Source organism: Streptopelia decaocto (assembly GCF_964273445.1).
Source record: "Streptopelia decaocto genome assembly, chromosome: 1".
In the NCBI taxonomy this organism is placed as follows: domain Eukaryota; kingdom Metazoa; phylum Chordata; class Aves; order Columbiformes; family Columbidae; genus Streptopelia; species Streptopelia decaocto.
In genome coordinates, this window is record NC_138663.1 from 117439416 (window position 1) to 117561311 (window position 121896).

Sequence of the window (121896 nt, forward strand, 5' to 3'; positions counted from 1 at the left end):
GCACCTACACTGTGCCTCTACTTTCCATAATATTAATCTAATACTCCTTTGGAAGTAGTGGATTGCAGTGTGCTATTCTTACACTCCTAGTTCATCCAATTAGTTACATGAAAAAGACAGGTGAAGGGAGAATTTGTGCAGTCTGCAATAAGCAGCTTTGAAGTGCCAACACTTAAAAATACAAATGTGAGGCTCCTCTTCAAGAAACAGCAAGAAAGAGCATTCAGAGAACTTCAGGTTGGTCAGCTGTGTTTCAGTCCCTTCCCAGGGAAGTTTATGGAGCAAGTCCTCCTGGAAATCTCTTCTTCCAGGCATATGGAGGAAAAGAAAGTGTTGAGCAGCCTGCATGGATTTACTGATCACAATCTGTGCCTGATCAGCCTGAATGCCTTCTATGAAGAAATGTCTGTCTCTGTGTACAGGGCAAGGAAAGAAGATGTCATTAACCTGGGCCTTAGCAAGGTTTTTGACAATTTCTCTCACAGCATCTTTGTATCCAGCCTAGGGATGTACGGACTGGATAGCTCAAGACAAGTAACTGTTTCCTTTAACTGGAAGTTGTGAGGCTACAGTAGGAGTCTTGTGTTCAGTTTTGGAACTCCCCAGTGCAAAACATACATTGTGAGACTGAAGCAAGTCCAGTAAAGTGTTACCAAGACAGTTAAAAGGCTGTACACGTGACATTTGGGGGCTTGACAATGTCCCTGGGAAACAGACACAAAAGAATGCTCTCAACAGCCTGCCAGTAAGTGTATAATGCATATGCACAATGTCCCAGACTGCTTTCCACACAGCTCTGTAGCCAGTGCTTTGGTTTAGGTGCTTCAGGCAGGGAAAGGGAGATGGAAGCTGTGTTATCCTGTCATACTGGCAGACACTGGCCTGGTCTGTGCTTTGTTCTTGTACTGACAAAGGATATGAACTCAAGGTGTCCCTTTTTTTCTATCAAGAGAGATGTACTTGGTTAGTCTACAGTGCAAGTGTGGTTAGATGAACCTGAAGGTGCCTTAAGCTGGAAAAGCTTCTGCCCTTTCTCATTCAGCTCACTAGCTCTAGTCTGAGTGTATCCTGGAGAGGGGGCTTCTCCTTTCACTACTCCAATACAAAGGAAGATGACAATCCTAGTGTATAGAAAAGGGGCATTTTTATGCTTAGGGAAGGCAGAGAGCCTTAGTGAGTGTCTTCCCTAAGACCGTCAAATGGTTATTTGGCCTCTATTCATTCCCAGACACCATTACTCTCCAACTCGACATGATTTTGTGAAATCCACTCACTCTTCCTTCCTGCATATTCGCCTGTGACCAACACCACTGTGAAAGTCATGCCTGCTCACAAAAAGAGCCTGTGAGAGGAGACATCAACAGCATAAAGATTAGGTATGACCCAGCAAAAAATTATCTCTTTTTCTGGATCAATCACTTTATGCATGAATTGAACTTATAAATAGGTACACATTCTGTAATTCTGTGATATTTCTTCTTTATTTGTTCAGAAACTGTCTGTTTTGTTTGGTGTGTTAAAATGGATAGCTAAATCCACACTGGTACTGCTTAGTTCATGACAATTTGTGTTTCTGTTTGCATAAAAGTTTAGTCTCTACAGGACAATTAGCTGTCTATATCTACAGACCAGCTTCTGGTTTTTCTTGTTTCCCATGTACTAGCACTGGGAAGCAGCACTTACCCAAAGCAGGTTTGACTCATGTCACTTGGAATTAAATGTTATTAACATTGCTGTCAAACCAGGAATAGAGGGAGGTGGTGTGGGGTTAGAGGTTCATTTTCTGACTGGAGAAGCATATTTTATTTCTTAGGTTGGTCTGCTCTCTGCTAAGTTATTCATTCAAAGAGAGCTTCTCATAGGATCACAGAAAGGACTCACTCTCATGCCATGAAATCTGAGATTTTACTCATATTGGTGAGATTCCCAAACTTCCTTAATGCCACAAAGCTTTTCCCACTTTCTCTAGGTAAGTAAAATCTCCGCTTCTCCAAGCTTCTCTCTGCAGATGAGAGAACAAAACCATGGAGGGTTCTGTTGAGATTTACCACCCAAACTGTAGCCACCACGGATGGGTTCATTTGGCTGGTGTACTGAATTTACCCACTACACTCCAGCCTTGCCAGAAGATCAGTATCCTATTTTTTCAAAGTATATTCAGCCAAACTACTGTTGGCTGAAAAGGCAGAGGAGTCTGTCCACCCCAAGAGAAGAGGGGGAAGAGAGGAAAGGGGAGAGCTTTGAATCAGGAATGAAACAGCTGTTTTCAGTAGTTGTGCAATCATGTGGCAAGATGCCTCAAAAGTAGAACTATAAATGCATTCCAATTTTAATTAAGAAAGTTTCTGTTCACTGTCTAGCAGGTCAAAATTGGATAAAAAATAACAGGTGTAGGACAGAACTAGCAACACACCTAATCTTCATGTTGGCTCACTCATACCTCACCTTGGCTTGTTCTCCTAACCAGGGGAAACTCCCTGTTACAATATGAGGAGACAGTTAACATCTTTGCCCTGTTATCAACAGGGAAGCGGATCTATAAAATGAGTCATTTTGTCACCTCTAAAGATCAGTGACAAACAGATGTGTTATTGCGCATAAATATGGGAATGCGCAAATACACGCTCATCCACATTTGTGAATGCAGTAACTGGAAGAGCTAAAATATTGCATACGTGTATCAGGCCTTGGACCCTCTTTGGGCCATGGGATGCTTTCCAGAGAGGTCATGAGCAGGTGAGCAGGAAATACATTCAAGGGCACAGCAGAGTCAAAGCTACAGGAAGGAAGGTTCACACTACCCCTGCCCTCCAAAATTTGTGCCTTCTCTTCTACCAGAGGTCATACTGTGTGCTAGAGGGCTGCATTTGCACTTGGATTTCAACCCATGTGACCCCAAATGCTCTAATTGTGACATTGGCTGCAGTAAGAAAAGAGTTATTAATATCTGTGTGACTTAAAGCTATAGATCAGGATCTATATTATGGAAGCTATTTCCATTTGAAGAAGCATAGAAATGACTCAATATCCAGTTCTGTAAAGAAGTGATATGGCTTTTGATCTGTATAGCATTGTATGGAATGTGTCTTTTGCCACAGGACAAAAAAAGAGAAAGTCATAGTAGGTTTTGTGTACTTACCAGATGAGAGTACACAGCAAGCAGCAACAAACTGCAAACAACTAAATTATTACATCTGTTGCTGTTTTAAAGGGAGAGGCTGGGAAGGGTGTGGAGGAATGAGAAAATTCTTTCCTGAGGTCAGTGCCACCATCACAGACCTAAAAGGTAGTTACAGATCAGGCAGATAGGGAAAAAGCTCTTTTGCTTTGTGTGTGACCTCTGTATCACACCTAGATTATCGATAGTGAGTTTCTTGTGCACGGCTCTGCAAATCCCTTTGACAGCTAAAACCACACACTGAGAATTTACAGATATCTGTGCTACAAAATAACATATTATGCAGTAATAAATTGCACCCTGCCAAGACATCCCAAGTCACTAAGCTTTAAAATCTGCCAGAAAATGTAATACTTTAAGTAGCTTGCATTGGAAATATTAGACATGTTCACAACAGAAAAAAAAAAAAAAAAAACCTGTAAAGAATGTGGTAACCTGTGGTATTCTTAGCATCTATATCTAGCACCTGCTCAGTAATACAGGAATACATATGTAAGGACTAAACATTTCCTGGGATCTGAGTTACTGTAAAGGTTGTGAGAACACTCACAGTCTCCCTGTCAGCAATTACCAAGCGGGCTTTAGAGGTAATTGCTGACAGTTTTCTTTTGGTTTTGACAGTTTTCTTCCATGTCTTTTAGGAAAATTATCAAACATCTCATTAAGAGTGCATCCCATTTTTCCAGGCTATACAAAGGCAGAACAGAGAGTGTCTTATTAGAAAGGGTATGTATGTATCTACCAGACAGAGCTTTTAGTAGGTGCACAGTTTTCTCACAAGTACAAGAATTCTTCCATACTCAGCCTTGGTCATTCAATGTAAAGCAAAAAGTGACTTGGTTAGAAATGGGAAGATCAATTTCATAGAATCATAGAATGTCCTGAGTTGGAAGGGACCCACAAGGATCATCAAGTCCAACTCCTGTCCCTGCACAGGACAACCCCACAGTTCACACCATGTGTCTGAGGGCATTGTCCAGTCTCTTCTTGAACACGTCAGGCTTGGGTCATGACACCTCCCTGGGGAGCCTGTTCCAGTGCTCCACCACCCTCTGGGGGAAGAACCTATTCCTCATGTCCAGCCTAAACCTCCCCTGGTACGTCTTCCTGTCATTGGTCACCAAAGAGAAGAGTTTGGCTCCTGCCCCTCCTCCTCCCCTTATAAGGAAGCTGTAACAAACAGGATACTAACAAATACTACGATGAGGTCTCCCTGTAGCCTTCTCCAGGCTGAACAAACCAAGCGACTTCTCCAACAAAGGTCTTCTTTGCTTAGTATTAAATGTTACAATCATAGAATCATATAATCATTTTGGTTGGAAAAAGTCTTTAAGATCATTGAGACCATTGCTAACCTAACACTGTCAAGTGCATCTCTAAACTGTGTCCCTAAGAACCTCATATATGGGTCTTTTAAACACCCCCAGGGATAGTGACAACCACTTCCCTGGGCAGCCTGTTCCAATGCCTGACAACCCTTCCCGTGAAGGAGATTTTCCCTAATATCCAATCTAAACCTCCCCTGGTGCCACTTGAGGCCATTTCCTCTTGTCCTATTGCTTTTTACCTGGGAGACCAACACCCTCCACGCTACAAACTCCTTTCAGGTAGTAGTAGAGAGTGACAAGGTCTCCCCTCAGCCTCCTTTTCTCCAGGTTAAACAGCCCCAGCTCCCCCAGCCACTCCTCATCAGACTTGTGCTCCAGACCCCTCACCAGCTTCATTGCCTCCTCTGAACTCTCTCCAGCACCTCAATGTCTTTCTTTCAGTGAGGGGCCCAAAACTGAACACAGGATTCAAGATGCAATCTCACCAGTGCTGAGTACAGGGGGACAATCACTTCTCTAGTCCTGCTGGCCACATTATTGCTGATACAAGACAGGATGCTGTTGGCCTTTTTGGCCAACTGGGCACACTGCTGGCTCATGTTTAGCCAGCTGTTGACCAACACCTCCAGGTCTTTTTCTGCCAGGCAGTTCTCTAGCCACGTGTGTAGCATTGCATGGAGTTGTTGTGACCCAAGTGCAGGACACGGCACTTCGCTTTGTTGAACCTCATACAATTGGCCTCAGCCTCTCCAGATCCCTCTGTAAAGCCCTCTATAAAGCCTCAAGCAGATCAACCCTCCTACCCAAGTTGGTGTTGTCTGCAAACTTACTGAGGGTGCACACAATCCCCTGGTCCAGATCATTGGTAAAGATATTAAACAGAATTTGCCCCAATACTGACCCCTGGGGAACACCACTCATGACAGACTGCCAACTGGATTTAACTCTGTTTGCTACAACCCTCTAGGCCCAGCTATCCAGCCAGCTTTTTATCCAGCAAAGAGTACAACAGAAGAAGGCAGTAAGTCAATAGCATAGGCCATCTCAGGTGCTCCTTCTTCTGATATGTATAGCTTTACTCCATGAAAATACCAATATCAGTCTAAGAAACAAATTTTGGAGGAAATGATAGATATAACAAACCTGGAAGTTACTAAACATATATTGTCCCAGGGAGACCATGCAGGCTCCAGTGGTCTGTATTAAGGAGTTCAGAAGAGGGGCAGTGTGTTATCTTTGGTAGTACTGCCTCATAAGAGAAATCCAGGATGTAGGACATCCAGGATACTGGATAAGGACCACAGCCTGGACATCCTGGCATTCTGACTTTGGCTTTCTTGGAAGTCAGGTGAGAATTAGATGTCATTTCAGTGGAGAGACTAAACTTGCGCTTCTCATACACCTGTAAGACAACAGAGGTACCTTCCTCCTGTTTAAGATGCCACAGCTTAAAACAAGTAGTCAAATAAATACTGAGAAACTCAGGAAATTGGCAGCAGTATCTAGTATCTCCTGAGAGTAAGTCAGCTGATTTTCAAATGGACTTCAAAATGTAGCCTCAGACAACATACCAGCTGAAAATCTTTCTGGGACATAAAGAAAACACCTCCAGAAGCCAATAGCATCTTGTTCCACTATTACTCCTGACTTGTGCCTTCTGGACATAGACAAGAGTTGTGGCATTCAGTTTAGTCTGTGCTCTGCAAAAGCTGTTCTGTAAAAATTAAAGTTGGATTTAGTAAACCTCCCATTCCAAATTCCATTTGAGCCATATTTTCACATTCTTTGCTGAGTAACTCAGTGGACAATGTTACATTTTCATTGATCAGGTATGATACAGTACACAATTGAATATGCTGGACTAAGCTTAAGAAAGGTATTCATATATAACACTCAGTAATTAGTTTCTCAAGGCTGGCACTAGAACAAACACAAGACCCTTCTATCTCCACGGACCAAGTAATAACTATATCTGTTCCAAATATTGATGTGAAGCACTTTCTTCGTTCTTTCAAATTACCACATGCCAAGGGCACCTAATAAATGGGAGCATTGTTTGTGGCCAGCATTTCGTATCAAAGCTCTAGGCAGTACAAGAGACAAAGCCAGATGTTTCCTGAGTGGATCCGAAGAGTTTAAGTATTACTGAATACAAGCCATGAAGAACCCACACTGTCAACAGAGTTACTAGCTGCCAGCACATTCTCAAGTTTATAGTAATATTGTTTGCTGGAAAGATGAATGAATGAAAATTTTGCTGAATGAAAATTTAACCTGAATGTCTCTGTCAGAAAGGCAGTCTCTTCCTGGAATTCAGAGTCACCTTCATGATTCTGGAGCAAGTAAGATTTCAGGGTGCTTTGAGATGGATTTGTGTCAGCCTGTTGAGAATACTGCTATCCCATAACCTACTACACCATGTACTTTCAAATATCAGTGAAAGTAGCTCCATAACACCACCATACTTGCTGTTCCCCAACTTTCCTCAATATTTATATCAAGCTTTCCTGATTTTCCTCTGAATTTTTGCAAAGGCTCCATCCAGGTGAGGAAAGAGTAAAATGTTCAATGTAGCAAACTGCCAACTATTCAGTGTACCATCAATAAACCACCTCGGACATACTTTCTCATTATCCTTAGGTTCCAACCTACTTCTGTCTCTTGTTACTCTTCGTAGCAAGAGCAGACACAAAATAGTCGAAGAAAAGCAGCTTTGAGAGACTGTGTTCTTTACAGGATTAAGCAGAAAGATCACAGAAGAAAAATGCCACCTTTCTTTTGAAATTGATTACTTTCATAGTGAAGTGGGAAAAGGAAAAAAACACGACTCAAATAAAGGTTTATTACTTCATCTGTGCCTACAAATACTTCACATTTTCCAGAAGATATCAAATATCTCTACATGTGAGAAACTTGCACAGGAAAAAAACACTTCTACTAATACTTTCCTTGAATGGACAGGGAGAGAAAAAGGGAGAAAAGTGGGATCAAATCAAGTTATCTGCACTGGATAACTACACTATTCCTAAACATACTGAATGTAGTCTAAGACACAGTCAAACACACACAAAGGTAGGTTGATAAAACTACCATATTTTTTTAATTCCTTACAGTTATTATTTCAAGAAATCCAGCTTCTTGGCAGCAATGCACATTTATCCTGATCATCCCAAGACTTTTATAGCCTTCATTAGAGGTAGGGCTGAGCACCAGCTGATTTAAAGTTAATAGTGTGAGTGGACATTCTGGCACCCATTGCAAGCACTACACCTGTGATGTATTACTGACACTTCCATATAGCATTTTAAATTAATTGTTTTGGTCCTTTACTGCTTTTTTCCTTGTCATCTCCAAATGTTCTGGCTTTTTCTTGATTCCTGTTTTATGGTTGGTTTATGATTATTTTTAGTGTACAAGTCATTGTGTCTGTGTCAAGTCTCCGAAATTATTCTTTTTGTGGATTTCGGAGGAAAAATCTCTGTTTTGGGAAAGAAGAGGACGAGAGGCAGAGAACACTTTCAGGGGAATTTGCTGCATGTGGAAAGGTGCTGTATTGACAAGTCTATGTCACTCCCTGGCAGACAGTGTCACATCCAGACTATGTACCCAAGAGTGTCCTTAGCACAAGGTGGTAACTGTCTACACAGCTAGGGGGAGATGAGTTGAAGAAACAGGCGGCGACTCACTGAAAACTCCTGACTGAAGTACTGCCTGCAGTGGGCCTGCTACGATCAGGAGAGAGCAATGATAGAAGAGAAATCAGCAAAAAACACAGAGGGGTCTTGAAGAAAGGTAGTACCTCTACAGAGAAGATACTACTCAGTGGTAGGTTTGCCACAAGCCCTGGAGGACAGACCCCTGGGCAGAGCAGATGTTACAGAGCCAATTAAAGAAGCTGTGAGGAGGCACTGTGCTCTGGGCTTTCTACCAGATTGTAGACAACATCATGTTTTTAGATCAATTGCAGTTAAACATTTGCAGTTCCCTTAACTTGCTTCCTTCCGCAGCTTAGAAGAAAACTTTCCAAACAGGCATTTAAAGAGTCAGTTCCTTTAAATTTTAATGGAAAAGGAAATTTTCCAATTATCTCAGCTTTTTCCCAGCCCTGCTGGGGCCAAAGTTTGGCAGCATTATAATAAGAGAGAAAGGAAAAATGATCAGTGTTTTACATCAGGTGTCAGCAGTGTGCTGTTCTTACAAACAATAGTTACATTAGGTACCCATACCACCGGTCTAAAACACTTCTTAGGAAATAAAGTAAGAGGTCAAAACCAAACCTTCTGATTTTATTTCTACACATTTTTCAGCCATTGTCTCAATTATCTAGAGCCAGTTCTTCATTAATAAAACAAAAGGTGGGCAACACCAGAATGGAAAGAGGAGATGGTCAGTGCTACTCCTCTAGAAGATTTCTCCTTGGCCTCAGAGCTACTCTTTTGGAGAAATTGCCTGATCACTGATGTGGGGAACTGACCACAGCAGTCCAAAACAAGTTTTCCAAAGCCAACAAATCTTGTCTGAGCAGCAAATGAGGTGCAACAGCAGGGACAGAGGAACCCTGTTGCACCTCATACATTTCCTCATTCACAGGAAACACCTGTGAAATTCCTCAAAGGAATTAGGGTGTGTTGATCTAAAAAGGTGACACAATCTAAAGCCCAACTTACATGCCTTTATACCAATGCACACAGGATGGGTAACAAACAGGAGGTGCTGAAAATCACTGTGCAGCTAGCAAGCTGTGATCTAATCGCTATCACAGAAATGTGGTGGAACAAATCGCATGACTGGAGCACTGCAATCAATGGCTATAAAATGTTCAGAAGGGACCAACACACAGAGGGTTGCCCTCTGTGAAAAACAACAAAAAAAATATTGTCTGCATAGAGTTGCCTTCAAAAAACAGCGATGAACAGGTTGAGAGTTTATGAGTAGAAAATAGGGACCAAGCCAACAAAAAGAATCTCGTGGTTGGTGCTTGATACAAGCCACTCAGTTTAGGTGAGTCTGTTGACGAAGTGTTCTTACTGCATACTCACAGGCTCTGGTCCTGCTGGGAGACTTCAATAACCCTGACGTCTGCTGGAAAAGCAGCACAGCAAGCTGTAAGCAATCCAGGAGACTCTTGGAGTGCACCGAGGATAGTTTCTTAGTCCAGGTGATAGACAGCCTGTGGGGGACTATGGTGAGTCCTTGGATTCCCTGACAGAGGACATGGCAACAGAAATTAGCCTTGAAGATATTAAGGCCTACCCGTGAGAAAGATGGGAGTAAAGGAGTATCCGGAGATGTTAAGGATGCACCCATGAGAGAGAAGGGAGTAAAAGAGTAACATTGATGATAGCAAAAATAGCCAATGAGATGTTACTGCTGTAACTTGTAACCAATAGTGAAGAGACACATGAATTAGTAAAACTGTATAAAAATGCACTTGTGGCAATAAATGGCATCTACTACTTTCATCCTGGAAGAATTTGGTCTATGTCGTTTGTCCATTTCAACTGCGACATATGGTGACCCCGATGTGATCGCGCCTGAAAATGATCTCGCGTGAAGAAGAGACAGTGGTGAAGCTGTGACAGCCAAAGATGATCTGTGGAGACGGAGCCCGGTACAGCTGATAGAGCAGCAGGGGGGAGCTGCCGAAGTTCCGGATCCTTGAAAAGACACCACGCTAAGAGTTGGTGAGCTACCGGGAACGGGGGTGTGGAACTTATCTAAAGAAGAGGGTATTATATTATCTACATGGAAATTGGAAGAAGCAGGGTATTAGCCTTCTGGAATTGACTTTACAAAGGATGTTACTATGGGGCAAAGCACTACTGAAAGATCCAAAGAAACAACTGAACTGTGAACAACATGGCACTTGTTGCTAGAGACTTTGAGAGGATTAAAAGAGCAACAGGAACACGCAGAGAGAGCGGAGAGGGGTGGCTTCTCTGAACCAGATTTGAAAAGAAAAAAAAAAAAAAGGCACTGTTCCAAACCCCCCTGTTGCTAATGATTCTCCGGCACCGTTCAAGTCCGTGTTATCTGATGACTCGGATGAGGGTGAAGGTCTGCAGCATTTTCTTGAAAAGTTAAAAGGAAAAGGAGTATGTGTACGCGTTGCCCCGAGATCAGATAAAAACCATTAAAGACTCAGGCAAAATTAGACCTATGCAATGTAACAGCTATAGATCATTTAGGAAGGAACGATGGGCATTCGTTGAAAGGGGTGGGTATCCCCCAACTCTTGGAAGAGACACTAATTGGCACACCACAATTACAGGCGCTATTAGTTTGTGAAATCCTGAGGCAGTCAACAGACCTTGCATATCAAGCTATGATAAAGGTGCCTGAAACCGACAAAGCAGCCAAATCATTTGCAACTATTAATCAGGGTCCCAATGAGAATTACATGCAATTTATTGCCCGTCTTCAAGAGGCCATCAATAAGCAGGTTGAAAACTTAGAAACTAAGGAAGCACTAGTGTTGAAACTAGCAGTAGAAAATGCTAACGTTTGCTATCAATGTGTTATCTGCAAGTTTTACAGTACATATTACGTGCTTCTGTGTATTGCCTCTCTGAAAATCAAGCAGCTTGTCAGGAATGTGAGTTAATTGTTTTACTGGTTGTTGTTAGAATTGTTTCTTTGTGGTATAAGTACACCGTAAAATCTTCTCCCCACTTTTCCCACTCGCACTGCAAGCAGCCCTGTGCGTCCCCTCCCTCCCTCCCTCCCTCCCTCTTCTCATGGTTTTATTTACAAGATGGGGTCAGAAATGACTGTTTTCAGTCGTGTTCCTAAGAAATTGGTATCGGGAGGTGTTTTAAAACATAGGAAAGCACTTGGAAATACGAGGAAGGAAGATCTTGTGAAATATTATGATCAATGGTGGCTGCTGTGTAAGTTAGATGAATGGGAAAAGTGGCCGGAGGATAGAACCTTGAAGTATAATACTTTGTTGCAATTAATGCTGTTTTTACTGCGAGAAGGCAAGGCAAAATAAATCTCTACAAGAGATCATTAGATCATTACAGACAGTTTTACAGGTGGAACGGTTTGAACTTCAACAAGCTGAGAATTAACTGATAACACAGGTCATAGAAAACTTGCTGCAGTCTGCAAGATGCTTTCCTTATTAACCTGTTTTCTTTGTGGGTATCTGTTTAAGCATGTTGCAGTTTTAGTAGGTCTTTGTTGTGCGGTACGGTGAGTTCACAGACTGTTCAATCATGAGAATCTATGGACTCAAAATGTGCGTTTTGTGATAATACAGAAAATCATGAGTAATTTAGTTCTTTACTGCATGAATGTGATGGTAAAATCTTGTGTGTAGTAGCTGTTATTTTCCATTATAGCATGCTAGCTTTATTCCGGCATTCAGACTTGCGCAACTCTGTGATATCTGTGTCTCATCTCGATGTACTAAATTTGGCTCTTGTGTATGCACACAAATTAAAGAACCCTGTTTTGGGGATAACAGTTGTAGTGCACCAGATGAGACACTAATAAAAACCTTGCCCAGTCCACCTTTCAGCGGTGGCGTGGGGGCAGGTGCCGATTGGGCTCTAGCGCGCACTGACCTGTTTTGTCAGTGAGACCCGGCAGTACCTCTGCCTGGCTGAGCAGTAAGAGGTTCAAAGGGGCAATGCAAAAACTGAGATATTGGCTTGAATAAGTGTAACTGTGATCCATCTGCATATTTGAACTTGGTATTTGGTTTTCATACCTGAGCTCAGTATTTTAGTTTGCATATATATATATTTGGTACCAAAAGAATTTTGTTTGGGGAGATAATTACAAAATGGGAACCAGTTCCGCTGCTAAAATACCACCTTGCTCCCCCTTAGGATGCATCCTTACACATTAGAGTAACTTTTGGGGAAATATTCTGATAAAAGAAAACTTGAAATGATACTGTACTCAGAGGTGGCTTAAATGTGGAATTCTGGGGTTTAGTGCTGTATTGCAATTAATGTTGCTCTGCAGAACTTTGGAAAAAATTGGTTGAAGTATGGTACCGTAAGTTAATTTGCTAATTTTGAGACCAGAAAAGAATTTAAATTGTTAAATTCTGATTCGCATTGAAAAAACAAACAAACAAACAAAACAAACACACAGAAAAACCCACAGAAACAAAACAAACCCTAAATTCTATGATGGTGAACTTGGTATTGTATGAGGTTGTGTTTAAAAGTTGCTAGAATATGAACTGATTTGGATCAAGGAAAATGGAATAATGGATTGATGTTTAATATGCTGGGTTTTGACATCTGTAAATTGCAAAAGGTAAATGGAGCTAAGGAATGTAACTATTGCTGAGCTTGGAATTGCATATAAAGTGTATTATGGTTGGAATGAAATGGGAAAACAAAAAAGCAAAATACCCCAGGCCTGTGTTGTACAGTTTGAATACAAATTTCAGGCCTGTGTCAAGCTACAAGATAAACTCAGCTCATTGTAACTGAGGAGTTTGCCAGAGCCTCCCACTTTGTATCAGCAATTATGCCACCTGCGTGGCCTTGGCTACATCTAAACTGCAGCAAGAAGAAAAAAAAAAAAAAAGGGAAAAATCTGGTTGCCCACGGCTAAGTGGAGACAGGGGGGCTTTATTCCCCCCACTCTGTCTTTTTTTCCTGAAGTGTTGTCATCCATCCTTGTTGTGGCACTGCATTGCTTCTCGGCTTTGAATCAGGGGTTGTTGGTGCTGTTTCTTTTTGCTTCGGTCTTGTTTCTTAGGTTCTGGCATATCTGGGGAAAGAGCTCATCATTTTACCTCCTTGCTGAGGTTGGTCTTTTCACAATGATCAGCTTTGGGGAGTCAGAGTGCTCAGTGCTTCTCTGGATCAGACTGGTACTAATTTGGATGTGGAGTGGAGCCAGGTTGGTTTGATGTGGAGTTTGAACTGATTTGTTTTCATGCTGGGCTGGAGATCCTGCCATCTCAGATGGGGACGAGAGGGAGGTTTTATTCCTCCCCACACACCCCCTCCCAGCAATGTTACTGCTAGAGAACTGTAATACTGCATGAAGGAGTCTGAGGGTGAAATTTAAAGGCATCACCGGTGGATCCATAGTTCTAATGAAGCTGGGAAATTAAACAAAAAAAATTTTTTAATACACTTATTCTGTGTTAACTAGTTGTAAGAGACTTCTTAGTAAATTCACCATGCTAGTTTTTGAGGTCATGGGAGAGAATGAAAGAGACCAATGGAACCAATGGAACGCCAAATTTGGAACACAGTTTTACCATATGAATTCTTGTATTTGCCAGAAAGTCCTATACCTCTCTTGGGTCAAGATTTGCTAAGTAAATTGTAAGCTCAAATAACTTTTCTGAGAATTCTGTTTAGCTGCCTGCCCTACAAGAAGCTGCTTGGATGGTGCAGATCTGCTTGCTTCAAGTAAGGAATCTCCAATGAAATTTCAAATGCTGTATTTCCACTAGTATTAACAGCCAATGTTTCGATAAAACGAACACTACACTGATAGAACTGAAACAGGACTTCGATTTGGTAAGGGACAACAATATCCAATAAATATGACAGCCAAAATGGAATTAGAAACTTTGATGAATAAATTTATGACAACCTTACAGGCTGACTGCATTTGATTGGACTTGCAGATTTGTCTGTTTGTAGCTACAACATAGAAACAACCTGTGGCTATTGTGGGACACTATGATGAGATTGCTAACAGATTGATATAGCAATTGTTACTCTGATCAAGAAATGCAAGGAATGAATTTAAGTCTTAATAGGCCATGATCCTTTTGTCATATATGTACCATTTGTGAAATTTAATTTTGATTTTTTTATTTGCAATCTATGTCCTTGTAAATTTCACTAGCTGATTTTCTTAACAGTACAGCTTTTGGCATGCCTAAATGTAAATTGCTGCAGAACCTGCAGGTCTTTAACATCAGGTTACAGACCATACTTGTATCTGGTCTACATGCTTGCACAGTTTTTGTGGATGGTTCTGGGAAGTCTCATAACACTGTAGTGGTCTGGATGAAGATAACAATTGGTATCATTCTGTAAAAATTATTGAAGGTTCAACCCAACTAGCAGAACTTGGCACAGCTTTACATTACTTAGAGCTTTTTAAGGAGGAACCTCTAAATTTGCTTTGTGATTCTGAGTACATAGTCAAGGTCCAACACACATATCTGATTCTGAACTGTTTTTTTGTGGGGTTTTTTTTGTTTGTTTTTTTTCGGGTATTTTTAAAACAAAAAGTGGGGAGAAGTAGGAAAAACACCATAAAACCAATTGTCAAAAGTATTGTATGTGATGAATCACTTATATCTAAGTGGTGCAGCCCAAATTTGCCCTGTGATGAAACACTTTGCACGTATGACCCAGAACCATGCTAAATCAGAAAGAACCTGCATTAGTTATGGTCAAATCACTAATTAATGGTCAATGGAAAAGGCCACATCAATTGATAACCTGGGGGAGAGGCTATGCTTGTGTCTTTACAGATCAAGAGCCACAATGGTTGCCAGCACAAAATGTGAAACCTGTGTTATCTTCCTGACAATGACTGATGCAGCTGCTGCATTTTGGATGCCTGCACAGACAAAGACCAACATGTGGATTACTTTAGCCAACATGACTGACCAGGACTCCATATGCCTAGCTATGGCATCTCCGGAAAACCCGTTCCACACATGCTTGGTTGGCATCCTCCTTGATGATTACAGCAGCATCACACAATTGTTTCAAAATAGTGGCTGGTGCGAAGGCATTGCAATGAACTGTAATAATGCCAACATGGCACTTTGGATTATTTGCCTCCCGGAAGCAGATACTGAACCACAGGAATTCGAATTGCTGGCATGTATGCCCATGGATGCTTGTATCCAGCTGGTTTGTGAAAAGTGTCAGAACAATATACAAGAACATAAATGGATAAAACTGCAAAATGTTAATGCTACCCTTGGTGACTATAGAAACGAAACTCAATGGCGTAATGCCTCACAGAAGAATCCAAGGGGTGTCGTTGATAATGTGGGACAGCAACCCCAAAACCTCCTGTATGGTGCATTCTTGATTTGTGGAGATAGAGCCTGGCCAGGAATTCCTTCTAACACTGTTGAAGGACTGTGTGTATTGGGACGGTTAACTCTCTTAATGCCCAATGTATCTATGATAATAGATCACAGAAGAGCGAGACAGGAAAAATACTTTTTGCATGTATATGAGTCAAAATGTAATGATAATGTAGATTTTTGGGGATCAGGGTTAAGAGTTTTATGATTTCTTCTATCTGGTGTTGGCACAGCTAAAGCTTTAAATACTTTAGAAAAATCAGGATGCTATCTAGCTAAGCAAACTAAGAGAACTTGTAAGGCTTTAAGTGGACTTTTGTTAGATGTAGATTCTGTAAGACATGCTACACTGCAGACTAGAGCTGCAATAGACTGTTCGTTATTAGCTCAAGGATATGGGTGTGAAGATTTTGATGGAATAAATAAATTGTTTAGTGATTGGGGGCTTTCAGAGTGGTTGTTATCAGTAGTGAAAATGGGACTGATTGTTTTGATGATTGTTGTGGTTGTGTTACTAATGTTGCCATGCATTACTTCTCTGCTGCAAAGAACCCTGCAGCAGACAATGAAGGCAATTTTTTTAGCACAAATACAAAAAGGGGGAAGTGTGGGGGACTATGGTGGGTCCTTGGATTCCCTGACAGAGGGCATGACAAAAGAAATTATCCTTGAAGATATTAAGGCCTACCCGTGAGAAAGATGGGAGTAAAGGAGTATCCGGAGATGTTAAGGATGTACCCGTGAGAGAGAAGGGAGTAAAAGAGTAACACTGATGATAGCAAAAATAGCCAATGAGATGTTACTGCTGTAACTTGTAACCAATAGTAAAGAGACACATGAATTGGTCAAACTGTATAAAAATGCACTTGTGGCAATAAATGACATCTACTACTTTCATCCTGGAAGAACTTGGTCTCTGTCATTTGTCCGTCTCAACCGCAACAACAGCCCAACCAAAGGAGAAGCTTTATTAGACCTGTTACTTATAAACATGGGTCAACTAGATAAAGATGTCAAGATTGGCAGCAGCCTAGGTTGCAGCAGTCATGCCCTGGTGGAATTCACAATCTTGAGGCAGATGGGCCAGGTGAAGAGTAGAGTCAGGACACTGCAAACTTTGCAGGAGAGCAAACTTCCAGGTGTTTAAGGAATAAGTGGATGGAACCCCCTGGGAAACTGCCTTCAGTGATAAACTAGCTAAACAGAGCTGGCAGCTCTTCAAGGACATATTTCTTAGAGCAAAAGAGCTCTCGATCCCCACATGTAAGAAAACAAGAAAGGAAGGCAAGAGACCAGCATGTCTGAGTGAGGACCTCGTGGTCAGACTGAAGTATAAGAAGGAAATGCACAGGTAGTGGAAGCAGGGACATATACCCTGTACCAAAATAGGGATGCTGCTCGGATGTGGAGGCATAGGATCTGGAAAGCTAAGACACAGTTGGAGCTGAATTTGACAAGGGATGCAAAGAATAAGAAGGGCTTCCACAGGTACATTGGCCAGAAAAGGAAGACTGAAGAAAAAGTACCCTTATGATAAATAAGGCAGGAGAACTTGTGACAGCCATCATGGAGGAGGTTATTTTGCCGCGGTTTTCAGTGGTAACCTGTCTTTCCACATCTCTCAAGCTTATGAACCGTAAGGCAGAGACTGGGGCAAAATAGTCCCTCCCATCAAAAGTGAAGATAAGGTTCAAGACCACTCGTAGAACCTGAAAATACATAAGTCCATAGGACCCAACAAGATGAATCCCAAGGTCCTGAGGGAATTGGCTGATGTACTTGCCATGCCACTCTCCATCATATTTGAAAAGTCATGACAATCAGGTGAAATCCTCAGTGACTGGACAAATAGAAACATCACACCCATTTTCTAAAAGGGCAAAAAGAGTGAGCATAGGAACTACCAACCTGTCAGGCTCACCTCTGTGCCCAGTCAGATCATGGAACACATCTACCTCAAAGATATGCCAAAACACAGGGAAGACAGGGAGGTGATTAAAGACAGGCAACATGGCTTCACCCAGGGCAAATCATGACTATAATAGGGTGGGTCCAGCAGTGGACAAGTGAAGAGCCATAGATAGCATCTACCTGGACTTTTGTAAGGTCTTTGATACAGTCCCTCACAATATTCTTGCCACTAAATTGGTGAGATACGGGTTTGACAGGTGGACTGTCAAAAGGATAAGGAATTGGCTGGATGGCTGTGTCCAACGAGTTACAGTCAGTGGCTTAATGTCTGAGTGTAAACCAGTAACAAATGGTGTCTCCCAAGGGTCAGTACTGGGACAAATACAATTAAATTACTTCACCAGTGGTATAGATAGAGGGACTGATGGCACCCTCAGCAAGTTTGCAGATGGCACCAAGCTGAGTGGTGCAGCTGATTCACTGGAGGGAAGTGTTGCCATCGAAAGGAACCTTGACAGGCTTGAGCAGTGGGCCCATGCGAACATCATGAATTCCAAATAAGGGCAAGTGAAAGGTCCTGCACCTGGGTTGGGACAATCCCCAGTATCAGTACAGACTGGGAGACAAAGAGATTGAGAGAAGCCCTGACAAGAAGGACTCGGGGATACTTACTATTGGGGATATTTTTTATCCCAGATAAAAAATTGGATATGAGCTGGCAACTAGTGCTTGCAGCCTAGAAAGCCAATTGTATCCTGGGCTGCATTGAAAGAAGCGTGACCAGCAGGTTGGGGGAGGTGATTCTGTTCATGTACTTTGCTCTGGTGAGACCCAGCCTGGCGTCCTGCCTCCAGCTCTGAAGCCCTCAGTGCAGGAAAGACATGGACCTGTTGCAGAGGGGCCAGAGGAGGCCACAAAAATGATCAGAGGGCTGGAACAGCTCTGCTGTGAGGACAGGCTGAGAGAGTTGGGGTTGTTCAGCCTGGAGAAGAGAAGGCTCTGGAAATACATTATTGCAACCTTTCAATATGTGAAGGAGCTTATAAGGAATAGGGAGAGAGACTTTTTACCAAAGCCTGTATTGACAGGACAAGGCACAATGGCTTTAAACTGAAAGAGGATTGATTTAGCTTGCCTATAAGGTAGAAATTTTGTACAATGAGAGTGGTGAACCACTGAACCAGGCTGCCCAGAGAAGTTGTGGATGCCTCATCATTGGAAGTGTTTAAGGCCAGGTTGGGTGGGACTTTGAGCAACCTTATCTAGTGGAAGGTGACCCTGCCCTTGGCTGGGGGGTTGCACTAAATGATCTTTAAAGATCCCTTCCAATCCCAACCATTTTGTGATTCTGTGATACTTCAACCGAACAATCTGTTCTGTGCCTCAGCATGAAAAGGAGACACAAAGGGATACAGCTCTGAGAAATAGTGACTGCTAGACACCTAAACGTAGCACAGAAAAAAAAAAAATTACAAAGAAAATAGGTGGCAGCTGTGCAACACTTTTGCACAGGGATGAGAAAGGAAGAACCTGGAGTAAGTGCTGGTGCTTCTTCCCTGCTTTTCACAGTCGCATCAAGACAAGTCCACTAATGCCCTCAGGGTAAGCTTCATCAAGGGTGAGCTCTGAATATGTTGCTTTTGGAGCAGCTGTCAGAACTGTACAAATCAAATGCCCAGGGAGGCCCCTGTGACACTAGTTTCAGATTGCATCACCAGATTGTTGCAATACTATAATTGGACTGGGAATGTTAAATGCTCTTTTGGTTGCCTTTGCCACAAAGCATGAAACTAAAAATATGTTTGCCCTTTGTAATGTTGAGGAAAGAGATCCTTAGTAAGTGTACATACATAGTTGTTGGTAATTGCAGTCCATTGGTGTTTGGATAAAGTCAAGTACTGTGTTTTGAGTGACGTTTGAACATTATACTAATACTTGAACAGTTCTTCAGAAGCTGCCACATCCACACAATGCACATCTTAATGCCTGTGACTAAATCATAGAATGAAAATATAACAGCACAAACATCAACAATAAGTTACAAGAATGCTTTTATTAAGACACCAAAACTCTGCTAAACAGACTCAGGTAATCCCAATAGCAGTTTCTGCTAAGCAGGCAAGGTGTTAAATACAAGCTGCTGTTTTGCATTTCATCCTGAAGACTAGTGCTCAGCTTTTGTAAATGGTGTAGCTCCACTGAAATCAACAGGCATATCTCTAGTCCTGTCACTTTCAAGCAGCTCAGGATTGTGAGTACTAAAAACTAGGAAAATATATCTAGTAAAAGAGCTTATCTTTTCAGTGTGTGCAGAAGACAAACACGTACACTTGAGAGCACACTGAGCCAAAGTTAAGAGACTTCTACAGAATAAAAAGCTAATGCTTATGTTCATCAGACTCTAAGATTGCAAAGACAATTTGCAGTTTTACTAATGAATTGCAACCAAATGGATCTTTTTTATATTAGGATCTGGCAACCAATATTTCAGCAAGGAAAAGTCAAAGTTTTTTACTCCTTACAGACTCACTTGAAGCAAAAGCAGAATACAAATGATTATTTGAAATGTATTTACATATTTAAAAGATCAGTCAGTATGACCTTTTGCAAAATGTAGAAGTTCTTTACCTAGTAATCTTATTCCTATTAGAGATGGGACTAGGGGATAAAGAAGCAGCTTTTCAATGTTATTCTGTACCAAAAAAATTAGTACCTAAATGCTATGGCTACTGAGAGCATTTGTAAGTTCAAGTTAAAGATGAATTTTCACTGAAGAGTTATTCATAATGGTGTCCACTAAGCTTAAAGAGTAATCAGCTTATTGACTGTAAATTACTGAATTACATGTGACGCAGATACAGCAGACTCTGTCACCATTCAAGGAGGAGTGCACACAGCAATCAAAACCAAGTGTTGCTGGCAACAAGTTATCACATCACCCTCCCGTCTTTTAACACACTCACTGAGGTGGAGGTTTGGGGCAGGAGAGTGAAGAAAGAGTCCTGCAGGAGATGCTTATTGTGCAGAAAAGATTTTTGTTCCAGTTTATCCAGTTGAACAGACTGTTGTTGTACCCAATGGAGCTTGTAAGCTAAACCTTCGCTGCTGCATTAACTGTAGGGTCTTGCAGCCAGGCAAAATTCAGCTCAAATTTATAACTACTCTGTTGCAATTGGAGTGCTCTCACTTAGGTCAGCAGCACACTCCGTGGCCCGACTGCACAATCATTGTGGTCTAATTAAACAGAATACATAGGTACTAATTGACTTATCAGGAAAAAACATGGGCTACCAGTAGCAAAAATAATTTCTTTTTGCCATTTTTTTTTTGTCTCTCCACTGAGTCCTTATCGATTAAAGAATTTACCATCAAATCTCAAAACTCATGTGAATAACACTCTAAGCAGGTTAAATCAGAGATCCACGGTGCCTTTTATTTATTTGGTGACAAATCCAATACTTGTCCTCCAGCTTCTGTATACTTAGGGCGTTGCACAAATAGGTCTTCAACATTGCTGCAGCTCAAAGTTTCAACCTCACCTTAAGTAAACAGGGAATTACAAACTGAAAAGGAGATCTCTCGAGGGGTTTGCTGATTTACTTCCTGGAGTATTTCTAGAAACATGTAGCTTGTTAATAGTAGTGGCATAAGTGATGCTAAGATGGGCACATAGCAACTCGGCACAGTGGGAGAGCTAAATGTTGAAACTTGAATAAAGAACCATGAAGTCTTTCTTTTTTTTCCCTTCTATTTTATCCACAGAAAAAACTGCCAAAATTCACTTCAACCTGGAGCTGCAGTTACAAATAGTTCTTAGGACAGTAGGGAAAGAGCAAATTAAAAAAAAAAAAAAGTCTTTACAGAAGCCTTTGAAGCCTTTTTTATGTGACATTAATTTGAAGACTCAGTATTGCAACCAGTCATGATCACCATTCTGAAGAGTAATGAAAACCAAATTCTGAGTGAAGACAAGCTTCAGTTCTCGATGAGATGAGACATGATCCAACTAGAAAAAATAAAGGACAAACTAATCATGATTGAGAAAGATAATCAACTACCTTCCAAAGAAAGTAAATACACAGGAAAGAGTTGAGTACTTCCAGCATCTAAAAGGAGCCATTAGCTGAGACTTGAACATGTTGATTATGTATAAGCATTTTGAGCCCAACAATATCCTTTATGCTATGACCACATTGCAGAACTCCAGAATTCCCTTTACTTTCAAGTATTGCAATCACCCGTGATCACTCATGAGAGCAGAATGATGAATGAAGACAAGCCATTCTTCTCTCTGCAGAGAGACTCAAAGGCTTCTTATATAGGTTTTGATATAATGGACCTAGATATGCCCTTCACACTGGGTGATGGCTCCCTCGTGGGACCTGCATCACTGACGGAACTGTGCAGCTGCTGGAGATGTACCAAGGAGTCCCAGGTACCTTCACTTTGAGGTGCTGACAGGCAACCCTCCCCATTGCTGGGGAAGCAATCAGAGCATCACCCTCACCTACAGTGATCTCTCAGGGGCTGCCCGTAGATGACTACAGAGGGTGGTCTCTATCATGTAAGACTAAGGGAGATACAGCTAATAGTAACTAGTCAAGACTTTACAAGCGAACAGATGGGATACAGTCTTCCCTGTCTCTTCTCTGTGATATACGTAAAGAATTATGGTACTTAGTGAAGCAAACACATTATCTGCAAATAACATCATGAGAAATCTAGTGAATTTACTGTGGTCGTGGTAGCTGCATTGTCATGCAGGAGGACTCCATCAGGAAAGAGTTACTAACTCCGGTAACAATGTCAAATGAGCCTGTTCCCAGAAACAGAATTGGATCAGATCTGAAGTAAACATCCTTAAGCTGTGAAGCAATGTTAGGTATTCTTTTTCAGCAAGCCAGCTTTCTCACCCATCTCTCCTCCTCTTAAAGGGACAAACATAAAAATGGTGGTGAGCAGCTAGAACACACTCATTTTACAGAAAAAGTGCTGAATCCAATGGCATTCTGGAAGAGTATTAAATTCTCAAGTTGCAGAGGCAGAACATGTTGTAGTGACTAACACCCCTCAGAGCTGTCTTTTCAGACTGTCTGCAGGCACTTGTAAGCACTGCTTACGCACTATCAATATTTAAAGCTGTTTATATCTAACATCCTACTATTTTCCTGAAAAACACACCACCTCCCAAGAGAAAATTAAACCCAGGCCTTTGCAGAAAGGGATAACTTCTGAAACAAATTAGCTTCTGAAACAGATTTATAAAGAGAGAGGTTAAGTTTCTCTCCTTTACTATACTAATCTAATTATACTAATTATATTAACTCTAACTGAGGCCAAAGCCACAAAGGAAGGTGAGAAAAAGAAGGCTGTCTTCTTCTTCTGTAGTCTGCAGCATTTGAAAGCAGGCAAGAATAGCTGGAATTTCATTCTTAGATTTATGACCTTCACCCACAGTGAACAGGACAGGAGGTTCGAATACCCTTAAACAGAGAATGTCCATCTGCAAGTATTTAAGCATTTCAGGAAGAGCTAATCAGCTAAAAAAAGTAACTGATCACAATTCAGTACTTACATCTGGTAACCTGGAGATCACTAATTGTAGAACACTTGGTAGCTGAAGTTGTCAGACTTGATTCTGAAGTTGTATCTTCTTGTCTTTCGCTGGTACTGGAAAATGAGAAGGCTCACAACTCCCAGCACAAAACCACACACAGCAAAGGCAATGAAGACGATGTATCCAACTCCCATGCCAGTCTCCTTCTCTCTCTTCAAATCCGATGCTAAAAAAAAAAAAAAAAAAAAAAGAAAGGTGAAAGAAAAAAGCTTTGAAATTTCTAAATCTTTTCCTGGGCTAAGAAACCAACCCTGCCTACAAATTAGCCAATGTGCATGTTGAAGCACAGAGCTGTGAAGCTGTGATACAGAAGCTGATCAGCCTTTTGTGGAGGGCCATTCTCATGGAAAGGTCTGTGATCCACAATCCAAGTTCCCTTCTTACATACAAGTGTAGAGTCCCTGCATACACGAGGGTCATGTGGCTCTGGACTTTGACTCTGCATTTTCCTGTTAAAATAAGAATTAAAGGATAAACACTGGTGACTTTTTGAAATGCTCCCTTACTTTCAGAATGGCCCTAGAGGTGAAGTATTCCCCCATCTTAATCCTGCCCCCATTCATCTATGATTATTAGAAGCCATTTATTTTGCTTTTATCTCATATGTAACACTTATCTAAACACAAAGTCTTTAGGGAAGGATTCTCCATATGTGCTGGGTCTCTAAGCTCCCATTCCAGTCAGCAGAGACCTTGCTGGTGCAGTTAGTGGGGGCAGGTGAGTCACACTGAGGTGGTCACCTTAGACTCAACTCTGTAGCCAGAGCACTGGCATCTAGTGCCACCTGAGAAGCCTGAGGGCATTTACAGTGTCTGCACAGGTCTGGCAGACATGGCACAGGACCTGCAGGAGAATGGTAGTCTTTTGGAATAGCACCTGGACAATGAGGGGAAGGAAAGAATGGGGCACCATGGTCCTGAACACTAAATGCCTATGTGTGGGCAACAGACAAGCCCCTTGTTGCCAACTGTCTCCCTCGGCTCCACTGACCATTGACAGAACGTGTCTGCCTGGTTCATGTGTAGTGTACTTATTCAAGTACACTACCATGTACTTTTCCAAGTACACTTCCATGTACCTGTCCAAGTCTGCAAGCAGAATCTTCTCTCCCTTTAACATTAGGCCTCTGTTCTCGTTTGCACATGTACTCTTGCACAGTTCTAAATCATTCCTGCAAATGCTTGATGCACTACAAAAACATCTATTTGTCTGCATACATTTTCAGGACAACACTTATTTAGCCAAGTACTTGTGCAGCACCTGAGATGCACAGAAGGCAAACACTAATGCATACCTGCCTGTAATTAGTGACAAGATCTTTGGCTAAAGGGCACTGTTGGCAGCCACAGAGGTATGCAATAGCAGTATCCAAGCCATGTAACATCCAGGGCCAACACCAAAACAAAACCCAAAACTAATTCAGAAACGAACACTGAAGGCCTGTGGCCTATTCTAACAGACTAGTACTTGCATATAATGGGAGAAAAATACAATATGCTAAGTCAAAGACAGTTTCTAGGTCCAAAAGAATATTGTGACCATCAGAGCAGAGGAGAAAAAAATACCATGAACCAACTAACAGTCCATCATTAACTTATCTTCACAGTCTGGCACAGTGACTGGCAAAAGAGGCAACCAGCAGGATGAAAGAAGGTGACTTCTGTCTATTCACAGTAGCCTAGTATTAAAACTCTTATGTTGGTGTGTACAAATACTCCCAATGACTGTTTTGCACTAATAAGGTATGAATGCAAATGGCTTGAGGAGGCCAAATGATTGAAGATGTTAGAGGCCATAGCTGCCCTTGTAAACATCAGCAGGGGCAAAAGCAGAAGAGGCAGTTGCATAAAAAATTAGACCTTGCTTGCACACAGTGCTGGTGTTCATTCTCTATTAACTTGCACTGTACCACTCCACCAAGTTAACCAATGTGCTGTGCATCAGCTGTGCTCTGCCACCTTTCCTCAGGGTAGTAATAAGGTCAACACCAGGAAGTCCAAGGAAATGCAATCTCTTATCTCCTCTGATTTTGTACTTCAGAGTTCAATATAATTGTGGTCTAACAACAGTGTAAACACTTGAAAAACTGATTGCGGACTAAAAGATTCAAGCTGCTTTGATACTTTACAATTGCAGTAACTGTCTGATTTTGTGGCTGTTGCACTTGCCACCCTGTGCAAATAGCTACACAAAGCACTGAATCCCCTCCCTTTCTACATTGCCTTGACAATCTGACAGTCACTTCACTCAGGAGGGCACCTGCTTTTCCACACTGCCACACAGCTTCAGTAAGAACACTCCTCAGAAAAATACGCAGAGGGGTACGAAAACCTTGTATCACAAGTCTTCAGTTTCCTTTGTCAGGAAAATCTTAAAAAAAAATCTTAAAATGGTGATTACTCTGTGTCCCCTTTTTGTAAGCCTCTATTCATATCATAACTCACCAGCCGATTTACACAGGGGGCCCCAGGATGTTCTGTGCATAGCGACGGTTTCACCAGTCCTCATGGATCGAGCTGCATGGCATCTCTGCAACAATCAATTCAAACTCCAACAAGTAATATGGCTTACTAATTAAAAATACAAAGCCTTCTGCTGAGTATGTGAATTGGGGTTTTTGTTTCTTAATGTTACGCTTTGTTAAACTGAAACGAGCACCAAATGGAAGTTCAAAAGAAATGACATTAGGGAAACATAAATATAAAATCTGTAATTAGTCACACTGGAAAACACTGCTGTGAACGCACATTTCACACACACAGTCTTTCTTTTCATTAACTTTCTGAGTTTTTTTAGAGGAACCTGTAGGAGAATAATCTTCTCACCAGTTCTATAAGCCAGGGTTTTGAAAACAGTTTTGGATGTTCCTGCTGTCCGCAGCAGGCACAGCAGATACTACAACCAGCACCAGCAAAAGCAGCAGCAACTTTCAGCCCCTGCCAAGCTGCGTGTCATTTTGAAGCAACACACAACTCTTCAGTGACCTCGGAGCTACTAATCCAGGAACTACTACTTAGAAAGCCCTGCTGGGGATTACGTATTACGAATGAGCAGCACTTGCAGAATATACAGCACACATCTGCCCACTTCCTCCTTATCACCATTCAATTTGTTTGCTACCTTTTTGTTTTAAATTGCAACCTAAAGGTCTCTGATGGGAACTATATCCTGTTGAGGTTATTCAAAAGATACTGTGCTCTCCTGGAAGTGAACATAAAACCAGAGAAGCTGCAGTACCATACTACAATCAGCAAGAGAAAGCAGGAAAATGCAAAGGTGTCTCACCAGCTTGTCTACACAAGAATATCTCACCAGTGTTGCCAGCCTGGTTACACGGAAAAGCCTCTACAATCCACTGTCAGCAACAGTGTCTTTAGCTGGGTCAGCCCACAGAATAATACCCATGTATTATAGCTGCATCTTTGGCCTACCCTCGAACAGCTCTCCCAGTTAGGTGGGAGAGAATTAGAGAATACAGTTACACTGCTGTTCCCTTCATGTCAATGATTTTTTGTTTCCACATGGCTGTGGAGCAGTCACATTCCACCAAACATATGTATGTTAGTGGTATGTCACTCGTTTTCTCATTCAAAGTCATGTTTTTTACTCATTTCTTACTACATTATTCGCTAGCCTATTTTTTTTTTTTACTCTAAACTTCAGAGCACCTTACTCTTTTCTGCCAAGAAAACATGGAATGAAAATGCTGGGTAAGAAGAAATAATACAGGATGTCAATCTCAATTTTGTGGGCAAAGAGCTGAAGCAAATCTGCCCTGAAGCAAGTCAGTATTCTCCAGAGTAGCAGATAGATCAGATGATCAGATCCCAGACCCTGGTTACTCTTCCAGCCATCTCATGTTATTTTCAAACATATTCTGCTTTTGTTCCAGTTTTCCTTGATCTTTGCACCTCCTGCAGCACCATCTCTCTTCTTTGTAAAAGCCATTGACATCCTTTGTAGATGTGCCTAATACTTGTCTTCTCTGCATAACATGTTAACCTAAGATACTGGATTCACTAACTTTTGATAGGGGGTATATTTTGTATAGGAGAAAGAGCAATATAACTAATATATATGAATAATATAAAATATATGAAAGAAGAGGGCTTCACTGATTAACTCTGCTGTGTCTTGTTTACTGTAGATGTCAATGTCAGTCAAACCTCATCTGGGGCTAGCAGAATTACCCCATCACAGGCCCCCATAACTATGACCAAAGCCAGTCCTTTAGTTAACCATATTCCTAAACTCTAATCCATACAGCTAAACCCTGCTCTAATAGCAAACCAAACAGCTCCCAGCAAAGCAACTGTTTGATTCCTGACAGCATTCATACCAGCCCACACAGTTCCTGTCCTGTCCATCCTTCTTATTTCCCCATCTTGCACCTACCACCACGTCCTTCCACAGCTGTTCAGGACACACAGTGAACTTTGGGAGGCCACCACCTCCTCCATGGGAGACTGGCTGAAACACTGGTTTTTAACACGCAAATTCAGCTGTGAAAGCTGGAGGCATCTTTCCATCTGTCAGTCGTGTTTCCTGTCCCTTTTGTTTTTTTTTCATCTGGAGGAAGCTTTATACTTTAAGAAGGGAAATAAGTATCGTCTGCTAGCCATTTTTAATCTTTTAGGAAGAGATCATTTGCTCTATAATGGGCTTAAACTGAGTTATTTAGAGCTAGAGGAAAGTGTTAAACAATGGAGGAACACCAAACTGCTAATGAAAACATCCTTGATAGAAAAAGAGCCAGGAAAGCTGGAAGAGGGACAAGAGAATTCCTGTGTGTCTGTTATAAAGGGGAAAAAAAACCATCAGCAAAACCTGTTTATTTCTTATTTCTATGGCAGCAACACATTTTAGATGAAGCAGTGTGTATCACTTATTTAGAAGTAAAAAGAAACAAAGCAATGCTTTGGAGCACAGACAATTAGAAACTGAAGTTGTTACCAGAACATTGCTTGGTTAATTGCTTTAAAAGCAATAGGGTTTTAGAAAGCCATAATAAACTCTATTAGAGTCACAGCCCTGGAAACTTAATGCCACTGAGCTTCCTTTCCTGGCACCTAAACTCTCACCTGGAGAAGCAGATCTCTAGGGAGAAAAAAAAGAAAAGGACAGAAAAGCATGGCAAATCAGTTTACTCAGACTTTTCTGCTGACAGTGACAATATGGGTTCTCACTTTTTTGTAACACATCCATCTGAGCTGACACAATTCTGAACAGCCTGTCTCATCGTAACATCTATTAATTGCCTTCTGGCCACTACTAGGCAGGGGCAAAAAGTTCATTTCTCAGGTTCCCCAACTTTGATGTCCCCATTTCTGTGCAAGCTCCATGCTTTCAAATAAGAGGATGAGGCACAGGAAAAAAGGTGGACACATCCATATGATTGTAGCTCTTCCCCTGCTCTCAGCAGAGAATGAAGGTAAACTTCAAGAACTACTTTAAACCCTGTTTGGAAACATTACTCCTTCAATTCCATAGCAGGACTACATATGGCAGGCTGGAGAAAAATAGCATAGTGGAGTAAAACACTTACTGTCCTGCAGGTACTTCCTGGTTTCTCCATACAAATACGAATTTTGCAGTGTAAGTAAATGACAGAATTGTTGACAAAGGAAAAAACTTTCATCTTAAACTGTGCTTTGCTTGAATTCCCATTCTCTAGCAGTGTGGTATATGTATTTGGGATGGGACAGCTGAAAAGGAAGAGAATAAAACATACATAGCAGTGAGGGCTATGGAAGGTTATAGCACATAACTCAGGCTGTAAGGCTCCTTTAGAAAGCCACAGCCAGACCCTCCATGATGCAACTGTCCAGCAGTGCAGGGGTGACAAGGGGCAATTTGCTACTTTATTCTCACAGTAACCAAATAGAATAGGAGATTCAAGAAGTGGTTAGAGGGTGGGAAAAGAAGGAAAAGAGTGATGGAAATAAGAGTTTAAACTTGGCTTCACCAAACACAAATTGAAAGAACATCATATTAAAAGGAGTAGCTTTTGTTACTGAGCGAAAGGACTATGCTGTATTTTAAAATGGCAGGTGAGGCCAAGGAATACAACACAACATGGGAGTAGAATGAGGAATCCAGACAGGCATAAACCTCCTCTTTTACCAGAGGCTGCATTAATATTGTGTATGAGTCACAACACATAAGAATGGGCTATGTGTGGAACCTATGTCTTCATCAGTGAGCTTTTGGTAAAGCTGAATCACAGAGAAACAGGTAAAGCAAACACTTTTCAAATACTCTTTCACTATTGACTGCCAAAACTACTTATTTCTTTCGGTCAGAAGTACAATTCGTTCAAGAAACTATGGGGAAGACAACCAAACTCAAACAGCTACCACATTACTCTTTGTAAATATTTTCTTTTCATACCTACCTTCCTCATTCAAAGAAGGTGTGATCAGTAAGAACAGTAACGGATAATTTATACAAATTATGGGAACACACACAAAAGGCATTTAAAATATAACACAATAGTAATCATCACCACTGGAAGATCTAACGTATGGCACACGCTATTTGCAAGTGTCATTTCTGTACCTGTTACTGATAAAAGCAAATGAAAGGGGATCCACTGAATTATTAGTTGGAGTTGCCCAGCAGTCAGTGAGGACCACCTTAAGCTTGCTGTCCACTCTCTGGATCCCCACTTCAATCAGTACATCGTCACTGGCAGAGACACTGAAATTTTTTGGTATTGGGGAATTTCCAAAAAACAGCTGCATTTCTGTTCTGAAGTGTCCAGATCCATGCAAATCCTCAAAGGTGGTGTAAAGTCTGAAATAACAATTAACCTCCTTTAAAAAACACAAATCTGATTATGTGTTTTTATAAATCAGTGTCTCTTTCTCCGCCTCTTGCAGATTTAAGCAATCAAGAGTTAACTGCAGTCCTGAATGTTAGGACACTGTTTAAGAGAAAAGGGTGAAAATGCATCAAGCTTTTAATTGGAAAGGTAGGAAGCATGAAAATACAAGTGCGAAAATCTGAAGGGTGGAAGGTCTTGGCAATACAAACATAGCCGAGAGAGATATTTGAGAGGAGCTGAAGGGAAACAAGACTATGAGCTGTCTTTAAGTTCAAAATAAGGAGAGTAAAAGCTTTGTGGAGAAGTGTCAAAAAATTAAGAAGGGACAAATTGAACAGTAATTGAGGAACATGAGGAAATTATAGAAGTCAGAGAAAAGGGGCCTGACAAAGACTTTGCAGGGGGGATAGAAAAGAAAATACAATGTCTGGAGGGTTAGGAAACAGACAGTAGATTTGGTGATCATCGCTTAAGCATGGTAATAGGCAAGAGAGAGGAGGTGGACTTGTGTGAAGGGACAACATTGACTAGCAGAGCACCTTTTCTGTGAGCATGGGTTTGACTTTCTGTGAATAATGGATTTGATTCCATCTTACTTGAAGATGGGGCCTTCCATAAAGTATTTGCATTACTTCTCTTTTTTTTCCAAGTTGATCAAATAAGGATTTGTGGGGGTTGAAAATTGCCATCCTCAGCACTAACATAGCAGTCTGCATGCCTACATCAGTTGAAAAGACACATGCTCCAAAAGCAGGAAAATACTGTTATTGCCACATGTGATTGCCCAGGAAGGCAAAGACAAGTCAGGAATTCTTGCTTCTGAACCTGTACCAGTAGCTCCCAAAAGTTTAGTTTCATCTTTGTTTTAGCCAGGCAATGGCCAAGCTTGTTGGCTGTTGGATCCATTGACACGTTACATGGAGCAGAAGAGAAGCACATAGCAGGAGCACAGGACTCGCAGGATGGCAAGCAAGTCCTATTGCTGGATACAGCTGAGGTCCCCAGGGATTTTTGCAATGCTGCAGCACTCAGCCACACAACAGGGTTCAAAAGCAGGGAGAGTTGTTACTTACCCCTCTGCGATGTACCCAAAGGAAGTCAAGAATTCATTTTGAAAGACACAGTGAACGAGACTGGCAACTTTTAAATGGTGGATTACTCCTTGAGCAGAAATCTCATTCCAAAGGACAGTTTTCACTATGGTATCCGTCATGTTCTGGAACACAGAAAGAAGAAAGCACAACTTGTGAACATCAGTGTATCTAGGGATATAACAGAGCTACAGGCTTAGCAGCTTCAAGTGATCAGGAATTCTCCATTCTCCTGGCTGCAAAAATCGAACAGATTTAATCTCTAGTATCTTATTTGCAGTACAACGAGACAATGAACATCCACCAGCCTTCCTCCTCTTCCTCAGTCTGCTCCACAAGGGAATTTCTGTACTTTGGCATGGCCTGAGCATAGGCTTTGGTTTGGGATCCAAGGAGACAGTCATCACTCTCTGTCCTCATCAGTGGTAGCAATTGGTGTATTTGCCTAAATATGATAATTAAATTTCTTTTAAGAAAATACAAGCTTCTGACAGCTGCAGAGGAAGCCCAGAGGGACATATGAAGTGACTCTCAGTTTGGAGAAACCCTTGATTTTTGCTGCCTGACCCCAAAGATTTCCCTTCTCTTTCTTGTTTTCCCTCCTGCCCAAACAGCAAGGTAACTTTCTGCTCACAGGAAGAGATTTTTTTTCTCCAAAGAAAATTTTTTGTCCAGCATTTCAGCAACTAATAGACTGTCCTCCTAGATAAGGATATGCCATTGCCACCCTCCTCGCCCCACCCCAAGACCAACAAAAAATGCTTTGGAACTTCTTCAAATTCACCGGCTCAGGGGACTTACGGTCTCAACTTCAGTGCCACAGTCACTCCAGTTCGTCTGCAGCACAACGTGAGAGCCATTGCTGAAGCTCACATTGCAGCGAGGCTCCCCCAGGTACAGGGAGGTTTCTGGGATAGATTCCTGCTGTAAGAATCTCTTCTGGATGACAAGGACAATCTTCTCATTTTCACAGAACACTCTCACTGCGTCTTGAATTGAAATTTCCTGGGCAGGTTTAACGAGGTGGACAGGAGATACTTGAGGAGAAACGTCAGGATTTGACACAGGATCCATGGTAAGAGGAGGCAGCATCACAGTGGAGAATATTATATCCTCCAGAGCTTTGTGGTCAGCAGTGAAGTCCAATGAAGCAAGGGAGAAAACATGAGTTGAAGTTTGCAAAGGTGTTGCAGGTAAAATTGTGTTGAGTACAGGTTTCTTATCAATCTGTGTTGCTTCCTGGCTGATAGGAAATGCTGAAAAGTGCCAAAAATAAAGGTACTGTTGTAATTTACAGATTCAAATGGATTTTATAAGCTAAGCGCAAAACCTTAGGAGGAAACTCACTGGCAGGAAACTAGCTTTTCGTTTTTTAACCCCCTCCACTTACTGCCAAAGCTGTGGCTTTTCTTTTAAAGAAAGAGCGCTAGAGATACCTGAAGTGCCTGTGAGTAAAGCTGAAGTCCAGTATTTCCTGAGAGCTGCAATAATTAGCGTGCTCAAGTAAAACACATATATATAGCTTTTGGAAGATCAGTGCTTGCAAGAGACCCCCATCTGTAGGTTTCTCAGCAAGTGTTCATATTTTTTTGCCTAGTACTGTAGGACACTGCAGACTTCTGGACGTGGAGAGCAGAGTTTGTTCAAAAACCTGGTCCCATTTGTGGCCATTTGATACCCAAAGGATATAATCCCAGATGCTTTGGAAAACCCATTTTGGGGGAGTACAGGGCAAACCTTGTGTAGCAGGCTCACATTGCATATAAGTGTCCTGAGAGATACAGTGGGAAGTTAAGAAATATGTTAGTAGCAATTTTAATGGTTTCAGGAAGAAAACAAGTAGGAAAAAAGGGGAAGCAAAGGTTGAGATCAACGCATACGTCAAACACCTGACATCCAGCACAGGCTATGGGGTTATCCCATGGCTCTCTGCTTCTAGAAGCAAGCTAAGTGTTCATCCACCACTGACTTAGAGAGCACCAAGACAACAAAATCCATTTGCAGTGAAACAAAAAAGATGTGTCTCATTGCACAAAAATTCTCTTAAATAATTTTAAGGTGTTGTACATACAAATTACATCTATTTCTCAAGCAACATATAAAATCCGTACATACAGATACCCTTCTGGAACTTCCCAGCTTTCAGAAATGCCCCAAATTAAAAAGTTGCTGATACGAATGTAAGAGGAAGAAAAACAAAAGTCTGAGCTCTTTCAGGGCTGCATTTCCCAAAAGCTCGTTACCATAATGCTAAATATCTTGGTTAAACAAAGCTAAGCAGTTGACAAATCCCTGTGACTTCAGCCAAAAAGTAGCTTTTCACTGTGGTTACAAAAACAAATATAAATTACTGAAGAAGCCTAAAAGAATTTAGGACCTTAAAGACCCATCATACGTCATTTAACAAATGATTTAAGGAAACAGAGAAGCTAGATCAATTGACTCATACAAGAAAGTAGTTTGTAGTATCAACATTTCATCCCTGCTGCCATACAGAGGTCAAACCATGTACCTAGTTCTTTCTGCTACCTCATCTATGATCTCTGCTGTCCCCTCTCTGCTGATGAAAATAACCAACAATCTTGACAATGCTGTCTAATTTTAATGGCAAATATGAGAAAATAGAACTGTTAAAAGAACCTTATAAAGACAGCATTAAATATTAACACAGTAAACTCTGTGACAGAGTACTACAGTCAGAAATACTTGAAGTCCAGTGCAAGAGTTTTCCCATTGGGATCCACCTGAAAACAGTGAACCAAATTAATCTCTGGCAAAATTTGAAGACTTGAGGCAAGTGTGACCCTGATCCAATAAAGAACAGATCACTAAGCATTGTTAGACATTAGATAATAAAATATTTTGTTTTGCCTTCACAACTTCTTCCAGGTCTTTCTGGATGCACATCAACAAATCCTTCGTTGCAGCTGCACTGGTAAAACCCAAGCGTGTTATGGCACGATGCATCTGGGGAGCAGTCATCTTCTTCGCTTTTGCACTCATCATAATCTGTTGGGTATATTTAAGCAAAAGGCAAAGGTAGAGAGTGTAGAAATGAAAATGTGGTGGTTCTGAATCTGGAGCAAGGTCATACAATGATATCATGGTGGCGTTGCGCTTCTTAGGTATGACGCTCTACTGTACGTGTCAGGGAGCTGCTGGGTCTAGAAGAGGTGGGAAGCACAGCCTAGACGGCACTGACAAAACCCTCCAGGAGCTGTGCTACCAATGATGCTCAGCAGATACTCACTGAAATGCAGACATCCTGCTGCAGAGTTCCTATCCTCCTAAATTGATCAACAGCCCAAGGGGAGGCTTCCAACCCCACGGGTTTCCTCAGTTGCCTCCCCCATTCCACACTCCTGAGGAGATGGTTAGTAAATGCCCAGGACGAGTGAAGCAGGAGGTTTATATGACTGGTCCAAGTTGCAGTCTCAATGCTTTCTTAATTTTTACCTGGCCAAAATTTTCACTTTTAAAAGGAAAAATATGCCTTACTTCCCTTTCACTTCTGAAGGTCTAATTGTAACTAGGCAAAGAATGACATAACACCATAGGTAGGACTTGGAAAGCAGTGCTAACCAGCTGTTCTATGGGGCCCTGTCCCTGAAAAAAAACATTTGTTTTAGCACAAGTTCAAGGAGGGCAGGCACCCTACAAAGCACTACCAGGAGATAGTTGTGATCTTACTAATTAAGGGGATACATAACTTTCCAAATTCACAGCTGTAATGGTAACAGGCAAAGAGAATGTACAGGGCAGACCAAATAGATTCTTATGAAGTAATTTTGCATGAGATTCTAACTGATAGCTTATAACAATGCTCTTTGGACAAAGATATCATGTTAAGGATATAGAATTTGCTTTTTTTTCCAGAGATGACACATCAACTTGTGAAACAGAATTCAACAGCAGTTAGTCAGGATGCTAATGTTTCTTGTTACAGGCTTAAATTACATATAAAAGAAAAGAAGTTGTACAAGGAGTCATTGTGCACATCTTGGTAAGGTGTGGACTTTCATTTGAACTTCCAACCCACAGGTGTGTGAGGAAAACATGTACTCCCAGGGCAGCAGAATTCACGTGTTCATGTATTTGTTTATTGGGGTTTCTATCTCATGCAAAATTATTAGAAAAAAGCAGAGGGTCATGTGTTTCAAAATTATTTTAAACAGAGATCATTATGTCTGTACAGGGAGCTGTTTCCACTGGTAGTTTATAAAGCACTCAATTTGTGAGCACTGCTTCTAACATCTTCATATCTTCTTCTATATAAAATTAATGCTATCTATAGACAAAAAGATCAGTTGGTTTTGTCCTTTTAGATCAGGCGTACCTCACTTCTTATTTAATCTTTTGATGTTCTCTAAGAAAGCTTATTGGACGGATAAGCATGAGCAATATAATGTGAGAGAATGGCTTTTCCTACATCTGTTTTGCAAACACTTTCACCTCAAAAAATACAGATTAGTAATAGGTTTTATCATCTCCTAGTTCTGAAGAATTGTTGGAATACAAGCTGTTCCTTACCATTTATGGAGAGACTGCTCTTGTCAACTGTGAAATAGCTCTGTTCAAAGGCATCACGAAAAGCGGTGATGATGTAGTCGATATCCACATCTTCTGCAATCAGTAAATTGAAACTTACCACTGTGCTCCCATTAGTAATACCTGTTATCAACACCTGAATCAGACCAGCATCCATCTGCTGAAGAACAGCAGGGGGCAGAGATCTATGTACCTGGAGTGAAACAAAAGGCATGTGAAGACGGAGAGATAGAAGCAATCACATTTTAGGCTTTCTACCCTGCCCAGAAGAGAGCACTATGCATTACATTTGTGATTCATACTCTGCAGGGAAGCAACAGAAAATTGACTTTTTGCTTTATAACATTTCTACAGCAGCTGAAGGATATGACATATATTTAACTGTGAATATTAAACAGTTAAGCAATATTAAAGCAATTAAGATACTTCCTCTGTCATTTGGCACAGGTTCTTGCCTCTGGTATCAGCAAGGAAGGGAGTAGAATGACAGGAAGCTCTCATGTTCTGCCTCTCAAAATGCTTCTGGGGAAAGCGGGCAACCCAATATGAGGAGGAGCTGCCAATGGAAGTGGAGATACCTCCTGGCACTCCACACCGCTTATATATCTCGGAGGGCTCCCTCAGCTCAGGTACATTATAGCTTAGGGCAGACCACCTGCAAGACTTTCTTCACAGATGATTTATCATCAGAGCGAAGTAAATAAGAAAAATTCTCCTGGTTATCATTGAGTGTAAACCTGCCTCTCTTTAAATGCCCAGGCCAGGACAAAGGAAAAAGAAAGGGGTTTCATGCCATCAGCACTGCGACACAACTCAACCTCCAATCAAGTCAGTCCTCAATCTGATTTCACGAATGGTGCATTAAAGTCTTCCCTGAGGAGTATCATATTATTTCTGCAAATTCTGTCATTGGGGCACACAACCCCAACTCACTGTCCTCCCTGAGAGTCCAAGGGCAGAGCTAGGAAATGTCTCTGCACTATTTTGAATGGGAAGAGCCACCCTCAAAGTATTGCAGCACCAAATCACAGCTGAACTTAGGGCAGTCTACAGAAACCAGTAAAATAAACATTCACATTCTGTACACAGTGGCCTTCAACTTCAACAGCAGACTAAGAAAGAAAATACCACCTTTTTCAAGGCACACGGAGCTTTATTCATAATAACCCCAGAAGCAGCATCCTTTACCACATGGGAGAGCAGGATAGTCTGCGTTCTGTGGGATGGGAAAATACAGCCCTGCATGAGCCTTTGCATCAGGTGCGCTGCTCCACCTCTCTGCGATCCAGCTCAGATGAGGGAACTAACCTCTCTGGAAGAGATAAACAGGCTGGAGCTGTATGTGTGACCTCTTCCCATTCCACCCTCCAAGGCTGGGTGCTACCTCTGGAGGGCAGCTGCCCATGGGAGTGTCTTCTCCTCCCACAGGAGGAGGGCAAGGTATCTGGGCATACACAGGGACCCCAGGGGATGTCCAACAGCTTTTGCATTTTCAGCACTTTTTTCCTTTATCTCCAGGCCTAGCACCAGCCATAGGAGGAGCAGACACAGGTCAGATGGGATCATCTCACAGGACCACCCCAGACAAGACATAAGGCATTAATTCAGCTTTAAAGAACATGTTGAGAAAACATTGTACACAGAAATACAAGCCTATTTCTAAGAAACTCACCACAAAGAGAAACTGGTAAACATCCACAAGTGCTCTCTTATCAGTCCTTTTCCTCTAGCTGCCCAGAAAAGGGGCCTGATAACACTGCACTGGACTCCTGCCTACCTGCATGTCCCAAGGGAAAGCAGGGCACACATACACACACGGATTTGTATGTCAGGTCTTGCCCCAACATCTAACCACAATGCAGGCAGAGTGCATACCTGAAGACCAGATGGAAGAGCAAGCACAGGCTGAGTGATGACATCCATCAATGTCACAAATTTTCTCATTAGGATTGTGTATTTTCTATTCTCCCTTTCTCCAGGAGACGCTCACAGATGCTCTGTGTTTCTTAGTATCTTTCACATGTGTCTCCCAGCAGCACACAAAGTACAAATGCCATGTCATCCCTGCCAAACCTCCTGAGCCTGGGATACACATAGCTTCAAGTCCAGCAGTTAACCTCACACTGCCAAGTCCACCATTTAACCATGTCCCTAAGTACTGCATCAACATTTTAGGCCCAATCTATAGAGTACATCGCTGCCTTCCTTCCCTAGCTCAGCTTCCCAGAGAATTAAGGGGACTGGCAGAGGCTACATTGTGGTCACCTCCAACCCCCTCCTCTACACATTTTCTGCAGGAAATATCTGGAACAGCAGGTCTGGATCTCAGACATGGGTTTAAAGCAGAACTTATGTCAGAAGTGTAAAGCCCAGGGGTGCAGGCAGTGACTTCCACAAGGGACAGCCCAAGGAAGAGGCAAAGCAAGGGTCAGCAATGGGAGCCAACAGCAGAAGGAGCCTCATTTCTCTTGCATGCATGCACAGAGCTCATGCACTTTATGCTGGATTCTCCCAGATGACCACAGCTCTTGCACACCTATGTGCCAAGCCTGACTTACCTGCCTGCTCTGTGTTATCCAGTCCTGACTTACTTGCCTGCTATGTATTATCCAGCCCTGCAGACAGGCCCAGATTTGCAGGTGTGCTGCAGCCCTTTTCTGCATTCTCAGAGCTAATGTGTGTTGCATGTGCTTGGTGGAAAGGTAATACGTATGGAGCTGACCCCCCACATGCAACTGGAAAGGGCTCCCACGGACCTGCAGCCACTGCAAACCTTGCAGTGTCCCAAGGGGCAGGCAGGGAGAGCCAGGATGATGGAAAGAGCTAATCGCCCTGTGGAAGCCTGGGCAGACCATAGGCTGTCCTTGTCAGCCCCCAAATCTCCCTTTCACCAAGCTGGGGAGCTCCTGGGACCATTCTCCTCTCTCTTTCTGCTGTTTCACAAGCATGTACTGAAAAGCTGGAGGTCAGCCCTAAGTTTTCATCTTTCATAGTTTTTATCTAAACTTCTGGATATTAAATACATACACCTGTGACATCATCTTAGTCCATCCCCGTATTCCCTTCTTATCTGTCCTGAAGATTTTACTTTATCAATATTTCTTTTTACCCAAGCCTTGGGAATTTTTTTTTTGTCTGTTTTTGTTTGTTTCTTTCTTTCTTTTGTTTCTGCCCTCATTCGTATTTTTAATCACAAAGCAGGACTCAGAGCTTAAGAATTGTCAAGGGGACATTCACAGTATTGGTATTTATCCACTAGGTGACACTACAAACCCCTTTATCCAGAAGGCTATATGATTTCACAACAGGTACCACACCCTAGGTTATCAAAATAATGGTTGATGAAGTGAGGCTAGGGAAAAAAAAAAAAAAGAAAAACAAGAGCAAACTTTTTAGAAGGAGCTGTTCAATATATAATACCCTTGAGTATAAGGTTTTCTTACTAGACAAATAAATTATCCTGGGATCCATCATTGTATCTACAATTTCTATAGCATACAAAGGAAACACTAGCAATGTCAGACCAGGAGAAATTGATATGCCAGAAGAAGGGTCACAAGAAAGGGGGACAACAAGAGCAAAATTAACACCAGGATCAAGGGAAGAGAACATCCCTGCCTCGGGCAAGAAAAAAACAGGAGGCAGATAAAGTTCAAGTTCAGAGTTAGATGTAAGCCACATTAAAACTCATTTATTGGGATGGGAAAGGCCAATAGGTTTTTCGAGCAAAAGGATAGTTGCAGGTTCAGGCAGCCAGGCTCACCCTATGGGTGGCTACGGCATGTTTGGTGGGTTTTCTGGGACAACCCATCCATAGGTTCCAGGAAAAACGTCAGCAACTCCTTGTAGTTATCATGGGTACTTGGCCAGAAGCCTGCATGGCTGGCAGAGCAGGGAATGCACTGGCAGTCTGGGAACTGGAAATAAGTGAAAGGTACATTAATTTGAACAGAAGCATGCATTAAGCTTGTCTTGCACTCAGAAAAAAAAAAAACAACCTCCCCACTGCCCATGCTTTGGCTGCACATTCAGAGAGAAGGTACTAGAGCACACATCTGCCCAGACACCATCACCAGCAACTGTAAGGATGACGAATATTTGGAATAAACTCAAGTTAACAAAGGGGTGAAATCGCACTGAAATAATGAAACTGCCTTAATCCCTGTATCAACACTCATTCCACATTCAGATAGCTTTAACTGCAGTAATTTTAAGTGTGTTAAGCTATGTCAAACAAAGTCTATGTCACTTCCAAATGAAGGGGTCACCCTGATAAGACAACATCATATATTAGGTTTACACTTTTTGTCAATCGGTATTTAAGGTATCTGAATTCAAAACAACCTGTTCCACTCAGGAATTAAATGCACCTCAGTGAATACATTTTCAATTCAAACCTTCTGTTTTCCTTATTCATTTTTCTGAGGATAAACCCTAGATATCACTATATTCTTCTTGGCTGTTGCAAAAGACAAGCTCAGCAAAACCCAGGAAGACTAAAATACTCTCTTTCCCTTAGCTGTGTCATTTTTTAGTTGCATTACAAGGAGGATGGTGAAATTAGCCTAGACAATGACAGTGCAAGTTGTCACATCAAGTTTTTACCTCATTCTCATCTACACATTATCTAAAGGACAGTATTTCCATTTCCTGTGCTGCCAATTTAACCACATGGCACTTAAGTGCTGGGGTGGCTCTAAGCTAAAGAACATCATACACATTGGGATTTATAAATGCTCTGAATGGTAGATGGTGACTCCAAAGAGCTTAAAAAAAACAAAACCAAAACAAAACAAACAAAAACCCAAATAAACAAAACAAAAAAAAAAAAAAAACACAAAAACCTCTGGCAAAGTTTATTTAACTGGAACCTGATAGTGCTTTTAAAGACCATTAAACTTTCCTCACTTATTTCTCACCCTTATAACCTGAAAAGAAAATATGCAGATCTTTTTTTTTTTTTCCTAAACTTCCTTTTTCTTGGCATCTAGAAACACAACATTTTTAATAAAACACTGGCAACATATTTTGCCATTTACAGTAGCTACGATACTATAGCCCATATACAGTGGCTCAGAGATAGATGGAATCAACACTAACACATCTCGTCAGCTGATCCATAAAACCAATGAGCTGGAAAAAGGAGCTAGTTCCTTATAATCACAAGTGATCATTCTCTTCCTGAAACTTTCAGAAATAGATAAAACTGACACCAAAATATATTTGTATCAATGATTTTCTGGATTAATGTATCTGACTGAATAGCCCATGAAGAAAATATATTCATTTTAGTCCATTTAAATACTACGCCATTCCAAAATAGCCTTGGGCAGAGAGTGATGCTGAATGAGAGTGAGGTCAGTGGAGAATTGCTCCCTTTTCACTTTGTTAATCACGTCATTCTGATTTTGTGACTGTTTTTCTGATGTGACAGCTTGGGGTCAAAACAACTCCGGGAAAGCTGTGCTCCGCCAACACATCCAGAAAGGTGCAAACCAGTAATGACCAGTAGGAAACCTATTTGATATCCAAGAAAACATCATGCACAGTTAAGCGCATGGTGCTTTTCCCTCCTTGCAGGTATCTCTAACCCATCGCTGGCCTGGCCTCAGCCCAAAAACTCGCTGCTGTCACCCACTGCAGACAACTGCACTGCAGGGACAGGTCGTAACTCTGTGCACAGTGAGAGACTGGGGAGGCTTCTGCAGGATTTGAAAATTCATATGATTGTCAGAGGTGGATTTATCATCACAGTTACCAAGGCTTCTAAAAACACAGACAGTTAAGGGGAGATAAGGAAGGCAATAAAGCAGCTCAGCATAACCAGAGATTTTTCCAAGCACAGGTGTGTTTGATTAAACACCAGCAGGAACAGACTTCTGATAAATTCACTAAGAAATTAGGAGACTGATACTGTCATAAGCAATGTCTGGGAATTAAAAGAGCGTTAAAGGTGCAGCTGATATCACAGTGCACTTTGATATCCCGCGCTCTAATTAGAAGTGCACTTTGATATCCCGTGCTCTAATTAGAAGTTTGGGCAAAGGGAACTTAACAAGAAACCACACCTTTTCCAGAAATGTCAGCCTTAAGTTACTATGACAAAGGGTAATAACACTTATATAGTTCATTAATATACCACTGTGTAGGGCAAGGATATCAGAGCACTTGGCAAATATCCATTAATTTTTAACCACACCCCTGGAGGAAATCAGTAAGTCAGCATAACTGGGTTTGAGAAGCAGAAGAAATGGAAGCACCAGAGAATTCCCAAATCCTGATCCCATTCTTAAACACAGTTGCATGCTCATCCTGCAGTCTCAGACGGTCGGGGAACTCAGACCTTACAGATGTGTCAGGGAAGGCAGATGTGGCATACAGCCTTCATGGGAAAAAGATGGCACACATGGTTTCACTGACATTGATAACAGGTCACATCCTTTTTAGCCACTTACTTCATCAACAAAGAGCTGTACAAAGGTTTGGTATTCCTCACTGCTTGTATTGCTAAAGCCTGGAGAGTATTTCACGTTTGTTATCCGCACCACGCCACTAAGTTTCTGGACAGCTGCAAAGTAAGAAAAAGACAACTTATATGCATGCTCCATGGACTAGAGCCCATGGACAAGTGTGTGATAGTCACTGGCATGCCTGGCCACATGGGGTATGCATCAACTTGTAACAACAGAAGGCTGCAATGTAGCCAAAAACCCAGATGCCTAAACACTGGCATCCAGCACCTTTGTCTGCCCCATCTGGCCCCTGGATGCCTCTCAAAAATGGTACAGACATCCTGTAGGTCTTCTATCTGTCAGCTCTGCCTGTGAGAGACTGCTTTCCTCCCTACACACATCTGTCTCAATTTCAGCAGTATATAAGGCACCAGGTTCCAGCTCTGAGACTGTCAGACTCCTATACTGAGTTTTGGTTGCCCATATTAGCTGCTTTTTATCAAGCACCAAGAACTGAAAAGCAAGGCTCTGCACAAACTCTGTGGACCACATTATATCAAAGTTGGTTCTAGTCACACTGGGGACAACAATCCTTCGAGCTGGGACAGGTACTAGAGGAAAAGAAGTAGTCATCAAGTAAAGTTTTGCAGGGGGGAGGAGAAAGTCATGTCTGCTTAAAGCAAGCCACCAAAGCAGGCTTCCTTTATCCCAGCATACTTCTGATCCCAAAGGAACCCACACCACCACTGGTCAGACCAAAGGTTTGGGGCTTTCTTTTTGCTATGGCTCATGCTGTCATGTGAACATAGGTCTTTAGGAGATAAACTAAATTCAGTTATCTGGTGGTGAGAGAAGAAAATATTCTGAACAATTTTAGAATGAGAATAGTCAGTATTTAGAAGACGTGACGGGCTATGAAGAGTTGGTTGAGGTTGACCCTCCAGGTCAGAGGTGTTGCCACAAGGAGGAGCTCTATATTCAGCTTCACCAAACACGGATTCTTGCTCTCTAAGTTAGCTGTCCCAGGCTGGTGAGATACCACTCTGGTGGCTCTTCCTCTTGTTCCCCATGAATAATCCCTTCACAGGCTCCTTTCCCAGCAAAAACATTTGGCTGAATATTTGATTCATCAGGAAAACAAAACAAGTTTTTATAAACTCAACTTGTTTGTCTAGAATTCTTTAACTTGTTTTCCATCTGGAAGAAAATGACCTTTGTTTTTGTCAGTTAAAATTAGCTATTTTGATTTTTTTTTTTAGAGAACATTTTTTGTTTTCATTAAAAAACAAAACAAACAAAAAAAAACCCTCACATTTTTTTATGCTTCCTTACATTGAAAGGGGGCAGGGGGAACACAAAGCAAAGCAGTAGCTGGAGCTTTTAGACGTTAACATGTTGTTCATTCCAAAATTATTTGATTCCTCAATGTGGCCACCAAGGTCCCAAAGCAGCTCTCTTCCCACGTCTCACCAATGCCAGGCAGAGAGAAGGATACAACACGAAGAAGAGAGAAGACAGAAGCAGAGCAGAGGCATCAACACGGCTGCCCAGAGCTTAGCAGGAGCGGAGAAGTGGACACTGTGGCACTGGTGAGCAGGACTGGTGGTACAAGAGAGGCTGGAGAAGCAGCAGAGCTGGTGGCTGAAAAAGAGGTTTTCCAGGGAGGAAGGAATGAAGGAGAACCAGAAATGGGGCTGGACCAGTGGAGACCCCTAGGAACAGGAGGCTGTAAAGCAAGGGAAGAGAAAATAGCAGAGAGGAGTGTGGTTTGGGATCAGAGAGATATGGAGGACATGAGAGAAAGAATAAAAGCAAGCAGAAAAAAACCCTGAAATATGTATCACTAATGAACACACTAAAGGAAAAAAAAATAGTGATGGACAAAGATGGTGACACTCCTATCCCAAACAAAACTGTAATTTAAAGACCAAATCTGACTCTAATCTCAAAACATGATTCAGACCCAATCAACAGAAAAATAGCTTAATTAGCTGCAGCACATCTGCACAAACCCAAACAGATAATCTCTCCCTGCCAGTCTAGTTACTCTCAATTACCACCCCTGAAAAAGTGACTCACAGGTTTCCATGTAGCTCCTGCCCCACAGGGGATATGTGGTGTTCTGTTTAATCCATCCTTCACTAAGGTGAATAGGAAGGCAGGTTGTTTGCCTTCCTGGGTTTCTCAGGTAACTCTATGGGTGGGAGCCAGAGCATCCAGGAGAAAACAAAATGTGTGGGAAAAGGACAGGGATCACAAAAACAACCAGAGGGATGGAACACATCTGCTACAAGGACAAGCTGAGAGAGTTGGGGTTGTTCAGCCTGGAGAAGAGAAGGCTCTGCAGAGACCTTATTGCAGCCTTTCAGTACTTAAAAGGGGCCTATAAGAAAGATGGGGACAGACTTCATAGCAGGTCCTGTTGTGACAGGACAAGGGGTAATGGTTTCAAACTAAAGGTGGGGAGATTCAGGCCAGACATGAAGAAGAAATTTTTTACCATGAGAGCAGTAAAATACTGGCCCAGGTTGCCCAGAGAGGTGGGAGATGCTCCAACCCTGGAGACATTCCAGGCCAGGCTGGATGGGGCTCTGAGCAACATGATCTAGTTGAAGAGGTCCCTGGTAATTGCAGGGGGTTGGACTACATGAGATTTGAAGGTCCCTTCCAACCCAAACTATCCTATGATTCTATGATTCTACATTTTCCTGAGCCATGCTCAATGCACTGTATGATTTGCTTCATCTGCTTTGAGATGAAGAAATGTAACATTGATAAAACTAACTGCCAAATTAGCAGAAATAGAAATTATTTTGACATGCTGATTTAGAAAAAAATGCCGATCCCTGCAAGAAAATAACTTTGACATAAAAAAACTAGTTTCAGACACCTCCATCCCAGACCACTGATTCTAACTCTGCATCTTTCCTGACTCTGAGTGAGATTTTATGCAGCCAAATTGCCACATGTGCCGATCCACACCAAACGCACACTCACTGGTGTCCATGACTGGGCTTGGCATCAGGCTGGGAGCTGGAGAGGTGTCTGGCAAAGCTGATGACCCCAGGGCTCCAGAGTATTTCTCAGACCAAGAGCTGTCTTCTCTTCCCATCTCCACATGTGCTCCAAGAGTGGTGTTGAGGGTGGGAAGAGCAGCCTCCCCCGTGGCAGGCAGAGCTGTACCAGGACCATCTTGAGAGCTGGTTTGAGGCACACCAAAAGCTGTCTGACTGCTGGTAGTAGCAGAGGTTGTCTGATCTGAAAACTCCAGCAAAGGCAAATTGAGTTGCTCTTGCCCGGTTGTGCCCGTGGGCACATTTGTGAGAGCAGCCGCTCGCTGCGGTGCGCAGGGGTAAGCTTCTGCCACGGAACTTGGCTGAGATGGACTTATGGCCACCTGCTGCTCTGCACTCCTAGCCAGTTCCTCACTGTTGGTGACCCCTGTGGCTGTGGGGCTGTTGCTCCTGCCATAGCCCATGTGTGCTACCAGGCCTTTTCTCCAAGGAGTGCTGGTGGGAGAATGACCATCGCGTGCTTGCTCGTCACCCCGGGGCAGTGCATTAGGGAGGTGTAGGGCAGTGCTCATCTCAGAGCCTACAGCAGCTACCATCTTGGTGGTGGCAGGGGAAGCAGGGCCTGCAGAGCTTACTTCTTCAGGAGCAAACTGTGTGCTGTTTGCTACTTCAGGAGCCATGGTTTCAGTGAGAGGGTCCACAATCTCACCTGCAATGCAATAAATGCACATTGAAATGGGACCTCACACTGGACAGAGAAGGCATCAGAGCATGCCAGGTCTGACCTGAAAATGGGGTCAAGACCACTCAACCATGTGTAATATTATTACAGAAACAGATCTTGGATATCTCATTAACACCTTGTAGCATACTCAATTTTTACAGTGTTGAATCTGATTTGTGACTAGTGAAAGAAGCAGATTTGATTCCTGGGTCTCCTCTTCTGTATGAAAGGGCATGGATCATTACAGTGGGAGAAAATAAGCTGCAGACATGCCAAAAGAGGAAAAAGTACTCCTCATGTTGCTCAGCAGTCAGTTATTAGGTTAATCATGAAGGATGTCAGAGAGATTTCATCTGAAGACATACATAAGGTTCACCTTAATATTCAGAAACAAATTGTGTGTACTCCTTCAGCCAGATACTGCAAAGGTGCATCTATATACACATTGTGTGCCATACAAACAGTTACAATAAAAGCAGAGGTAGGAAAACACAACTTTTTCAAACCTTTCATGGCAAAGGGAAACTACATGCCAGTCTTTTGCTCACCTTCACAGTTCCTTCCAGGTCGGGATGGATTGGTATCCATGGTTGTCCTGCACCTGCAGAGGTATGAGCCCATCAAATTGATACACTCTGCAAATGCAGAGCAGTCATTCTCAGTGTGAGAAGCACATTCATCCCAGTCTGTAAGACCAGAACCAGAACATTGGTCAGACAGCCTCCCTTCTGGCTGCGTTAAGATAGAAATAATCATAAAGTAGTTCTTTCTTCAGTTTTTGAATTTATGAATGTAATCTTCCTTTCCCATTGTTTACCTGACAGCCAACTCTGAGTGACGCAGAACACTATCTATCTGCATTATTATTCTCTCACATAAAAATCAACCTTTGTCCTTGTACTCTGAAAAATATTTTCTCCAGGTAAAGACTTTTTTCTTTTTTTTTTTTTTTTTGAAGTAAACATTTGTTTGAAGTGAAAAAATATTGTAGATTTGTACTAGAGCTATATCAAAAGCATACCTAGTTGTGCATACAGTACTTACAGATACATCAGGTAACTAATAGATCTGTTACCACAAGCTACCACTAGATAGAATAGATTTAATCCAGATAATTTTCTGCTTAAAATAAAAAGTAAATACAAGTAGCTCCCATGACAAGCTCTCTTCATTTCTTAACAGAGGAAGTGCTAAAGGGAAAAACTCTTTTTATAAAAGATTTCTTCTCACAGGTAATACTATAAAACTGTGACCTTCTTTCTGGTTCATCAGGGCATGAATATGCTCTAAAGGTGTTCCTTTAGACATAGTCCAATTTCAGCTGCTCTGACTCAGTTAGAGATGCTTCTTTCATGGAATTATGGAGCTATTTTATTGCCGAGTCCCTTCACTCTTGAGGGACTTAGATCTGGAGTCTTACATTATTCGCACCCTGTTCCAGCAAATACGCAAAGTTTGAGTTCATGTTTTGGACATGAACAATCTCAGAGAATCCCATGTGAGCCCCCGCTGTGTGCACTCCCTTGTGCATATACCTTCATTGCCTCAGGGCCACAAGAGAGGGAGGGCAGAAAACCAGGCTGAAAACTGAGTCTTGGGAAAAACAATTCTGATCATAGGCTAGGAAATCGTTTTGAACAATGTATGATCATAAGTGTTTGTTCTGAAAGTTTGCAGAGATTAATCACTGTGATTATTTATCTGAAAGAAAGTGCCGTTCTAGAAACAGAAAGCGCAGAGCTGGTGCGTGCATGCACATACATGCATTCATCTTTCTGCTTGCAGGCAGCCTTCCCCTTTTATTTCCTTCCAGCTAATATAGCCATTGTTTTCCCTTTCTTCCTGATTAGATAATTGTTGTGTCCATGATTGTTTCCATTAGACAATTTCATGTGCCTATGGTCAGCATCTGTCTATTACGTTACAGCCTAAGCCACTTAAAGGGAATACAGAAGTATGTGGGATTGATCAAAGCACCAGCAATGAATGTGTTCTCACTAATGCCTTATTCTGCTGTGAGGTAATTGTGACTCTTGATGGCTTCAAGCACCATCTGAGAGATGCTCTAGTGTTAATTGCCAGATAACTTACATTCACTGGCTCCATTGTCTCTGAGGGTTTCCTTTCTCATCACTTAGCAGGGCTTTTCAAGCAAATTCCTTCACCTCTGATGGCCACATTCAATCATGCATCAGGCCAAAACATTTATGTTCTTTTCTCAGTGCTCACTGGTGCTAGTACATGCACTCATGCACACACACACACACATGTCACACTTTTTTGTATGATAACCATTACATCTCAGCCAAGGTGTGCTCTGTGCTCTCCTTCAGCACACTTGGCATCTCTTTGGCCTTTCACATTTGGCAAATGCCTTCCCCACACACACACCTCAACCAACAATCCTGCTCCAAGAATTATAGAAATAAAACACCATTGTTTTCACTCTGATTATCCATTATACCTGTAAGAGGTACATGCAATGGGTACAAATCTGAAACTCCTCGCCTAATGATGTTGAAGATGTTTAAGATTTGCACGACTTCACAGGGAACCTGCAGTCCTAAGCTCAACTTGAAAATTAATGGAGGAGAAACCCAAAGAAATCACTTTGGATTCAGGGAATTCTGGAGCTGAAAACAGTTGGTAGCTAAGAGAGTATTAGTGAGGCATCATCCACACTTGCCGTATTCTTACACTTGTCCCAGATCTGGCTCCTGGCTACTACTAAGGACGTGATATTGTGCTAGATGGATCTTGGACCTGACTCATCACACAACCCTTTCTCTTTTCTAACTTTGCCTAACTCAACAGACAGACATTTTGGTGTCGCTATTCATCATAAACTTAATAATTTATGAGTCCTCAAGGAGAGATGCAATTGCTCCACTCCCTTCAGTTGTGCTATTGCTTCTGACTTCTCATTGTTTCAAAGTTGAATCCCCTGCTCTGCCACTGTCACTAAACCAAGCACACAGCCTTTTGGTGGTCATGCTCCACAGAGGATCCAGGTGGCATTGCTCCACTGGTGCAAGAGGAGCTGTGCAGGCTTACTGGGCACATCCAAGGGCTCTCAAGGATTGGGAAGCAATACAACCTACTATATAAATCTTTCCTTCATGTGCTGCACTCCTTTGCCTTATTTTCCACATTTGACTTTAGGAAACTCATGTCAAACAAATGCTTCTTTAGGCAGAGCTCAGAGATAGACCTGTTTTCTCTCCCCCTGAGGAGGAGTGGAGGAGCTGGCTGTGCTCCTGGCTGAGAGTGGTGCTACTGGAAGCCATGTGCCTTTCTGCAATTACAGTAACAGTCCTGAGCTATTGCCTCCTTCCTCCCCACTCTTTCGGTCCCAGGATCAATAATGGTTGTAAAGTATTTTGGCACACATCAGCATCTTGCAATTCAGTATCAGCTACCACTCTGGTATCTGTAGGCTTCAAGTGCAATTTGTCTCTCTGTTTAATCTGTCCTATTTGTCTTAACATCCATATTTTCTGCAACTCCAAAGGGAACTTTTCCTGATCACGGTAAACAAGCTTTAAGGGCTCAGTACACAGGGCAGCGAGGGGAGAAGAATAACCCATTCTCGTTGGCTTTGGCAACCCTCTGAATTCTGGCTGGCTCTGCCAGCTGGGAAACCTGAAGCCAGAACTCAGCCCTTTGAAGATAAAAATGGTGATTACTGAAGACAAACAAATGCCTAGTTTAACATAAATTCCAAGCATGTTTCTTTAGTCCTATTCACTGAGAGGACATTTGGGAATTTCTCTGGCTGGATTTCTATCGTAAAGATGTTACTTTCCCTAAGCCCACATACATCCCTGCAGCCTTGAAGCACAAAACTGTCTAGAGGGCATATATATCTAAAGGCTACAAATATTCCACATTAATCCTATCTACAATTCAGTGTGAGAAAGATAAGACAAACTTCCAACTGCTCACGAAGAGAAGAGGGTGGAAAATTAATAGGGAAACCAAGGGTTCCACTCCTTCTTAAACATAGTGAAGAAGTGCCTGCAGGTACCTGGGGCTGGCCAACATTCCTTCTTCTGTCTCCTTCTGGGCTTACGAATAAAAGCCCATGGAGGAGTTGTCATGTCGTGGTTTTTCCTTCAACAAAACACATACTTTGTCTCTCTATAAAGTACTTTTCTTGAAGAGCACTGGTGATAATGTGCATTATCAAAATACAAGACCTGTTCCATTTTTTGGAAACAAATACAAGTTTAAGAATTTACCTTCTATTTTAGTGTTTTGCTGATCCACCAAAAGCACAGAGCCATTATGTAGGTAAGAAATCACTGGGGCAAATGTGGAGACATCAGCTGGAAACTCAGGATCCTGCACAGTGATTCTGAGCCTCACAATGATGCTTCCCGCTTCCAGGGATTCAATCTGCACTTTGAGTTTCCCAGATACGTATAAAGAAGAAATGCTGGGTGGAAATGAATTTTCAAGCTGAGCAAAGGGAGAGAAGCATTGACAATCAGGAACCCAACAGAAAAAGCTCCTTTTAAAACTGGACTACGGTGGTAGCATTTTAAAGATTTATATAGCATGGAACAGGCGGCCCAGGGAAGTGGTATTTCAAAGGCATGTAGATGTGGTGCTTAGGGACATGGTTTAGTGGTGTTAAGTTAATGGCCGGACTTGATGAGCTAAAAGGTCTTTTCCAACCTAAACGATTCTATGATTCTGTGATTCTACGATAGGTACAACATAAAAAATGTTGCAAAAAGAAAAGTTTCAAAAGTGTTTCAAAAATTTTACTTTTCAGAGATTATTGAGGCACAGAGATGTGTGAGTCTCTTTGGTGCACATAGGTACCCTCGAAAATGGTACCCATCTGACCACTGGTCTTACAAACCAAACTTCATTTTGGCTCAAGGGAACAGAATTCCTTCTGTCTCTGTTTGCCTGCCTCACAGTGGAACTGCCTGGTAAGTTTGCATGCATCAGACTCTTGATGTCAGCTCTGTATGTCACATAAGCTTTTCATCCCAAGCCTCCTGTATATTCACCTCTGTGCTCCCAGGCACTGGAACTTAGTTGTCTCTACTGTTGCTGGAGTAGATTCTGGCTGATTTTTGGCTGCTGCCAGCTAGCAGTTCCCCATACAGAGTTTGACACTTAGCATCAGCCAGAGGCCAGACCAGTCAATCTGAATGTGACCACCATACTCTCGAAGACCCAGCTACATGAATGCAAGCTGGTTTGTGCCAATTGGTGTCAGTGCCAGAGAATTATTTGGAAAATGTTTCATTTACCAGTATGGGCATAGCTCTAGCTGCCAGTGATTCTTTGAAATTCAACAGTCCAAGCTCAGCCTGCATCTGAATCCAATGACAAATCTCAGGATGAGACACAAGAAAAATGGGGGTGGAAAACCTCAAAAAAAAGTGTTTGAGACAGACCAACTTCAAGGCAATATCACAATTATACCATGGTTGATCACCAATCTGCTAAGGAGATACATCAGTTGAACAAATGCTGCTACTCTGAACATTAAAGCTGCCATACTGCTGCTGATATTTGAGCTGTGCAGGAGTTGGCAGTCTCACCTCACTCCTCTAGAAGGCATGTTGAACCTTTTGTTCCTACATTCACCTCAAAGCATGCCTTTGAGTACGCAATGCAGAGCCATAAATCAACACACCTTTGTTCCCATTCAGCCAGAGTTTGCTCAAAAAAATTCCTACAAACAAGCTGTTTAATTGGTCTAAGTTCACACCAGGGCAGGGAGGCAAAAAAAAAGGGAGGAGAGAGGAAGTGAGATGAAATAATGTGCTTCCAAACACCCAAGAAGGCAGAAGCAACACAGCCAGGCAACACTCTTTTTCCTTCCCAACCCCATGATGACAATTAGGTCTGCATTAGTCTCAGAGGAGACTCACTCACAAAAATCCTCCTGCACAACAAAAGCAAACATTTGCAAGTATGGGACTTAAAAACGTGTCAGGAGGTTGAACCTGCAATTTCTCATGAGCAGATGCCTCTTCTGCACTGCCTTTGAAAGTATAGCTCAATTATTGTTTAGGGGTTTTTTTCCTCAGATTTATATTCACATATGTTTATGAGGGACCCTTCGTTTTAGGAAAGTGTAGTTTTGGATGGAAATCCCAGTTCCTTTCTTTGGGCCCTGTTGTATACAAAAACCTAGAAGAGATCACTGTATCTGAAATATCTCCTGTATTGGAGAAGATGAGAGCTGGTAACAGACTTCATGACTCAATTTTTGTTTATGGCTGATTACACCTGAGCATGGACAATGGCTACATATGTGCATGCAAAGAATGGGTCTGGAGAAGAAAACTTGAACCAGTCACTATTCCTTAAAGAAGAAAGAGCTTTGAGAGCAGTCAGACATTTATTGAGAAAGCAGTGCTGAAATGAATACTAGCAATGTACTTTCAATAATCCATTAAAAAACCTCAGGTCAATTTAGTGTGAGTTTATTGCCAAACTAAAGATCCAAGGAAAGGAGTTCCTGTTGCATGCCTGCATTTTTAATTCCTTTGCCCTTTTGTAGGGGAAAATGCTCATTGGCTCTATTGCTTGTAAGGCCAAGGGCTTGATCTGCTTAGTCAGTTGAGTTTTGTTTTAATTACAAAGAAAGGTCACAGGAAACAGTACGATAATTTTCAAGAGATATTTCAGCCAGGCACAAAATCCTCTATTACATGAAATAAATTCTAAATTAACAAAAAAAAAAAAAAAAAATTACCCACAGATATTTTAGCATTACCTCTGTAAGCAACAGCCTTGAAAATTCTTCATAGGCTGAGCTGCTGGTGTTAGAGAAATCATCAGTGAAGTTGTAGTTGAGAATCCTCATAGTAACGCCAAATATCTTGGCCTCTGTAGGACACAATAATAAACCAGACAGTGACAAAGCAGAAGGGGAAAGTATTCAGTCAACACTGATGTGCATGGATGATGGAGAGAGAAGGGGGGTAGAAGGTTGAGAAAGTTTGCTATTAAACCAAGAAAATGAAGCAAATATTCTGCTCCAAGCTTCCTATACATTGAGGAGACGCACTTACATCATTTATGCACTTACATAAAAATATTTAGGTGCCTAATTAGAACTGCATGAGAACTGGGTATACACATATTCTTGTGGATCTGACCCTACATAACTCTGCATTTAAGTTACATCCAGGGTTGAATTACCTATGAACTGATCTCTGGTCCACCTGTCCGAACTATATGTTTTTTTCCTGATGTTGGTAGCGTGGGTAATAAATATATTCTTAAACTGAAAATAATAACAAAAAACAGTGCATGCCACTTCTCTGTCTGGTAAGCCTTGACAGATAACACACCGAGCATGTGAGCCAAAACCAAGAGCCAAGGAATCTCTTAACCACTTTGAACTGTATAAACAATCTGAGGCTGTTTTACTCTTTGGATTGATCCTTGGAAAACTTTTATTTTGCTCAAGTGCTCCAGCTTCTCACTCTGAAGTTCAGTCCCCTGTTTCCGTAACCACTAGACATCCTACTTTCCTTCTACAAAGGGAATAACTTCCTTCTGACACAAACTAGACACATCCCTCATCTGATCAAAGGGGAGGCCCTTATGGACAAACATAAACAGCATTCTCACTCTGGCCAGTATTAAATAATACACTGCCTGCTTTTTGAAAAAAATGTGGAGAGTTTTCTTTTTTTTTTTATTTGCACGAGGGCTTAGAAAATTATTTAAGAATAAAGGAAAAGCAAAATTATGTTTGATCAACAACACACTAGAGTCTCAGGGAGCTAGCATCGCTAGCAAATTGAACAAAATTATCCAGGTATTCTGCAAGCTTTTTTACATGGTCCTTGTTATTCCCTTTAACCCTGGTCACTCACAAATATTCAGCTGAATCTGGCCTTATTCTAAGCAGCCTTGTTAGCTCAGCTGAGCCCTTGACAAACCAGTTGACTGTATTTCTCAGTGGCCACAGCCATCAACCAGGAGTAATGGGGCCTGATGGGAGATGGGTGGCAGCAGAATGCAGTGCCAGGCACAAACAACAACAACAACAACAAAGTATCCTAGTTTAGCCTGATATCTGTAATAGCCTGACTCCAGCACCACTTGATCAACTAAGGCCAGAGCTCTACTGCCTGATAGTCCAGATTGTATAAATGCTGGGGTAGAAGAGAAAAAGGGCACTGAACAAGGTGGGAAATGGCATTCAGGGGTAACCAAATGGATCACTGATGAACTGCAAGTGAGTGGGGGAAGAAAGACGTGGGGAGGGAGAGAGGGAGAAAATATATCTTTTTTTAAAGTGGCTGTTTACCTGTTTTAACATTTTGACGGAAGATTATGGTTTTTCCACAGGTTTCATAGCTGATCCACACTGAATACATCACACCTGCTTCCAGTCCAAACACATTCATTTTCATTTCCTCTGTTTTCAGGTTTTGTACAATGTCTTTGCCCCTGAACACTTGGACTTGGAAAGTATGGTTCAGAGTAGAACTGACATGCCAAGACATTTCAAAACTGTTGCTGGTAATGCTGAAGATTTGGTAGTTTCTAACTGTAGAGGGATCTATTGCAGTCCCAGGAAGAGTCATCACAGAAAAAAAGCAACATTTCAGCTTTAAAGCATTTTATTATTCTATATCCACTACAGACAAGCACTTTGATAATCAATAGAGGAATCTCCTTTCTACAATGCATCAGGACAGATTCTGCCCTTCTCACAGCACCAGGTACCCTCATCCATGAACCATCCCGTCAGAGTGATTATTTGGGTGCTTACTCTTTTCATTTCCTTTTACTATGCCTATTTGTGTTGAATCTCTAGTAACACTAATAATCAGCCAGTGAGCTACAGGTTCAAACAACAGAAATAAGTTTGGAACAGTGAATCTGTGTTCGCTACACATGTTGACACCTGCTGTGCCTCTTGTCACTTTGATCATCAAAATGCTCCTCTTCAGGCAAAGGCTACCTTGATTTATGCCTGGAAAAACCCCAGGGACCTCAGCTTTTACAGGCTGAGGGCAGAGTGGAGGGCAGCATTTCACCTATTTATGCCACTCTAGTGCAGCGCAGTCATTTTCATGTTGATGGGAAAAGACAGCACCCTTCAGAGGTTATTCCTCTCCTTGAAGGAGGAAGAGATGTCTAAATTGGGTAGGATGAATTGCCCTCCAGCAGAGCCTGTCCGTCCCCAGTAACTAGAGAGAGCACCTGAGTAGTGAGCACAGACTAGACACCTCTCCTGTAGACAGCTGGGGTCAGGTGAGATGAATATCATCCGCCACACTAACCAAGAGACCACATCATGCTGCCACCACAACTTCAATTCTTTCATGCTAATGGTTAGCCTGAGGAAAAGGGTTGTTTTCTTGAATTATTTCAATAGGAACAATTATTTCCCAGCCTCTCAATCATATGGTTGCCAAAAACCTCCGAAGACATTGCCCCTGCTCTAGAAGGACTTCAGTTTAATTTCTCTAGCTTCAGTTTGGATCAGAAATTGTGGATGATGATCAAGAATATCCAGCTTGTCTCTCTGACCTAGGCAAAGGACTACTTAAAGCTACTTCCTCCCACAAGACAAAAATGTCATTAAAAGGATTGTGATAACTCTCGCCTGAAAGAGCTGAAGTCACCCATATAAAGACAAACCTACTGGGGTTTGTTCCCATTATAGTCCCTCAGACAACCATCATGTACAGCAGGGAGAGTATTCACAAAGCTTGTCTCCAGCGTGGGGTAGCTGCAGCCAATCTCCCTGATTCATGTCCCCTACCAACATCTTCAGAGACTCAAAAGCAAGAGGCTCACATCCCAGTGGCTATGGCCAGAAGGAGCTCCTGGTGTTGGTAGCAGTTCCTCCTATACCTAGTTCCAGGACAAGCCTGGGCCATATACTGAGCTGGGTCCAGGACAAGTGAGTGACAGTGGCCTCACACAGCCCTTGCTGACAGGCTTCTGGCACTGGAGGATTACCCAGTACATGCCCTGTGATCCTGCACTTGAGTGGTTCACCAGGCACAAGTGACTCAAGAAGCCAGCGTGGTCATCTCCACTTCCAGGAGGCCAATTCCCTTTAGCAGGTATAAGAATAACTGTGGGGCTTCTCCAGTGGTCACAGCATGACAGCCCCTGATCTGAATGTCCCATTGAGGGATCCTCTCTCTTTACATTTCCATAGGTGGAGACTCACTCCAAAACTATTACCAGCTTCTGTGAACACCCTCCTGTGACTCAATCAGCCTCAGGAAAAATGGATCAAAGAGTGGCTGAATTAAAAGCAAGGCAATATTCATTCAAATTGCAGGTTACTTACAGCACACAGCATCTGTAGATTGATTAGTCGTGGACAAGAGACTTGAATTACTTGTAGACTGAGAGCTATTGCTAGTGTTAATGAGATCCAACTCCAAACTGGGAGTAGATGCTGCCATGCCTAGGGAAAAATAGTATTATCAAAGAGTTAAAGTATTTCTAATAAACCAAATTCAAAATACCATTCACGTTTCCTACAGCTGAAGAGCAGCAATAGAAGTAATATAAATAGAAATGAAAATAAATGTATTATGATATCACAAAAGCATATAGTGATACACTATCTTAATTTTTGAGATTAAAGAATTGTAAAATCTCTTTCTAACTAAAACATTGAATCTGCAAGTAGTTATCTCATTATCTTTAAGCCTATTAGCAGGCTCATAGATGTCTGTGGGCTGTAAGTACATGCCTCTATATTTTGCTGAACTGGTACCACAAAGAATTATTTCACCCACTGCCAGACTCCAGCTGCCTCCAGCAGAACACTCAGTGACAGTGCAGCCGCTCAGGGTGGGATTACACAACCACTGAGTCCTGTCTGCAGTCACGCAGTCCAAATGGGAAGGAGACTTGGTGTACAAATAGCATCACTAATCATTACTGACTTCCCCAGGAGGCTGGGGAGGTGTACTGACACCAAGTGACTTGCTCTGAGAAGCAGTCAGGGTCTGAATCTAGAGCGTTTGGCAGGTGAGTGGGGACAGCTGAGGGACAGCCTGGAGAAGCAGCCAGGTACTGTGAAATAAATACACTTCATTTCAATTAGAAACAGCTATCAACTGGTTTATGTGGCACCTCCTCCCATGGGAGGAGAAGGGGCTCTGCGTGCTCCAGAAATCTTTGCCTTGCAGGTAGGTAGGTAACTCCTGCAACAGACCACAAAGTTCTGCAGAAGCATTCTCAGTATTTCCCAAGGTGAGATCTACGTTTCTTACCTTCCTTTCTTGTGCTCAGCTGGTGAGGGTTGACATCTGCATGTTCATGATGAAGGCCGCAGCTGTAATAACCCTCCACATTTACACAAGTGCTTTTCTCGGGACAAGCATTGAATTCAGCATAGGAACATTCGTTGACATCTAAGAAGAAGAACACACCTTGCACAGGAATTGATAGCAGCGTCAAGATTGATCTGCAATGTGTGTAGGCCAGGCTCTCAGTATGAAAAATTCAGTGTAAATCTCCAGTAATTCTGCTGAAGCTATTCTGGGTGTATATAGGTGCAATGAAATCAGAAAGGTGCCCTTCCCTGAAACTCCTTCCTGTTCAGTTATAACCCTGTCACTTTTTTACCCCAATTCTTTAGAATAAGAGGACAGTTAACGGCAGCTCTTGCTTACAGATCCAGGCTGTCATCCAAACCTAAGAGATATCAGCAGCAGGAGATTTCACTGAAAGTTGGACCGAGTTTTCAAAAGTAAACATGGAAGCGATGACAACAGTGCTTAAGGACACATTTCAGAAGTGAAAATGTTTGGATTACTACACAGTAATAAGTAGGTTAAAATAATTTAAACCAAATATATATAAATATTTACCTTTAAAATATTTACATTTAAAAAGTAGGCAACAATATGCTATACTAATTAACAGACTACGAACACTCTTTGTTTCATGCAAGCTACTGGAAGTAACACATGAAAGCAGAGTATATCTGCTTCCCCCCAAAATGCTTCTTTTAAGAGCCTGTTTAAAACAACTAATGATTTTTCTAGAAATTTCAACACTTTTACTTTCTCGTATAAAGATGGGCTATACTATGAGGAGAAAATAAATTTAATTAAGGAAATGGGAGTATTCCTCTCCAAACTACTAACTCCAAAATAATTATTAGCTAACTACAACTCTCCATCCTATAATGGATAGGCGAGGGCCATATTTGCAAAGTTTACGAGATTCACTGCACTGTATTTTTGGAAGCAAATTGATAGACATACAGACAAAATTCCAAGTGAAGAGGGATGAAACCCTCTGAAAAATCTTCAACCCATGACAGGATTATGATAATTAACCTTGCACTTCTGTGTCAATCACTTCATATGCATGCTTCACCATGTCTTTCAAGGAAGAGGAAACCTCCACTAGTGGAGCTGGCTGGTGTAGTCCAATCAGAACCTGAGAAGCCACCGTCCCAGCGTAGATTTCTGCACGCTTACTCTGGATATGGTGCACAGAGACATTCAAGGGCTGTAATGCACCAGTAATCTGGAAAATAGGGGGACAAACACTTTGGTATCTCATTCCTTTATTATCACAAGTGTATGCCAATAAGGCACGATCCAGGCAATGATAATCATAATCTGAACGTAGAAAGTACCAATTCAGAAAGCAGAGCAAAGCAGCAACACGTAGTAGGTCTGTATTTATGCAAGGTGAGCTCTTCTTATCATCACATTTCACAACAGAGTTACAGCAAGGTAGTGCCAGCAAGGTACTTACAGCAAGGTGTGGAGCTGCATGTCAGATTCAAATGCTTAGGTAGGAGGGTGCAGGCCAGGAAGATACAGAAAAAGGCTCTTTGGCTTGTAATGCTTAAACACCAAAATGTCAATAGACAAAATATGCTTCAGACAAGCTATTACAGTGCATCTGTAATAAAGCTGTCCAACACTTCTTACTTTAAGCAATTAAAATGACTGCTGGCAAAGGGAACAGAAAGAAAAGGAAAGGAAGAAAAACAATAGGATGAGCAAGAAGGCTGGGACTAAAAGCCACAGAAAGACCTCAGGACTGACCAAGTCATCACAACTGCAAGTCAGGGATCAGAGAAGGGATATGGTGGTGAGCTGAGTATTAGGAGTCAGTGGAGCAGACATTGCTCTGAGAAAGCAGCTCACTGCAAAACTTCAGTTTATATTTTTTTGAGTGTTTGACTTTGCCACAGCTTGCTTTAAACCAAGATATGAAACTCTTGCTAGATCACTGAACTTTATTCCTTACCACATAGCAACAAGACCAGGGTTTCTCACTTTTTTAGGGTACAAGAAGGGTGAGTCCAGGTAGGAGGAAGAAGTAAATTCATGCAACATCTCCATCCTAATGCTACCTTCTATTCTTCTGCCCATCAGCGTTAGTTGGTGATGGGAGAAAGGTTTCCTTTGCTACCAGCCCACTCCCAGCGGCAAACTGGGGAGGAGTAGAAATAAAAATGAAGGGAAGTAGGGAACTGCCCTTTTGGGTACCTTTCAAAGGCCACATCCAAGTCTGGTGTTCTCCATGGAATAGTGATATATACTAGGGAAATGCTTTGAGTTTATGGCCTGGAGGGTCTTTGTCCTAGATCACCAATCCATTTCCTAAATATCACTTAAAGGACAGAGTGAGCACCCGTGTCTGAGCCTTCTTCTTCCTGCAGACCCTCCTTTTGGGAAGCATGCCTCACACCTCTTCTAGGGCTGTGTTCTTCTTGGTTGTCTTTGCCTCTTCCTACCTGCCTTGTTGGGGACAAGGAGAGGCACAACCATGCTGCTGTCGTGTGACCATAAACATGTTGTTGCCAATGCTGCGGCTAATCCATGCATGAGTCAGAGCCTCAGTCCTACAGCAAAAGCAACACCCTGCTGTCTTCCCAAATGCTGCTTCTGTGACAAGAATGACAACAGAATGCCCTTGACCCAGACACAGTGCCCTGCCATAATCCTAAAGTTTTACAGCGAGACTTCTGGTGATGCTGGGTCCACCTGGTATGTAGTTCCCGGTGCCATAGATCAGGTTTGTCTCTTGAAAGGTTTAACTCAAAACTCTTATCAGAAACCATCATGCTTTGCAGGTCTTGAAATCCAGACCCAGACGGTCATAGACCCAAAACTGAACAGAGACAGACCTGGAGCAAGGTTATGCTTAAGCAGGAAAAAGAAATCCTGTATTTCAGAATGTCTTTAAGCTGCCCTTGCAAGAGACCTGAAAAATTTCCTAAAGAGGCTGATAAATCAATGTTATTTGAGTTCTTTGAGGGTGAAGCTGGCATTCACCAATTATGGACAAATTAGGGCCCCAAAAAATTATCCAGCTGAACAAAGGGGAGCAACTGGCTGGCAAGGTTGTGCCCAGCAGAGAGGACCATGAGATCCCTCTTGGGCTGGAGCAAGTGGTGCTTACTGACTAACAGAAACATGGATGCAACAAGCAACACAAGGGAGCATTCATGATTGTACGTACCATGGAGTGCAAAAGGCGTGAATGATTCAGAAGGTGAGAATCCACTCTGATTAGTTCATTAAAATCCATTTTCACTAGAACTGTCACATTGTACCAGAATGTTCTTCCTAAAGCGTACAAAATAAAAGAGCAAAGTCATCTCACGTCTGATGCTATAGAAAGTGACAGAGCTATAGGAAAGCTCCGAGAAACCAAAGCAAGCTTTAACTTTGCAAATACGAAGGGCCCACATACAGCCATCAGCTAAAGCCTCCTTCGCCATAGGCTGCAGGCAGCAGCATCAGCAAAGGCAAAGAAGCTGAGCAAGGTTTGCTGGACCTGTAGCACATGCACCTCAGCACTCATACGGGTGCAATACTGAAACTGAATATCCTGGAGTTCATCCAAAGCAGATTCTCGTATTTGTTTTATGAAGAGCTATGGTAACAGTTTTCCTGCCCACTCCCACCCTCAGAAGGAAAAGTTAAGCATATTTCTATTAGAAGTGGTCTTGAATTTATCAGTAACATACCTTCTGGCATTGGATCCACACAGCCTGCTCCTTTGGATGAGTTGCAGCACTTTTTAAGCCCTGGACATTCAGTATCAAACGTGCAAGTATAATCGGATGTTTCTATATTCTCCATTGGACAAATACCAGGTCTTGAGGCAAATACACTGGATCTATTGAGTGCTAAGTAACAAAAACATTTCTGAGAACAAAAATATAGAAAACTGTTCCCATAAAATTGTGCTATTTAATTTACAGCAAACACCTCCTTCTCATTTTAGAAGTGCATCTGTTCTGAGGTTTTCATGGGGAGAAAATAGCAGCCTACAATATCATTATTTTATTTCAAGAGTGCAAATGTTCTCAGATTTTTCTCTTGTTCAATACATTTCTGTTATAGAAATTTTGAATTTATAAATTTCCATTAATAATTACAGATAGATAGATAGATAGATAGATAGATAGATAGATAGATAGATAGATAGATAGTTTCTGAATGTGGAGACATTGAAGCACTGTAAAACAGAAGATGTGCCTGATGTCAGCTACGACTAATCCGAATAATACCCAGTTATCAAAGGAAAAAGGTAATGTCTAAGCTAGAAATCAGGAGTTTTCATTTAACCTTTTGTTGTGACAAAGTTAACCTTTAGTTATAGTAATTGAAGATGCTGCGTGAGAGAGAAGACAAGATGCTGTTCTTGGGTACAGTTCAGTGGGTTACAGAGAAGGCCAGGACATGAGAATGGAGGCCCTGCTCTGCAGCCTGGCAGCACATACTCCGTATCAGCCAGCTAGCCATCTGGGGGGGTTGGTAGCCCACGCTTGGCAGCCCTGCCTAAGGCAGAAGGTTACTGCTTCCCAAGACAAGGGCAGACAGCAGTCCTGGCTCAATGCCAGCTCATATTCTTCTCTGGAGGAAAAGAGAAAATATTTCTAAGCTCTACAAACATTGCTTTCACCCACACCCTCAAGCATAGCTCCACGTAATGCTCAGCTCTAGTCTTTCCAATCAACCTAAAAGATTTCTCTTTTCTATTCATTTCATGCCTACAGATTTTTGGTCCTACAAACTCTTGATCGGGCAACTAAAGTCATCCACTAGACATGCAGTCTTATTCAAATGAAGAAATAGCCTACTAAGACCAGTGGATTTAAGACAATGGTCTCTGTCTTTTGAGGGGCCCAATTTATGTTTGTCAAGGGTCTCTGAAAGGTATTACAGAATGTAAGCATAGCTTAATGATAGGGGTCAATACCTCTGCTGAAAAACCTGCCAACACCCACAAGATGGAGAACAGTGCACTGAGGTGAGACCTCTCAGCAGCATGCAGGTTACTTGCAGGTGTAATTTCAAAGATCTGCATGCAGAATACATGGGACAGCACTTTCCCACATTCTTTCAGATTGTATTTGAAACACCATGTGTGTGCATCGTGTGCACACAGTCAATAAGCACAAGCCTCAATAGGCCTGTGAGCATCTTTCATGTAGAGTTGGTGTTAGACCAACAAGAGCTCTGGACAGCAAATTAGGAAACTACCCCTGCCCAAAATCACAATGAACAGCTGACTACCCTACAGGAAGCAGGATTTGTCCTGCTATCTAATGCAACCTAGTATGGGCCCCTTCATGCCTGCAAACCAAGGGCCCCTACCCTCCTTAGTCTTCCCCAGGACCAACTCTGCCTCCAAAGTTCATTTTGAGTCATAGTCCTAGGTTTGCAGTGGGAGGGAGTGAAAAAAAAATATCAATCCTGTGCAATCTTATTTGAGTACTTCTGGGTCCAGCAAGACCTAGTAGTCCTGTCTGCTTCCCAGCATGGACCAGGAACTTCTGCTTCTGGCTCTGGGGCTGGCACTATGGGCCATTACCCCAAATGGGTCCTACTGCTAGAAAGCCTTTTCCTGATATCTAGTCTAACACCATAATAAGGTGTGATACAGCCTCAGTTGCCCTTAGATGAGTCTCTCACACTTTCCTAGTCTCGTGCAATTGTTCCATCCCAGCCTCTCACACCAGGCACAGACACGAGCACCAAGGGATTTCCCTGTGTTAGTATGTCATCAGTGCTCCTTACTATTCAAACCAGGTGGATCTTGGTAAGCTGGACTCAAACAGGCAAACCCCTCCAGCTCTGAGATTCAAGTGTAGTTCAAGCAGGTTTAAGGTTCAAAGCAGCTTTTTTTCCACCTGGGTCTTTTTTTGTTGGCACGTTTAACTGTGCTGCAAAAGATTTAATGAGTCACATGCAATCTCAGAAAACACTATTGAATTCTGGCTGAGTGCCACAGTAGCCATTTATCTAAAATCAAAAGGTCATCATTTTTGGATCAGCGGAAACAGAGATGGATTCACATCACATTTCTGCCTAATTGTACCAGATGCACTTTCAACATGCAATTTAAGCTCTCCAATTCAATCGTCTTGGGGACAGCCACCTACCAAGCAACACTGCCAGCACTGGAGACCAAGCCAGCCAGCTCCTCCTGTCAGTTGGACAAAGTATAGGCTTTTCTCCTCCATTATTTGCATAAATGTACTGAAGCAACAATACAGCATCCAACACTTAGCAACGAAAGCTCAGTTACCAGCCTGCCCACATGACAGCTGCTGAGTCTGCTGTGACCATAGGGTGGCAAGACCTCCCAGGAGACAGATGCTGAGGGACACCATTAGCTCAGCCATAAAGTGCTTCCTCTCTCTCCTTCCACCTGGAGAGTCCAGGTTTCATCCAGAGGGTGCAGCATAACCAGGGACCAAAACTCTGCATTCATCTCGGGCATCAGAAGGTGGAGACAAATCTATGAGATTATAGAAAGAGCTCCTGGCAAAACCCGTTACAAAGGTAGACTGGCAGCTGTCATCATATGATCCTGTTTTCAGGGTCTTTGAGCATTCTGGCCTTTATCTGCTCAGACGGATGTTTTCCATCCCAATTGCTTGTCGGGGAGTTAATCGGGATGGAGGGCAGCATCACAATGTGCCGGTTCATCATCTGACAAATATTTAACAACCTTCCCTATGAAAAGTCATATCATTCATTAGAACATATTCAGGAGCCATGGGCTGAAATTCCCCAAGGACACACTTTTAGATCATAGAACATGGTTTTCAGAGCACAAGAACAGTCTGCATGCTCAGAATAAGCTTAATAAAATTTAGCCACTGCCATCTCCAATGGGTTCATTCTGTGGGCAGCACCATGATGTAGCCATGCTCTGCCCATCAGCACTCACACCAGCAATCGGTGAAGAGACAGCTCAGATGAGACTCCCCTGTTCCCCATTGGATTAATGCAGCTGGGAAACGCATGGAGTGAATATCTGAATGGAGCAGATAGCCTGCAAGGACAGACTACTAAAAAGGCTAGGGCTTTTTGCTGCAGAGAGAAGAAAGCTGAGGGGGATGTGATCAAGGTTTACAATATCCCAAAAGCAGAGGGTTAAGGTGAAAGCAGAGCTGGTATTCATCAGACCCCACAGTAATAAAATGGGTAAAAGCATGCACTTCTTTAACCAAAGGGGAATTGACTTCTGCAATTTGTCAGCACAGGAAGATGTGGAGACTGACTACTTCAGTGGGTTCAAAAAGGGACAAGACAATTCCCAGACAGGAGACCCATAAGCAGACACCATGGGGGATACTCAGGGACATACCCTCTGACACTCTTAATCCCATTTCTGGGACCCAAACCGCAGGACAACCAGAGACATCTGCTGCTGGGTGAGGTTCCCCCCTTCCCATCCTGGAGAGATGCTGCAATGCGGCCTGCATGCTGCTGGTGACACCACTGTCCCATGGCTCTCTGGTGACAGTCCAAGCAGGGGGGACATCCATGCCACCACTCCCCACTGGAGTGCTGCTTAGATCCAGCATGCAAACATCTGCATGCAGGCTCTGAAAGGCCCCAGCCCTGCTGAGGAGCTACCTGGGCACCTAAAATGAAAGGTTTTTAACTTTACAGTTGTTTCTCTGAAAACTTTGGGAAGTTACACACACAAAGCATACTCTGATGTGTGACCTTAATACTGCAAATTAAATGCCCTCCAGTTAAGAAACTCCAGGATTAAAGTTATCTGGGCCTTCTTATTTCAAGGTATTTTTGTATATGTGTGCTTAAAAACCAGCCTTCGTTACATGTTGATGCACTTTTTTGCTCCCTGGCTGGAGATCTAGCGGGGCTGGATGGCAGATAAGGAAGGTCTCTGGTTTCCTCTTATGCAGTAAGGTGGAATGTGGGCAGCAAACCAGCCACTGAGAGAAGTAAACATACAAGCAGCTGGAAACTAGCCTGGAGAATTGGACCCTGTCTTTGCGTGAAATAAATTTCAGCAATATGTGAGAAAGTTCTGTACAACAAACTCATAACAACCTTTCAGAGTCACGGGTTTTGTGGGAACCTGACCTGCAGCCCTGGGACCTGCTTAGCAATTAAGGGACTGCTCACAGTCGCCATTGAGGACACAAGGCTTTGTGCAAGTTGTTAAAAGTGGCTCTAAGAGCTCTGAAAATCAACATTAAAATAACTTTTTAAAACTGCAAAACTGCACCCTAGGTGTGTGAGAGTGGGCACACAAAATGGTTTGATCTCAGTCTCTCTGCAGCTCACTTGCCCAGCTGTGTAAGGCAGAGAACCTTCCTCCCTTCCCACAGATTTGGTGAAGACAAATTGCTGTCTGTGAGTCAGCCCAGGATTCACCTTAAGAGGTGATAAATAATCCTCTATTCAGAGAGAGGCTCGGCAGAGCACTGCACCACACAAAGAGCATGGAGGCCAGGATGATGTGCCGCTGGGAAGCTACTTAGAGGGTCCCCATCGTCCCTGAGCCCCACAGGGAAATGTGGCCCTGCGGCAAGGCAATGCCAGATCAGGTAATAGAAAGAGTTTACTAATATGCATGCACAAGCACAAAGAGAGGAAACAAGGATTGGTTTCATTTAATTCAATCTTTAGAATTAATTCTAGCAGTTCCTAACTTTAAGATACTTAACTTTCCAATTTTTAATTTAAAAAAAGTAGTTTGTGTGTGCACGTGTAATATTATACTATCCTAATGGATTGATGGGCAACCAGAGAGAATAACTGGAGTAACTTGACTAATGATCTAGACTTTTTTCCCCAACAGTAAAGAAAAAAGAAAAGCAGGCCTGCCATATCCCAGGCAGGGGTAAATCTTTCTTTCTAAGAAGAAAAGGTGGGGAGTGGCCAGGAGCAGGTAACCGTGAAAGGTCACAGAGACCTTTCGGCTCCTGGCAGGATGGAGAGCATGCCAGAATGGATAACATCAAGAAGAAAATAACAGTAGCTCAACAGCATGCTGTGCAGTAATTTCAGCAGTTCCACTTTCTCTTTTCATCATTTATTTAAGACTGTGTCTAGACAGTGCATTACCATTCACAGAATTTATGACTAATGCCATGAAAAGCAAAGATACCAGAATAATGTAAACACAGAATTCACCTAGAAGCCATACAAATCCTTTTATGGCTTATAATATCCCAAAATTAACTTTGACAGGAAAAAGAGTCAAGGTCACCACAGTATTTCATGGACAAGCCTGCCCAGGGTGCCCATCAACAACGTGGCAAGGGCAGAGAAGAAATTCTCCAGCTAAGCTTTACTAGTGATTTACAAATTTGTTAATGTTAGATGAAATAAACTCATCAACAGCTCTCAAGCCTAAAATATCCCTAGAGATGCTTTTAACAGGCATAGAATTATACTGGGGAAAAAATATTTAAAGTGTTACCAGGATGCCTTCTTTTCCACCCAAGAAAACAGTTTCGATTTTCAGAGGTTCAGAAATACCTTGAAAATTGTGACCACTCATAGAGTTTCTTGAGCAAACAGAGGCAACCATAACTAGCTAGTGACTTCAGCATTTACCTGATACACCTATTTCCTTGTACTACAGAATTAAAAAGCAATTTGCTATGATTGCTTCTCTGTCTTGTCATTTGATACATACTTGCACATATGTGTGCACACGCACGTATATCAGAAAGACCCTTATGAAGTGATTATTCAACACTAATTAGATCTGCTGGAGTTTTAACCCAGCATGGAACTGCTGTTTGGAAAATACATATAATCAACAGCGGGTTCATTGCCAGTGTGAGGAGACTGCCTGGATATACCATAACCTGCAGGTCAAATTTTGCTCTGGCTGACATTCCACAACAGCCACAGAGCCAAACAATTGCAGGATACAATAAATGAGGGATGATATGTATCTAATTATGCTTTCAGTCCTCTTTTCTAGCAAGCCATTTTAAGAACAAGAAAAACACAATGAGCACTTCTGTGTTCCCATCTTTCTATCAAAGGTATTTTCCTGCTAGACAAAATATTCTACTAGTAACTGCTGAGAAAATACTTCACAAAAATTGTTTGGAGGTTGATTTTCCAATGCCCTGTTGCAACTTAAAAGTAGGATGAACACATTGTTCTTTATAGATCCCATTACAAGACACATGGCTCATACCCTCTCATGTTATGTTATACAATCGGATGTAGGAGCAGGTTCAGGGACATTCCCATAGAACTGAGTCACCCAAGTCTTATGACCCAAAGCAAGGGCCAGGGCTGCAATAAGACCTTTCTTTTTCAGTCTTTTGTTACAGTGTTGAGACTTTGTAAATTGCCAGAGCAATAACTTGAAAAGGGGAAACTGAGAAAATGCAATGTCATAATGAAAATAGGAGACAAAATCATGTCCTGCAGAACTTTTCTGGACACTAGAACAGTTCAGTGCTGGCCTACTTAATCCAAGAGGCACATTCAGCTTAAAAGCATGTGGCTTTATCCATTAAAAAAAAAAAAATAAAGCTCCTTTTCTCTAAGGAATCCCTTCCACCTATGAACTGAGTTCTGCTAAAAAATAGCAATTTCTTGTTGACAACTGATAGCACTTATATGGGAAAGGGAAAAAGCTTCTATCTTGAGACAAAGGTTATAAAGTCATAGAATCATAGGATACCAGGTTCGAAGGGACCACAAGGAAACTTCTTCCCAAGTAGAATCTTGTTAAAACTGAGAAGTTAGATCAGATCCATCAAAAGTTTCACTAGTTTCCAGTTCTCCAACATAGCCCTAGGTAACCAAGGAAGCCCTGAGAAAATGGGCCCCAATGTAGTTTTGATCAGAAAGCAATGGGTACCAAATTGTCCTGAGGCCACAGGTTGTTCTAAATTAACACTAAAACTGGGTTTGCATCCTGGGAACTGACCCTGCTCAAACTGAAAGAAGGTGTTAACCTAGTCCATCCTGAACTACTTTCAACAATGAAGCTCCTGCTGTAAATGCAAGCACACTCAGAGCACACACAGCACCAGGCAAGGCTACATGAGTTCTTGCACTTGGCCACAGATATTGGCCTGAATCAGGACAAGTAATCACAGAATCATAGAGTAGTTTGGGTTGGACGGGACCTTCAAAAGCCATCTAGTCGAACCCTCCTGCAATGAGCAGGAACATCTTCAACTAGATCAGGTTGCTCAGAGGCCTGTTTTGTAGGGGTAACCAGCAGCTGTCTTCTTCGTGCTTACCTGGAAGTTCAGTGAATTTGTGACTATGGGCGGCAAAGAGCAAGAATCAGAAGCAATGGTCTTTCATGTCTACTCCTTGCCATGTTGGACCAAGTTTCCTGTAGCTTTTTGCAAACTCAGTGATGTCAGTGAAAAGGAACCTGTTGCCCAGAACTGAATTAAATCTTTAAATGTCTCCGTTTAAGTAAATCCTCTTCCACCAGATATTTATTTCAACTATTAATCTAAAACTTACCTAAAGAGCAGTAGAGTCCAACTTGCTCATATCCTTCACAGCAATCTGTAAGCGTGACGGTTTCAGGGACTTGAACAGTATGATACTGTGTTTTATAGTACGTTCGGGGACACATCATCCATGGTATCCATCCTCCACAGGAAGTGCTTTTCTCATAGGACTTTTGGTAGGCAACCGTTTTAAACACATTTTGGGTCAGACTATAGTTGCACAGATGGTAACCTAGCAAAGAGAGGCCCTTTTCTAGGGACGGAAAAACAAACAAACAAACAAACAAACAGGAAAGAGAAGGATCAGCACTAACTTGTCACTCCAGAGCACACATAGGTTCCCTGCAGTATCTAGTTAAAAATACTGTTACGAGAAATCAGTGACAGAACCAATACAGATGAATGCTTTCTAAGAAGATGTTAGGAAGACCATCACTTCAGAAAATGGACAAAAGAAAGAATTAATAGTGACTGCTTGTCACAGGCATCACTTGAATCATAAAAGGATGCAGATTGGCAGAAAATTCAATGAGCTCTCAGTGCCTTCAGATGCAAAGCAGAAACAGGGCAATTTAACTCAAGTAAGTATAAAGGAGATTAATATATATTAACAGTAATTAATAGCAGAGCAGAATAGGCACTTCCAGGGCAGAGTCATCCAAGTACTTTAAATGTCCACTCCAGGTTTACACTGCCAAAGTGTTCGTCTTTCTCCATCGACTATAATGGGAATGAAGGGTGAGTAATTCATGGGCAGATGAGTCACAGTAGATGTCTGGAATAAGACATCCTTCCGACATCACCCTGGGCTAAAAGTGGGCACACATGCATCACTGGGAAGGACTTTCAGGTATCTGACACAAAAGGTATTCCTGGCGCTCCTACGTTGTCTGTCTGCATCTGTAGCAGACCGTACTAGACCAGTCCCCTTGAGAGCTGCTATGGTTCATTGACTTCAATATAAAAGAAGTCAGTAACAAGTTCATTAACTACATAATTTCACCCAGGTCTGGGAATGGGACTCAGTTTCTGGAGTTCCGAAACCTCTCATGATGAGAAGCAAAGTTGTTACATGCATTACTTAAAACTGAAATACTTGAGCAGGAGCAGAGAGAAAAAAAAAAAAAAAAAAAAAAAGACACCACAAAGAAACCCAAACAAGAAGAACAGCAACAAAACCAGATGGAGTTTAGCAATTATCATGTCACAGACATCAGACTGTCTCTTAATGAGATGCTATAGAAGCCAGAGGGGCTGAGTCACCCTATGTCCAATTTGGGAAACAAATGGGACAGAATTGAAATGCCTATATCATCCTTTAGACAAAGCAAAAGAAACTTTAATAAGGATAAATATGAAATAGCTGAAGGGATTCAAGTGTGGCAGGATTGTTATTTCTGAGAGCTCTGAGGGGACCAGGGCCAGTCAAGAGACTGCATCTAACATAGTACATACAATAAGCACACAATTAAAATATTTATGGCTTATCTTATTTGTACAGCTTATCTCGTGCCTGAAAAGAAGAAACAGGTAAAAAAATATTCAAGAAGAAAAAAAAATTTCAGGTTCTTAGGAATAACATGCTTTCAGCATGTTTAGCTCTCCAGCTAAACAAAAACTATATGTGCAATTTGAATAGGACTGGCAAAAAAGTTTTGAACAGTATGATCCTTTGGAAATGCATAGACAGTCCAGAAGAAAGCATGGAATATATACCATAGGCCACAACACATCCTTCAAGTTGACTCAACAAACTCACCCAGAAGGTCTTCCTGCCAGCCCTGATCTTTCAATCTGCTTGAATAAGAACAGTCTCAAAGACATCCCCCACCTTAGACATTCCAAAGGCGATGAAGACATATGGATTTGTTTGATGCAGCTCCCAAGTGGAGGCACAGATACCTCTCTGCGGATAAGGGCACTTTGGAAGAGCATATGGAAGGTGAGGATAGCTGTGACTGACCATGGACCACCTCCAGCCTTCCCTCTTAGCTATAAATATCTCGTGTCTGACCAGACTCAGGGAGAGCATCAGGCCCCTGAGAGTCCATCCCGCCTCTGCCTAAGCCATCTGTGCCTTCATCGTGTGGCAAAAGGCAGAGTTTGACACTGGGACGTGCTGCAAAGGGTGCGTGTGAGAGCAAGAGACCTCCCAGCAGGCTCCAGGGGGACTCATGCTGCTGCTTAGGGCAAGGCAGCAGAAAAATATCAAGAAACAGGGCATATCTGGAGATCCCACTCCCTGCTTCATCCTCCTCCCCAGACACAAGCAGGGCATCTCGGTGGCCAGTCCCTGAAGCTGCCTCCAGAGACAGCAGCTGAAGGTCCATCACATCGCTAGAAAGCACTAGGGCTGTTCTTTGTCCTTAAGAAGAGAGTGAAAGGAGATGGTCATGAGGGGCAGGAAGGAAGACCCACAGCCTGTGTCAAGCCGAGGGGCTGAAACTCATTCCCTGCCTGACCCAGGAGAGAACCCCAACAGCTGGCATACAGGTCTGACCAGGATCAAGAAAGCCTGTACCCAACCATGGCGTGTAGGTCGCTGTGCAGGAGGGAACTGAAGGTTAGGTGGGACAGAGCAAGTAAGGTGGCCTCCCTCCCCTGGTTAGATTTAGGATCAGGGGAGGGGAAAGGGGAAAAGGGAACAAACGTGGGTTCTGGAGCAGAAATCAGAGATCAAGAGCTGCTTTTTAATCAATGCATTTGATCAGTTACCGCTTCACATAAGGCACCAAGTGCCTTACAAGAAACAGGTAGCTGTCAGTGCATTTTGTAAAGCATTCCCTTGCCACATGTTAGGAGTGCTCTGAGAATACCTGCCCCAGCAATGCTTCTAGGCATGTAAGCATGAAAAACCAAAACCAACCAAACAACAAACAAATAAACCACACCATGTTCCAGGTTTGTTTTTTTTTTCCTCACTTTCATTAGTTTGGGACCTGAATGGCTAAATACCCCATGTGGAATGGAAAGAGTACCTAACTCATTTTGGATCTAGCCTTTATCTAGAGAAAGTGCACAAACACCTGTCGGTGATCAGGGAACCTGATTTCCCTATGGAAACAAGAAAAAGAAACTATTACACTAAGGAATCATTCTGTTACAGTATAAGATGATATTAGGGGGGGTAGGGCAGATAAGGAAGAAAAGTTCAGCCTAGCTTCTCATCACTATGATCCCTCCATTTCTCCAGAGCTCACATATCAACACATATCAACATGGCAAAGCAGGCACTGGAAGAGAACATGCGAGTAAGGAGAGCACTGAAGATTCGTGTTGTCCGTGCAGAGCTGCAGCCACAGCGAGGACATAACACTGGAAAGCTAAAAATTCCAGAGTCAGCTGAGCTGGCTTAGGCTCTACAGCAATGTGCAACATAAATACAGGTATGGAACTGAGAATAAAACTGTATAGAATTAGACACAGTTTATAATTAGAAGCTACAGCTGTCAGAGCAGATATGAAATCATATTTCATACTTAAACATTGATACTAGGCATAGAATGAGGCTGCCAAAGCCAAAAGAGAAGGTTTGAGATATGGCTGTGGTGGCACAAAAAGATACCCTCGCTGGAGGAGGTCAGCCTGAAGGTGACAGGGAAAGGTGTGGCACCATCATTACTACCATTATCCATCACTTCCATACAGTTTTAAACAAGCTTTGACACTCATGGAGTTCAATTATTTGCTGACAGCAGTTTCCTGCTGAGCTATGTGGCTTAGATCAATTTGGGCTCTTTAGCAAATTGGTTTTCTGTTCTCATTACCCCCATCTATGGGATTATGGCACTATTGAATGGAATTAAAATGCACTGGCTATTGTTTCCAGCAACACAAAGCTGAAGTCAATAGCAAAGCAGGGGAAGGCAGTTGCCTGACATTAGTAGGGCTACGTTACGCCTATAATCTCTGGACTTCGGGTTTTTATCTTAGCAACCACTAGCTTTCAGCACTGTCAGGGAAAGTGTAGATTTGTTTATGTTAAGCAAGAGCAAAAGCAATTAAAGCAAATACTTTATTAATAGAAATAAATACTGAGAGGAAAGGCTGGAAGAGAAGGCTGCATTAGGAGCAGGCTGCTTAGAATTCAAGGTCAAACCCAGATCAGATCTGAGAGCATGATCAAAAAAATCATCAATAAAAAATGCTCAATAGCATTTATGCCACAGACGTAGCTGCAATTCTGGAAACTTCACTGCTCAAGTGCCAGAAAAGCCACTGTGATCTGGAATCTGCAAAATGTTTTCTTGATAGAGAACAAGAGCAAAACCAAGCCCCTTTCTTGTCCTGCCATTACATTAAAAGTGATCTGCTGGAACAGGTTCACAGAGGGCAGATTGGAACTCAGCTTTAAAAGGCAAAGGCTCCAAAACATGAGGAAAAATGGATTAAGAGCTAGATTTTTCTGGGTATTCCAAATCCTTTTTGAAGTCAGCACTGTTGACTTTAAATGGCAGTAGAATAGGGGTTCTGCTGACCCCCATCTATAGCAGCCTCTTTTTAAAATATGATTTTGACAGAATAACAGGAAAATCTGCAAGGCTTTAAAAAATATGGTTTGTATTTTTACTGACACTTGCAAAACCACTTAAGTAAAAAAAATGCAGCAAAAAACAGCCAAAAAATCATGTTCTTTTCTCATGTAGATAAATCAAAGCAGAAATTAAGAGCAAATTAGGATTTAATTTAGCAGTTACAACCTAGAAATTGGGTTAGGTTTTTCCAAACTACAGCCCATACCATAGATGAAAGTTAAACATGTATTCTACAGCCTCATTTTATGCATCTCTAGGAATTTGCCAGGTACATTACTACATAATTTCTTCCAAAAGTTTATTTTAAAGACAATTTTCAGAAAAAAATGTGCACAATACTGAACACAAAGCAGGAATCCTACTCATTCATTTCTGGCACAAATGAAATGACAAGGCTTATTCCTGGGGATGAAGAGTTGGGGACAAAGGTTGTATTTTGGCTTGGTTAGATTTTGTTTAATTATCAACAGAATATTCTTCAATGGTCACTGAGATGTTACCAGTTCTTCAGCTTGGCCACCTTGGCCAGTTTATTTCAAATAAAGAGATATCCCACTCCCAAGCTTAGCTGTCCTGCATAACAGTTGTGGTCTTCTGACCACAGTTTGCATCACTCACCTGTAATTTCATTTCCCCTTCCCTGCTGTGTGGCTGCCCAGAAGATGAGAACAGAAATAAGAGCGAACCTGGCCATTGTATCACCCCTCCAGAATGAGCCCTTAATCGCTTCGTTTCCAAGGTGGTAGAGCTCAATCGTCCTTACATGCAGCTTTTGGATTAGGGAAAAAGGTGCTTCGTTCTTTTACCTTTTCAGGTGGGTGATAACTACTGACAACAGAAACAAAGAGGCTCCAGTGGGAATTTTGCCAGTTCTCTCTCCTTCACGCTCTCCCCAGGGAACCTGCCTCTTCTGCCTGCTCAGCTTGCACCCCACCCCCACACACACCTCATTTTGAGAAAAAGATGTTTCAAAATTGATTATTTAGTCCACATTTACCCTTCTGAGTGCTCATTCCCTCTTGCACCTTGAATATCTGACAGCCAGGAGCCAGATTTACATACCTCAAATGTTAGGTATATGCATCTTTAATTTCATTTTTGTCCACACATCAGGACAAAATTATTTTTTAAATCTTTAATTCTGTACTTCGGGAAAAAAAAAAAAAAACAAAACAACCCACAAAAAAAACTAAGAGCAAAAGCAAATGTCTATGTCAATGGTTTTTCCCAAATTTAAGCTGTTTCACTAGATGCTTTCATGCTCATTTCACCGCAATTTCAGCATCAAACAAACCAGAGCAATGCCAGGCAAACAGAAACCTTATTAGGCAGGGCATAAATCAGGAGATTTGAGAAAACAAAATCCCTTTCTTTTCATTGTGTAAATCATGAAGGCATGTTCCCAAGATAGATGTGCCTGCAGCCTTACAATGCAAGACAATAACTTCAGTGAAATATGACTTGGCTCATGCAAAGAAAAGGAGTAAACACAATATGTTATTTTATGAGAAGCTGACACTGAATTATCAAAAATCCCAGGTACAGTTCTTGGAGCTGAGGCAATGTGTTCAGAGCAGCACTTAAATACATGCAGCACTATTGTAGACAGTTTCATGTGGATGAAAGAGCCAGATGTAAGGGAGGTGGAACCACAAACCCTCTCATCTGTGTACGTTCAGAATATTGCTTCTGTAAAACACAGTCGGGCAAACATCATGTTAGCGCTCACAAGGTAAGAGAGCTGGTGCCCTGGAGAATATGTGGGGCCAACAGGGGAGCTGCTGGATGGTTCAGACCCTCTGGCAAAGCACAAAGCCATGTAGCTCCATGTAGTGTTGAGGCACTTGTGAGCTGTTCTTCTGGCTTGGAAAATAAAACAGCAAACTCATCGGGGAAAAAAAAAAAAAAAAAATTAACGCTTGCCCACACTTCAACTGAAAAATGTTTTTGCAAAAAATGGGGAAATGGGTAGAGGAGAGGATTTCAACAACAAAATTGTTTTGGAAACATTTCTGCTATGTCTAAGGAGAATGCGTACATCAGCACCCCTTCTCCTGCACACTCTAGGTGGCCTACTCAGGCCTACTCAGACTTAAAAACCCCACTAATAATTTTTTTAAAATAAAAAAGAAGGAAAAAAAAAAAGGGGGGGGGGGAGTGGAAGACAAAAGAAAAAAAAAACTATAAAAGGGAGGAAAATTAAAAAAAAAAAAGAAAAAAGGGGACTTGAGTCAGTGAAGTTCAATTTGCATGGTCTATTATTTTTAACAATCTAAATTTTCTGGAAAAAATATCTTGATTTAAGTTTTCCGGCTAGCACTCACAAAAATGATCTTTAGCCCTTAAAAATGACTTGGTACCTCTGAAGAATTGTATGTCCTGGCCAAAGTCAGATGTAGGTAATTCCAGACTGGCAGCTGAATTGGATTGCATTTGGGGTCTCTTGTTTACAACCCTATATTGCTGGATAGGGTTGCCGTATGCCTTAAACAGCTGCTGCTTTCCAAAGTTAGCTATAAAACAAATGTCATCATCTTCACCACTGAGGACTTCAATGACTGAAGTACAATCCTCCAAATTGGAGTAAAGGACTAACAACCCTGTTCTAAAAGACTTAAGTATACAAGCTCATCTTTAGGACTGTTAAAAAACATGGATAAAATTTTGCATATTTACAGCTCAGTCTTACGGCTGGCAGCTGGAGCAGGCTTATGTTCAGGGTGAGGTAACCAACAGTGAGTTGCAACTTTATTGTAGTAGAGAATGAAATGGTTCCTAAATACAGAATGCGCAGGACTCCCCCTTTCAATCAAAACTGTAAGTAAATCAGTTGGCGTTTAATTGAAATAAGAAACAGATACAAAAGTCATGTATTTCAGGATTTACCTTGTAATTTCTAAATTCTTTGTGGTTCTGGTTCATATTTGCATTATTTTTTCACTGTTACAAGCATTTAGGCACAGAGCAACTTAGCTTTTTAGCAATGCAGAGGCTGGAAGAGGCCACCCAGACAATTAAGTATGCCTACATCCTGTACAACCATTTCCACATCTTTCAGACATATCCTTGCACTGTGTTAACTGCAGTAAGTTTAAGATGATGCATCCCAGGCAGTAGCATGTGCTCTTTCTTCATACTCCAGCCGTTGCTGTAATGAGTTGTGCTTACTCAGCACAAGTCAATACAGATTCTGCAAGGAAACTAAATAGATTCATCGATTGTTTTGGAAAACTGACCACCTGCAAGTGACCGGCTAATTACACAAAATTGTATTTCTAATAACCATTGGTGTATTTAATAGAAAAACTTTGGGTCTTTTTTCCCTTGTTCTTTTCAACCAGGTGCTGCTGTCTTAGGACCCCAGTGCAAAATTGGCTTTTGCTTTGGTGGTGAGGAAGGTCAATGGAGAGGAACGGAGAAGGAGACATTTTGTGGAATAAAAGTGCTGGCTGTGTGGTGCTGGTAGCGAGCTGGAGTGCAGTCTGGAAGGAGCTCCTCACAGTCCTCCTGCCCCACTCATCTGGAGCTGATCAGTTCTCCTGGCTCTGTTGTTTATATTTTCTGCAGTTACATTTGTAATGTCTGAATTGATCTAAAGTATGCAGCTTACAAAAAGAGCTGTGCCAATAAAAGCCATGTCAAAGCTGATTAATGAATAATTTTACAGCATCCAGAAACAGATTTTTAGAGATCAGATTTGACTCTCCTAGACTGTATTATCAGTAATTGGGATATTGTAGCTGACAACAGGCTTTCTCATCATAATTTTTAGGCATTTTTTTCTTTAGACAGATTCACTTTTGATTTAATTAGTCACTTAAAGGATCCCAATTTTCTTTAGGCTAGGAGTTTGACACAGAAAGGTCAGTTGCTGGAACATTTCTAATTGCTTTGCGATATTTTGTCTGTGAAGTACTGACTATTTCAGATGCCCAAAATGGTCATGATGTTTCAAGACAGACTGGTCTGCATGCAGGAAACAAGACTGTGCCCTTGGGCTCCATGGGAGTCTAAGAGAATCTGCTCTGTGCTCCAGAAGGCAGCACGCCTTCCCGTAGATGTACAGGACCCAAAGCTCGAGAACCTTTAAATCGTTTACCCTGACTTCTCAGAATCAGCTGTCAGTAAATTTATCCCAGATCTTTCTTCCAGACTCACCATTTCAATCCGATTACAGCTTGTCAGTCTGAGAAATCCCAGACTGTGGCCTGAGAAGACTGCAAACGGATGGAGGTGCCACCAGTCCTACGGATCTCACAGTGGAAATAAACTGGTCTGAGTCAGGAACACAAAGGCAAAACCATGCTGCAAGCTGCCAAAGAAGGTGACAAGAAGTTCAGATGAGACCTGATTTCCACCTGACTTCTGTTCCACAACAGCATTTCCTGATGGCTGTGACTCCCAGGGAATTTTGTCTCGCCATCAGGGGAGTCTTAAAAACTGCCCCTGCTGTGCCATTTCAGATGTTTAGTAAGGCCTGAGCTCAAGCTCAATACCTTAGTGAGGCATTGCTACAGTTTTTTCCTCTTTTCCACTCCTGATCTTTGCAAAGCCTGTAGAAACTTAATTGTCTTTGAGCCTGAAGATGATCTGTCAAAACTGGCTTAAATTGGTCAGCAAGGCCAAAAGGTTTTAGAAGAGAGGAACAGACTAACTGTGCTGGTTTGACTGAAAATGAGTTTATTTTCTTCATGTAGTTAGAAACCTTTCTTTTCCATGGCTAGCATAATCATTATTTGGACTTAGTTTAAGAACAAGAACACCCCAGCACAGAGTTAATGTTTGTAATTGCTCTGGTCTGAGAGCCAAGGACACTCTGAGCTCTGTCCACAGGTGTGAGGGAGGTGGGAAGGGGGGCATGGAGCTTGACTGACATCCAGACTGATCAATGAGAGTATTCCATCCCATTAGTGTCATGCTTCATTTTTAAGGAGAGTCGGGACCTTCCACTCTCTCTCACGTTCTCTCCTCTCTCTATTTATTGGAGCCAGGACAGTTCAGGGGAGTTCTGTTTGGGACTTTCATTATTTTGGCTTTTTTTTTTTTTTTTTTTTGCCATCCTACCATTTTGCAGAGGCCTCTGGGCCTTTCTGCCTCTTTCTCTCTTCGGCATCGGCTTTGGGACCAGGTTTTGCTTCCTGGGACTGGCTGCTCAGTGTGGACAGAGTTTGTGAGGAACTGCATTGATTATCTTTTATTTTACATTCTATTTTTTATATATATGTTTACTAGTAGTGTATTAGTATTTTGTTATTTTATTAAACTGTGTTTATCTCAATCCCAGTTTCTCCCTTCCCTTTCGATTCTCTCCCCTACTTGGGGGGGCAGGGGAAGTGAGCGAGCAGCTATCATGGTTATATTGCTAGCTCAGGTTAAACCATAACACTGACTTGGCCAGAAGTAATCTTTTTGCAGCTGAAGACAAAACAAAATAACTAACTTCTGCCATCAGGATACAAACTTATTCCAGCTTCTGAAAAATAAATACATATAACGAACACCTTAATGTCTACTCCCTACAGAGAACTGAACTTCTCAGAAACTTTAACTATTCAGCTGTCAGAGTTAAAATGCTAGTCCATGATTCTAGGGACTTCCCTGTTCCTGCCAGGGACTCCTTGTGCAGACACAAGCAAGTCACACAGGTCAAATCTGCCACTGCAATGAAGTCATGGTAGGGGAAGAAAGCCTAGTATTTCAGACCTCATGAAAGCCACAGCTACAATACTATAAATACACAGAAAAAGCACTGTTTTGCCAGCGTATGCTGGGCCTCTACGAGGATGGACAATTTTTTGAAGGGGGTCCTTTTTTCCATGAGCTTGAGATGCATATCCAAAGAGTAGAATAGTAATACTTGCTTATTTTGCTGATATGTTTCAGAAAAAAAACGCATTGAAGTTGAAGGGACATACACAAATGACAGTAAAAAACTATTCACTTACAGCCCTAAGAGCTACTTAGCTCAATTACACAGGCAGAACAGTGCCTGACTGTATGCAGTGATTTGTTCTGTCTCACCAAGAAGCTGTTCCTCAGGAAAATCCTCGCGTTTTGTTTTTTCCCTGAACATGCATGAACTGTTTTAAAGTGACTCATGAGGAAAAAGTTCTTATTGGTAACAGAAGGAAAAAATATGAGTCAGGCGGAGGTCACGCTGAACCTCTGCCTGGCCTTGCTCCTCTGACTGAGCACCGGTTGTGCAATCTCAGCACAGAGAAGCTCTTGTTTGCTCCAGCACTTTGATGGCCTGGTCCCCATCCCAACACCGAGTTTGGTACCAGATGAGACTGATGATCACACCTCATACATGATTTAGCAGTGCTGCAGGGAAGTAAATCCCATCTAAGACATTTTGTAAGCATGCTTCTTGTTTTTAACTCTGAAACCAGGCATTCTTGAAAGAAAGCAGTCTGGGCAGCGGGTATTACCCTTTGCTATGAAGGCCTACTTGGATGAAAAGTCAGAGGGTCTCCTGCTCAGCATCCCCAGCATGGGGTACATGGGCCAAGTCCACCTGAAGATCCCATTCAGCAAAGAGCATCGTGTCTGACCTGTATCAGCACCTGGTGATGGGACCAGAGCCCCTCCTCACTGGCTGGACCAGTGGCTCCCTGCCACAAAAGACCCGGAACAGAGCACCAACACCCACCTCACACCTCCTTGTTGACCTGGTGCCACGGGACTCAAGAACTACAACATCTTGCAGACACCAGTGACAGGCCCACAGATGGGGCCAGGCTTCACGAGTTTGTGCCAGCGCCACTGGCTCTAACCCATTTTTGACTGAAGGCATGTGCTGCTCCTCTTGGAAGAAGGATGACTTCCCATTCCTTAGCCCACCTAAACCCATCCAACATGCAGCCAGGATATGGATAGGAAGGACAGAGGACTGTGCATGCAACTGGGAATTCCCCCAGTGAATCCACCTCTTGCACACACGTGCAAAACCTGCCTCACTTAAGCAGATTTGAAGTGCAAAATAAACCAACCAACATACACAATCTGCTTTTCACTGTTGGTCAAAATAAGATTTCACCCCTACTTTCAGCAGATACAGAGATACACAGACAGACCCAAATACACATTTCTGATGGGAGATTTTTCTAAATGTTTGAAGGAGGTAATTTATGGCCCAAACTCTAGAAAATGTTTCACAATTTGTGTAAGATGTTTCATTGATGCATTAGATTTGAATGTTTATAGGAAGCTTCTCACTTCAAGGGACCTAAAGGAAAATTGTTTCCATGTGCTCCTGAGACAACTCAGTTAAAAGCAGAGAAGCTCACGAAGGGAGAGGAACTTTTCAAAGCAGAAAAACTGGACTAGGAGAAGCTACTATACAGACAGGGTGAGTGATGGCACCCCACTTTTGCTGTGTGAGTACTTCAGGAGAGGTTTGCAAAAAAAACCAGCACATTTTGACCTGCTTAGAAGGTACAAACACTTGAACAGATTTGTTTAGAAGAAGGAATGCAGTAAGTTGTTTTGGGGAGGTGTATTGCTGCTTCTTTTCATCCTGTTAATACCTGTAATTGTGATCATCCCAGACAAGCACTGTATTACTAAGTACAAAGGAGGCAGGGAGCTTTTTAAGTGGGTGGAAAACCACCAAATGACTAAAACACCAAATGATCAAAAACAATATGGAGTGGAAGTTTGGGGTAAAAGGAAGCTTGGGCTGCAAGAAAAAGAATAAAATTTTTCAATCTGTCTGCCAAAATGTACTGACCAGACAAGTTATGAACCCAAATCTGTGCCTCTGAGGGAGTCTGAACAAGCAGAAAATTCACCGGTTGTTTCAGAGATCTCACTTCACACAGTGAGGAAATGCTTTTCTTTTTTCTTCTTTTTTTTTTTTTTTTTTTCCTAAGAAAATCCTGGCCTGCTGTCAAGTGTTACTGTTGTTTTGAAATTACTTCTGTTTTGAGATTGATACTAAAACGCTAGTGTGACGAAAATCAAGACATCTATAGGTTTTCCACACCCTCACTCATAACCTTCCCCCAAATAAAGAGTACAAACAACTTGCAAGAACCCCTGCACCAGGTGTCTGTCAGAACCAAGCCAAGCCTGAACAAACATCCAGACTTGCCCAGAAGGCATTACAGGGCTAAAACGCCCTCTGAATTACTCAGCAGGAGGCTATTACCATCCTGCTCTGACTCTGCATTTCCACACATACACATTCACCATGGTTTCACCCACCAAGTGACTTCTGCCATCTGAAGCATCTGTTGAGTTCAAGATTTTGCTCAAAGGAGAGCAAAGCTCCAGCTTGCACAGTGTTTTCCAGCACGCTTGCATGATCTATTCCATCAGTACCTGTGAATTAAGTAATGGAAGAGTGGAATTCTAATATTAGCCCATGGGACTCTCGCAAGGGGGGCACTTTCCAGTACTGTGCAGCCAGAAGGAAGCCTCCATTCTCAGAGTGAGTTCTACATTATATTGGGGAAGAACAGTGCTCCATCTCAGCAGAGTTTCTCAGCACTCATATTTCCACTTTTGATGCCAGGAAAACTGCTATTCTTTCTGCACCCTCTCCTACACGCAGTCCCTGCCTCAGTGAGATAGCACAATCTGCTTTGCCAGGTAATCAGGGAAAAAGAAATTCCTACCTCCTAACAGCATTCACTGCTGCCACAAACATTGGCAGTTTCTCTACAATACCATAGTGCTGAACAGGGGGGTAGAAATCTAAATGCTTGGTTTGGAATAAAGGTTATATTGCATTACTGGCTTGGTGATCCATAAAAGAAAAAAATCGATCACCACTTCTGCAAACCTCATCATGAAAAGGAGAGATGTCTGGCATGGAAGTTCGATGTTTGGAGCACAAAGAGACTTCACACCAGGTTTTGGCATTCTCGGGTGAAGAGAGATATGTGGTCATGCACTGTAAAATAGAAGAAAAATAATTTTCTTGATTTTTCTCTCCTTCCAGTTTTCAGACCACAAAAACCCCAGCTGAAATTATCTCACTCTATTTAACTAAAAAAAAAAAAAATCACATTTTGCCAGATATTGAGGCAGCTTGATATTTAAAGATGCTTTTCAAAATGTTTATTGCCTTGTGAAAACAGTGGGTTATTTACTGAATCTGTTCTGTACCCTTAATTAGCACAAACGCCAGTAGGGAAACTTCCTGCGTGCTTTTCTCCCATGCTGACCTTCTGCATGAGAAAAATTCCCTAGTGAAAATAGATTTTAATTCCCTCCTTGGAATCAAACATCTGGCTTTGGTTAAGGAGGCACATAACCCTGTCCTTTATGATATTTGGACTGCAAGTGTTCTGGAGCAAGGAGCATTTTCTTTGTTATCTGCTGCTGAAAATGACAGGGCCTTCACTTCATGGCTATAATAATGACAATGCTATCACTGAAGGATGATGAGAACATGATTGTTGTCACGATTAACATTCGTTTATCATTCAAATGCCAACTATAAATATCAGCACACATATTCCATCACTTTTCATCATTGTAATTAATTTCTATCATTAATTTTCTATCATATTCTTAAAACTACTGAATACACTGACATCAGTGCTAGAATTTGATGCTTCCACTAGGATGTGGCAAGTATGTTTCCTTACTAGCAACCTCATGCTGTGGAAGGACGCAGAAAAGTATCCACATGGTAACAAGTATATCTGTATGATAACAAGGGTCCAGTAAGAAAAAATTATAACGTGGTCCACAACCAAAGCAATATTTCCATGTCAAAAATGGCATGGCTGAGGCAGTTTTGCACTCTGAAGAGCTGCAGTGAATGACAGAAAGCAGCCAAATCCTCAGCAAACTGCCTGGGGTTTCATATGGCACAAGGGTGAGGTAGACCTGGAAAAATAGGGTCTCTGTAATTCTCTGGTCCTTGGGGCAGAGAAAGGAGGAACAGTCAGAACATTTTTGCCTTTAAGATGCTGCTGAAACACTCTACAAGAGAGATATGATTAAAAGGAGGTAAAGGCAAATTCCAGCAATAGTGGTATTACCTTTCCTTTTGCTGTGCCAAATACAAAAATGGAAGGTCTAGCTTATTTTTTTAAAGCAAACATCTGAATTTTTAACTGTCATGTGCCCACATTACGCAACTACCCAGTGCCTAATTAAATGGGATGAATTTCAACCTAGAGTTGTCTAAAAATAAATTTTGGAGGGCTGCTTTCCCAAAAGGGCAAGGGTTATGCACATAAGTCAATATCCACTTAGAAAATATTTTCTGCATTCCTACAAACAGCACTGATGATTATCCAAGTACAAAGGTCTTTTTAATCTAATTTGCTTTCAGGTCCTCTTCTGTCTTTCCCCTTTTACATTCTACCAGTCTGAATAGTAAATGCAGATTAATGTTTTGCTCAGGGTTTTTCCTTATCATGTCTCTGCCATTATATATATGTATTTTGGTTGGACTCGATCCTGAAGGTCTCTTCCAACCAAAATGACCCTATGATTTTATATACATATATGCTTATACTCACACACAAACATATGCACATAAACAGAAACCTACAGGTACATGCATGCATGCATACATACATGTATATACACACGTGCAAAAATACAACCATTGCAAGGGGAATTCTATTGATTCAACAGTGTTAATATCCAAATTCACAATGATGGAACTATACCAGTCTGTTGAAACTTGATCTTACAAAACCCATTTTTCAACCACGACTGTTACACTCTTTAAGCGCCACAATTTATACAGAAAGCAACTGTGAAAACGAAGGATGGGTTCTGGCACAGGTAGATGAGACAAAGGATGAAAAAAAGAAACAGTGGTTTGCATTACAATCTCCTGCAACTGTGTGCAATTGGTGAGGAGGGAAATGGCTCCCTGTGCACTGGACGCTTGAGCTGGATGTTGCAAACACCCTCTAGAAGCTTTTATCTATCAGTTTAGTTTAAGCCTCTGTCCTTAACAAGTCTTTACATGCGCACCATAAAGGCAAGTCCCATAGCACCTTATTAACTTGTTTATTCTTTTCAGCTCTCTGCATGCAAGCTAAATCACATTGTGCAATTAGCTGTATGAAAACAAATGAAACGTATTTTGGTTTTGCGTGTTCAAGGATCAGTTAAAAATCTGTTCTCTTCCAAAAGTATTAGATGGACTAACTTAGGATCAGTTTGATGTCTGAAGTATTTTACTGTACTATGAAAAGAAACTGCTGCTGAGGTTATGTTTAAAACCATTGAGATAGTGAAAAAAAAAATCTGTGACTTGAGCAATGAATTCTCATTATTTGGACACCTTCGTCTTCTTTCCTGTAAGAACAAAATAATTCATTGTTTTTAGGAGGTACATGTGATGGGGTGGTCTTGACATGCCACAAAGTTCATCCTGTAGCATATTAATATTTTTCCGTTGAAAAGTCTTGCCTCCAAATTTTAGCGTTCGAGTGATTCAATTATTAGCAACTCCTTCTGGCAAATAAAAGGCTGCACATCTCATCCATGTTACATGACATTTATTTGTAAGGGAAAAGGAAAGAGACAGTTACCATGTAAACAAAAGAAAAACAAGAACAAAATCTCAATCGCTCAGTTGAGCTCATCACCAGCTAAGCCTAATTTTGATTAGCTCTCCCATCAACAGCAGGACCCGCTCTAACAGAATTTACCATAAAAGGAGATTTGGGGATTTACTGTTATCAGAGGGATTGACCAAATGTTAAAATACCAATGGTGAGAAGAAACCCAAACTACTTGAAACTGTTGATTTTAGCATGCATTTGTTTTCTAAATGTGTAATAGGTCCACTGTGGCTGTTATCAGAATGGTTCTGCGTGATTTATTTCATTATCTTCTTCATTGGGTCAGTTCATACAGGTCTATTTCAAGTGTTAATGTAGTCTCCAAAAAATGCAGATTGAAGGCATATACTGGGTGTATTCCAGGTCACAAGAAAAAAATTATCCCAGCCCAAGAAAACATGAAGGTTTTTGCCCTCCTTATATCAGTATGTTCCAGGAGAACAAAGACATTTCACTTGTCCTTCTTATTGCTGGGAGACTAATACAATCACAAAAATGTCCCAGTCCTATGAGTGATGGTAAATACTGTTGTTCAGGGGAGTATGCAGCAGCTTACTTGCCTGAAATCTATGACGGAACTGGGGTTTTCATATTCTTCTATCAAGAACAGATCATCGTGGGTGTACAAGGTTCCCTTTAAACGAAATCATGCATACTGTATGGGTAATAAAATGTCATCTACAGATACCTTAGAAAGACTTGTAGTCCTCCTTGAAGAAATGGGAAAAGAACTTTGCATACCTTGTGAAGACAGGATGATTTAAAAGAGTACTTAAGAATAAACTAAAATTTAAATTATGCTATTTAGAATAAGTTCAGGCTAATTTTCATTAAAAATAAGTGGAATGCATTTGAGAAAACACAAGGGTATCTTTCAGTAAGTATTTATGGAAATATAGAAAGAGGAACAGAAACTTGGTCATAAATTTGCCAAGATGAATTGAAGGTGTTATTAACGCTTGCTCTCTCTGTATGAGCCATGGGTTCTTCCTCTTGGGGGAATCACAGTGGAAAACTGTAAACACATTTTTCTGCACAGCATCATAAAATAAACTCCCAGCTCTGTATTCAGTGGTGAAGATATTGCCAGGCAACAGGAGATGATTGCTATATCCTGAGAGAATGCCCTGAATTTATTATTTTTAGGTCATCCCTTAGTGACACAATGCAAAGTTTTGCCTGGGTTTTTTTCCAATGAGCCTATACTTGAAGCTAAACAGATGTCCAGAAACTTCAGCAGATTAAAAAAAAAAAATAAAAACACAACCAAATCTCTTTAATTCGTTAAAATCTGTAAAATCTGTAGCTATCAAGTGATAACAATCAGTATGCAGTTTAGCAGGAATTAATAGTATGGCTATGCCCACTCAACATTACCTTCCAGGATGTGCCACTCAGAGCTTCAAGAAGACCTGTGAGGGCTAGTTCCCCGCTGAAGCTTTTCCACGGGCTTCTGACACACCACCATACCTGTGGGACATGCACAGGCACTGGCACAACCTCCAGATAGGAACCTGGTCTTGATGACAAGGAAGCCACCATAACCCTCAGCAAATTTTTCCAGTGACTAATAATCTTCACTGTTAAAATAACCCTGCCTCTTTCTTGAAGTTACAGCTTCCAGTCCTGGAAGCCTGTCAGGTTTTTTGCTATAATTACGTTTTTTCTTTGGAGGAAATGCTCCTTGCTTTCCTATTTTCTTTTAATTGGAGAGGAGATGATTTTGAAAGGTTCAAGTCTTTCAAGCAAGCAAAAAAAAGGTAAAACTCTATCAGAAGCTGTCAATTCAGTGCAGGGTTAATGAAGGCCTTTATGGACTATTCACATGCAGAGGTGTATTACATGATCATAATAGTCCTCTTTAACTTCAGAATTTAAAAATCCCAAACAGAGAGTTCTGTGTCAGTAGTAATGACAAATGACTTCATTTTCAAATGCTTCTTTTTAAATTTAAATGCATACATCATCTTTTAACATAAATCTATTAACAAAGTGGCATCATAGATGACACTTTAAAATATTAAACACTTTGACGTTCATAATTCCTAATGGAATTATATTTTCTTCACCACTGGCTAAAAACACATTTCCAACCAGATTTTTCAGCTTAGGTGGCAAGGGGTAATCTGTTAAGCTATAGTTAACTACAACACTTGAAACAGCCTCTCCATACACACCAGCTGCACCAAACAGACATATGGAGGCGGAATTAGGTTGATCCCAGTTTCTAATCACTGTACACAGAAACAACTACTGTCCTTGTGTTGGTACACACTGAGGTGGAGGGCTGTTCCTGGTGGCTGAGGGCACACCTTGGTGGGAAAAGGTCAGAGCAAGAAAAAAAGCAACCATGTCACCCTCTGTGTGCTGGGACCTGCTGCTAAAAATGAGTAGCAATAACTGCTGACGTAGTATCTGAAATACTCAGGAAACATGATGGTCCAGGACATCTCCCAACATGCTTTGCGTGCAAGGGTTGTTGCAGACACCTGGGTGTACCTTAAAACAGCATGAAAAGTCATGAGGACTTTCCTCTGAGCTAATGCATGGCTAAAGAAAACAAGTCACATTTTAGCAGCAGAGTGAGTGAAACCCTCCAGCTCACTCCCTGAAAAGCTGTAGTGTAGTAAAGATAAGAAGAAAGAAACCACCCAGGACTGAGGAAGGTAAGGAGGGGAAGGGGAGGGAGGCAGACAAGAAGGAGTATGTTGCTAGAAAAAGCATTTGCCAATTCCACAGAGACTGTAATGCCTCCAAAAGTCTAAACTGAAGCAATGGAAATGTAGAAGCAGAAATGCAGAGATGAACCATTTGACCTAAAATAGAGGGAATGCTGAAACATATAAGGTAAGAAAGTGTGTCATTTTAGCTTCAACAGCAAAATAATTCCAGATATAATCTTTCAAAAACATTTGGCCAACAAAAACTACAAAACAGTGTTGGTTACTATAGCTATCCAGGTGCAGCAGAGAACTCACCTATGACAAGCTATAGTTTGAAATGGACAGGTCTGCCCTCCTGCAGCTCTCATACTCAAAAGCCAGGCAACACCCAAAGTACCACAGATGCCAACCAGTCTCCAAGGGTGACATCGTCAGTTAAGGATACAAAATAATCTAAAGATCAATGGATGTCAAGTATGTCGTGAATTATAGAATCTCCCCTCACTTTCTCTCTTCCAGATCAGTGTTGAACTAACAAAGAAAACCAGACTACAAAGTAACTCTCATTGCAAAGTAGGTCTGCAGTAGTTCTGAAGCAATAGAGAGGTTTCCAATGCAGAGAGCCTGCACATATTGCCTGGACTTTTACAGACCTAATTTAAACAAAAAAATGTCAGCTGAAGGGGGAAAAAACATATATCCAGGCAGCTGAGCAGCCTGACAGAAAGGAGAGGACAGAATTTCTGTTCCACATCCCACGTTTCTGCAGATTCATGGGAAAAAATATGCCCCTTCACTAACTCCAGAGTCCATTGACAAGACTGCAGGCATCAGATTCCTCAACCACAGATGTCAGGGTTTAGGACTAGCTCTAAATCATTCAAACCTTTCCTGTCCCCTACCCTGGAAAACACTGAACTAACCTACCCTCTGAGTGTGTCAGGTTCCAGAAGCAATTCCCCCATGCACCATCCTGACAGCATGGCACCCCTGCTTTCTCCCACTTTTGCTACCTCCATTTTTCACATAGAAAGGGAAAATTGTATTTTCACCAGGTTCTCTCCAACAAGCAACTTCCCTTTTGTATCTAAACACAAGTTTAATACTACTACGTGCTAATTTGGAAGTAGGAGGAGACCTTAAGAGGAGAAAAAACAGCCATGTGCACTGAAATGCAATAACTAGGTCCTTCCACACCACTCTGAGACTCTCACTCTTTTTCTGTGCTTTAATTAGCCACCTGATAAGTGCCACCATCTTCTCATCCAGTGTCAAAATATATCTGCATAACCTTAAAGCCAGTTTCAACCTAGGGACCAATGTCAGACTAAGATTTCTCTAGTTCTGAGCCATCAGATATCACAGCTAGTGAAATGTCTTCTCATTCACACACTACAAACCATAGTGCTTCAGACATACAAACACCACAAAGTACAAAAATAAAAAAAAGTTTAAAGACAGGTTTGTCAGCATATATTTTTCTATAATTCTGTTTAGCTTCATAATTTGTGCAGAAAAGTACCTGACACTAGTGTCTTGTGGCAATTAATGTCACATGCATTATAATGCTACAGCTTCACTGCCGCCTGCCCAAAAGGACATTAATTGCAAGGTGAAAGTCCACAGTTTCAGCAAAATTGGCACCTAGATACTGTGCAGTGAGACACGTGCAAACTACATGCATTTGCACCACCACACAACCCCAGCTTGGACTGGAGAACCGAGGCACATTGCCCAAGGTCTCACTTGCTATCATTTGCACCTCACTGACCCCAGCCCTTTCTAAACCTGATGCCAAGTAAGTATTCTTGGTGAGAGACCTCCTGCCTAGCTAGCTGTGTAGGGACCTCCCTTGGGTCTTCAAACTTGGACTAAAACGCTGGGCAGTTTGCCATTAAAAAAAACCCTCTTTTTAAAGTGCTGGGTTGGGGATTTTTCATGGAGTTTTTTTGTTCGTGGGTTTTGTTTGTTTGTTTTTTCTCCCCAAGAAGTCCCACGACAACACCAAGGGAGATGCTGTAAGAAGTCATCATACTGTGAGGAGCCTGGCAAGCAAAGCAGTGCAGCTCACGTGTGATTTTACCACTGGAGTTGTCTTCAACCAGAAACACTTATCCTGTGGATGTCCAGTAAGTATTCCAGTTTTGCTGGTCATGTGCAGTCCAGAGCTATGATCCCTACCAACATAACTAAAAGAATGACGCTGGAGAGAGAAATGTTTATATATTTGATGGAGGGGAAGCTAATTGTGTAATGGCATGACCAAGTTGTGCCTCTTCACATTCAGCATTCAAAATGACACGTAGACATAACGCTGTGTAAACCCACGTACCTACCAAATGCCTGGAATATAACACATTACAGCCTGTATAGGCCCCAAGCAAGATGCTCATACTGGAGAGGCGATCAGCTTCTCTGCTGTCCATGTATAATTGGCTCATATATAACGAACTGCCATAGGAAACTGAGGGGAAGAGCATCAAACAGCCAGGTGAAATGGCCTCTTTCAGAGCACTGTGTCTGTACTTCAGAACTGTAAAGCAACATCCTCATTCTGCTTTGGGTCTGAACTCATTGTGCAAAGAACATAACTGGACAGTACAGAATAGACAATAACAAATTCATCCAGTAGTGTGAATATAAAGACATCAATAATTCAGTATCTTGGTTATTTCTGCCATGCCATTTGAACTTTCTACTCATTAACGAATACATCAAAATGGAGATGACATCAGTAAGAGTGCACAGGTCATAGACCTGCAAAAGTTGACCTATAGTTATTACAGGGAAGTATTTCTATATTCATGGCCTGAAAGCAAGTTTCAGTTCTTCATCTGAAATTGTGGTCATGTCTTTATACTGCACACAAAGGCAGGAGAATAAGTTTGAAGTTTTTATAAATTGCAAGCTCTCCTCAGAATATGCATTTTATAGTCTTACAACCAGTAGGTTAACATCACACATGAAATACCTTAGTGACACAACAGCAACCTCAGGTATAGTACATGCACAAACAAAAAAATAGCTTTTTGGCTGCAGAAACCAAAAAATACCATCTAGAAATAACATTTATAGCACTATTTGATGGAACAAAGAAATGTAGATGCAATTTTTCAGCAAGTTTATTGCTTTACTATTCAGTAAACCTATTTTACTTTGCAACTTTCACATTTTTTACTTGATGAGAACTTACCCCAAATCACTGCTAACATTTGGATAAAATCTTCTTAAAAGAAAAATAATCTATTCAACACACACCACATTTTCCAGCATCTTAGCAATGCACAAACACAAATGCACTTGCTGCAACTCTGAAAATTGCTATTCATCTCTGTTTAATCTCTAAGCCCAGAAGACTGTTGTTTGAGGTCAAACTGTCTGATTGATACTGAGGAATTAAAGCATCAAGCTGACTTTTTAAATATACCATAGCACTAATAGCTCTTTGTTGCTCTCTCTGATTCACTTATATAAACCTTCTAGAGAACTAACGCTACAGTCACAGTGTTTCTGCCAGGAAACTTGATCCCTAAAGCCACATTTACAGGAAAAAAAGGACGACAAACATAATTATTGTACTAAAGCAAAACTTCACACTATCATTCCACTTATTCTTCCCGCAAATAAACTTTGCTAAACATCAACAAAAGCCTGAGTCTTTGTTTTTTCATAACACGCGCAAGACACACTATTTTTCTTTGCTTTTCCTTGCTTCGAGTTGGCTTACAAACAGAATTATAGAATATGCTTGCCATATCATCTGTCTTTCCATTTGCTTTTTTCCAGAATTTCTTTACATACAGTTAGTCTAAAATAAGGAGCCAGGATGCGCACACTTGTAACTAGGAAATCAACGCCACTTTTCAATATTATCTTACACGCTTCCACTGCAATCAGAATACTCAGGATTTTATTTTTAGAAGACTCAGGCACTGAACTCCAGCTGAAGTTAATCAGAGATGTGAAAACTGATAACATGAAATTACGCCCTATCTGCTGCACTGTGACAAATTTTGTATTTCAGTTGCTCCTGTTTTGTTGATAAAAAATCTATGTTTGGCTTACTAGTTGCAAATGAAGATACATTACTCTTTTAAACAACAATCATAGTAATAGTACCATGACCATCCGCCCACTTGGCAGAATGCATACTTCAATACTTGTATCAATTTTTTTTCTCTGAATCATTGTCCGATCTGTGGAACTATCACCTTTTTTAAGTAGGTATGTGTTTTCTACTACTTAGCAGTTTTCTAGGATAATATTGCTATCTGGCTTGTTGTTGTCTGCTAGCATTTACCTGAAACTATCCGAGCTATTTGGCACGTGGATTCTGAGCGGAAAATATTAACTAGATTAGATTATGCAATTTGCAGAAGAATGAGGGTGACAGCTAAAAAAGCTCAAGACTTGGCACTGACAAACTGCAACACCAGGAATGAAGACGGTTTTACATTATACTGTATTATAGTTATTTTCCTGGTAGGAAATTTAAGTCTTCACAAGGAGTCTTATCTGTGCACCTCACATCACACTAGTTACAAAGACACCGTGATTTTTGTAATATACCCATTGTGTCTCTTACTGCCTGGTTTTCTCTCTGAATACTGATACATATCTGTACTTCCGTGACAAGATAAGTGACAGGTTTTAACTAGAATAAGTAAAATTTCTTTTTACCTGCTAGCATTTGTTACAGGAGGTTTCATAACAACATAGTGGAAAAAACAAACAAAAAATGCAGGCAGCCTTTTCCATGCACAGCTGTCAGCAATGGGACACTGGTTAGAAAATTGTGTCTATCTTTGAAAGCCATTGAGTCACCTATGTTTTGGCAGAATATTTGGAATCGATAAAGCTAGACCTCTACTGTTTCCAGAAACATTTGCTGCGTTCAACAGCAGCTCAAAGGAACTGGTTCATTCAAGTGTTTTCTGTGATCACAAGTAACAGCGCTTCACTTCTCAGAAGTTCTGGGATAGCAGCCGGTATCTGAAGGAACAGGGTAGCAGCCACAGCACGTCCTGCAGCACCAGCATTTGCTCCACTGATAAGCTTTTCAGGGCCAACTAAGAGAGGAGGCTGTTTCTTGGAGATTATTTATCTTCCTCTGCAATATGTCCAGAATTTTTGGTGAGAAACAAGAAAGACATAACATTCTGACCCTTGGGTATTGCATTTCTGCTATTACAGCCACTACGGGAGAACCTCAAAGTCAGAAAAGTCACGTGGCCTAGGAGGAAGGGATGCGGCAGCAGCATATATTGCTAAAGCTATCAAAGTGCAGAGGGAACTCTCTATACAGACACAATACTCAGAGAAAATTTACCAAGATTAAAAAATGTTAGCACCTACACCTAGTGAAGGTTCCCCCACCAAAACGAAGCAAAATTAAACCGCACGACATTCCTTCAGAGGTGCATTCTTCTTTCTTTAACCTCTCTCCTTCCCCCAAACCAAGCTCTTCTCTGCAAAACTCTCAGCTGCTTATATAGGAGTGTGTAAGGGTATCTGAGATACTTCTAAGGCTCTCTAAAATAAAACAACCTGATATCATTAGTTTTACATTAATCACACAAGGTCCGAGCCTTCACTGAAAAAATTTTCGGGGTCTCTATATAAAAAAGGGCTGACACTTCGGATCTAGAAGACAGCCTAGCTCCAGGATGTGACTTCGTTCCAAATATTTTTATATTGAAAATGAAATAAATGTTAGCATTAAAAAACCTAAACTATTCAGGGTACACAACTTGGCCCTACACTGCAATATCTGCATTACAAAAAACAGTATCTTCTCATACTTACAAAACCAATGCAAGTGTTTTAAGTTTTTATGTGTAAATTTTCTCACAAAGTCCATGCATAATCATCTGTAATTTTAAAACAGTTTGCTTTACATTATATGTTTTGCCAGGGTTCGGTTTTTAAGAAAATTGCAGTGATTAGGCTTGTTGGCAAGTAAGTTCAAAAGTTAATCTTAGCAGCTATTGGATACTCTGAATGGAAAGCAAACCTTGTACTCAACAAACATGCATCTGGTAGTAACAGCTGCAACCACACACATCTAGATGAAAAAAATATCAAACTAAGCGCTGCACCGAAGCATTTTAAGTAAGGAATGTTTGAAATAAATATTCATAAATAAGCTATTATTGAAGAATGAGAAAGTATTCAAATAATTGTGAATGGTATATTTGACAAAATTAACCTACTTAGAGACAACTTAAACCCCAAATAATTCTACAGCATAAATTCTTTGCCCAGATTATATTAGAATCAAGAAAAATCTCATTTTTGGGGAATTAAGGCACTCATACAACTTTAATAACACCAAGTCAATCAGACTCAATCACGAAATACAGTCAGATTGACACTTATGTTCCTTTAAACCACAGAATCTTTGAGAATTACGTTCAAAATTTTCTCAGATCATCTGCTAAGGTGAGAACTACAGAGAATAACTGCTGTCTGGTGCCAGTATTATACAAGCCACTACACAGGCTGCATTGGAATGGCTGCACTTTCACTGGGGAAACTGACAAATTAAAAATACTGATAATAAATGCCTGCACAGTAAGACATGCACACGTGTACGCCTGTACACATTAAAGGACGCAATTTTTTCAGGAGGGTAATTCCAGCACGGAGGTTCTCCATCTGTGATGCAGGCCCTTTTGGAGAAGTGTGGATCAGAAAACAATTATGCGAGACCAGTTTGTTTCTGCTTGGTTGAGAAATAACTGAGTACATACAAAAAAAGTTAGCAGGGCCTTGCTAGATTTCCAAGCTCAGGTTGGTTTCACAAACGCTTCACGGGCAGCAAAGCCAGCCTCGCTGCGTAAACTGTTTTCTGCAAACAGATACAACTGCTTTCCTAGTTGTTTGCTCCCATTACCACATCAGGCTCTGTTGTGCCAGAGCAGTTGTCTGCATACCAGCGCAACAAACCGGATCAGGTAACTCTACCAGATGAAACCAAGCAGCGTGGTTGGTTTTCGTGCTGGCTCACCACACAGTCACACTCATGTCGGGACAGAAGCGGCAGTGGCACAAGTTCGTGAATAAAAATCCCTACTCCTTTTACAGGCAGTTTAGCAAGTTTCCAAAACCACCAAAAGAGCCAGCAATGAGAAAAATACATCTGAAGGAGACAGAAGAGCTGGACTCAGTGAAATACATCGCCATGTTTCTCACATGGTGTTAGCCCATTTACAACAAACCCTTGGCAAAAATATTTAAACGCAGCACTAAACACATTACAAAGATTCTAGTAGCTGCTTCAGAGTGACTTACGCAGAATATCTAGAATCAAACTGCTTGAAAACGTGTATGTGGATTAGATGCTAATCTCTAGAATTCGAGATGTCCTTAATGAAAAGATAATGGGCCAGATTAGCTTTCAACAAAAACAAGAGAAATCTTGTAATTCTATTTTAATACTTGTATTTCGACACATAAAACCCTATTCAAGTATTTAATTCAAAGTGGATAAATTCAGTGAGAAGCAAGCCTAAAGCAATGCTAATGTCCCTTGTAATTTTTCAAATCACATCAAGATGAGCAAGTACAGTAGTTACAAAGGGTCTCAGCCAAAATACACCAGGTCCCAAGCATGTGCCTCCCTGCCAAAACTGTGGGTGGACTAGCTTGCGAGGACGCCACATGCATGCCACTAGAAATCGAGCTTCTTCACAAACTGCACTGGAACTTCGCCCATACATTTTAGAAAAATATGGATTAGAATTAAAAACAAAGCAACAAACAAGCACCAAACAAAAAGAAAATAAGGACCAAAAAACCAAAACAAACGAAAAACCAACCAACCAAACCAGAACAAAACACACACACGGCTGCCCCCTCCCCAGTGTATTTAATTAGGAGAACTGAAAATTAACACTGCTCGCAGAGGCGTCCCCCAATACGCAGGGGGACGCAGGGAGGGGGTGCGGATTACCACGGCAGCACCCTACCAAATCCTACTGCCAGTGTCACCGGCCCCACCACGTTGGGAGAGCGGGGCGCGGGGGAAAGCCAAGGACCTGCCTCTCCGTGTACCACCCCCCGCTCCCGCGGCTGCCTCAGTTTCCCTCCCAAACCGCTGTCGGGCGGCGGGCGAGGGCGGCAGCCGGGGACGTACCGGGGAACTCCGGCGTTCGGCGCCGTCCCCGCCACGCGGCGGCCCGAGCGCGTGAGGGCTCCCGGCGGCCGCGCTACCTGCGGGGGAAGGGCGGCGGGTGGGGGAACCCCTGCAACCGTCCCCCAAACCGCCACCCTCCCCGCCGCGCCAGCGCCTCGCCCCCCGCTCCCCCGCCGGCCAATCGGAGGGCTGCGCACGTGACGAGCGTTCCCTTCGATGACCTCATCCCTGGTGTGGGATGACGTCAAATTCAAGATGGATGGAATCACGGCGGTGGCAGCAGCGCGCGCGGGCGAACCGTGAAAGGAGGCGCCGAGGGGGGCAGCAGGGGGGGGCGCGGCTGGCGGCGGAGAGGGTGAGTAACGGCCGCGTCTCGCGCCCGCTCCGGGGGCTGCCCGCGCCGTATGGGTCTCGCGGTGTACAAAGGCGTCTTTTCCTGACGTAACTCTGAGGTGGTTTTTTTTTTTTTTTTTCTCTTCCCCCACCGAGCGGGGCTGCGGTCCCCGAGCAGCGCACTGCGCCTGCGCCGGTTACGAAACTCCGCTCCCACCTCCTCCGCGCATGCTCCCTCGGCCCTGAGGAAACGGCTGGTGCCCGTTGCGCCGGCACACGCCCGCCACATAGACCTGCCGGGCTGCCCTTCTGCGCATGCCCCGCGCCAGCACGCCGCCTCGGCTGTCCGTCACTTGCCTGTGCCTCGCCCCCTTCCTCCCCCCCGGGTCGGAATCCCGCGGAACTGCGCCTGCGCGGCGGCCGGAGCGGGGGCAGTGCCTGGCGGTGCTCGCCCGCACGGCGCATGCGGAGCGGCGGCGTTGCCGGGCGGGGAGGTGGGGAGGGAGCGGCGGCCGCGTGGGTAGCGGAGTCGGGCAGCGCAGTGGGGTGCCCGGTGGGACGGCAGCGCCGCCTCAGGAGGCGGTTACCCCGCAACGGCCGCGGGAGGAGCGGGAGGGACGGGGCGCCTGGGTGATGGTGGTGGCTGCCGCTCACGAGTCACCACGGGCGGCTGCCGGTTCTGATCTGAAATGTAAAACATGTCAGAGGATCCGGGAGGGCTGTGCCTCGTTGTCATAGGTGTCCCCAACTCGTCTGTCTTGGAGAGCCACACTAGCTTGCAAATTTCAAGGCGGAAAGCAATCCAGCCGAGGTTCCTGCGACGTGCAGGTATTAAAGTGTAGTTTTACTAGTCCAAGGGCTCTTTGGCCATTTTATTAATGAATAGGAAAAAGTGCCTCTCGTAGTCAAGTGGAAAAATTCTCTGTGCTGTGTAGCAGCCATGTGCTATGAAGCAGTGGAAGGTATTTTACCCGATCACAGCTGTCGGAGAGAACTTTTAACACTTTTTAAAGCCCGAACTGTCATTATACACCCAGATTGGATGCAGCTCATGTGAAATATCAGACGGCAGGGAAACTTAATCTAAAGGAGTTAGGAGACAGGAGACATTGCAGAATTTCATTGTGTACTGAGTAAACTCTTAATAATTACGTGGCTATAAAGGCTATTCCATTTTTTTGTTGTGGGACTCAAAGTGGAAGTAAGAAGTAGGTAGAGTGTAGGTATAAGAAGAGATTGTGATGAATTATATAATTACAAAACTTTCTGTGAATACAGTGAAGATCCTGTAGTTAATATTTTTATCCTTAGATAAATGCTTATATGAAAATATGGTTTCTAAATGTATTTTTGTGCAACAAGGATTTTGATATTAAATCAGGAGTAGCAAATATGTATTACAGGTAAATCTAGTACTGCTTTATGTTTGTATTGCTTCAACACTGCCAGTTATAGTGTTCTGTTCTGACTGCTCAGACTGACAAACCAACTGCTTTGACTAAAATTTTCCGCCAGGGTTATGCTGGTGTTCTTGAGGGGAAGTTTTGATCTAACTTTAGCAACTGTTTTTCTAAACTTTGTTTGCAAAAAACAAATTATGTGGCTATCTCTTGGGTGGAAGGGCATCTGACATCCCTTTCTCTCAGAAATTTTGTTAGCCTCATGCTATACAGCTATAATCTCATAAGAACATTTGTTTTACCTCTAGAAAATCCATACAACCTGATGGGATTGTGACCATCTAAAGAACTGTCATTTGCACGTTCTCAGCAGGGGGATGTCACAGATTGCAGTGGAGTTTTCAGCTACAGTGATGTGTGCTAGACCAGGATTTATCAGGGATTTCTCCAGATGTGAGCTCCCCTGAGCCTGCTGGAGCCAAGATCACCCCCGGGGATCGAAACTGAGAGCGGGTGACCACATCTCTTGCTCTCACTGGTACTCTTGCTCCTCCACCAACTTCAACATTGCCTTGTGATCCAAAACAGGGTTAAAGTCATAATGAGTTGGGTGTTTCTTTAATGCTTAAGGTAATTTAGCCTTTAGTATGTATTATCACTCTTAATATTAAAAGAGGAAATAGCTTGTGAGAAGTCTGCAAAGTCCTCTTTGAGCTGTACGTTTAATGATACACAAGTCACAAGTATGATAAATGTGAACGTTTGTGGTTCCTTTTCCTACTGTGTAGGTTCCAGCTGACAGGGTGATCCTCTGTCAGCTGACTCAAATACAACACACTTCTCTGGCTGAGAATTCTCCAGATCACTGGAAGCTTGATATCACTAAGAGACTGGGTTTCGCGAGCTCATGCTTTTTGTGTGTGCGATGCTAGAGAATACTGATACACTGGGAATTGTGTATCATTTCATTGATCATCTTCATAGTAATGGCTGACTATGCTTTCCTTAAAATTAGAGGCATGCCAGCATTTGGGTTTGAAAGGACAACTTTACAGAATGCTGTGAGCTTTCCTAGTGTTTTGAAGTTGTTGAATTTTTGAACTTCAGGAGCTGTGAAGCAGTTACCATAAAAAAACCCAAGTAATTTCCAGTTACAGTTTTCAAGGTTTTGAAAGTTGTTTTATCTGCAAAATAGTGAAAACTATGGTTTATAAACAAGTATATACTTACAGTGTAGAGGAAGGAGGAGCTGGAGAGAGGAAGTTAGGCTGTTACCACTGTATGGTTTGTACTGCACCAGGAGGTACTATGCTGTGAGTCACACACTACAGTTGCAGCTGTTTCCAGCTCTTGTTAAAACAAATTCTCAACTTTTGAGCAAGGGAGCTGTTTCATAATGATCTCTGCTACATTTAATGATCTGAGATACTTGGAAGGGAAAAAAAAAATCTTTAGAGGCAGCAAAATAATTTGTTGCAAGTGGAAAGACTGCAAGATGCCCTGCTCTAAAATAGGTATTCTGTGTAGAGGGAGTTGCTTTCCCCAAATTTTTATGGTGTAGATTTAATATTAGTCTCTGCACTGTAATCTATTTTCCCATTTTTCCCTTAATGACAATACTTATCAATTCCCTTATATCTTCTTTCAATCAGCAGTGAAATTAAAAAAAAAAAAAATCTGTTGTCTTTGCTTATTGGCTGATTTATCTATTATGTTGTTCTAGAATAGTTCAGGTATATTTTATGAACAAGAAAAAGAAGTGTTGAGCAACTCTTCTACCTTCCTAAACTCAATCTACCTTCACCACTACCACCATCAGCTCGGCAATCTTACAGCCCATTAAAAATCAGAAAGTTTAAAAATCACCTAGTCCTGATTGTTGGAGGGAGTTTGTTTCTGAGATTTAGTGAAACACGACAGCTTTGCTGTGCAAAATCTTTCCATACAATCTGTGATGAAAAGGCACGAAAAGTCCTTTGGCCAAATAATTAAAAAAAAATGTTGTGAAACCTGTCCTTTTGTAGTAATTTGTATGTGATTAAATTGCATTCTTTAGGAAAGGAAGAAATTTTTTTTTTTTCCTTTTTTGTATTAGAGCATTAATCTCCTTATCCATGGTTTATCCTGCATCAGCCCTTAACAGTGTGAGTAATCTTTAGGTTGCAATTCATTCTCAGTAATCTCTTTGATAAGTTGTGGTTAGCTCAAGGGCAGTTCTCATACTGGGGACGGTGAGTGTCCCTGCCACCTCCTCGCCCCCCCATTCCCTCTGACTCACTGGTTTCCCTCCAGCACTGTGTAGCTGTGCATAAGCCAGCACCAAGCCTGACACCACAATGCACTGGAACTAGGAGGGTACCAGTAGTCATGGTGGGGCCCACGAGCTAAAAAACTTTAGTGCTGCTTTGGGGTGAACTGTTTGGCATTCTGGTCTGAATACATTTTTGAGTATCTTCAGGGAATTTTTCAAAAATAGTCTACTTGGTACAGGAAATATGCCTCACAAAAATTCTTTTCAAGTAAATTAATAAACATGGATGGAAAATCAGCAGAATTACAGTGATTTCTGATCACTACCACAACTTAACCTACTTGTCACAACCAAGAGTAATTTGGTTTGTGCCAGGAGATAACTCTGGGTACAGTCCTGCTGCTGTTGAGGCCAGATTCCCCAGAAGTTCAGTAAGAATACGATCAGCACCTTTCTCATACATACTTTTGAGGAATAATGACAAAATACATACTGTTCTTCTTTGTAGAGGAGGATTTTTTTTTTTTTAAATATATGAGATATTGTCTACTTACAAATGCACATAGAGTTTGAGTAAGCTGAAAATCTTCCATGTGCTATTCGTGACCTTGTAGATCTCTTATGTAAAACTCATGTAATATTGCTATTGTCTTTTCCCTTTTACAGTATCCTGTTACCTTCCCAGTGTCCTGCCCATAGTTAATGATGGCGGAATGGAGTTTTCTTTGGGTACTTTCAGTGGGTGGGAGATGTCTGTGTTCCCTGAATCATAAGTTTCTCACTTAGCAGTTTTTTAGGCTCAGCTTTTATATTAGTTCTGCATGTTTCAGATTAAGTGCGTTACTTTTTCCCCCAACACTTGTTTTTTAATAGAAACCTTAGTGTACACACAGTTCTGTTGATAAAGTAAAAAGTTGAAAAAAGTACCTTATTTGGGTATAATTGGCTTCTCTTCCCGTCTAAAATATGCCTGTCAAAAGCATCTTTATCTTGATAGAAATATACCCACAATAAGGGTTTGTCATTTTCACTATACCAGCAAAATTAAAAGCAGCAGGTAGATAAGATTTTATTGTGAATTGGGCCAGTTAAACGAAGAAAGGGTGGCTCATATAGTAAAGCATGACTGAATATTATTCAATTTGCTAAGTATATCTCAGCATTACCAATAAAGTAATGAAGGAAACCTGTTGAAAGAATACAAGTGTACACATTTGATGTGTGTCTCCACTTCTTCAAATTCTCAATTACTTGCATCTCTTTCAAAAAATCATAAGAATATTTCTGGGGATGAGGGTTTTTTAGGTGTTTAAGTTGTATGGCCATTGAGCCTTTGGCTCCTGTCTGATCAGAGAGTTTAATGGCAATGTTAGAAAACTCAAGAGAGTGAAAACTGAAGGACTCCTTAGGGAAAGGGATTTTTAAAAATTTTAGTCTCTTGATTTAGTTTACAGCAATATGGATGATGAGTTACACACCTTTCAATTGAGGCATTGAGGTCAGGACAGATATTTTCTGAAACTGTGCTTGATTTGCTCTAATCTTCACAAACTCTTTCAAGAAGAATTAGAAAAGCTCTCTCAGCCAGTGCACGTTCCTGCCCTCTCCCTTAGCCCAGTAGTTCTGCAGTCCCATGGTCAGCTGGTTCACTTTTAGTGATCTGGTAGCAAGCTTGTCTGCTGCTGGGGGAGACATGGGCTTCTCCTTGCAGGAGCAATCCCTGGTTAGATTGGACTGAGGGGAAGATGAAATTGCACCCTTAGCTGCTGCTTGTTTGTAAACAAGAATGAGAAGGACAAGTGGAGCTTTGTGGTGTTACTCTGACATTTTGTAGTTTGCTGCAAGTTAGGTAGGAGGTATTTTGAATGTCAATTGGTAAAACTATGGACATGATCTGAATGTGAAAAGTAGCTGCTAATTTCGAAGAGAATTTCTAGTCTGTATCAGGATAACTGCTAATTATTTGTCTCTTGTGGAGAGCAAAATAGAGGGACTGAGCAATATTATAGAATTACTTATTTTCCTCTCCCTAAATTTCTGCATCTGTATGTGTGGAGGATAAATAGTTGGAAATTAATACATCAGTTTCACACACTAGCAAATATATTATTTAATTTTATGCCTGCCCTCATACCAGTGACTCCTTGCTGCTCATCTACTGGAAATGAAAAACATTTGTCTCCGTGGAGAAAGTTCACAATATTGTCTGCAACAGAAAACAGCAATAGCGGTTGAAATTGTGTTTTGTTAAATCCAGGAAGACAGAATCCCTGAACTTGCAGCAAAAGATTACTTAAATATTTGATTAGAAAAAGATTACAGAAGTGCAAACATTTTTGCTCTGCAGTTTTGGAACTTTGACGTATAGCTTTTGGGGTTGCATAGGGATGTGTGTGTGTGTAAATATATATGGACTGTAGGAGAGTATGTTGCAAAGGCTATTGATGGGAGAAGAGGCATTTGATAAACTGTTATCTAACTCAAATACTAAAATCCAACGTAGGATCATTGAGTAGAAGCTTAAGCAGCATACGATTGTTTTGCATCTGAACTCTTGATCAATAATGGGACTTTTTTCCCGCCGTGTGTCTGAAACATCACATGAATTATCAGAGCCATCAAATCCTCTGCAAAGGACTCACAACTGAGTGCAACATTCCTGCATTTACCTGGGGATACCCCAGGAGGTCACTTGTATTTCTTGGCTGAGTATTATAATACATGTTTCTCTGTTTTTGTTTTTTTTTTCGGTGGGTTTGCTACCACGACACTTCTTATGGATGTTTTTTCCCTGTTGAAATCCCTGTTCAGTCTCTCTTGTTGCCTGCCCCCTCTGTGTGTGTTTCTTCCTACTTCCTTGTATTTTCTGCTTCGAACTGCAGTTTCTCACAGCCCTGGCGCCTCCTTGCTGCAACACTGCATCTCATTAAGTGTTTCAAGAACATGGTCTTTCCCACTGCCGCCCCCAACGTGCTATTAACATAGCTTTAGCTGACAGCTGTGTATTTGTAAAGTTTCAGCATTGGTGACTTCATTGTTTCTGAAGGTGAAGTTTCAGATGGACAAAGCTAACTGAACAACTTGCTGACAAAGAATGGGTAGTTTCATGGCTTCTCTTGCTGAAATTTTGATGCTCATCTGACCTCTCAATGAGCTGCTTAAGCTCCCAACCTATAAAATAACACATAGATATAAAAAGCTGGAATGATTTTGTTTGTTCCCTGCTTCATTTTAGGGACCTGAATCAACTTGCTGGGAGGTCAAATGAGCAGCAGAGCTGGTGAAAAGAAGAGGAGGGTCCCACTGGGCTGGGAGGAGAAGATGTGAGTAACAGACAGAGGAAAGGAAGGGAAACTGCCACTTCAAAGGTAGGTAGCTGTTGAAGATCAGTAAACTGCTGGGCCAAAGATTAAGCTTTTTCATCCTTTCCTTGCAAAGAGCTTTCCTGAGTAGAGATTTAAAAAAAAAAAAAAATTGCAGAAAGTAATTTTGAAATAATAGATGTGTCTTTTTCTATCCTTGTTCAAAAAATAAAATAAATCTTGTACCAAATATGGTACTTAAGTTTCTGAAATCTAGTTTGCTGAGATTAATAGAAGGCTGTTGAAGATTGACACTAAAATCTCTTCTTGGCCTCCTGAATGAAGGCTGTAGGTGTTCCTGCTGCACTTGCCCTTCCTGGGTCTGGAGTCTTGCTGTCACCGTTCCTCCTGAGGTCCAGCAGGTGCAGTAGCATGTGGCACCTGAACACAGCCAATGGGAGATTTTCTGATATGCTCCTACTGTTTTCTTGATACAACCTGAACGTCATGGAAGAAAAAAGAGCTTTTTTTCCAGTCACTCATGAAGACAGCTGGAAAAAATAATTGGAGAGAGTAGAAGCAGGCTATCTGGAGGAAAGAGTTTAGGTAGTTAATGGCAAAATAGTCTTCAACTGAAGCAGTATGAGTCCTCAGACACCTGGAACCAAATCTAGTGCTGCAAGAGACTGCCATAGCTTTGTTATCTACACAGTAGCTAGGCACACCTTTTTTGTCAGGGCTGAGCACAGTCAGCCAAGCATTGGCTTTGATAAAAAAATGCTGTAAGGTGTTCTTGCCTTCTTATAGCTACTCTACTGCCGCCGTTTGCCACCTCTTCAGATTACGGCTTAATATAAAAATCAACCAGCATTTCAAAAGAAATATTATTTGGTTTTTATTTATTATCTGATCTGCTGTGTAATACAGGCCTGAAAATATTTGTACTGGCACAAGCTGAAGGAGGAATGACCTGCAGTAAGATGAACAAAAGAGAGCAAAAATGTCTTTGATCAACTTTGTTACTGAAAAGTATTAATGTAGTGAAATTTTAATACATTGTACATTTACTTTGGTTATCTTTGGGGTTTTTTAACATTTAAGTATTTCAGGCTTTCAAATGATCTGTGTAAATGTCTTTCAATAGTTCTGCAGACCAGTTCTGGTTTTGTTTCTTAAGGTATCATAGTTTATTTTATTTCTGACTGTTGTGTTTAAAGACTATTAAGATAGAAGTCAGGCACTGGAATTAGGAAATACTGGGATTAAAGCTGCCTTTTCAGGATTAATTTGGTCCCTTGCCATTTGTGTATGTCACAGCCTTGGTTACTGTTAAAGTGACAGAGTTACACATTGCACCAAATTGCTCTGCCTCCTTCACTGCATAGAAGAGACTGTACTCTGAGAATGAAATGGGGGATTGTAGTGAGATGCTTAGCTCTGACTTGTTTAGCATAATAAATTGAAGGCATTCCATCAATAAAAAAGGAGAATGTGGAAAGAAGGATGGGTGACCATTGGATTCTGCTTTAAGCACGTAGATTTTACACCTATCTCTATCAGTAGCATTATTTTGTTACAGTGAACAAAGGGACACATAGTAATTACGTGGTATTTATTCTGTGAGTGTCTTACACAAAACGCAAGACCTGGGTAAAGCAGATTAAAATGAAAGATTTGAAAATATTTCATAACATTTGACAAATATACTCCTGTCCCACTGTGTCTATGAAGTATGGCTTCTGCGGCAGCTACTATTGGGTGTCTCTACAATACTGTTTGAGTTCAAGTTTCCTTTATAAGAACACTGTTGATCTGTTACCTCCATATATCATGCTGCAGCTTGCATCCCAGATTAATCACTTGAGTTTGCAAATCCAGTTTCTTTCAGATGAAGCTGAAGGAAAAGATGCATTCCTGCAACACTTGTTCTGATAGCATTCCAAGTGTTAATGGGTGCTCAGACCACAAGACTGGATTAGGGCCAGACTCCACCACTTTAAATTGCAGTGGCATCCACAAAGGAGACAGGTAGTGCAACCCCCTGCCTCAGACAGTACTTTTAAGCAAAGCATAGAAAGCAAACCAAACCAGATTGGTTTCTCAAATTCATAGAAGCTTGACTGCTCTGCTCTTTTTAGATGGAGGGGTGTGGGGGGATTGTACATTATAACTATGAGGTGAATTAAGGATAACTTTGTGAAACGACACTGAAACACTCTGTAAAGACAGATCTGGTGAGGAAATGGAATTCTGCTTTTGCTATTGCTGTGACACTATTAACTCATTCTGTAGTTTTAGATGTAGGAGTGGTAGCTCAGTCCTAGCATACGATCAGTGCCTTCAGATGCTGTATGTGGGACCCTTTAAGTCATTTCTCAATAACACCAATTTAGACTTCGATCACTTATTTATATCCATTAGTTGTAAGATTTACCACTTCATTTATTAATCATGAAGTTATGGCATCTTAATATTGTTTTTTGATAACATTTTTGTTTTACTCATAAGCTGATAAATAGTGAAACCTTTTTGTTGTAGTAGCATACATCATTTATAAATTATAAACTAAAGAATAGTTTCCAAAATCATCTGTAAAAAGAAGATAACTGCTCTTAATGGACATGTCATTGACTTGTTTTACTACCACTATGGAAGAAGGTAGTGTCAAATTATTACAGGTTAACTTGAACAGAATCATAAGAGTGTTCCTGGGGAAAAAAAAAAAATCTGATATTTCTGGTTTCTCTGTGTGTGCACGTGCACAGATACATAAATTTCAATTCATGCCACAGTATAGAGTGGGCTGTGTTTTGAAGCATATGGAACATGGAGATTTCTGCACTACAGTTTAATTTGTGCATGTTGTACTCTTGGATGCATCTGAGAGTAACTGTTCCTGAAGTATATATGTTGTGGGCATAAAGTGCTCTTATGCTACTGAATAAAATTGAGAGTTTGGTTCTGTGGTTGCTTTAAATCTAGAACAAAAGAATGGGGGAGATACTTCAGTTATAATTGTGACATTTCCAAGAAAACAGACCCTATCAGTGCAGTTGTAAGTGACACATATTTGACAGCTAGAGTATACATTAACAACACTTATTAAGCATAAAGAAACATGGTGAATTAATCTAGATTACAGACAATAATTCTGCTTCCTTCTCTGTTCCCAGTATTAATGCCCATTCCATCATTCTGTGTAAAATGACAACAAACCTCTGTTAATTTGTTTAGTGTGCAGGAGACTGTCAGGATTGCTTAGCCTCAGAAAGGTGACTTGGCATAACTAGGTTTTAGATACCTGATTCAAGAGTTTATCAATGTAGTTGTCAAGATAGATCTTCATAAAGCTAAAGATGAGAAAAAGATGATCAAGAGTGAAATAACTGAGCAGTTCCTTCACATGGACAGGTATATTGCAGGAAGAGAACACAGCTCTCACTCCCAGTTAGGTGTAATATTCTTGGTGTAAGATCAGCGATTAACAGTGTATTTGAAAGTGGATACTTGAGCTGGTTCTTCTTGAGCCTGTGCACCTGTTGGAGCTAACAGTGTTGTTTTAGTTCCCATACTTTTCCTCCAAACAAGCTGTTTTCTTCAGCACTGTTGATGGTAGTTTAGCCAGTCCATGAAGTACAGAGGGATTAGGTGTGTTTACTTTATCTCTAACAATAGTTCATGTAACACAACCTGCAACTTGTTGTTGTTCTTTTTCAGAAACAACCAGAATCATGGAGGGGCTCTTGCATTACATAAATCCAGCACACGCCATTTCACTTCTAAGTGCACTGAATGAGGAGCGTCTAAAGGGACAGCTGTGTGATGTTGTTCTTATAGTAGGAGATCAGAAATTTCGAGCTCATAAAAACATTCTGGCTGCCAGCAGTGAATACTTCCAGACTCTGTTCACGAATAAGGAGAATGAGTCTCAGTCGGTGTTTCAACTTGACTTTTGTGAGCCAGATGCTTTTGATAATGTGTTAAACTACATTTATTCTTCATCCTTGTTCATTGAGAAAGGCAGTCTTGCAGCTGTGCAAGAACTGGGTTACAGTCTTGGAATATCCTTTCTTACAAACATTGTTTCTAAGAGTCCTCAAGCTCCTTTTCCAGCTTGCCCTATTAAGAAAATACTATATCAAGATGAAGATGAAAGTAGTTCTCAGAAGAGAAGTGTCATTGTCTGTCAGAACAGAGTTGAAGCACAAGCGAAAAGTATAAATCAGACGCAACATGATTTAAGCCATAGTTCTAAACCTTCTTCCTCTGTTGCTGTCAAAACTAGCAGTAGACCACAAGTAGCAAAACCAACTGAAACCCTCCACAGTTTATCACTGACTGAAAGGAGGTGGCTGAAAGAAAGCCCTGTGAGCTATACCAAGGTTCATGAAACTTCTGGAACTGTGGAGGATCAGAGCAGAGGTGGTTTAGTGAAAAGGAACACAGTACTGCCCCAAATGCCTTTAGCAGAGAAAGAACTTGCAAATGATGAACCAGGAAGCAGTGGTCAACTTCTACGAGGAAAGGCCGCAGAGATGTCGTTAAAAAGACTGCGTCCACCAGTCTTGTCTCTCCGTGGTGCATCAGAATCTACATTTTTGTTGCGAGAGGCAGGAAAAGCAACTGGTCAAGGTGAAGACAGGAATTTGCTATACTACTCGAAGTTAGGGCTAGTAATCCCATCTAGTGGATCTGGTCCAGAAAACCAAAGTATTGACAGAAGTGGGCCACTTGTAAAAAGTCTTCTTCGAAGGTCGCTGTCCATGGACAGCCAGGTTCCTATTTACTCAACTTCTGTTGACCTAAAACCATCACAGGTATCATCGTCCTCCTCACCGGGAACTAATGATTCCCAGAAGACATTCAGTGTTGTATCTCAAAAGTCATCCTTGAAAGAGTCAACAGAGAAGTTAGTCTTAGATGAAAAACCACAGCTAATACACCCACATCGCCTTAGGTCTTTCAGTGCCTCTCAGTCAACTGACAGAGAGGTTGCTTCCCCTCTCACAGAGGTGCGAATAAAAACTGAACCCAGCAGTCCACTTTCAGATCCTGCTGAAATAATAAGAGTTACAGTGGGTGATGCTTCAGCATCGACAAATAAAGACTTTCCTTTTAAAACTGAGGATGATCCTAAGGAATCAAGTAGACTTCCAGCAAAAAGGAGATTTCAGGCTGATAGAAGACTACCGTTTAAGAAACTGAAGGTGGATGAGCAAGGTTCTCCTGGGTCAGAAGACAATTTTGAGGAAGGCTCAAGCCCTACGCACCTTGATGCTGATTTTCCTGATTCTGATGTCAGTAAGGATGAATACAGTGAGATGGAAGAAGCAAGACCAAATAAAAAATTTAAATGTAAACACTGCCTTAAAATTTTCAGATCAACAGCAGGTCTTCATCGTCATGTTAACATGTATCATAATCCAGAGAAGCCCTATGCTTGTGACATATGCCACAAGAGATTTCACACAAATTTCAAAGTGTGGACACACTGCCAGACACAACATGGAATTGTGAAGAATCCCTCACCAGCTTCCAGTTCGCACGCTGTTTTGGATGAAAAATTTCAAAGAAAACTGATCGATATAGTGAGAGAAAGAGAAATTAAAAAAGCTCTAATCGTTAAACTAAGACGTGGTAAACAAGGTTTTCAGGGACAGACTGCTTCACAAGCACAACAGGTCATCAAAAGGAATTTAAGATCTAGAACCAAAGGAGCCTATATTTGTACCTACTGCGGGAAGGCTTATCGTTTCCTCTCACAATTTAAACAACACATAAAAATGCACCCAGGGGAGAAACCAATTGGAGGAAATAAGGGCCCTAAGCAGAAAGATCATATTCATATGGAAAGTCCGATAGAAAACAAAGAGGTTTATCAGTGCCGTCTCTGCAATGCGAAGCTCTCTTCACTTATTGAACAGGGAAATCATGAGCAACTCTGTAGAAACGCTACTCTCTGTCCTTACTGCAGCCTTAGATTTACTTCTCCAGAGTTGAGGCATGAGCATGAAAGCAAGTGTGAATACAAGAAGCTTACTTGTCTTGAGTGTATGCGTACCTTTAAATCATCCTTTAGTATTTGGCGTCATCAAGTTGAAGTTCACAATCAAAACACAATGGCTCCATCAGAGAACTTTTCTTTACCTATCCTGGATCACAATGGAGAAGTGACTAGTTCATCAAGATTGCCTCCTCCATCAGAATCCAATAAAATGAATAATTTTGTTGCTGCAAAGGAAGATGGTGTATTCAGTGATTCGTCAGAACAAATAAATTTTGATTCGGAAGATTCCTCTTGCCTACCTGAAGACTTAAGTGTGTCGAAGCAGTTTAAAATTAAGATCAAAGAAGAGCCTGCAGATGATATAGAGGATGAGGTCACTGAAGCTAGCAGAGAACCTAAGGAAGTCATCTCCAACAAAGATGCTGGTTTGTGGCCTTGCGAAAAGTGTGGGAAGATTTTCACTGTACGTAAACAGCTGGAGCGTCACCAAGAGCTCTTGTGCTCTGTGAAGCCTTTTATTTGTCATGTGTGTAACAAGGCCTTCCGAACCAATTTCCGACTGTGGAGTCACTTCCAGTCTCATATGTCGCAGGCGGCAGAGGAGTCTGCAAATAAGGAGCCTGAGATATGTCCAGCAGCTAATTCCCCATCACCACCACCCTTACCTCCACCCCCGCCCCTCCCCAAAATCCAGCCTTTGGAGCCTGATAGTCCGACAGGCTTGTCTGAAAGCTCCACTACTACTGAAAAATTATTTGTACCGCAGGAGTCAGATACACTCTTCTATCATGCTCCACCACTCTCGGCAATCACGTTCAAAAGACAATACATGTGTAAACTCTGTCATAGGACTTTCAAGACGGCTTTTAGTCTATGGAGCCACGAACAGACACACAATTAGCTTTAACAGATACCTTAAAAAGCTGGTTCAGTGGAGGCTGTTTTGAGGATCTCAGAGTTATGCCATACAAGCTAGAAATCTAAGAGGATCAAAACGGTGACGGCAACAACGTCAAATTTGGAATTTGTGATGCTGCTTGGATTTGAAGATTAAGGTAAACTAACTTGGTTAGTAGTTAGTAGCGGAGTAATTTAAAATACTGTGGTCTGGGATCTAAAAGTAACAGAGTAATTTTTATTTCATTTAACACTGAAATACGATCACATCTGGATTGTATGCATGGATCTTCATCCTGTGATGTTGGTGTGTGCGTGTGTGTTATATATAAAGTTATATATTAAAGAGCAACAACAATTTGGATTCTAATTGTGTGTTTGTAGTAGTGAAATACTGTAACCAACTTAATTTTTTTTTAAATAAACCAACACACAAGCTCCATATAAATACTTGCCATGCATTTGCAGTTAGGAAGGAGGTGGATGGAGTGTCTTGCTGTATTGACTTAGGTCTTAGAAGCCTTTAGCAATAACAAATAAACCTCAAGTTTGAGTAATCATGATGTTATTGGATAAGAATGTTTGATATTTTAAGGGAATATAGAATTGTTTTGTTGTTATATGGAACTTGTGCAAATTAGAATTGAGTTTAAAGTCAGCAATATTGTTACTAAGATTTTATATAAAAAGGAGCAGCAAGCCTGCTTTCAGCCATTTAATTATAAGTTTCTAATGAAAACTGGGGAAGGGGGTACTTTGCTTTATATAATGTCCCAAAGACTAATTTACTGTATATACTTTGGTAGCCGAAGTTGTTGTATTAACAGCCATCATGATGGAAATGGTACTGTTTATAATAGGAACTAAGATTGAATGGATGTCAGACAGGTTTCATAATTTTGTTTCCACTATTTGTACAACTGTTCGTAATTCTAACTACAAAGGAATGTATAACTACTAAATCAAAAAAAGAGAGCTCATTAAGGGACAGAAGATGAGTTGTGTTCCTACACACAGTAATAAGCTTGGCCATAAGTACAAAAATATGTTTTAACAAAAACTAAAAATGTAAATATTTATATAGACAACTGTATAAATGAAGAAGTATGTATTTGAAATTTGAATTAAGCATACATATCCAGATCAAAGCAGAGGAAAAAAACATCACACTACAATCACTGCATTTTATGAATACAATGCATAGAATATTTCTTTCTGCTGCTTTCTATCATATGTGATACTGTGTTGAAATTTTCTCATTTGTTGAAAATCGTGGTAATAATGGGATGCAGATATTCTGTGTTGTTCCATTATTTTACCTCAAATCACAACTGGAGCATTTAGTGTAAGTAGGATCATAGGTATTTACCAGCAGCTATAGTAAGGGTCCAAAATCATTCTGTAAGTAGAAGAAATATTTACCTAGAAACAGGTGGTAAAGAGTGAAAAATTCTTCTGCTAGAATTTAAACTTAATGGAGTGGTGATGGAATCAAGTGGATGTTAAGTGATGCAAAAAGTATTTCTTATCCTGACCAACGTTACCCCGTGCGGGCTGGGACAGGGGATCGCATTCCACACCGCGTAGTCAGAGCCCAGTCTGTGTTTGCTGAAAGCAACAGGAGTTTAGTCACCAGATTCCAGGGGAGCAGGAGCGAGGCTTCAATTCTGTATGTAACCGTGAATTTTTTTTCAGCATCCCAAAATCAGAAGTAAGAAGAATTGCAAGATGACACCAAGATTTAGCAAAATTGAGCACAAGTGTAACTCCTAAGAATCTGAGGATGAGCATCCTTAGTTATACACACACAGGAGTAGATTTTTTTAAGTGAAGGCCCAAGCGTGCCACTATATTTTCCAACAGATTTTTTTTTAAGTTATTCTTCTTATAAGTTAAATTTAAAATAATTGGCTCAGGGTGGATCCTTGACTTTTTTTTTTCACCAACCAAAAAAATCACAGTATTAGTTTCAAGTCTCTTCTGTTTCATTTTTGATTAAAATCTAAAATAATTACAAAACACTTCTAATAGTAACGTGTTGTTCTTTTTGGTCCTTTTTCAGGCAAATTGTAGCTGAATATGATTATGCTGATTTGTTAGACTATCAGTTAAACTCTTTTGGTGACATTGCAATTAAAACAAGGTACTTGTTTAATAGTGACATTTCTAATTATTGACTTTTTTTATTCCACCTAATAAGACTAAATTTATTTCTTACCAGAAACAATTTCAAAATAAAATTATTATTGCACTTAATCTGGTTTAACAAAATCAGAAAAACATAAAGCTTGGCTAAGTATCCTTTAAGTGCATTTTAAAAATCTGTGCCTATAAAATATGAACATGTTTTTGTAAAATGGTTCTTAAGTTTTCATCAATGATTCCTCTACACAACAGTCTGAAAGTTTATATGTAGCCTTTTAAAAATCAGTGTGCTTTCTGAAGGAAGATGGCAACTAGTTCAGCTATGTCATAGTCATCTAACTTCTAGCTGGGATTCTGCTATGTGATAGGATGATAAATTTCACACACTTTAAATCAAAAGCTTGTGCAACATCTTTGAATAAACCTTGATCTTTTTCCTAGTATACTCAGTATTATAAAAAATCCATAAAATATTTTTGGTCTAAATAGCCTCCTTCTAAGTTTTTCTTTAGTTGTTTTGTTTTGTTTGGGGTTTTTTCTTTAAATTTTGTTTTTAACTTTGAATGTGTTCTGCGTGTTTTTGTTTTGTTTTTTAAATTTGCTTCTTGTTGTTTAGTAAAGGAATTCAGGATCCCTGAAGTTTAATATGAGATGTTTGTATAGCAGTTCTGGTTTTCTATTAGCTTTTATACAGTATCTTAAAAAGCCCTTGATAGAAGTGTTTATTTTGGAGGATATGGAGTAAATATACTTCCACTAATATAACTTTAATATATGTTTTAAAAGTTAAATTATGGAAAAAATGTTAGTTGCTTGTTTATAAATAAAGGTCTTTTGAGGAGTGTCTAGTTTGGCCACAGCCAAAATAAAAGACAAATTTATTGATACAAAAGCCTGTCTTCATCATATTTTGTTTAATTTTGTAGCTGTGTACTGAAGTGACACAAAGTTAAAAGGTCTTGTTAAATATAAAAAGTGGTTTGCTTTTTTTCTTCAAATTTGTGTCAGGAACGTGCAGATGTTTTAATATATAGATTAGAATCTTTAATTACTTTTTTTTTTTTGCTATTTTTATAATCAGTCAGATAAATCTCAGAGAACTATCCTGCTTCAGTGGAAGTACAGTGGAAACTTGTGCTGCATTTAAGAGGAGCAGGGTTGAGCCATGTAATGTATTTTGGTTTGGGACTTTTTTTCCTTTCAGGCACTCTGTTGGCAAAGCATCTAAGCCTATGGTTAAGTTCCAGTAAAATCAGTCTTAATTTTTTTTAAACACATGCTTAAGTTCTTTGCTAAAGTGGGACCATGATCAACCTTGAAAGTGAGCAGTGGCAGAAAAATACATACAGATTTTTTTTAAGCCCTAGAACCAAAAGGTAAAATTATTTTTCCTCTACGTAAAAACTGCATATACAGCTAAAGTATATTTCTGTAGTTTTACAAAAACAAAGGATATGAACCAGTAATAATAATGTACCTACTTTTTTTTTTTTTCTTTTTTTGGCAAACGGGAGCGAAACACCCTGTGACAGTTAATTGAGCAGGTAACCTGCTGAAGCAGTGGGTGACACTAGACTTTCTCTTGTGTATTTCGGAATGGAGATGTAGCCTTATCCATGAACCAAAACACAGCTGTAAGAGACTTACTCCTGCATTTCCTATTTAGGCAGGCCTTCTAGTGACATCTGGTAGACTTTTTTGTCTAATGTTTGGGTTTTTTTTCCCCCAAGTAGGACATGTGGGTTTGGTCTGAAGCTACATGTACTCTGTTTTTGTTCCAAGCTTCCAGTGATAAAACTAGAAGCTCCTCACATGGGATAAGGACAGACTATGCCTAAATTCTTGGCACTAACAGTGAGGGTGCAAATATCGGGCATGAGCCTGTAATCTGGCATGTGCCTATACGGTTCAGTAAAATTGTTTACATTTTCCTACCAGAAGATTTAGATAAAAATCAAAGCAAGCTTAGGTGTTTTTGGTTTTATTATTTTTTTAAAGTTGCTGTTAATGAATCAGTGTTAAAATCTTTTTGTTATTGTTGAACACAGCTTGATAATGTTTTCTAATGTCATTGATTCTTGCTTATTTAAAATGACTTGTGAAAAACTGTACTATAGCTGTTGTACATAAAGGGACACTATCAAGAGAAAGGTTGGATACAGTAAATGTACTTCTCTGTATTAAGAATAATTTATATTAATAAAATCAAAGAATTCAAAAATGGGAATTGAGTCATAACACTTGAGCTGCTTGTGCATGAAAATGCCTATTAAGGGCATCCTTAGTTGTTGCAAGGATGTCTGAAAAATGTATCTGAATTCTGTGGGTTGAGCTTATTTTTCATGTTGCTTTTTCTCTCGCTGTTCCAGAGTAAAGGACTTAATCCATTTTTCCTTTTTCAGTTTCTCAGTGATACACGTTACCTTTTAAAGACACAAGCTTCCCACTACTGAAGCAGCATCTTTAATTAAAATATGTGTGTAAAACCAGAACAAGCTATCTTTAGTGATGTGACACGCAAAATATATATGAAGTACACATTTTAAGACTTATTCTTGATAGTGTCCCTTTTTAAAAAGCAGGAAAATGGGATCATTTTAGTGCTTGGGTACAGGGGAGTAGTTTCCTACAGTTCCTAAAAACTGGAATTATCCAGTATATTTGCTATAGAATTTTCCAATTAATTACACAAAATCACTTGTCATTTTAAAAGATTATAGAGGTAAGGTAAAAGAAACTGGTTTTATAATCCTGTATACCTTTATAGTCGTTCTGTATCAGTTCAATACACCAGGATGGGTTTTTACTTTTTTTAGGACTGAGACTTAATAGCTTACGGTAACTTTTTCTTTAATGTAATGTAAATCCATTGCTTCTTTGTACAACTTTTTCTACTGTGTGTTTTCTTTACTTAGATCTTGACTAAGAAATGTTGGCGTCCAATAAACTTACACTTTGTTTCTTTTGAATTATTGTGTTTTATACTGTAATCTCTTGGCAAAGTGTGATGTTATTGTACATACCATTGTGTCTGTGGGATGGGAATTTTGTTTATAAAAGAGCATCTTTTGATCTATTTGTTGGATGTGAGTTTTTACATTACGAAAATAATGGCTTTTTGTTTGTCTTAGTAAGTGCCCTACTGAACCTTTTACTGGAAAATACAAGAAAACCAACTGCTCTAGACAATCTCTTAAAAACCTGAGCAGAGCCCAATTCTGCTTCCTGTGCAATCAGTGATTAAAATGGGACTTTGTGGAAGCAAGGTTACTTCAACTAAGTATCTCTTTAATGTAAAACTGGATTGAACCAGATGTTTGGAAACACACGGTCAGGAATGTTTATGGTATTTTGCAGTGCTCTCATCAAAAGCGGTTTTGCTCCGTGTATATCCCTCTTCAAAACCCCTGCATGGGAATATAGTGTGTGGATTCCCATGGTGCAGAAAATGATCTCTGTATCTTTTCAGAATAGGGTTTCCTAGGCTCCTCTCTTCAAAGTAGATGAGACCTGTCTTTGAAAACCCTTAGGCCAGTATTCCCAGCTTTTTGGACTTCACATTTGCTGTCCTTTGCCATTTTTAATTTGTGCATTCAGTTAAACCCATTGACCAGTTTCACTCACATTTAATAGAGGAGACACAGTCTCAAGTTAATCATCTCCAAGAAGTTTCATAAGCATAACTGACTGTGTAGCAAAGAATGGTCTTAGTGAGAAGGGTAAGATTTCCAGCAAGAGTACAGCTCTCTCTACAGCCAGTTAAGATCTACATACAGTTCTCTGTTACTGTTTCAGAGCAGTTGAACATCTGCTTAAATGCTTCACAGAAAATGTCTGCTCTAGAGACCATACAATCTATATTTGACATAAAAGTCAAAAAGCAAAACAAAATGGTAAAAAGTTAGCGATAATCCATTAACATCATGCCTGTTGTCGTGGTTATTTTTATTCTAATTCCAGCTATCCACTTTTAAGACAGTTGCTTAGCAAAGAAATCCAGTAACTGTTCCTTACTTTTCCACTCATATGTTGTTTTCAGTTATCACTCTTCTTTTAAATACACAAACAGGGTAATTTTTACATGAGACCTACATGGATAATATTTCTGTTTCCAGTCCTGAAATCTTCTGACAATAGAAATTTTCAAGGTCTTGGCTGCAATAAAGCAACACACACAACTTTTATTTCCCCTTAATTTTACATGAGTTGAAAGAGAACATCGTATGCAAAGCCAGTTTATGTTAACAAAGAATTTGTTTTAAATTTCCTCTGCACTTTTGGTACGATCCTTAACAATTTCTTCATGTCTTGTCAGTCCAGGACCCAGGATGGATACCGTTCTTTGATGTCATGATGTTACAGAGCCCTGGTTGTAATCGTTAGCTTAAGCTGATATTTTAGGGCTCAGGCTCTCATCCAGCAACTCCAATGAAGTGCACTGGTGTTAAAAATGAGGTGGTGATGAAGCAGCATGACCTGCTGGGATTAAGAGCATCCAGGGATGCTTCTGCTGGAAGGAAGAGACCATACTGAGATTAGCAGGCTCGGCAGGCAGGAACAAAGGACAACGAGCCAGAAGAAGAGGTGGGAGTAGGATGACAACAGTAGAAGAACATAAGATATAGAGGAGAGCACACTGCGGCTCTGCCAAAAAAACAAGAAAAAAAAAAAACAACAGCCTCTGTTTTAAGGTGTCATTTGTGAGGAATACAGCTCCTTGGTTCCCACTTTCTCCTTTCTTTCCTAATGAACAGCTAGGAGTCCCTGGGGTTTGAAACCTTCTAACCCTTTTTGGCTGACAAAAAACTGCATTCATTCCTCTATGCTATAAAGGCTATAAAAGAGTTTAAGGGAAGAAAAACTTCCCAAAAGATTGTTTAATAATATTTCCCCTACAGTGTTGCACTGGGAGAAGTTTGGGTCCTTGTGGAACAGGCTTTGAAAACTGCACATCCTGAGGGCTTTGCCAGGTGTGGAAACTATACCTGTGGAGATACATTTGCAGTTTCTCCACCTCACCACCTGCACCTCTGGGTCCTATAAAGAGTGGGCTATAAAACCAGAGGAAAACCTATAAAATAGTAAAGATAGATCTGTTGACCACCATCCTACTTATTCCTTCCTCAGCTGGTTAGTCCTTGGCTTCATGCACATCTCTTGCTCTGCAGGGCACCCTGTGTGGAGCCCAGTTAATGTAACAAAAGACACAGCTGTTGCCCCCCATAGGGGGAAAGGTAAAGACTTCCTCACTGCATGATAGCCCAGGGCTGTGATTAACAAGGCTGCTGCCTCTTCTTCACTCATCAATCAGCTGAGCAGCCAAATGCCACAAGGACAAAATTCAGCTTTGTTAGCTTGCATCCAGATTACTTGTTTCAGGAGAAATTTGACTGAGGCATGTAAATGCATGTAAATGCATTCCTTAAGAGCATGAGAAAAAAACCTGTAAAAATACCAAACTGTCACTCTGAATAAGTCTGGAAGAGAATCACTGATCTTTAAAATGAGATTTGAAATCGGGTAGTTCTTTAGCAAGTACTACTACAAAGCTCAAGAGAGGAAGAACCACATAGAACCTTCATTTTATGGAGATGATCCTACTATCTATTATGTGCCTCTAACGCTGTGTACAGGCACTAGGAGAAGCCAGAAATAAAAGACTGCAACATTGCATCTGTCTGAAGAGCCACACTGGAAAGCACCACACGGAAGGTGAACCCCTATATATACATATATATGTATGTGTATGTGTATAAAAATGCATGTGAGTGTGTTTAAATATGGCTCTGTTACACAGCAATCACTGAGTTTGGAGAAAATTCCCTGTTAGGTCAAAGGCATGTTATAATACACTTTTGTCTAAAAGCTGTCTCTCCAGTATTTCTTTAAGCGGCATGGTTTCTGCCTAACTGATAGCTGGGAGTGGAGAGATCTCCAGACTCTTCAGTCCTTGGCTCCCTCTTGAGACTGCCAAGGAGGAGGCCAGTCCATCCCAATTGTTTCTGCACCACAGAGAGTTGTTTAAGGAAATGCAAGAGGATCCGTTGTAGCTTAACACCTATTATGGTTACATACAGTCAGCACACTTGAACATAATGTGAACTCGTGACTGAGCAGTCAAAAGCTTTTTCCCTTCTGCCCGTGCCATAACACGTTGCATTCTCCTTCAAGTATCTGGCAGGATTTGCCTAACCTTGAGTGAGCCTGTACCCACACGCTCCAGATTCTTAAGTGTTTTAGCATTCGCACAGTACCCATGGGGGTGTGCTCTGAGATGACATGCAACACAAAACTGGGACATGCCCTTGGATCTTAGCTGTCTAGCTGAGTTGGAGCATTTTCACTGTACTTCTAGAGGAAAGCATGAGTTCTAAGATTTTTCACAAGCCTTTTGTTTTTTTTTTCATACTCTTACCATTAATTTCCTGCAACATTGCTTGATATGCTTTTGCTCTCACTGTAAAACTTGAAGATCTCTTTTACTACTTATTAAGTCCTTTCTTCTTTCTGATGCCCGACAGTCCCAAAGCCAGTTGGTCTAAGTGTCCTCACACATGTGTCTGGGAAGCATATGAGTGTACTGTATGGGAGAAGCACACGTCCCTGGGAAGTCAGCATCTCCTGGGCTGGAGCCCAGGATTTGGAAGGAGAGGAATGTCTCCAGTGGTTCCTTGTCAGGAAATTCTTCAGCTCTGTCTTGGACATGGGAAGCCTTAACCATTTAAAAGTCTAAAAGGCGTTTAGATGAGGTTCTTAAGGATATGGTTTAGTGCTAGAGTTAGGCTATGGTTGGACTTGATGATACTGAGGGTCTATTCCAACCTAAATGATTCTATGATTTGGGCACAGCTCTGAGCCTAAATTAACCCAGAGGCATTAACCTTCATGTAGCTGAAATCTCCGATCACGTCTGGAGTGCCATACTTGAGGAAGGCCGCTCACAATACTGCTTGGAGTACAGCAGTCGATCCATCCCAGCACCATGACCTCTGGTGACACTTGCGCTCTCTGGTGGAGAGAACATGCAGGCTCCAGCAGGTGAAAATAAAGAAGAAAATAAAAGCAGCTTGTTTGACATGTTTTAGTTTCTAATAACTCCCGGTATTTTACTGTAGTAAATATATTTTTGAAGATTCGACATAATAGAAAAAATGATACTCTCAAAAATATTTTTCCTTCTTCCATTGCAATGCCAGATACAAGTAGTAAAAGAAACCATCAGCAGTTCCAGACAAAATGTCTGGTTTAAGCCTTTGTTCCTTTTGCAAAGTTGCGACCACTTAGAAAAAGGTTATTTATGCAGATATTGGAGAGTTGGAAAAGTGTAATCCTACAGAGAAAAGCAAAGTAGTTATAATATGACAAAATTATAAGACATTTCTAAAATTAATGGGTGAAATATTGATACGCTATGATGAATACAAACGCCATGGTGATGTTATTTGTGTGCTTTCTCATGATGTTTGTTTTTTGTTTGTTTGTTGGGGGGGGGGGTTGTGGTTTTGTTTTTTTCTTTGCTAGGCTGTATTTTTGGTGCATGAATGGCTACAAAAGAAACTACAAATATCCACGGTGTACCAAGTTGTGTCCATGGTTCTTCTAATGGGATTGAAGCATGGCTATGCAGTTTTGCTTTATATCTGAATACATAATTTGAAATTAAGTTGGGTCAAAATAAAACATTGTGATCCATTTGCTTTGAAGCTTGGCCAATTTGTGAACACATATTTATGGGGAACAGTTGTTTTTTCAAGATTTTTTTAGGACCATGCCTGTAGATTAATAACATATCTAATAACAAGGCCACAAGAGCAGTTTTCTGATCTAATGAAAAACTCAGCTTCTGGCAGAATACCTCCTTAAGCACTTAGGAGATGTAGGCATTCGGGCAAAGAAGAACTAAGTGGCATAAATGAACTGAAGATACTCTACTGTGAGGTCATGGTGGACACATTTTTTTCAATAGAGATTTGTGCTTGGATAGATCAGATATCTCCTGATTTTGCACGAGTACCAAAAATAAGAGTAATCAGTCTAAGTGAAGGTCTACTGGTGTCATAATCTCAGAGCCTTTTTTTGTATGGAGTAAGACTCCACCAAGAAGAGGATGGTGTCTGGAAGATACGAGGCAGGGGCAGTTATTCCAGATCAAGAGCCAGCCCGGTGCTAGCCTCCTTGTCCTCACATTAGCCCCTAGTTTTGAAAGCTTGCTTAGCGGCACCTCCTTAGTGCCAGAATGCCGACCATCTTCCAAGGAGGCTTCTTGGGCCATCCCACCTGGCCCTCATTCTAGCTCGTTGCACAATCATTACTGTCTCTGACTGCTGTTCCAAAGTGGAGGACATAATCTCTGGTACGTTGAGTCATGGGAGATGAGATGGGTCACACATACCGAATCTCACCTAGAAAGCGGCTGCAGAAAACGGACTGGAGAGTACACTAAAGGGCAGGACTAAGTGGAGGAGCTCACCTTCTGGCTTTAGCATTGTGCCCCTCCTTGCCTCACAACCCCTGAGCAGACTTGCCAGGGTCAGCAGGTAGAAGGACAAGGCTGTTACCTACCCCTGGCACAGCAGGCAAAGGAGAGGGAGAGAGGCTGAAGTGCTACCATGTGACAGGAGAAACGGTCCCCTTTTCCACAGGAAGTAACATGCCAAAGGGTCACCTTTCAGCTGTGAAGACTGACAGGTCTGCTTCCGACAGCAGAGCTGCCAATGAAGAGTATACAGTAGTAACATCTCAGTCTGACTGTTATGCCAGCAAAATCTGATAATGAAGACATGGTAATGACCATCTCACAGTTAAAGGTGGCATCACACAGAGTCCTGGGACACTGGTAAAAGCTCTCCCAGCCGAAGTGCAATTTCGCCAAAATAAGTGCCTCTTACACTTTTATAGTCTCCTGACAAAGCCCTTGTTTCAGACTTCATGTTAGACTGTATGTATGGTCTCTTACAAACCTTCAATTTCTTTCATGTGTGTAGAAAAAAATATGCTGGTGCTTAGAGGCAGAGAATTAGTGAGAAAGGTTTGGATTGATTTTATCTCTGTGCATTGTAATTGTGTAAGTGATCATTTAATTGCAGTGATTGAACCTACTGCTTTGTTGTTGTTGTTGTTCTGCCTTCAGTTTTTAAAATGAAATTGATTAAATAATTATGATCTCATCCTGCTCCCTTTGCCTATCTATACCATGAGACTTGGGGTAGTCTCAGATCTAGCACTTTGCAGGTGTTAGGTCTGAGTGCATACCCTGATTGGTGCCACTCTAAGGCAAGACAGGACCTTGGCATACACTGTTCCCACATTTGCCTGCGCCAAGTCCAAGCCACCATTCCACCAGCCTCCAACAAATCTGGAAATTTAAGAAATAGTTAAGGTTCTCAAATTCTGCCCACATTCTGTCTGGGAGGTGGAAAAGAGCATCTCTGGAAACTCAGATGTATGATGAACCCGGCAGTGCTAATTAACAGGTGAGATATTGTTGTTCGTGTGCCTTGGGTAGCTCTACCAGCAAAACGTTCTACTGTACACTGTATCAGAATAAGCTACAGGTTTGCAGTTTTCTTCTTGCCTTTCCAACACAGAGAGTGAAATAGTTAACAGAATTCATACTTCAGAGGACCAAAACAGGACACGAGAGGTAACCATGATGAGTAATACATTTATAATTTTCTTGTTCCAGGACCCTTGTAAAATCAACTCTGTATCAATCTCACTCACTTTACATTTTTTAAACTTGCTTTGCAACCATCACTGACAGAGATATATACTTGCTGATTAAAAGAAAAGCTGGGATCTGGGAAATACAGAAGTTACTTAATAGAAGTACAGCACATAACAGAACCTAGGAGCAAGTCAGAGTCACAGTTCCCAGCTTCAAAGTACATGGAATTATGAAAAACTAATTACTTTACTAATCACATCCCCAGAGCTATGCTTTGATGGGTAAGATCCTGAATGATCAGAGAGGGCTATTCCAAATTGACAGGTGCACAAAAAAGGAAAATAATTTAATATTAGCTGACACATATTTTTGCTATACTTCAAAAATAAAAATGTAAAATATTTCTAGTAACAAGACAGCTGATAAAGTTCTGTAAAGGAAAACCATTCTTAATATCTCAGTATAAACTTTTACTCTTTCTTGTCATTTTGTGTTCAGTAATTAGATTCACAAAATTCCTTCCAGTTAAAGACAATTGTCTGCATGGCATATGT

At 41.3% G+C, this 121896-nt stretch overlaps 2 protein-coding genes across 6 annotated transcripts; one reads left to right on the forward strand and one right to left on the reverse strand.

Moving 5' to 3' along the window:
- Window positions 1-19530: 19530 nt before the first annotated feature.
- Window positions 19531-81209, reverse strand: UMODL1 (uromodulin like 1). The gene is made up of 22 exons (XM_082043400.1): window positions 81203-81209; window positions 68470-68712; window positions 60705-60866; window positions 60194-60300; window positions 58048-58240; window positions 56974-57114; window positions 56037-56156; window positions 54030-54284; window positions 52482-52594; window positions 49975-50194; window positions 46282-46419; window positions 44993-45718; window positions 41999-42111; window positions 35526-35736; window positions 33867-34004; window positions 31797-32251; window positions 30978-31120; window positions 29637-29873; window positions 28624-28783; window positions 25523-25607; window positions 23037-23244; window positions 19531-21467 (listed from the first exon to the last, which is right to left on the reverse strand). Exons 2-21 carry the CDS (start codon window positions 68585-68587, stop codon window positions 23057-23059), a joined length of 4023 nt encoding a protein of 1340 aa, XP_081899526.1. The 5' UTR covers window positions 68588-68712; window positions 81203-81209; the 3' UTR covers window positions 19531-21467; window positions 23037-23056.
- A 15158-nt stretch (window positions 81210-96367) lies between these two features.
- Window positions 96368-120870, forward strand: ZBTB21 (zinc finger and BTB domain containing 21). Of its 5 annotated transcripts, XR_014183149.1 has the most exons (5): window positions 96368-96501; window positions 102560-102692; window positions 106344-109688; window positions 115991-117387; window positions 118197-120870. XR_014183149.1 is itself a non-coding variant. In XM_082043401.1 (3 exons), the coding sequence occupies exon 3, from the start codon at window positions 106358-106360 to the stop codon at window positions 109532-109534; it is 3177 nt and encodes a 1058-aa protein (XP_081899527.1). In that variant the 5' UTR covers window positions 96368-96501; window positions 102560-102692; window positions 106344-106357; the 3' UTR covers window positions 109535-114644. The 5 variants fall into 5 exon arrangements, 1 of the variants encoding a protein (XP_081899527.1); XR_014183148.1 differs by having other exon boundaries at window positions 115991-120870; XR_014183150.1 differs by lacking the exons at window positions 115991-117387; window positions 118197-120870 and adding an exon at window positions 114807-115984 and having other exon boundaries at window positions 106344-111673.
- The last annotated feature ends 1026 nt before the right edge of the window (window positions 120871-121896 follow it).

Bases quoted from the DNA above. Each gene is read 5' to 3' on its own strand.
- UMODL1 (XM_082043400.1), bottom strand. From the start codon at position 68,587: ATGATGTGTCCCCGAACGTACTATAAAACACAGTATCATACTGTTCAA. The intron at 42,112-44,992 runs GTGAGTGTGCGT...CTTACTTTGCAG, and splicing joins AAGCCCAGTCATGGACACCA to CTGTCCAGAAACTTAGTGGC. The intron at 28,784-29,636 runs GTACAGAAATGA...CTTCCTTTTCAG, and splicing joins TTTGCTTTTATCAGTAACAG to CTGTCCCATCCCAAATACAT.
- ZBTB21 (XM_082043401.1), top strand. From the start codon at position 106,358: ATGGAGGGGCTCTTGCATTACATAAATCCAGCACACGCCATTTCACTT.